The 144,179-nt window shown below is 46.6% G+C and overlaps 1 protein-coding gene and 1 long non-coding RNA gene across 3 annotated transcripts; one reads left to right on the plus strand and one right to left on the minus strand.

Moving 5' to 3' along the window:
* Positions 1 to 30,689: 30,689 nt before the first annotated feature.
* On the minus strand, positions 30,690 to 31,676 carry LOC141053835 (uncharacterized). The gene is made up of 2 exons (XR_012221276.1): positions 31,542 to 31,676; positions 30,690 to 31,438 (listed from the first exon to the last, which is right to left on the minus strand). It is a non-coding gene; the product is annotated as an uncharacterized lncRNA (long non-coding RNA).
* RAB12 (RAB12, member RAS oncogene family) lies at positions 31,670 to 106,964 on the plus strand. Of its 2 annotated transcripts, none has more exons than XR_012221275.1 (6): positions 31,670 to 32,111; positions 48,776 to 48,836; positions 58,296 to 58,434; positions 58,837 to 58,926; positions 71,350 to 71,487; positions 105,059 to 105,163. XR_012221275.1 is itself a non-coding variant. In XM_073550943.1 (6 exons), exons 1-6 carry the CDS (start codon positions 31,871 to 31,873, stop codon positions 106,288 to 106,290), a joined length of 750 nt encoding a protein of 249 aa, XP_073407044.1. In that variant the 5' UTR covers positions 31,673 to 31,870; the 3' UTR covers positions 106,291 to 106,964. The 2 variants fall into 2 exon arrangements, 1 of the variants encoding a protein (XP_073407044.1); XM_073550943.1 differs by lacking the exon at positions 71,350 to 71,487 and adding an exon at positions 106,177 to 106,964 and having other exon boundaries at positions 31,673 to 32,111.
* Positions 106,965 to 144,179: the final 37,215 nt, after the last annotated feature.

Consider the following 144,179-nt stretch of genomic DNA (forward strand, 5'->3'; position numbering starts at 1 on the left):
TACTACATGCTACATACTACATATATACTACATGCATGCTACATACATACTACATGCTACATACATACTACATATATACTACATGCATGCTACATACATACTACATGCTACATACATACTACATATATACTACATGCATGCTACATACTACATGCTACATACATACTACATATATACTACATGCATGCTACATACATACTACATGCTACATACATACTACATATATACTACATGCATGCTACATACATACTACATGCTACATACATACTACATATATACTACATGCATGCTACATACTACATGCTACATACATACTACATATATACTACATGCATGCTACATACTACATACATACTACATGCATGCTACATACATACTACATGCTACATACATACCACATACATACTACATATATACTACATGCATGCTACATACATACTGCATGCTACATGCATGCTACATACATACTACATACATACTACATGCTACATACATACCACATATATACTACATACATACAATACATTCATACAATACATACATAGACATACAGTACATATAACATAGAGTAACATACTTACCAATACTTGTCACATTGTTCCCCGAAGCCATTGTCTTTTCCGGAATAAATATTAACATAACAAACCACAAAAATACTCACCCACGATCCGAAGCAGTCCACGAGTGTGTCCCACGACGATCTTGGGTAGAGAACGGCAGCATCAGCTGATGCTGCCGTTCTCTACGGGCTGTAGGAATCCAATGACGGAAGGTAGGTATCCTTCCGCACTGTATTCCTTTTTTTTTAAGTGGCGGAGGAATACAGTGCGGAAGGATACCTACCTTCCGTCATTGGATTCCTGCAGCCCGTAGAGAACGGCAGCATCAGATGATGCTGCCGTTCTCTACCCAAGATCGTCGTGGGACACACTCGTGGACTGCTTCGGATCGTGGGTGAGTATTTTTGTGGTTTGTTATGTTAATATTTATTCCGGAAAAGACAATGGCTTCGGGGAACAATGTGACAAGTATTGGTAAGTATGTTACTCTATGTTATATGTATTGTATGTCTATGTATGTATTGTATGAATGTATTGTATGTATGTAGTATATATGTGGTATGTATGTAGCATGTAGTATGTATGTAGTATGTATGTAGCATGCATGTAGCATGCAGTATGTATGTAGCATGCATGTAGTATATATGTAGTATGTATGTAGCATGTAGCATGTATGTAGTATGTATGTAGTATGTATGTAGCATGTAGCATGTATGTAGTATATATGTGGTATGTATGTAGCATGTAGTATGTATGTAGTATGTATGTAGTATGCATGTAGCATGCAGTATGTATGTAGCATGCATGTAGTATATATGTAGTATGTATGTAGCATGCATGTAGTATATATGTAGTATGTATGTAGCATGTAGCATGTATGTAGTATATATGTAGTATGTATGTAGCATGTAGTATGTATGTAGCATGTATGTAGTATGTATGTAGCATGCATGTAGCATGCATGTAGTATGTATGTAGTATGTATGTAGTATGCAGTATGTAGCATGTATGTAGTATGTATGTAGTATATATGTAGTATGTATGTAGTATATATGTAGTATGTATGTAGCATGTAGTATGTATGTAGCATGCATGTAGTATATATGTAGTATGTATGTAGCATGTAGTATGTATGTAGCATGCATGTAGTATATATGTAGTATGTATGTAGTATGCAGTATGTAGCATGTATGTAGCATGTATGTAGTATGTATGTAGTATATATGTAGTATGTATGTAGTATATATGTAGTATGTATGTAGCATGTAGTATGTATGTAGCATGCATGTAGTATATATGTAGTATGTATGTAGCATGTAGTATGTATGTAGCATGCATGTAGTATATATGTAGTATGTATGTAGCTTGTAGTATGTATGTAGCATGCATGTAGTATGTATGTAGTATGTATGTAGTATTTTTTTTTTTTTTTTTTTTTTTTAACATTTAACACATTAGCCGGATGATGGGACTACTACTGTCCCATCATTGGCTAATGTGTCAATCACTGTCATGGTAGCAGGCATCGCCAGATGGGACTTGTAGTCCCATCGGACGATGCTTGCACAGACCCCCGGACATCAGCACAGCCCCCCGGCAGGCCGGCACAGCCCCCCGGCAGGCCGGTACAGACCCCCACAGGGTGCACAGACCACCGGCAGGCCGGCACAGCCCCCCCGGCAGGCCGGTACAGACCCCCACAGGGTGCACAGACCACCGGCAGGCCGGCACAGCCCCCCGGCAGGCCGGTACAGACCCCCACAGGGTGCACAGACCACCGGCAGGCCGGCACAGCCCCCCGGCAGGCCGGTACAGACCCCGGGCAGTCCACACAGCCCCCCGGCAGGCCGGCAGAGACCCCCGGAAGGCCCGAAATGATGGCGCATCATGATGCGCACACACCGCGCATCATGATGACGTCAGGCTGTCAATCAACTTTGAACTTCCGATTCCGATGCCGAATTCCGATATTGAAAAAATATCGGAAGTCGGTATCGGAATTCCGATACAGCAAGTATCGGCCGATACCCGATACTTGCGGTATCGGAATGCTCAACACTATTCGTGAGTTAAAAAATGCTCACTACACCCTTAAATGAACTTCTTAAAGTGTTTTGTTTCCAAAACAGGGTCACTTGTTGGAGGTTTCTACTGTTTTGGCAACTCAGGGGCTCTACAATGTCATGGCATCAACAATCTATTCTAGCCGAATTTGAGCTCCTTTTGTGTGCCCAAACATGAGCTTTCTACATCATGTGAGATATCTCATTTGATTTTTTATGTTTAAAATAAATTGCGTAACAAATTGTGGGGTCCATTTTCTTTTATTATACCTTTTTTGACAATGACAATTTTGGGGCTAAAAGGCAAGTTTTCATTTTCATAGCCCAATCTTGTTATAGTCTGTGAATTAACTTTGAGTTACAAATGCTCACCACACCTCTAGATAAATTTTTGAGGGATCTAGTTTCTAAAATGGGATCACTTGTGGAGGGTTTCTGCTGTTTCTGGCACATCAGGGGCTCTGCAGATGCAATATGGTGTCTGCAATCTATTAAAGCCAAACTTGCGCTCCAAAAATTAAAATTGCGCTTCTACACATCTGAGCTCTGCCATGAGCCCAAACAGCAATTTTGACCATATGTTGGGTGTTTTTGGTAAAAGTTGTATAACAAATTGTGGGGTCCATTCTCTACTGTTACGCCATGTAAAAGTGAAAAATTTGGTGCAAAATCAATGTTTTAGTGGATTTAAGTGGGAAAAAAATAATTTTTGAATTCTACTTTTCATTAATTCCTGTGTATCATAAGAAGGGTTATCAAGTTTCATGAAAGCAGTTTTTAATAACTTATGGGAGCAGTTTTTAAAATGGTATCGCAACTACAATCGCTGTGATTGGCTGTTCAGTTCTGAACAGCCAATCACAGCATTTTATATAATAGGTGCTGTAACAGCCTAGCAACCACGACATCACCAGGGCCTGCTCTGATTGGTGGGATAGGACAACGATGTCAGCCGCACCAATCAGAGTGCACAGATGCGATCTGACCCTGCAGCGACAGACCTGCACGTCTTCATTCTTGATGTGGATGTGTAAAAGGCAGTTACTGTGCCCGTCGGTCACGCTGTGCTGGGCCTGGTGGTGCCTCAGACTTTTTCAAGCTTATGCTATTACTTCTGCTGATGATGCTACTAAAGAAGAATTAAGACGTTCCTGATCCTTCTCTGATCCACTTCTGGTCCCTGACTTCCTAATAGACCCCACTTCCCCACTCCAACTTAACCTTATTACCTTCCATTTCCCTTCACCCCCCCACCCCCTTCTTCTGCCACTGAGTGTTGATCAGTACTCAATCGTTCATTTTTTGGCATTTTTTTTTCTTTTACATGAGTCCTGCAGCCGCTGAGCGCTGATCAGTGATGCAACGCAAATCATTGATCTGCACTCATGCTCACTGTTTTCCAGGACTTTTTTTTGTCCCTGTCTATTTTTTCTCCAAATCCTTTGCACCACCTGAATGCATGCTTCTTGCAGCCACCAAGCAATGATCAGTGATCCAAATCACTGACCCGCACTCATGCTCACTGTTTTCCAGGACTTTTTTGTCCCTAATTTTTCTCTCCTACCTTTGCACTACTCCATATGTGTGTCCAAGTTGCTGATCTGACATTCATCACTGATTAGTGTTCGCCCATCAATGATCATCCTCCGGTTGTTTTGGTATTTTTTTGTGAAAAAAGAGTCAAAAGAAATATGGTAATTTAGATTAGTTGCCAGGACTAGATCACTGACAGTAAAATTATACTGTAGTAATCGGCGTCTTATACAGTATTTTTTATTGAATTGAGTCAGGGTTAGTGTCAGATAGTAAAGAGTAAAAAAATAATAATTTAGATTAGTTGATAAATATAGTATTTTTTTACTGAATTTAGTTAGGGTTAGTGTCAGTGCGGGTCAGTGCATCCATGCATGTGTCCTGATTACTGACTCACAACAGTGATTGGCCTCCAGTTGTAGCTTTTCTTTTGGTGTGAAAAACATTTTTTTGATTAGTTTATAGAACTTGATTAGGGATTGTAAGAATATACTATAGTAATCAGCGTCTACTACAGTATCTTTTATTGAATTTAGTTAGATTTAGTGTCAGAATAAAAGAATTACAACCGTGCATACGTCCTACAGCCTTCAAGCACTGATCACTGACGCATATCAGTGATCGGCCTCCAGTTGCTGATTTTTTTTTTAGTGTGAAAAAGAATTTTAAAAAGTTTAGATTAGTTGACAGGCCTAGATACTGTAACTGACAGTAAAAATATACTGTAGTGATTGGCATCTACTACTTCAGAATATAGTCAGGGTTAAGGGGGTTTACACATAGCGATATCGCTAGCAATATCGCTATAACGTCACCGATTTTGTGACATTATAGCGATATTGCTAGCGGTATCGCTATGCGTGATACTTACCTCCGACCAGCTCCCCCGCTGTCTGTCGCTGATCGCGCGAGATCGGCCGGCTCCATTTCTCGTCGGGCGCTTCCTGCTGGGCTTCCTGTGGCGCCGACGAGCGATGTGTGGACGCGGACGGAGGATGTCAGGATCGCCGCGTCTGAAAGGTAAGTATCGTCCGCTGTATCGCTGCTGCATCACTGCGAGATCTGCCTGTTTGGCAGCTCACTAGCGACCATTTAGCGATGCACCAGCGATCCTGACCGGGTCGTATCGTGGTCGGGATCGCTGGTGCATCGCTAAATGTAAAAGGGCCTTTAGTGTCAGATAGTTGTGGACTCACTGTTCATTGTTTTCTAGGACTTGATTTTGTGCCTGTCAATTTTTTCCCTCCCCCACCTTTGCACCACTACGTATGCACTTCGTCCTACAGCCGCCAAGACGCTGATCAGACCCTCATCAACGATTAGCGTCCATGCTCGCTTTTGGCAAGGACTTTTTTTCCCTATTTTTTTAACTCTGTGTCCTACAGCTGTCGTGCGCTGATCACTATGCACAACAGTGTTCGGACTCCGGTTGGTATGGGGGTTTTTTTGTGGAAAAAGAATCAAAAGAAATAATTTAGATTAGTTGATAGGACTAGATCAGACAGTAAAAATATACTGCAGCAATCAGCGTCTACTCCAGTATACTGCGTAAGGGGTAATGTCAGATAGTAAGGAGTAAAAAAAAATAATAATTTAGATTAGTTGAGAGGACTAGATTAGGACTAGATTAGGGACAATAAAAATATACCGGAATAAACGGTGTCTCCTCTAGTATTTTTTACTTAATTTAATTAGGGTTATTGTCAGCGTGGAAAAAAAGAATCACATCCGTGCATGCATCCTACAGCCGTCGAGAACTGATCACTGATGCACAACAGTGATCGGCCTCCTGTTGTAGGGTTTTTTTGGTGTAAAAAAAATTATGAGATTAGCTGATAAGACTAGTTTAGGAACAGTAAAAATATACTGTAGTAATCAGTGACTACTACAGTATTTTTTGATGAATTTAGTTAGAGTTAGAGTGTCAGCGTGTGCGGAAAAAAAGAATCACATCTGTGTGTGTGTGCATCCTACAGCCATCAAGCACTGATCACTGACGCACAACAGTGATCGGCCTCCGGTTGTAGTTTTTGGGGGTTTTTTGGTGTGAAAAAATTTTTAGATTAGTTGATAGGACTAGATTAGGGACAGTTAAAAAATACTGTAGTAATCGGCATCTACTACAGTATTTTTTACTGAATACAGTTAGGGTGTGTGCACACACTGCGGATTCTGCTGCGGATCCGCAGCGGTTTTGGACCTGCGGATCCGCAGCAGTTTCTGCTGCGATGTACAGTACCATTATAATCAATGGAAATAGAAATCCGCAGTGCACACAGTGCGGAAATTTCCGCGCAGATTTGCTGCAGTTTCAAAATCGCAGCATGTCAATTCTTTGTGCGGATTCCGCTGCGGTTTGGCACCTGCTCCATGGCAGATGTCAAACCGCAGGGGAAACCCGCAGGCTAAGCTGCAGAAATTTACACAAATCCACGCGGAAAATTCCGCAGGACAATCCGCAGTGTGTGCACACACCCTTAGGGTTAGTGTCAGATAGCTGCGGACGCTCAATAATTTTTTTACTGACTTCCGTTTAGTAAGTTTGTTTTTATTTTACCAAATTTTTATATTCTTTTTGTATTTTTACCTTTTTCTACCTAGATTCTTCTCTTTTTTTTCTCTTCTAAATAAAAAAAGTTTATACCAAGCACTCAGAACCTGAATAAAATTTGCTACCCACACAAACACTGCCTACATGAAAAAATGTCTTTCTCTTCCAATCACTGTATTCAACGGAGGCACGCACCTTCCTTACCTCCAACACTGATAGTAAGGGAGTGGATCCCACCGTCCTTTAATTTTTCCTCATCCTCAAGTGATACTGTACCGCCTCGCAGACGTCCCAGGACAGAAAATGAACCAGTGCCCATCATTACTGACCCCATATGGACCTCACCCCAAGAAGATTATGAGCCACTAATTCCTGATTTTGTGGTTCAATTAGGAATCAAATTTGACACCACCAGGCTCACAGAAATTCACAGAAATAGAATTTTTCAAAGTCTCTTTTTTCTGAGAATTTTATAAGCCTCATGGTGGCCAAGACAAATTTGAATTCCCAGCAACTTTTGCCACAAAACCGCCTTTCATTATTTTCTAACTGGACCCCTGCAAACGCAGAAGAAATGATGACGTTTTAGGGCCTTGTCCTTCACATGGGGTTAGTGAAGAAGCCAGAACTTTGGCAATATTGGAGTGTTGATGTTTTATACAACACTCCACAGTTCCACATGGCTATGACCCATATTTTGAAGCAAATGTCCTCCCTGAGTTGACCCCAATTTTGACCATTTTTTTCAAAGTTCAGCCAGTCATTCATTACTTCAACAACAAGTTTGCTGAGGTGTACGTTCCCCAAAGGAACATTTGCGTAGATGAGTTCATAATACTTTACATTTCAAAGGGATGCTCAAATTCTGGCAATACCTGACCAATAAGGGGGCCAGGAATGGAATTAAACTCTACAAGCTGTGCAAGAGTACCTCAGTGTACACCAATAGGTTTGGCGTTTTTGAAGGAAAGAACAGATTGAACTCCCTGAATGTCCTGGGAGTGAGTGGGAAAATTGTGTGGGATTTGGTACACCCACTGCTGGATCAAGGTATCACCTCTATGTAGATAATTTTTACAACAGCTTTTATACCAGCATTCCACTCTTCAAGTCCGTCTCAACTCAAGCTACCACAACATGCAGTACTGTCCACAAAAATCATAGAGGCCTCCCTAAGATGCTAATTGGGCAGCTGCTCAGAAAGGATGAGTGCAAAGTCCAATGTAGCAACAATATGCTGGTAGTCAAGTACAAGAACAAGAGGAATGTAGTATTCTTGACCACCATACATAGTGATGGCAGCACCCCCACCGCTCTACGAGGTACCTCTACACAGGTCACCAAACCAGACTGTGTACTGAGGTACAACAAAAACATGGGGGGAGTTGATCTCTCTGATCAAGTCCTCCAGCCATAGAGTGCCATGAGAAATGCCAAGGTGTGGTACAAGAAGCTGGCTGCACACTTAGTACAGATGGCAATGTACAACGTTTACATGCTATCACTTATGTGCAGGCCAGACCAGTATGTCGTACCTTCAGTTCCACGAGGTAGTGATCGAGGCCTTAACGTTTGGAAGAAGGAAGGAGCAGGTCCCAGTACTTCCGGAACTGAAGGTGCTCGCATCTTGTACCAGGCAACATTTTCCCGGGGAGGTCCCTCAAACCACAAAGAAAGCAAGGTCACAGAAGCAGTGCAGAGTGTCTTAGAGAAGAGGAATATGCAAGGACACCACTTAACAATGCGACACCTGCCCCAGCAAACCTGGCCTGTATATAAAAAAGGCTTAAAACTGTACCAGATATCCATAGACTTTTAAAATCATTTCTGACTTACACAATGCATGCATGCCAACCTGATGTACACTACACAACTCACATATGCCAAACTGACCTACACTACATTCAAACCTGATGCACTTTAAACAACTTACTTATGCCAGTACATGATAAAATTCACATACCAGAAAACACTAGATCAGTTCCAAAATGGGGTCACTTGTGGGGGGTTTCCACTGTTAAGGCATGTCTGAGGCTGTGCAAACACGTTATGACGCCCACAAACCATGCCATCAAAGTCTGCATTCTAAAATGTCACTCCTTCCCTTCCGAACCCTATCGTACGCACAAACAGTAGTCTCCCCCCACATATGGGATAGCAACATACTGAGGAGAAATTGCACAATATATTTTTGGGTCCATATTCCCCTGTTAACCTTGGGAAAATTTAAAAAACATTGAGGCTAAAATAACATTGTTGTTGAAAATTTTGTATTTTTACGACTCAGCGTTAAAGCCCTTAATGACCAGAGGTATTTTTGGTTTTGCATTTTCATTTTTTGCTTCCCTTCTTCCCAGAGCAATAACTTTTTTATTTTTTTGTCAAAATGGCCATGTGAGGGCTTGTTTTTTTGTGGGATGAGTTGTACTTTTGAACGACTGCATGGGTTTTAACATATCGTGTACTGTAAAATGGGAAAAAAATTCCAAGTGCGGTGAAATTGCAAAAAAAGTTCAAACCCACAGTTTCTTTTTTTTTACCATGTTCACTAAATGCTAAAACTGACCTACCATTATGATTCTCCATGTCATTACAAGTTCAAGAAGTATCATTTCTCCTTGCAGAGAATGATATGCTAAGCATGTCGCGATGAGGAGACTTAAAGCCGCAATGCTCCTCTGGGAAATATGCTAATTATGCAAATTGTCTCTTCAGAGAGGAAGAGGCCTAGAACTCTAGTGCCACCCATTGGAAGTAGCAATCCTAAAAGTCATTGTCGACCCTTTAACGAGCTTTATTACATGACTTAGAATAAAAGCCAAGCCAGAATCTCAATTTGCAGACACTGTGTTTCGGGGTACTGCCCCTCATCAGTTTAAAGTGTGAGTTGTGGTTTGGCTGTGAGAAAGGCGTCTGACCGATATCCAAGAAGTATAAACCAGCCAAACCAGATCTGCAGCTCTCCAAACGCAACATGGCATCCGCTCTCGATTCCAGCAAATTTTGCGTTCTAAAAGTGAAACGGAGCTCCTTCCCTTCCGAGCCCTGCCGACCGCCCAAATAGTGTTTTTTCCCCACATATATGGTATCAATGTTGGAGCCGGCGTCAGCACCCGATACACCCAGGGAAGTGCCGGGGCCCACTCACCATCGGGGACACCGGTGGGCTACGGTGACCTGGTGCCTGTGCCGGCACCCACGAGTGGGCCCCCTGCCCACTTGCTCAGGGCCCTGGCACATGCGATACTTACCTCTCCCTGCTGCGTATTCCGCGTCTCCTTACTGTGACATTTCAGGTCAATGAGTGCGATGACGTGACTAGTGTGCGCCTTCTGCCTGAACACTTACTTAAATACATAATGAGCCCCATATAATGCTCCATACAGTATATGATGGGCCCCATATAATGCTCCAGTATATGATGGGCCCCATATAATGCTTCAATATATGATGGGCCCCATATAATTCTCCAATATATGATGGGCCCCATTTAATGCTCCAGTATAAGACGGGCCTCATATAATGCTCCAGTATATGATGGGCCCCATATAATTCTCCAATATAAGATGGGCCTCATATAATGCTCCAGTATAAGATGGTAAACAGCAAAAGAGTGGGTTAAATACCCACAAATTCTCACGATACAAAGTACCGAATCAGCAATCGAGAAATAACATAAAACATAACTTTTAATAATAAATGTAAAAGCTACCAAAGATAGTAGTGCAAGTAAATCACTAAATCAAAAACCACAACAAATAAAGGAGGTAACTGTATGAGTCTATGACAGATTACTACCAATATATACATGTGGCTATTCCAAGTCCAAAATTTTTGAGAGATTGGACCAGAAAAATACTTGGACTAAACCAGTGCAAAAAAAGCCAAGTAAAAAATGAACAGTTTCCTTATCAGAGGAACTAAAGAGGCCTCTACCCTGTAAAGGTTATCAAGGAATATGCCTATTCATGTATATAATAAGGACATAACAATAAACCCATCAACAAAGAAATGTGAAAAGGAAAGATCTCACCACATGAAGATGGAGGATGTCCAGGATCAGATGTCCCATCAGAGTCATATCAGGTCAGGAAAATAGGGGGGTTCACCCTATACAAGCCCTGTTTGAACTAAAACTGACACCCATGACTCCCGCCCTAACAAGGGCAGTCCACATCTAATCCCTATAAACAATAGCCCTCCTAATCCCTGTGCATCCCGATGCGTTTCGTCACTAAATGACTCTTCAGGGGACATATTAGCACAAACTGGGCATCATGACAGAGTATACAGGCTGCCTCTGTCATGATGCCCAGTTTGTGCTAATATGTCCCCTGAAGAGTCATTTAGTGACGAAACGCGTCGGGATGCACAGGGATTTTGTAGGGCTATTGTTTATAGGGATTAGATGTGGACTGCCCTTGTTAGGGCGGGAGTCATGGGTGTCAGTTTTAGTTCAAACAGGGCTTGTATAGGGTGAACCCCCCTATTTTCCTGACCTGATATGACTCTGATGGGACATCTGGTCCTGGACATCCTCCATCTTCATGTGGTGAGATCTTTCCTTTTCACATTTCTTTGTTGATGGGTTTATTGTTATGTCCTTATTATATACATGAATAGGCATATTCCTTGATAACCTTTACAGGGTAGAGGCCTCTTTAGTTCCTCTGATAAGGAAACTGTTCATTTTTTACTTGGCCTTTTTTGCACTGGTTTAGTCCAAGTATTTTTCTGGTCCAATCTCTCAAAAATTTTGGACTTGGAATAGCCACATGTATATATTGGTAGTAATCTGTCATAGAGACTCATACAGTTACCTCCTTTATTTGTTGTGGTTTTTGATTTAGTGATTTACTTGCACTACTATCTTTGGTAGCTTTTACATTTATTATTAAAAGTTATGTTTTATGTTATTTCTCGATTGCTGATTCGGTCCAGTATAAGATGGGCCTCATATAATGCTCCAGTATATGATGGGCCCCATATAATGCTCCAGTATAAGATGGGCCTCATATAATGCTCCAGTATATGATGGGCCCCATATAATTCTCCAATATAAGATGGGCCCCATATAATGGTGCAGTATAAGATGGGCCTCATATAATGATCCAGTATATGATGGGCCCCATATGATGCTCCATGCATAATAGGCCCCATATGATGCTCCATATATAATGGACCCCTTATGATGCCCCATATATAATGGGCCCTATATAATGCTCCACATATAATGAGCCCCATATGATGCTCTAGTATATGATGGGCCACATATAATGCTCCAGCAATAGGATGAGCCACATATAATGCTTCAAGAATAGGATGGGCCCCATATGATGCTGTATATATGATGGGCGTCATATGATGCTCCATATATGATGGGCCACATATCATGCTCCATATATAATGGGCCCCATATGATGCTGCATATATAATGGGCCCAATATGATGCTTCAGTATATGATGGGCCGCATATATTGCTTCAAACATAAAAAAATGAAATTCTCACCTCTCCTCGTTGGCTGCTCCGGACTCCTCAGTGTCTCCATCTTCCACCTCTCTGCACTAACTGTTCAGGCAGAGGGCGCACAGATGTGACATCATCATGCCCCCTGGCCTGAAACATCAGTCAGAAGATGCGGAAGTCACCGCAGTGCAGGAACGGGGAGATGTGAGTATTGCAAGTGACGGGGCCCTGACCAAGCGGCAGTGAGGCTCACCCGCAGGCGCTGGCATCATTTTTGTAAGACAAAATTTGATTCTTTATTTTCACGGCTCTACGTTAAAAACTTCTGTGAAGTACCTGGGGGTTCAATGTGCTCATCACACATCTAGTTCCTTGAGGGGTCTAGTTTCCAAAATTTCACTTGTTGTGGTTTCCACTGTTTAGGCAAATTGGGGGCTCTCCAAGCGCCAATTTTGTGTTCAAAAAGTCAAACGGTGCTACTTCCCTCCCGAGCCCTGCTGTGCGACGAGGGTGAAGTTGGTTTCTTATTCGTACAGTTTCTTATTCGGAGCTGAACTTGGTTTCTTATTCGGCAATTTTTTCTTTTCTGTTTTTTATAGGATTAACAAAAAAAAAAATCAGCATCGCAATAATAACATAAAATGCAGCGAGGTTCCCTGATGTGAATAAATTTAAGAACAGCTACAAAAACTATAAAACTGGCACAAAAATGGGCATCAAAGTGGGCACCAAAAGGCGTTAATGAAAGGATTAAATGACTTTGGGAAACTGATATCACACTGCAGACATATAGAACAGAGAGTCCCACATCAAATCCAGATCCCTTCTGCCTTGCCCAAATGGGTTCTGGGCATCAGAACTGGCACCAAAGTGGGCAGTCGATTTTGGCCATTTGAATAAGTAACTGATGTTTTTAAGGGGTTAAATGACTTTGGGCCAGTAATCTCACACTAAGAATCCAATGATAGTGATGCCCAGCATCAAACCCAGGTCCCTTTAGCCTGGCCCAAATGGGTTCTGGGCATCAGAATTGGCATCAAAGTGGGCAAACAGCCCATTTTCACAGATTTGAATAAGTAACTGATGTCTTTAAGGGGTTAAATGACTTTGGGCCATTGACCTCACAGATAGTGATGCCCTGCATCAAACCCAGGTATCTCCAGCCTGGCCCAAATGGGTTCTAGGCATCAGAACTGGCATCAAAGTGGGCAAACAGCCAAATTTCAAATATATGAATAAGTAACTGATGTTTTTAAAGGGTTAAATGACTTTAAGTCACTGATCTCACACTAAGAATACACAGATAATGATGCCCCACATGAAAACCAGGTCCCTCCTGCCTGGCCCAAATGGGTTCTGGGCATCAAAACTAGCACCAAAGTGGGCAAACATGCTATTTTCACAGATTTGAATAAGTAACTGATGTTTTTAAGGGGTTAAATGACTTTGTGTCACTGATCTTACACTAAGAATACATAGATAGTGATGCCCCAGATCAAACCCATATCCCTCCAGCCTGGCCAAAATGGGTTCAGGGCATCAGAATTAGCATCAAAGTGGGCAAAAAGCCAATTTTCACAGATTTTAATAAGCAACTGATGTTTTTAAGGGCTTAAATAACTTTGGGCCACTGACCTCACACTAAGAATACAAAGATAGTGATGCCACGCATCAAACCCAGGTCCATCCAGCCAGGCCAAAATGGGTTCAGGGCATCAGAATTAGCATCAAAGTGGGCAAAAAGCCAATTTTCACAGATTTGAATAAGCAACTGATGTTTTTAAGGGGTTAAATAACTTTGGGCCACTGACCTCACACTAAGAATACACAGATAGTGATGGCCTGCATCAAACCCAGGTCCCTACAGCCTGGCCCAAATGGATTTCCTGCCTGTCAGTCGCTGCTCCGATGTTCTGCAGTGCAGATTCATTGGAGAACATCAGATCAGCGATCTGATGTTATACAGTAATGTCCCATCCTGGGACAATGTAAAAAAAAGTTTTAAAAAATGTAAAAATTGTAAAAAAAAAAAAAAATTTCAAAATTCTCAAATAAAGAAAAAAATATTTTTCCAATAAATACATTTATGTAAATTAAAAAATAAACAATAAAAGTACACACATTTGGTATTGCCGCGTCCGTAACGACCCGCTCTATAAAACTGTCCCACTAGTTATCCCCTTCAGTGAACACCATAAAAAAATTAAAAGCGAGACAAAAAACAATGCTTTATCATCATACTGCCGAACAAAAAGTGCAATAAAATGTGATCAAAAAGACAAACCAGACATAACTGCAAGAGAAGTATGATGCTTCCCAGGTGCGAAGATCGAGGATGTGACCGATAGGATACCAAAGTTCATCAGATCCAAGGACGTCCACCCATTTCTATTGATACATGTTGGCACCATTGACACAGCAAGGAAGGACCTACCGATAATCTGCAAGAACTTTGAAGAGTTGGGGAAGAAAGTAAAGGAACTGGATGCACAGGTAGTTTTTTCTCTATCCTTCCAGTAGACGGGCATAGCACCAGGAGATAGAACAGGATCCTTGATGCGAACAAGTGGTTAAGACGATGGTGCAGAAAACAAGGATTCGGATTCCTGGACCGCGGTGTGAATTACCTGTATGACGGACTCCTCGCCAGAGACGGACTACACCTCAACAAACCTGGGAAACACACATTCACCAGAAGACTTGCTACACTCATCAGGAGGGCGTTAAACTAGAAGAAGAGGGGACGGGAAGAAAAACATTAGACTCGAACATGAAGTCAGAAAATATTCTGATGAAGGATATGAGGTGTGGCAAAGAAGAACCAAGACAACATACTCAGAAGGGAGGTAAGACAATTTCTAAACAATCCACAGGGAGGAGATTGGAACAAAACAAAATCCTCTAAACCAGTGGTCCCCAAACTTTTTTTTGCACCAGGGACCGGCTTCAAGCAAGACCATTCTTCCATGGCCCGGCAGGGCGGGGATGGAGGTGTGACAGGGGCGGGGCTATGGACATGGTTGTAGTTTAGCAGTGCATACTTATCATTTAATTATAACATTTATAATGTGACTCAACTCACCATAGGTTTTGAATGAGTGGGAGCACCTGGCTTGTTTCTCTGTTTCAGTGGGAGCACTGGGCTACTTCTACTGATGACGTCACTGCTAATGATGATTGGAACCTACAAGGAAATGGAGCATTGAGCACTTAAGAAAAATTGTACTGGTGTACTGTACATGCTGATTATTTTCTAATCATCATAAAATGTATGTGTGGCTCCCCCCATCCTGTCCAGCTCTGTGTGGCTCCCCCTGTTGTATGCATGGCTCCCCTGTCCCATCCTTGCATACATGGCTCTGCTCCCATCCTTGCATACATGGCTCTGCTCCCACTCTCCCATCTTGTATACATGGCTCCCCTGTCCCATCCTGTATACATGGCTCCCCTCTCACTCTCTCTTCCTTGTATATATGGCTCTGCTCCCACTCTCCCTTGCTTATATATATGGCTCCGCTTCCACTCTCCCTCTCCTGTATATATGGCTCTGTTCCCACTCTCCCTCCCTTGTATATATGGCTCCGCTCCCACTCTCCTTCCCCTGTATATATGGCTCCGCTCCCACTCTCCCTCCCTTATATATATATATGGCTCCGCTCCCACTCTCCCTCCCCTGTATATATGGCTCCGCTCCCACTCTCCCTCCCTTATATATATATGGCTCCGCTCCCACTCTCCCTCCCCTGTATATATGGCTCCGCTCCCACTCTCCCTCCCTTGTATGCATGGCTCCGCTCCCACTCTCCCTCCCCTGTATATATGGCTCCGCTACCACTCTCCCTCCCTCGTATGCATGGCTCCGCTCCCACCCTCCCTCCCTTGTATATATGGCTCTGCTCCCACTCTCCCTCCCTTGTATATATGGCTCTGCTCCCACTCTCCCATCTTGTATACATGGCTCCCCTGTCCCATCCTGTATACATGGCTCCCCTCCCACTCTCCCTTCCTTGTATATATGGCTCTGCTCCCACTCTCCCTTGCTTGTATATATGGCTCCGCTTCCACTCTCTCTCTCCTGTATATATGGCTCTGCTCCCACCCTCCCTCCCTTGTATATATGGCTCCGCTCCCACTCTCCCTCCCCTGTATATATGGCTCCGCTCCCACTCTCCCTCCCTTATATATATATGGCTCCGCTCCCACTCTCCCTCCCCTGTATATATGGCTCCGCTCCCACTCTCCCTCCCCTGTATATATGGCTCCGCTCCCACTCTCCCTCCCTTATATATATATATGGCTCCGCTCCCACTCTCCCTCCCCTGTATATATGTATATATGGCTCCGCTCCCACTCTCCCTCCCTTATATATATATGGCTCCGCTCCCACTCTCCCTCCCCTGTATATATGGCTCCGCTCCCACTCCCTCCCTTGTATATATGGCTCCGCTCCCACTCTCCCTCCCCTGTATATATGGCTCCGCTCCCACTCTCCCTCCCTTATACATATATATATATGGCTCCGCTACCACTCTCCCTCCCTTGTATGCATGGCTCCGCTCCCACCCTCCCTCCCTTGTATATATGGCTCTGCTCCCACTCTTCCTCCCTTGTATATATGGCTCCGCTCCCACTCTCCCTCCCCTGTATATATGGCTCTGTTCCCACTCTCCCTCCCTTGTATATATGGCTCCGCTCCCACTCTCCCTCCCCTGTATATATGGCTCAGCTCCCACTCTCCCTCCCTTGTATGCATGGCTCCGCTCCCACTCTCCCTCCCCTGTATATATTGCTCCGCTCCCACTCTCCCTCCCTTATATATATATATGGCTCCGCTCCCACTCTCCCTCCCCTGTATATATGGCTCCGCTCCCACTCTCCCTCCCTTATATATATATGGCTCCGCTCCCACTCTCCCTCCCCTGTATATATGGCTCCGCTCCCACTCTCCCTCCCTTGTATGCATGGCTCCGCTCCCACTCTCCCTCCCCTGTATATATGGCTCCGCTACCACTCTCCCTCCCTCGTATGCATGGCTCCGCTCCCACCCTCCCTCCCTTGTATATATGGCTCTGCTCCCACTCTCCCTCCCTTGTATATATGGCTCTGCTCCCACTCTCCCATCTTGTATACATGGCTCCCCTGTCCCATCCTGTATACATGGCTCCCCTCCCACTCTCCCTTCCTTGTATATATGGCTCTGCTCCCACTCTCCCTTGCTTGTATATATGGCTCCGCTTCCACTCTCTCTCTCCTGTATATATGGCTCTGCTCCCACCCTCCCTCCCTTGTATATATGGCTCCGCTCCCACTCTCCCTCCCCTGTATATATGGCTCCGCTCCCACTCTCCCTCCCTTATATATATATGGCTCCGCTCCCACTCTCCCTCCCCTGTATATATGGCTCCGCTCCCACTCTCCCTCCCCTGTATATATGGCTCCGCTCCCACTCTCCCTCCCTTATATATATATATGGCTCCGCTCCCACTCTCCCTCCCCTGTATATATGTATATATGGCTCCGCTCCCACTCTCCCTCCCTTATATATATATGGCTCCGCTCCCACTCTCCCTCCCCTGTATATATGGCTCCGCTCCCACTCCCTCCCTTGTATATATGGCTCCGCTCCCACTCTCCCTCCCCTGTATATATGGCTCCGCTCCCACTCTCCCTCCCTTATACATATATATATATGGCTCCGCTACCACTCTCCCTCCCTTGTATGCATGGCTCCGCTCCCACCCTCCCTCCCTTGTATATATGGCTCTGCTCCCACTCTTCCTCCCTTGTATATATGGCTCCGCTCCCACTCTCCCTCCCCTGTATATATGGCTCTGTTCCCACTCTCCCTCCCTTGTATATATGGCTCCGCTCCCACTCTCCCTCCCCTGTATATATGGCTCAGCTCCCACTCTCCCTCCCTTGTATGCATGGCTCCGCTCCCACTCTCCCTCCCCTGTATATATTGCTCCGCTCCCACTCTCCCTCCCTTATATATATATGGCTCTGCTCCCACTCTCCCTCCCCTGTATACAGTGGGGCAAAAAAGTATTTAGTCAGTCAGCAATAGTGCAAGTTCCACCACTTAAAAAGATGAGAGGCGTCTGTAATTTACATCATAGGTAGACCTCAACTATGGGAGACAAACTGAGAAAAAAAAATCCAGAAAATCACATTGTCTGTTTTTTTTCATTTTATTTGCATATTATGGTGGAAAATAAGTATTTGGTCAGAAACAAGCAATCAAGATTTCTGGCTCTCACAGACCTGTAACTTCTTCTTTAAGAGTCTCCTCTTTCCTCCACTCATTACCTGTAGTAATGGCACCTGTTTAAACTTGTTATCAGTATAAAAAGACACCTGTGCACACCCTCAAACAGTCTGACTCCAAACTCCACTGTGGTGAAGACCAAAGAGCTGTCAAAGGACACCAGAAACAAAATTGTAGCCCTGCACCAGGCTGGGAAGACTGAATCTGCAATAGCCAACCAGCTTGGAGTGAAGACATCAACTGTGGGAGCAATAATTAGAAAATGGAAGACATACAAGACCACTGATAATCTCCCTCGATCTGGTGCTCCACGCAAAATCCCACCCCGTGGGGTCAGAATGATCACAAGAACGGTGAGCAAAAATCCCAGAACCACGCGGGGGGACCTAGTGAATGAACTGCAGAGAGCTGGGACCAATGTAACAAGGCCTACCATAAGTAACACACTACGCCACCATGGACTCAGATCCTGCAGTGCCAGACGTGTCCCACTGCTTAAGCCTGTACATGTCCGGGCCCATCTGAAGTTTGCTAGAGAGCATTTGGATGATCCAGAGGAGTTTTGGGAGAATGTCCTATGGTCTGATGAAACCAAACTGGAACTGTTTGGTAGAAACACAACTTGTCGTGTTTGGAGGAAAAAGAATACTGAGTTGCATCCATCAAACACCATACCTACTGTAAAGCATGGTGGTGGAAACATCATGCTTTGGGGCTGTTTCTCTGCAAAGGGGCCAGGACGACTGATCCGGGTACATGAAAGAATGAATGGGGCCATGTATCGTGAGATTTTGAGTGCAAACCTCCTTCCATCAGCAAGGGCATTGATGATGAAACGTGGCTGGGTCTTTCAACATGACAATGATCCAAAGCACACCGCCAGGGCAACGAAGGAGTGGCTTCGTAAGAAGCATTTCAAGGTCCTGGAGCGGCCTAGCCAGTCTCCAGATCTCAACCCTATAGAAAACCTTTGGAGGGAGTTGAAAGTCCGTGTTGCCAAGCGAAAAGCCAAAAACATCACTGCTCTAGAGGAGATCTGCATGGAGGAATGGGCCAACATACTAACAACAGTGTGTGGCAACCTTGTGAAGACTTACAGAAAACGTTTGACCTCTGTCATTGCCAACAAAGGATATATCACAAAGTATTGAGATGAAATTTTGTTTCTGACCAAATACTTATTTTCCACCATAATATGCAAATAAAATGAAAAAAAAACAGACAATGTGATTTTCTGGATTTTTTTTTCTCAGTTTGTCTCCCATAGTTGAGGTCTACCTATGATGTAAATTACAGACGCCTCTCATCTTTTTAAGTGGTGGAACTTGTACTATTGCTGACTGACTAAATACTTTTTTGCCCCACTGTATATGGCTCCGCTCCCACCCTCCCTCCCCTGTATATATGGCTCAGCTCCCACTCTCCCTCCCTTGTATGCATGACTCCGCTCCCACTCTCCCTCCCCTGTATATATGGCTCTGCTCCCACTCTCCCTCCCTTGTATATATGGCTCCACTCGGCTCCCCCATCCTCCCCCATCATACTTACCCTCACATCGCTGACCTTCCTTCCCGTTGCTGAACTTCCCTCCCTGCATCTCGCAGCGCTTCAGCCCCTGTGCGGAGCGGTCACGTGCTACCGCTTATCAAGGTCTATGAATATGGAGGCCACGCCTATGGGAGATGAGTGGCGTCCATATTCATGACCTTAAATGAGCGGTACACTTGACCGCTCAGCGCTGGATGAAGCTGCCGCGCCGACAGGGACCGCTAGGTGAGTATCAGCTGCTGCACCGCCGCCGGCTTCCCTTGTGTCCGCGGACCGGCAAGGGCATTACAACGGCCCGGTGCTGGGCAGCGGACCGGTGGTTGGGGACCCCTGCTCTAAACTGCATGCTCGCGAATGCCAGAAGCCTGACAAACAAGATGGAAGAAATAAAACCAGAAATATTAACAGGTAACTATGACATAGTGGGAATAACCGAGACATGGTTAAATGAAAGCTATGACTGGGCAGTTAACTTATAGGGTTACAGTCTGTTTAGAAAGGATCGTAAAAATCGGAGGAGGAGGGGTTTGTCTTTATGTAAAGTCTTGTGTAAAGTTCCCTTTAAGGGAGGATATTAGCGAAGGGAATGAGAATGTCGAGTCCATATGGGTCGAAATACATGGAGGGAAAAATAATAAAATTTTCACTGGGGTCTGTTATAAACCCCCAAATATAACAGAAATCATGGGAAGTCTACTACTAAGGCAGAGAGATGAAGCTGCAACACATAATGAGGTCCTTGTTATGCAGGACTTTAACTACCCGGATATTCACTGGGATACAGAGACCTGCGAAACCCATAAAAGCAACAGGTTTCTGCTAATAACTAAGAAAAATTATCTTTCACAATTGGTGCAGAATCCAACCAGAGGAGCAGCACTATTAGACCTAATACTATCTAACAGACCTGACAGAATAACAAATCTGCAGGTCACCGGGCATCTAGGAAATTGTGACCACAATAGTGTACAGTTTCAATTGTCTTTCACTAGGGGGACTTGTCAGGGAGTCACAAAAACACTGAAATTTAGGAAGGCAAAGTTTGACCAGCTTAGAGATGCCCTTAATCTGGTTGACTGGGACAATGTCCTCAGAAATAAGAATACAGATAATAAATGGGAAGTGTTTAACAACATCCTAAATAGATACTGTAAGCGGTTTATACCTTGTGGGAATAAAAGGACAAGAAATAGGAAAAACCCAACGTGGCTAAACAAAGAAGTAAGAGGGGCAATTAACAGTATAACAGTAAAAAGAAAGCATTTAAACTACTAAAGCACGATGGCACCCTTGAAGCGCTAAAAAACTATAGGGAAACAGAGAAGCACATTGCTATGGAGAGTAAAACAAATCCCAATCTGTTCTTCACAGAATCATAAAATCACAGAATCACAGAATGGTAGAGTGGGAAGGGACCTCCTGGGCCATCTGGTCCAACCCCCTGCTCAAAGCAGGATTCACTAACTCATGCCAGACAGATGTCTATCCAGCCTCTGTTTGAAGATTTCCATTGAAGGAGAACTCACCACCTCTCGTGGCAGCCTGTTCCACTCATTGATCACCCTGTCAAAAAGTTTTTCCTAATATCTAATCTGTGTCTCCTCCCAGGTTTGCAGACCAGTCACCATTCTGGTTGCTCTTCTCTGAACTTGTTCCAGTTTGTTGATGTCTTTTTTAAAATGTGGTGCCCAAAACTGGACACAGAATTCCAGATGGGGTCTGACTAAAGAGCAGTAGAGGGCAATGATGACTTCTCGTGATCTAGACTGTATGCTTCTGATAATACATCCCAGAATTGTATTTTCCTTTTTTGCTGCTGCATCACACCGTTGACTCATGTTCAGTCTGTGATCTATTAGTATACCCAAGTCGTTTTCACATGTGCTGTTGCTTAGCCCAATTCCTCCCCTTCTGTATATGATTTTTTCATAATTATTGTTTCAATGTAGAACTTTGCATTTTTCCCTGTTAAAAACCATTCTGTTAGTTGCTGCCCACTGCTCCAGTTTATTTATATCTTTTTGAATCCTCTCTCTCTATTTTCTAGTATTAGCTATCTCTCCTAGCTTTGTGTCATCAGCAAATTTAAGTAAACTTCAGCAGAGGACAGAGGTGTTCCGAAAGCAGAAAAACCTTTTAACTAGGCCCAGGAGAGTGTTTGGGTAAAGAAAACATGAAACTAGTAACAAGGTCCTGTAAAACTTTTGCAAAAATAAACTATTCCTGCTCCTCTTCTTGCTATCCCACTAGCCACCTAAAACATTCCAATCTACACACAAATAAACTGGACATGACCTGGCTCAGGAAAGGATTTCTGTTAGGAAAAATGCAAAGCAGAATCAGGAAGGTGTGCCTAATAGAGTACTGACAAAAAGCCATTTCACTTCTACTTCAGATCTTTGTGTCAGAGTAATGCTGATTTTAACATAATGTAAAAGCTGACAATTTCATCTCCATGTAGATACTGTAGATTTATGGTTTCAATATAAATTTCCTTTTTTTTCCATTTGGCTGCGTTTCTTTTAAATGGTTCAATTTACTGAAGAAAAGAAACATTTTACCTTTTTGCGAAAAAAAAATGCACTTAGCAGAATATACATATAAAGTATTTGTACTGATGATTTCTCTCGCCAATGCATTACATTTATTAGTCATATGACCCAGAAGTGCTGATGGCATAGTGTAGTGTACCTTACTTACATGGTCCATTGCACGCTTTCCATTGACGTGAAAAGTCTACATTCAAAGGGATTTCCAGGAGTTGAATAAACCCTAATAAGCAATAGAAAGGCAATGAACAAGGAAAAAAAAGTTATTTTACCACAAATCCTAGATATAAGTTTTAGCCATCCTAGAGAGAATCACTTGTTTTCTTCTTTACCATTCTGGGTTTTTTTTGCGAGTTTCAGAGCACCAGCAGTGAGCCCCAATTTGCAATTCCCATAATGAATGGTGCCCACTCGGCCTAGCTGTGGTACCCTGGGTCTCAGACTGCATATAGAGATGCTGTGTTAGAACTGATCCATGTATTTGACGTAATTTGTGATGCTACGTATATTGGCAGAAGAAGACGTGTGGTCAATTACTGTATGCCAAAACCACAGTAACTTATGGAGACGCCACCCATGTATTACTTCAAGTTACAATAGTACAGCATGTGAACCCAGCCATAAGAGGGCTTTTTTTTACACCTCTTGGCACATCTGTTTGGTAAATACTTCTCTTAACATTTTTCTAAAGCACTGATACTCCTCTTACTCTTCGTCTGCCTACGTCTGCTCTAACACAAGATCCAACTGTATTGGTGTTCTATTGATGTTGATACAGTTCAAAGTGGCACACCCCTGGTGGATATGGAGCACCAAACAAGAAGTCTAAGGTATCTGCTCCAGAGGATCAGTGCTGCAACAGCACTGACTGAGAAAAGCTCAGAAGAAAAAAGATAAGAGTTGTGAATTCTACTGCTACAATGAGCTCGCTGACAGAGTCTCTATTAACTTTATTTAGGAATAGATACTGTAACACCGTGTCCTGCAAGAGAATAGGAGCTGGTCTGTAATATCTGACAGTGCAGTCAGCGCATTGGCTAGAGCCATTGCATCCTGTATAACGCTGGTGGGTGTGGACTCACTGCACCATGGGCCAGGCTTACCCTGGAGGAGCATGACTAAGGGTCTACCGAGTATTCACTAGAGCCTCTGACGGTGAGGATAGGCTGAGGTGCCGGAAGACACCAGGTACCACTCCAGGGCAGTCCCGAGACTGCAGCAGCTGACCGGAGGGTCAGTGGCATGCGTACGAAATACAGAAGGACGAAGACAAAGACATGATCAGACAGTCTCAGGGCAGAGCAATCAGCACAGGTTCAATACAAGTAGCCGAGGTCGGGATCAGAGAAGTCAGAAAGGATAACGGGAAACGGAATATGGAGGAATGCGTGAACAAAGTGCTAGTTTAAAGTGCGTGACAGTGGTAGTCATGATCGAATTGCTGTCCAGTTACACTCTGGCACTTTACAGAAAAAACTGTCCCAGTCCCAGCGTGCTGTCAGGTTTGAGGTGCATCACATTCAATTGTAGGCCACAAGCCTCCAATGTATCCAGGTCTCCATCCTTGGAAGCCACGGTACCCAAATAAGGGGACACCAAGTTCATTGAAACAAGCAAACATTTACTAGTCAGTCCAAGTTCATCAAGTGGTAACATGTGGGATAGGATACAGCAATTCATATTCCTTACCTTTCTTAGCACATCTTCAGCCCTATCACTTGTTCCTCCTTGAGCATCCCTTTGCCCATTGGCTCTGTTAGCCCGAGGGACCTCCCTTCTCGTTCGGCAGTGCACACGGGATCCATTACCTTCCATCTTGACGTGCCCATGTCCATCTTCCCTTGTACACTAAAGAACACAGTGTGCCCGGCAACCCCTACATCAGGCCTTGGGCTCCGGGTGCAATGAAAGAGTACGCTCGGGATTCCAGTAAGGTGTCACACTGCCTCGAAAAGTAGACACATGCTGATCCAAGCAGCCCACTGGACTTGGACTTTAACTTGTCACTGCATTTCTCTATCTTATTTTCTATCAGGAAGTGTCCACCTTTTGTTAACACTAGTCCCCACCCACTGGGCTAGTTCTATTATTAACTATATCCTGTCCTATAGACTAAACCTATTGTTCTTATTCTGTGTCCTATACCTTTGCTAAACCATTTACTATATAAACAGTACTTATCTTATTCCTAATCTAGTCATGTGCTAACCCTGCACTATGCACTATTCACATTATACATTAACATTTTATATTATGTACATGCTGTGCACTACCATAACACATTATACAAGACGCACATTACTATGCACATTACATGTAAAACTACATAACACTGTACACATAGTGTGTGTCACAATCCATTTCTGGATTTGTGGCAGCTCTGGTTCCATTCAGTTGAAACTTTTTTCCTTTCTGGCCATCAGGGGTTAATGTCAGTTTTTCCCCCGCTGGCAATCTGGTGTAATTGCAGTGCTGCTGGGTCAGCTGATGTGGGTGGTGACCATTCCCACCATCCTTTAAAAAGTTATTTCGATGCATCAGCTGTCGGTGATAGAGCAATCTACGGTGACCAAGCCTGTGTAAGGAGCTCTCTCGGTGCAGTGGTGCTTCTGCTGGGTTCATTATCCTGGTGCCTTTATTCTGCTGTGTGGTGCTGTGCAGCAGAGAAAGATAAAAGCTAAGTGTCGTGTTTTTTTTTCCTCATCCCTTTTGTGTTTGTCACTTTCCCTGTGTGGAACCATCTGTAGTGGAGATGCTAGTGCCCCTTGCCGGCCAGTGCACTAACCAGGGCAGTGTTAGGTGACAGATAGGGACAAAGTATCCTGATGGCGGTGGGGGGAAGGACCCATGTAGGGTGTAAGGGGACTGCAGGGACAGGCTCAGGCTTGAGCTCAGGGGTGTTCCTTCCTTCATTTCCATATTGGTAGGGCCTTCCTCCCCCCCTTTTCCATCCCGTTGTTGGTGTGTTGTGCCGTCCACTGACCGACCACCCGTTGGGTCAGGTCACATCGTGACAGTGTGATTGTTGTCTTCTGGGGGCAGGAACAGGGTAAGACCGTTCACTTCCTTACACTAGCAGGCTAGGAACCAACGTTTGAAATGGACTGTGGAGTTGCCTGATACATCACCTGCATGTGATAGGCTGGGTCAGTAAATCTCTGCATGACAGGGTGGATACAAATCCCTCCAGAGTTCGACTGCTACCCTGTATCACTCACAACCGGCACAAGGCAACTCGGAATAATGGTCAAGTACTAGATGAAGCAGAGCGAAACACACGGTGAGTAGGGTGAGTGGCCGATGTAGCAAAGGCCCCACTTTTGTGCTGTTCCGTCTAAGTTATGCTTCTATGGTTTCTATAGATTATTATTTCCATTCTGTGTATAATTGTCTTGCATTTGCTCTGCTGCCACCTGCTGGTCTTTTTTCTGGATGGCAGCCCGCAGCTAATTAATCCTCATGCATGCCTTCCACTTCCAGTTCAAAGTTCGGCTCTCCTCTTCCTCCTTCTAGCAGCCATTGTTAGTTTCACTTTCTCTGGGAGAGACATGCTTGTACCGAGCTGTGAAAGACATCAGTTTTTTGACCACTGTGTTAACGCGCTGCATGTCTGGAGAACTTATTGTATTACCAATCATACCTTGTATGTCCAGATTTCCAATTAGACAAGTCTGGACTGTACAATCCCTGGTGTGCATCATCTCTCCAGATGCTGAGTAACATGGTCCTGTCTGTCCTGCATTGAGGAAACGAAGGTAGGATCTCTCCCAGCCCTATTCACCAGCCACATCTTCATTCGCCTCATGCGGGGACAGAACAGTCGAAAACTGCCTTGAAGCCCGACAAAAAAACCCTTATATCCCAACCCAACTGCCTGCTGACATACTGCAGCCCTGCTCTGCTAAGAAATCTCCTGCAGCGTCACCTCACACTGTATTGTGCATAGAGACTCTGTATATTATACCACATTGCTGCAGATTGTCAGAATGCAAAACCCCACAATTCTCCATAAACACCTTGGGAATCTTATCAGGACGTCTTAACTAAGCTGCACTGTGACTGACAGCCTGCACTACAGCAAGCGGTTACAGGGAGATTAAAACTTCATTTTCTCTCTGTAGCTGTTCTTCCAGTAAACCGTCTACACAGGGAGCAGAAGTAGTTCTAAGAAGTTCAGTTTTTGAGAGGATGAGTTTCAGATAGAGAGCAGACATGATGTTGGAGACTGTGGACAGACAGTCACTGGCGTTCTGTAGTACAGCGAGGGTAAGGTCGGGGAATGACGTGTATGTTGTGTGTCATCAGTATAAAGATGGTACTGAAAGCCAAATCTGCTAAAGTTGAGCTGAGTCGACCATTACCAAAAATGTCCTGTTCTCTCAGGTGCGCCATTGCCTCTGCCACTAATTTGGTAAACACCCGAGGGGCTATTGATAACCCGAAGGGAAGGGCTTTGTATTAGAATTACCTTATCTTGTGAACATATATTTCCCCATAAAAACAACTTTAATTCATCAATATTAAAAAAAAAACCTACCTAGTGAAAAAGGTTAGATACCCAAACAGTAAACTGGCCAAAAATTTGCCTATACATTCCCTACAGTAGGCCTAAAATTGCCCCACCCTGGCTGTGGAGGTTGGTACCCTAAAAGTACGATTTTTGGCGCCCCCACTCAACGAGAACTGTCCCTCACTTCCCTATCATAGCCCTATCAATATAGGTTGGAAAACAATATCATATAGGATAGAAATGAAGAGAATATTGATGAATTAAAGTTGTTTTTATGGGGAAATATATGTTCACATGTTAATTCTATTTTCCTGATATATTGGATTGAGAGAAATACCTTTTCTCCCCTTTTATGGAGACCGCTACCCTAAGGAACCTCTGGGAGTCTTTGTAAATAGGGACATGGTAGCAAGCGTCTCTGAGATCCAGAACCATCATAAAACAATTTGAAACTTTATTTTGACGGTTGACTTTATTGACTCCATCTTGAATTTTTGAGTCCTTACATAGCCATTCAGCTTCCGCAAGTTTATGATTGTCCGGTAAAACACATTTGGTTTGTTCACCAGAAACAATGTGGAGTAGAATCCTTTCCTTTTTTCTCGAGGGTATACTTCCTGAAGAATGGCTTTGTTTACAAGGTCCAAAACTTCGCACTCCAGGGCCTCTTGTTCCTCTGGAGAGGACCGTAAGGGAGTCATGACAAAGTTCTGGGGAGGGAGGGAATGGAAGTCTATCTGAAGGCCTGTTCCAACAAGATTCAGTATCCAGGGCTTGTTTGAGATCTTTTCCCAGGCCGGAAGGAAATGGGATAGTCTGCCCCCCACCCTGGAAAAACTGTCACTATGGGGATTTCCTATCTCGAGAGGAAACCCTTGTCTTTCATCCCATCTACTCTGCTCCTTAGGGTGCCATCTACGGAAGAATTTCCTGCTCCGAAATGACTGAGTGTGGGGGTGGCCAGATTAGGGAACCCTTTTTTCTTGTCCCCTGCCTTCTGAAGGATGTCATCTAGTGTTTCCCCAAACAAAAACTCTCCTTCACATGGGATGGAATATAGTTTTAATTTGGTCTGCAAATCTTCCGGCCAGTATTTGAGCCAAAGTGCTCTATGGGTTGCGTTTGAGAGAGCTGCAGACTTGGATGCTAACCTGAGTCAGCCGAAGAATCTGCTAAGAAAGCAGCTCCCCCGTATCAATGGAAAGGGCTCTAGTACCTTGTTTCTGGGTATCCCATCTTGCAGCTGTTTCTGTAACTGATCCACCCATATAAGGGATCTAGAGGTACAGGTTGCCGCTATAGCGGGACTAACAGTATCCCCGATGATTCCCATGTCCCTTTAAGAAAGCATCAGCCTTTTTATCTAAAGGGTCTTTCAAGGTTTCCATGTCTTCAAAAGGGAGGGAAATTTTTTTAGAGGCCTTGGCAACTACGACATCTAATTTTGGGGCTTTATACCATGATGTTGATGCCTCATCCGAGAAGAGGTATTTTCTTTTAAAAGAAGGTACTGATAAATTCTTCATGTCAAGCTTTTCCCACTCTTTTTTGATTAGGGCCTGAATGTTCTCATTCAGGGGAAAAGCTTTCTGCTTCCTCTGGCCTAATCCCCCAAACATTATGTCTTGTACGGTTTTGTCGGGGCGAGGGTCTATCACCCCTATAGTAGCTCTTACCGCCTTAACCAGACTCTCTACCTCCTCTAAGGGAAAACAGTGACATCACCCTTTTCATCCTCCGATGATGAGGAGGAATCTGATACTGTATATCCGATATCCCATATAATGTAAGTCTGCAAGGACAGGGTCCTGTCCCCTCTGTACCAGTCTGTCATTGTAAATTTGTTTACTGTTAACAATATCTATAACTTTGTATGTAACCCCCCTTCTCATGTGCAGCACCATGGAATAAATGGCGCTATATAAATAAATAATAATAATAATATCTGAGCCAGTGTCCCTGGAGCTAGATGACTCAGACTGGGAGTATTTGGCGGTTCTTTCCTCTCTGACCTTATCCCCTTGCGTGAGGGATTTAAAGGCACTTTTGATCTTCGTTTTGATTACTGATCTTAGCTCGGAGACAAAGTCTGGGGTTTCTTCGCATAGCACTTTTCCTATGGAAGAATGGCAAAGTCTCTTGTCCCAGGTGACTGGTAATGCTCTATCACACATGGGGCAACATCTGTGCTTTGTTTTTCCCAATCTCTTCTTTCCCTAAATAAAAAGAAGAGAAGGGAACCACAATTATAACGGTCAACTTTCACGAAGATCACTAACCAATCAGGCGCAGCCGCGGTACCGGTTCTGGAGGAGGGATAGGATCCAATAGGGGGCTTTTTGAAGATGCAGATTTGTCCATCGTGCTGAATTTCTTGCTGTGCTTCGTAGAATGGCTACTGGAACGTCTGCTCCGCTCACCTGCAGGGACATGTCTTTTAGCCTGCTGCAGCTGTGGTGGCTGTGTCGCCGGCTGCTGCGGTTCGCTGTCCTCCATGTTTCCTGGGACTGCATGCAGCAGGGAGCGTCCGCCACGCTTCACCTTTTGAACTTGCCGCCTGCTGTCCTTAGCCCCACTTCCAGTCTGCCCCGGAAGCACCTCCTCTCGCGGCCGCGTCATCAGGGGGAGCTTTGGCTGCGTCGCCGACTGGAAAATACCTGAAAGCCCTGCATCCAACTTTGGAGCGGTGGCTGCGCTTCCCCCCCGCTGACCCTGCAGGACCCCTCAGTCCCAGTGGTAGTGGCCTCAGGCACTGCACCAGCTGCGGCAGGGGCCTCTCTGCTACCTGAACTGGACTGGCCAGCCCTGGATCATCTTCATCCAAAATCTTCATCCAGGTACCTCCAAACTGAAGGTTCCCCGCCAGGGACAGGAAACCAACTGATGCAAGAGAGGTACCACCCTAGGTTCCCTGTCCCTGAAGGGCAGATCCCCTCTTTCCTTGGTGCTGTCATGGGGGAAGGAGAAATAAAGTGCCTTCTCTCCATTACAATAATTCCAAACATGTGGTTTAGGAACAGTGGGTCTTAGGAGGAGGGGACATTTGGATTTGGGAGCGCAGAATTCACTGGATTTTATTTGATAGGCGGGAGCCATGTCACTTCTCCAGAGTCTTTGTTCTAGCAGTAACTTGGAAACCTCCTATGGTTCCAGTGACAGACCTGAGTGGGGGCAGATTTTGTGCAGGATAAATTAGCGGTTTTTATTGGTAATGGTAACATTTTGGAGAACATAAGATTTTTTTAATGCTTCCAGAATAAGGCTGGATTACATTCTTGTCTTCTACGCTGAGAACTTACCTCGGGGTTTCCTTGGATATCCCACAAAATTGCGATTCAAACAAAGCCCCCAATGAAACCACCCACAATGATGCAGATGGAGACGCTTCGTACTCCGTTTGGCATCTGCTCCAGTGATCTCCATCTTTTTAGGCATGCACAGATCCGTGGTCGCCCACACTTGTGTGCCAAGAAGATGCCTAAAATGATGGGACACCGTCAGAACACAGACCAGCACAAAGTGACTCCATCTACCTCATAAGTGAGTGGTTCTCTCCAGGGTTTTGGCGAATTGTGCAAGATAAATGTGAGCCGAGCCTTATTCTGATTTTTGGGAGGCAGAATGAACAAATAGCCAGCAGGACAAGAATAGTTCTTATTTTTATTTTTGTGTGATTCACCGTGCGGTTTTTTAGGTTTTGCTGAGGTCACAGTGTAAAAATGCTCTTTTATAAAAAGTAGTTTTTTTGTCAACATATTCTGAGACCTGTAACTTTTTTATTTTTTTGGCAAACACAGCTATATTGGGGATAATTTTTGGAGGGACAAGTTGAAGATTTTTTGGGTACCATTTTGGAGCACATATTTTTTATTGCTTTTTATTCTGATTTTTCAGACACAGAATGAACACCCAGCAATTCTGTGAGTTTTAATTGTATTCTTTTTGCGCGGTGAAAATGATAAGGACGATTTGTTCATCAGGTCGGTACGATTACAGCAATACCAGATTTGTATTTTCTTTCATGTTTTGCTATTTTTACACACTAAAAACAATATTTTACAAAAATGATTTTGTTTTTGCAGTCCAGTCCCACGCTGCTCATATAGACTCTGACGGAGAATTGTCACACTTGTGGATTTCAGAATACGGCAACACAAAAACTATTTTTTTTTCAAAGTGTATTTGTTTCATAAAAGCAATAAAAAATAACTAAAACTCTACATCTGGGGGCCGCTAGAGCCGCACTGACCAGCGTGTGAAGAGCTGAAATTTCAGCACCCAGAAAAACTTGTTGCAGAATCGTTGTTCTGTTCGTATTCCTCCCCATAACGTATATGTACGGTGCACCACAAAACCAGACCCCTGACAAAGCTCAGCCTGAAGAAAAGCCTATAACAGAAATAAAAAACAATTGGCTCTGATAAGGCGACAGTAAGAGAAAAAAAAGTTTAAAAAAATGACTGATTTCTTCATAAAACGTTGCATTTGTCACCTTCGTCCCCCACACAAACGCCAAAATATCAGCGGGTCGGACTCCGCACATCCCCCGGCCGCCACACCGCGGTGAGGTACGAGCAGCCCACCCGCCCAGCACTGCTCAAGCCTCCCGGCCAGAGGGGGCGCTGTGTCGGCGGCGCACAGCTCTGCACATCCTGTCCCGTTTCCTCTCAGACATTTCCGTGTAGAGCAGGACCCCAGTGACCGCCGCCAGGACGCTCCGGCCTCCTCCTCGCAGTGACCCCGGGCTGGACCGGACGTGGCCGGCTCGGTGCTGACGTGACGTCGCAGGGAGGATTGTGTGAGGACGGTCCGGATGTGTTAATGGATTCGAGGCCCGGATACCACAGAGGATTCGGGGGCGAAGGTGGGAACAGCAATAACGTCCCTTACGGAGACTCCCCGGCCATCACCGGCGCTCATGGCCGCAGGAGGAAGCACCCTCCCCGGCCCGCGGACTTCAAACTGCAGGTTATCATCATCGGCTCTCGGGGAGTGGGGAAGACCAGCCTGATGGAGCGCTTCACGGACGACACGTTCTGCGAGGCGTGCAAGTCCACAGTGGGTAAGAGCGCCGCGGGCGGGCATGCTGGGAGCTGTAGTGCCACAGGGTCAGGAGGGCGGCTGCAGTGTGTCCATATGGTTACCACAGCTCTGTGCTGTCCTGGGTCAGATTGTCTCACATCTCATGGGGAGCAGAGGGCTGGGACTTGTAGTCCCACAGTGATGCAGGCTGGGACTTGTAGTCCCACAGTGATGCAGGCTGGGACTTGTAGTCCCACAGTGATGCAGGCTGGGACTTGTAGTCCCACAGTGATGCAGGCTGGGACTTGTAGTCCCACAGTGATGAAGGCTGGGACTTGTAGTCCCACAGTGATGCAGGCTGGGACTTGTAGTCTCACAGTGATGCAGGCTGGGACTTGTAGTCCCACAGTGATGCAGGCTGGGACTTGTAGTCCCACAGTGATGCAGGCTGGGACTTGTAGTCCCACAGTGATGCAGGCTGGGACTTGTAGTCCCACAGTGATGCAGGCTGGGACTTGTAGTCCCACAGTGATGCAGGCTGGGACTTGTAGTCCCACAGTGATGCAGGCTGGGACTTGTAGTCCCACAGTGATGCAGGCTGGGACTTGTAGTCCCACAGTGATGCAGGCTGGGACTTGTAGTCCCACAGTGATGCAGGCTGGGACTTGTAGTCCCACAGTGATGCAGGCTGGGACTTGTAATAATAATAATAATACATTTTATTCCTATAGCGCCGATATATTCCGCAGCACTTTACATTTCGGAGGGGACTTGTAAAGACAATAGACATTACAGCATAACAATAATCACATAGATTATAACAAATGCCAAGAGGAATGAGGGCCCTGCTCGTGGTAACAGTTGCCCTGATTGTATGGACCAGCCATAATGTTAAGTGTGTAACAGTACAGACACAGAGGGCTAATGGATGTATAAAGCATGTGGGAACATGATGCGGGGAACCTGGTTATGGTAAAACTTTTGGCTGTGCCACACAGGGATAGATCAAGTTAATGTACTGAGGCGGTAGGCCAGTCTGAATGAATGCGTTTTCAGGGCACTTGTAGTCTCATAGTGATGCAGGCTGGGAGTTGTAGTACCATTGTGCTGTGATATAGTGCTGGGACTTGTAGTACCATTGTGCTGTGTGTCCCTCAGACGCCCGTGTCCCGTTATGCCCATGGGTAGCGGGGGCCACTGGTAAGGTGGTCACATTTCTCTCTTATTCATGGTTCCATGTGAAGTCGTTGAAGCAGATTTGGACGTGTCCCTGAGGGAGCCCTTTGCTATAATGACCCACATGCACTCGCTTTGGTCTCCATCTCGCCTCTGATCAGCAGGGGTCCCTCGTTTTTAGGCGGTGACAGTAGCATCATAGCATGCGCTTTTGTGACTGCCTAAAAGGTGGGACACCTCCAGAACACAGGCCAGATAGTCCTATGTGGCTCTGTCCAGGCCGTTGTAGTGAAGGGCTCCCTCAGGGGATCGTCTGACCACATCGTTTAGTGGGTTTATATCTCTTGGTGGAGGTGTGATTGTGTAAGCCGAACATGAACAGGCTCTTAGGCATCCATCACAGTCTGTAAGCAGAAGGAGCTTTATGAGACATGGAAGGCGCACTCGATGCCAGTCTAATGACACTACCAACCATGTACTAGATAGAGGATAACAGATCAGTGTGGTTCCACCATCCTCCCCTGGTCTCAAGACTGCTGCCAGGAGGAGCTGAATGTAGTGTCATGTACTGCTGGAGATCTGAAGACGGCCGAGCGCAGCGCTGTGCTATCTGTGTCAGTGCCACAGTCGTGGATGGGAATCTCGGTACCCACCCATTTAAGAGATGTAGTAATACGTATGCTGGTTGTCATTTTGCTTTCCCAAAAATCGAGGATTCCACTAAGTAGGAGATTTACCTAAACTAGAGCAAAGACAACAAGAGCAGAATCAGATGGCTCCTGCCCATTCACATCTATCGGCCCGTGAAAAACATCAAACCTCGCGCAGCTGATGTAAGGAGAAGGTGGAAATACGTTTTTTTTTCTCTCCATTTCCGAGAAAATCTGATCCCTCTCAGATCAAACGCTGACCTGAGTCTGATTATCATATTCGGACCAATTTTCTTGGATGGAGAGAAAACTTTCGTCTGCTCTTAAAAGCACATATAACATAGAATGACAGACATCTGTGGCATGTGTGATTGGTAAACTCCAACCGTTCGCTGTGGATATTTCACTAATAAAACACCCATATTGCTCAGGTGTATGCTATGATTGGCGGTCTAATAGCGCCTCTCTGCAGGATAGTGTATACATGTTTTATACTGCTCCGTACCTATGGCAGGAGATGCTCTTCATGTATCAGGTGAGGACAGCTCCAGTTTGTTTTTCTGAGTTAGTGTGTGTAATGTACGGAACTCTGGACTCATAGAAGGTTGTTTCCAGCTACCGTTATTTCTGACCGATATATGTAAGGACTCGCCACAGTTGTTAACTACATATTTTATTTTTCTTTTGGAATAATTCTTTAGTGGGTTTGAAACCAGTTACCAGTTTTCCATAGAACTATGGAGCTAAAGTGACTCCTGAAATATGTTAATACATTTTCAAATTAGCACAACAGGGTTGCTGCTCACTTGTGCATCAGAAGGTGAGCTGGGCTGATGAGTGTGTGTGTGTGCGCGTGCGCGCAGTGCCTGACCGTGCGCGAGCGGTGCCTGCTGATGCAGAAGATCGCAGCACTGCATTTTTAACTTGTATACTTCAGGACACACCATGTAACATAGTAATTAAGGTTGAAGGAAGACTTTAAGTCCATCTAGTTCAACCCATATCCTATCCTAACTTGCCCTAACATGTTGATCCAGAGGAAGGCAAAAAACCAATGTGGCAAACAGTAAGCTTCACATTGGGGAAAAAAATTCCTTCCCGACTCCACATACGGCAATCAGACTAGCTCCCTGGATCAACGCAACACTAAGGAAACTAGTGTATATACCCTGTAATATTATACTTTTCAAGAAAGGCATCCAGTCCCTTCTTAAATTTTAGTAGGGAATCACTCATTACAACATCATATGGCAGAGAGTTCCATAGTCTCACTGCTCTTACAGTAAAGAATCCGCGTCTGTTAGTATGCTTAAACCTTCTTTCCTCCAGACGTAGAGGATGACCCCTTGTCCCCGTCACAGGTCTAAGAGTAAAAAGATCATTAGATAGGTCTTGGTATTGTCCCCGCATATATTTATTCGTTGTAATAAGATCACCCCTAAGCCTTCTATTCTCCAAACTAAATAACCCCAAGTGTAATAACCTGTCTTGGTATTGCAGACCCCCAGTTCCCTAATAACCTTGGTCGCTCTTCTCTGCACCCGCTCCAGTTCAGCTAATGTCTTTCTTATACACCGGAGACCAGAACTGTACACAGTATTCTAAGTGTGGTCGCACTAGTGACTTATATAGAGGTAAAATTATGTTCTCCTCCTGAGCATCTATGCCTCTTTTAATGCATCCCGTTAGTTTATTTGCCTTTGCAGCAGCTGCCTGACACTGGCCACTAAATGTGAGTTTGTCATCCACCCATACACCCAGGTCTTTTTCAGTGACAGTTTTGCCCAGTGTTTTACAATTAAGCACATAATTATACATCTTGTTCGTTCTACCCAAGTGCATGACCTTACATTTATCCCCATTAAAGCTCATTTGGCATTTATCAGCCCAAGCTTCTAGATTACATAAATCCTCCTGTAATATAAAATTGTCCTCCTCTGTATTGATTACCCTGCAGAGTTTAGTGTCATCTGCAAATATTGAAATTCTACTCTCTATGCCCCTTACAAGGTCATTAATAAATATGTTAAAAAGAAGCGAGCCCAAAACTGACCCCTGTGGTACCCCACTGCTAACCGTGACCCAGTCCGAGTGTGCTCCATTAATAACCACCCTTTGTTTCCTATCCCTGAGCCAGCGCTTAACCCACCTACACATATTTTCCCCTATCCCCATTGTTCTCATTTTATGTATCAACCTTTTGTGTGGCACCGTATCAAAAGCTTTTGAAAAGTCCATGTACACCACGTCCACTGCATTCCCTTGGTCCAGTCCGGAACTTACCTCTTCATAAAAGCTTATCAGATTAGTCTGACAGGAATGGTCCCTTGTAAACCCATGTTGATATTGGGTCATAAGGTTATTCTTCTCCAGATACTCCAGTATAGTGTCTTTTAGAAAACCCTCCAGGATTTTACCAACAGTTGAGGTTAAACTTACTGGCCTATATTTTCCAAGTTAAGTTTTTGTCCCCTTTTTGAATATTGGCACCACATTTGCTATACGCCAGTCCTGTGGTACAGACCCTGTTATTATGGAATCTTTAAATTTGGTCTATCTTTGACTGTGCTTAATTCCTGCAGTACTCGGGGGTGTATCCCATCCGGGCCTGGGGATTTGTCAATTTTAATGATTTTTAGACGCCGTATTTCCTGCTGGGTTAAGCAGGTGACATTTAATGGACAATTTTGATCCCTGATCATGTTATCTGTCTTGGGATTTTCTTGTGTAAATACTGTTGAAAAAAAGTCATTTAGCATATTGGCTTTTTCCTCATCCTCCTCCTCCATTTCACCCAGACTATTTTTAAGGGGGCCAACACTATCATTTTTTAGCTTCTTACTATTTATGTAGTTAAAGAATATTTTGGGATTATTTTTACTGTCTCTGGTAATGAGTCTCTCTCAATCTTGGCTGTTTTGATTTGCTTTTTACAGAATTTATTTAATCTTCTGTATTTAGTTAATGCCTCATCACTACCTACTTGCTTTAATTCTCTAAATGCTTTATTTTTATCTCTTATTGCTCCCCTTACAGACTTCTAAATCTATTCTATAGATGTTAAGCGACGTGTGGGTCAAGCCTAATGGACACATATTAGAGGTTTTCTGACATGAAGATCCTCCTTAGTGTCACTTTCAAGGTCATGGACTATTTTTACTGTTCACCACTTGTAATGTACAATAAACTGAGCCCTCTATTTATGCCTGCACAAACCAGGTTTTCATGCTGTGTCATCTGGCATGAAACTGCCCTCCCCCACTGTCAACATGTGCATTAAGCCGCACACACACTGAGAAACATGTTTTATAGGTACAGCATGTAATTACGTTATAAGGCTATGTGCACACGATGCAGATTGGTATGGGGATTTGGTGAAATCCGCAGGACAAAAGTCCTGCAGTTTATCTGCGGATTAGCCTGCGGTTTTGCCCTGCAGTTTCACACCTCATAAGGATAAGGTGTGAAACCGCTGCGGATTCCGCACAAACAATTGACATGCTGCGGATTGTAATCCGCGGAAAAATCCGCAGCATCTGCAAAGCGGTTTTTGTTTTGCATAGGCTAACATGGTACTGTACACCACTGCGGGTCCACAGGGCCAAATCCGCTGCGGATCCGCAGCAGAATCCGCAACGTGTGCACATAGCCTAAACTATCGGGAAATGTTTTCATAATTTGGGAAAGTTATAAAATGTCCTATAAATGTCTGTTTTCCTCCTGATTTAAGAATCTTGGGTTTTAGTGGAGATGAATCTGTGCTGCACTTTATGTACATGCTCAGTAGTGAGTCAGGGCTGTGGAGTCTGGGAATCAGGGAAATTGAGGAGTCAGTCGGTGGTTTGGCTTACCGACTCCTCAGCCCTGGGAACAGGTAAGCTTAGTCGTAGAATGTTAGAACTGGGAAGGACCTCCAGGGTCATCATGTCCAACCCAGTGCAGAATTCACTAAACCATCTCAGACAGATGGCTGTCTGGCCTCTGTTTGGAGACTTCCAATAGGCTATGTGCCCACAAACCGGAACTGGCAGCGCTTGGACGCAGTGCAGAAATTAACATGCTGCGGTCTGGAAAGATGCGCCACATGTCCGTCTCCGTGGGTGACTCTGGACGCATAGTGGACGTGGGATTTCTTGAAATCCCATTCACTATGTTTGAACAGCTGGACGCTGCACAATTACGCAGCGTCCAAAGCGCAGCGTTTACTGATTGTGGGCCCTTCAAGTATTGCACACCATCAGAATTCAGCAAGCTGCAGCTCTTAGCAAAGATTTCAGCATTGTCTGACAATCCTTTTAATATGCGTAGCACCTGCATATTAATATACTTGGCCTGTTAGAGAATCTCACCTGTGATTGTGTTTATAGAAGGTGTGATTCGCAGATTATAATGACGTGTGAGGGAGCATTGCCTCATCTATAGAGTGTGATTACCTGGTGGGTGGATTATTATATACACACATGGGAAGTGCTAAGTAGATTTTATTCAAAGAGGCAGTATGAGTTTTAGGCAGCCTCCAGGGAAACCTACAATTGGGGTATGGTGTAATAGCATAAACTACACCGCCATGCTTAATGTGCTCTTCCACTGAAATCTGTGGGGGAAATAGGCAAGAGCATTTCTTGGATGAGACGTTTCTGCCTAACCGGGTGAATTTGGATATGCTGCATAAGTTTTCCCGAAGTCCATTTACACAAACGGACCGGTGGCATGTAGGGATCGGCAGGAGGCAAATATTTACGGTTCGGCAGTCGTTTAAAAGCCTGTTTGCACAGGCAGACTGCACTAGATGTTGGGTGCTGGATGATCTATTGTGGATCGTTCTATGCGAATAGGTTTACATAGTTCTTGGCAGGTCAAGTTCAGTTTACACAGAATAATGCGCTGCTGAGAGCAATGATTTTTAAAAATATTTCACCCAATGAACAACCATTTTGCTTGCTCATCAGGTGGCAGCATATGGTTACACTGTATGGTCATTATGAAATGTTATTAATTATATTCCTAAAATTACTCATTCACAATAATTTTTCAGTGGTAGTGTACTTTTATAGTAACAGCAATGTAATAAGATTCAACAAATCTCTTCCATTCGTTGTGGACATATTCTGTATGTAACTTGGCGTGTGAGTGCAGATTTCCAAGCCTGCAGCATGTCAGATCTATTTGTGCAGTTCATTGGGAACTTCACGCTTTCAGTGCATAAGGTGACATATATGGTAATTCCTCAATAAAATCTGCAGCAAAAGCTATGTTCACACCTTGCATAAACTTAACCCCTTAATGAGCAGAGCATTTTTTCATTTTCGTTTTTCACTCCCCTTCTTCCCAGAGCCATAACTTTTTTATTTTTCCGTCAATATGGCCACGTGAGGGCTTATTTTTTGCGGGACGAGTTGTACTTTTGAGCGACGCCATTGGTTTTACCATGTCGTGTACTCGAAAACGGGAAAAAAAAAATTCTAAGTGCGGTGAAATTGCAAAAAAAAAGTGCAGTCCCACACTTGTTTTTTGTTTGGCTTTTTTGCTAGGTTTGCTAAATGATAAAACTGACCTGCCATTATGATTCTCCAGGTCATTACAAGTTCATAGACACCAAACATGTCTAGGTTCTCTTTTATCAAAGTGGTGAAAGAAAATTCCAAGGTCTGCTTACAAAAAAAAAAAAAAGCACCCGTAGTGTCTCCATTTTTCATGATCTGGGGTCGGGTGAGGGCTTATTTTTTGCGGGCCAAGCTGACGTTTTTAATCGTACCACTTTTGTGCAAATTACAGAAAACTGGCGGCACACCTAGAACTAGTCTGAACAGGTGCATCCCAAAAAACAGCTTGCATATCAAAGTGAGGAAAAGCATTAAGGCATATCAACATGAAATACAAGAAGTGTGAATAGCATAATGGCTTTTGAAATTTAGAAAAAACACATGAGATACTTAGCACAAAATTTCCTATAAATACAGGCTTTACCAAGTTATTAGCCATAGGTAAGTGTTCACATTAGGCAGTCAGGTCAGGGACCCATCCAATGAGATCACCTTGACGTTGGTGAATGGGCTCACATTTTTTGGCCAAATGTTGTGATAAGTACCACTTTTGTGCAGATACATTCTTTTGATCGCCCGTTAATGCGTTTTGATTTTTTTTTTCTCACTATGCCATTTAGCGATCGGGTTAATCCTTTTTTTTTTTATTGATAGATCAGGCGATTCTGAACGCAGCGATACCAAATGTGTAGGTTTGATTTTTTTTTTTTTTTTTATTTTTTTTTTTTTTTATTATTGTTTTATATTGATTTGGACGAAAGGGGGGGTGATTTAAACTTTTTATGTTTTTTTATTTTTAAACACTTTTTTTTTTTTTTTTTACTATTGGCACGCTTCAATAGCCTCCATAGGAGGCTAGAAGCATGCCATACTTGATCGGATCTGCTGCATATGGGCGATGCTCAGATCACCTATACAGTATGTACCAGAAATACAGCATTGCTATGAACACCGACCACAGGGTGGCGCTCATAGCAATCTGCCGGGAACAACCATAGAGGTCTCTATGAGACCTCTGGTTGTCACGGCAATGCATCGCTGACCCCCGATCACGTGACGGGGGTCGGCGATGCGCTCATTTCCGTCCGGGCGCCGGAAGCGCTAGTTAAATGCCCGCTGTCAGCGTTTGACAGCGGGATTTAACTAGTTAATAGGCGCGGGCGGATTTATAACAGCTGACATGTCGCGGCTTTGAGGTCCGCTCCCCGCCGGAACCCACCTCAAAGCAGGGGATACCGACCGCTGACGTACTATCCCGTCAGCGGTCAGTATGGAGTTAAAGGGAATCTGTCAGCAGGCTTTTGCTAGCATGAGGTAGCAGCTGAGACAGAATTCAGCGATGTGCTCAAATATTAGGCTGTATACAATTTACGTACAATTAAGCTTTTAGCACTAGGAAATTATCATTGACCTGACCACAGTGCTTCCGAGCACTGGTCCGACCATGCCCCCTCCTCTGATAAGCAGCTCTCTGTCAATAGACAATGTACATAGAGAGCCTTAGCGTCCTCAGCACTGCTACCTCTAAAAGCTGTCACAACTCCTGCACCCAGTAAACAAATTGATACATTGCTGGCATCAGGGTCTCTTTTCTTGCATTATGCTGCTCTCTGTTTCCCTTTACCACACACTCTGGGAAAAGCTCCTGACAGTGCACTGTCAGGCTGTGTGCCCACGATGCGATTTTTAAGTGTTTTTGTCACGATTTTCGGCGCGAAAACATTTAAAAATCTTGTACATGACCCCCCCATGCATTCCTATGGTTTTACGCACATGCTGTGCTAATGCTGCGCTTTTTTCCGCGGCGGAATCGCATCACGGAAAAAATCGCAGCATGATCATTCTTTTGTGCGGAATCGCAAAGAATTGCCGCGATTCCGCACCCATAGGAATGCATGAGAATCGCTTACCGCATGTGGCTATGCCCACCATGCAGGAAGTTAAGCGTCTCATGTGCGGTTGGTACCCACGGTGTGGAGGAGAGGAGACTGTCCTCCAGGCCCTGGGTACCATACCCCTGTAAAAAAAAAAGAATAAAAAATCGGGGTATATTTACCTTTCGACGTCCCGCGCTGCCGTCCCGGGCCTCAGCGTTCCCAGTCTCGCGAGATCGCTATAGTAACGCGAGACCAACGTCATCACAGGTCTCGCAAGGCATTGCTGGGAACGCTAAGGCCCGGGATGGCAGCGCGGGACGTCGGAAGGTAAATATACCCCGATTTTTTTTATTTTTTTTTATCATTTTTAACATTTTATCTTTTACTATTGATGCCGCATAGGCAGCCTCAATAGTTAAAACCTGCTCACACTTGTCAAACACTATGATTGACGAGTGTGACCAACCTGTCAATCACTTTCCAAGCGATGCTTCAAATCGCTTGGAAAGTGCTTGAGAAAATCGCAAACAGAAACGCGGTGAAATCGCGCGGAAAAAAACGCGCGATTTCTGGGAAGGAGTCCGGTTTTCATTGTGCGTTTTAAAACGCTACGTGGGCCCATAGCCTCAAATAATTTTTTTTCTATTTACTAACATACTTTGGCCACCTGGAAGAAAAAAAAGTGCAGTTTGAAGATAGCCTAACATGCAGATTTTGCAGTGATTTTGTGTGGAATATGCAGCAACAATAAGGGAACTGTCTACAGACACGAGTTGATACAGAAGTTTGTATGGGTAGATGTGTGCTCTATGTCCACATGCCAATGTTTTTACTCCCTGAAGTTGTTGCTTTGGGAATGTAGACCAGGCCCATCCTACCAGATAAGTTAGGGTGTTGGGAGTGGTGTGGATAGACCCACCGGGTACAGGACCAGGGCAGTGCATATAAGGCTGCCTGCAGATCTCTGCACCATCCTGTGTACTAATGTCACTGACTTGGCATTCCTCACCAGGCTGTTTTCTGCTTTCAGCACCTGTTTCACTGCCTTGTGACTGGGGGAAGGGGCAGCATGCTACATTTCACTGCTGATATGGGAGTATAACATTACCAAATGAAAACTACACTATCACATGACATTGAACTCTTTCAGTAATATGTGTCTATCTGTAACAACATACTGAATCATAAGACGTTATGGCTCAGGATTCTGTTTGCATTCAAGGCTTCCAAGTTATGGAAGATCCAAAAGTTTTAAATTGATTTCATGGGTTATATGCAACTAAAAGGGAACCTGTCAGCAGGATTGTGCAGAGTAATCTACAGACTGTCAGGTCAGCGCCGTTACAATGATACCTTGTTTGATGAAATTTGTCTTGTGGTTGTTATGTAATCTTTATTTTCAGTTTTGTGTTAAGAGATTCTTGTGCGATTAGCTATTCATAACGCAGGCTGCAGACAGGTCACTGATCCCTCACTGATCTGCCCCCTAGTTTGCATAATGAAAATTGTACACGTTAAAAAAAAAAAAAAACTTCTGCACAAGAATCTCATTAACACAAAACTGAAAATAAAGATGAAAGAACAACCACAAGACGGATTTCATCACCCAGGGTATCATTTTAATCAGTATAACGGCGCCGACCTGACACTGTCTATAGGTTATTGTGTACAAGTCTGCTGACGGGTTCACTTTAAATATTAACCACTTATCCATGGCCAGTTGCCAGAAAACAATGTACCTGATAGAACACAAAAGCCCCATACTGCCGAGTACTGCACCTTATCGCTTATTCACTTAAAGGCAACATGTCATGTAAAATAATGCTATAACCCAATATCTACAGGTTAAGTGTTCTGACACCATGTGGAAATTATAAACGATTTACCTTTTCTTGATTTTTATGAACTAAAATAACATAGTGTTTTTTCATGCTTTTCAACTTGGATGTGGTGCCATTGTTTGGCTAACTTGATGGTTACTTGTTTTTAATGAATTTCAATGCAGGAAATTTTATTAAGGAAAGTTTCTACTATCTATGGTCACTATATATCTGTAATTAGGCTCATTGTAGTCACTAGGACATTGCATTAAAGAAGCACGCTTCCCTTCAAAAGGTTTTTCTTAATATATTGCATTCATCATATTATATAGCACTGTGTGCTTACAGTTGCTCATTTTGACTTTCTACCCAGCTAATTCTTTTTTTTTTTCCATTAGGTCTGTGACATCACGTGATTAACCCCTTCAAGACATCCGCTGTGCATGTACAGCGTATGTCGGGAGTGGGTTTACGGAACGAGCCCACCCCATACCTGGGACGTGATGGCTGTCTATTACAGCCAGGACCTGCTGCTAACAATCTCGGGTGGAGCAGTTTTTTTTCCCCGTTTTCCAGTACACTATGGGGTAAAATGAATGGAGTCATTTAAAAGTACAACTCATTCTAGCAAATAACAAGCTCTCATATGTCAATGTGGACAGAAAAATAAGAGTTATGGCTCTGGGAATAAGGAGAGGAAAAAATGGAATTTAACCGCAGTGTGAAGGAGGTCAATTTTCCCTGTGTGAGTGCTAAGTCACTGCATACAGTAAGTCCCTGGCAGCTGGGTCAGGAGTTGAAGAGGGGAATGATATATGCGGGGAAGTGAGACTTCCTGTTTCTACATAGAGCAGATTTGGCTGGGTAGAAAGGCAAAATGAGTATTTGCAAGTGCACAGTGCTATATAATATGATCACTGCAATATATTAACCCCTTTCCCACATTGGGCGTCCATTTACGCCGATGTCAGACTCCCTCCCTTTGAGGTGGACTCCGGTAGTGAAATGCAATAACGGGTGATCAAAAAGTCGTATCTGCACCAAAATAGTATCATTAAGGCTAAGTGCACACGTACCGGAACTCTCGCGGAAATTACCGCGAGAATTCCGGAATTCCAGTCCGCGGGAAAATCGCATTTTAAATTCCCGCGATTTTCCCGCGGAAAAACTAGCATTTTGCAAGCGTAATTAGCTTGCAAAATGCTAGCGTTCTCCAAGCGATCTGTAGCATCGCTTGGAGAACTGATTGACAGGTTGGTCACACTCGTCAAACATAGTGTTTGACGTGTGTGACCAACTTTTTACTACTGAGGCCGCCTATGCGGCATCAATAGTAAAAGATAGAATGTAAAAAAACCCCCAAAAAACGGTGTTATTCTCACCCTCCGACGTCCCGCGCATCCGTTCCCAGTAATCCTTTGCGAAAATGCCCGCGATGACGTCCGTTCTCGCGGGATCGCGACGTCTCACGGTCATTCGCGATGACCGCGAGAACGGACGTCATCGCGAGCATTTTCGCAAAGGACTACTGGGAACGAGAGCGTGAAGAGAAGCAGGAAGGCTGCGCGGGACGTCGGAGGGTGAGAATAACAATATTTTTTATTTTAAATTCTATTTTTTACAGGGATATGGTACCCAAAGCCCGGAGGACAGTCTCCTCTCCTCCGGACCATGGGTACCATCCGCAATTGTTCTGCTTACTTTCCGCATGGTGTGCACAGCCATATGCGGGAAATAAGCGGAACAATGCTTTCCTATGGGTGCGGGAACGCCGCGATTCCGCAAATTAATGAGCATGCTGCGGTTTTTACCGCGAAGCGATTCCGCCGCGGTAAAAACCGCAGCATTAGCACAGCATTGCGGAATCCCATAGGAATGCATGGGATGCTTATTTTTCGCGGCAAAATCGCGCGGTTAAAACCGCAGCGGAAACGCGAAAAAAACGCCACGTGTGAACTCAGCCTAAAAACGTCAGCTCGAGATGCAAAAAATAAGCACTCACCCAACCCAAGATCAAAATGGAAACGCTACAGGTATCGGAAAATGGCGCTTTTTTTTTTTTTTTTAAACACAGTTTGGAATTTTTTCACAACTTACCGTATATACTCGAGTATAAGTCGACCCGAGTATAAGCCGACCTCCTCTAATTTTGCCACAAAAAACTGGGAAAACTTATTGACTCGAGTATAAGCCTAGGGTGGGAAATGCTCCATAGATTATTCACCCATATGGTGTCCCCAGAAGAAGCTCCATAGATTATTCCCCCATATGCTGCCCCCATAAGAAGCTCCAGATTATTCCCCCATATGCTGCCTCATAGATTGTTCCCCCATATGCTGACCCCAGAAGAAGCTCCACATTGTTCCCCCATATGCTGACCCCAGAAGAAGCTCCACATTGTTCCCCCATATGCTGACCCCAGAAGAAGCTCCACATTGTTCCCCCATATGCTGACCCCAGAAGAAGCTCCACATTGTTCCCCCATATGCTGACCCCGGAAGAAGCTCCACATTGTTCCCCCATATGCTGACCCCGGAAGAAGCTCCACATTGTTCCCCCATATGCTGACCCCGGAAGAAGATCCACATTGTTCCCCCATATGCTGACCCCGGAAGAAGATCCACATTGTTCCCCCATATGCTGACCCCGGAAGAAGCTCCACATTGTTCCCCCATATGCTGACCCCGGAAGAAGCTCCATAGATTGTTCCCCCATATGCTGACCCCGGAAGAAGCTCCATAGATTGTTCCCCCATATGCTGCCCCCATGCTGCTGCTGCATGTAAAAATAAAAAAAATGACATACTCACCTCTCCGTTGCTGGGTGTCAGGTGCCGGTGTCACTGCTGGCACCTGAGATACTCACGTGTCCTGCGTCCATGGCTGCTCACCGCTATCTGCCACGTCATCAGTCAGTGATGTTCAGACTGCAGGGGGCGTGGCGCGCAGTAACCATGTCACCGCGTCCTCTGCTGTCTGAAGTCACTGACCGATGACAGACAGCAGCAAGCAGCCATGGACGCAGGACAGGTGAGTATCGCTATACTTACCCGTCCTGACGCTGTGTCTTGAGCCCTCAGCTTCTCCCCGCGCTCTCTCTTCCTGCCTTCAGCGGTCCTGTGGTACCGCTCATTAAAACTCATGAATATGCGCATATTCATGAGTTTTAATGAGCGGCACCACGTGACCGCTGAAGGCAGGAAGAGAGAGAGCGCGGAGAAGCTGGGGGCTCAAGACACAGTGTCAGGACGGGTAAGTATCACCTGACACATCCGCCCCCCCTCCCCCTCCGCCCCCCCTCCCCCTCCGACCCCCTTTGTATATGACTCGAATATAAGACGAGAGGGGGACTTTCAGCCCAATTTTTTGGGCTGAAAATCTCGGCTTATATTCGAGTATATATGGTAAATAAAAAATAACCTAGACATGTTTGGTGTCTATGAATTCGTAATGACCTGGAGAATCATAAAGGCAGGTCAGTTTTAGCATTTAGTGAACATGGCAAAGAAGCAAAACAAAAAAGTGTGAAAATTTAAATCATTTCAGCTCACCACTTTGACGGCCGTTTCAGATGCTTCAGCACGGAAGTAGTTCAGACTAAGCACAGCTGTATACAAGCAAAAAAAGGAGATATCCAGCAATGGAAGGAACAGTAGTAGATGTTTTTGCAAAGAACTCCTCAATATTTATTGAATCCAATAATGTTACATATAGACAAAAAATTAACCCTTTACCCCCCTAAAACTGCGTTTTAGCATATGCCTTTTTCAAGTTGTGGGATTGCACTTTTTTTTTGCAATTTTTCACCACACTTGGAATTTTTTCCCTGTTTTTCAGTACACAATATGTTAAAACCAATGGAGTCGTTCAAAAGTACAACTCGCAAAAAACAATCCTTCACATGGCCACATTGAACAAAAAATAAAAAGGTTATGGCTCTGGGAAGGTGGTGAGGAAAAAACGAAAAAAGCTTCAGTCATGAAGGGGTTAAGAGGATAAAAACTTTGCTGGGAGTACTTATTTAACTTTTTCCAGTAACACTGTGTGAGGTCTGGAAATTGAAGTTGTAATGCAGATGCAAAAATAATACCACTTTTTAGTTGTTTGGAACCAACCTTAACATTTTCATGTACCGTGTATACTTGCGTAGAAGCCGAAATTTTAAGCCTATAGCCAGGGGGTAGGTGGGGAGGGGGAGCGGGGGTGTCAGATCATACTGACCCCCCCCCGGCGTGTCTCTGCAGCCCCCCTGCTTGTCCCACGGTCTCCTTTCTTTCCTACAGCGGTCACATGGTACCGCTCATTAAAGTCATGAATATGCGCATATTTATTACTTTAATGAACGGTACCACGTGACCGCTGAAGGAAGCAAGGGAGACTGTGGGAGGACAGGGCTGCAGAGACGTGCCACGGGGAGGTAAGTATTTGCGATATTCACCTGTCCCAGTTCCAACGCTGCTGTCTGCCCGCCGGGTCCCTCTGTCAGTGACGTTCAGGCAGCAGAGGGTGCGATGACGTAGTCAGTGCGCGCACCCTCTGCTGTACAGTCACTGACAGAGGGACCCGGCGGGCAGACAGTGGCGAGCAGCGTTGGAACCGGAACAGGTGAATATCTCAAGTGCCGGGGTCCTGAGCCAGCAGCGATACCTGTCCCCCATAACGCACCGGTGTCTCCGCCTGCTCAGCACACCGGCACCTGGCCCCCAGGGACAAGAGGAGAGTATGTCTCTTTTTTTTCTTTTTTTTTTTTTTTTATACCTGCAGTAGCGGCAGCAGCAATATATGGGGGCATAATCTATGGGGGCAGCATATGGGGGCATATTCAATGGAGCATCATATGGGGGCATAATCTATGGAGCATCTTATGGGGCCTATTCTATGGGGCATCTAATGGGGCAGCATATGGGGCATAATCTATGGAACATCTTATGGGGCCATAACCTTTTATGGAGCATCTTATGGGGCCATTATTAACCTTTGTGCAGCATTATATGTGGCATATTTTGTATGGAGCATGTTATGGGGCCATCATGAACTGTATGGAGCATTATTTGGGGCTCCTGATTCAATATGGCTATTCAAAAACATTTAACCTACTGATTTCTCAATTAATTTTACTTTTATTGGTATCTATTTTTATTTTTGAAATTTACCAGTAGCTGCTGCATTTTCCACCCTAGGCTTATACGCGAGTCAATAAGTTTTCACAGTTTTTTGTGACAAAATTAAGGGGGTCGGCTTATACTCGAGTATATACAGTATTTATTGGTGCCTGCCATTAAGCTGAAACTAAGTATAGCCCCTATATCGCTAACTAATAGGGTGTCATGGGTTACCGTTACTGAATGATGTAGAGGTCGGCAGGTGGAGCATGTAATGTAGGCATGTATCACACCTAGTTATGTGCATATTGCACAGGAAATGCTTGGTACATTTTTACTTGTCTTCTTTTGTAGATTGTCAGCTCTTGTGAACAGGGCCCTCTATCCTGTTGTGTGAATTGAACTACAGTATATGTGCAATGCAGTGTCTGATACTGATTGTACATTGTTCCCTCTGAATTGTTAAAGTGCTATGGAATATGGTGACGCTATAAATAAAATGTATTCATATTATTTGTATTTTTTTTTAATTTATAGGTGTCGACTTTAAAATCAAAACTGTAGAATTAAGGGGGAAGAAAATTAGGTTACAAATTTGGTAAGTAGACAATGTGTTTGTGTGTGTGATAAATCCTCCATGTATAAAAGTGGAATGATATGGTGCTTTGTTACCAGCATGATGTACAACTATGCCTGCTGGTATTTTCTTTCGCTGTCTTGATATCATTGTAGAAGTTTCTAAATCTTGCTTGCTGTTTTCAGTTGATTCACGCATACACATTGATTCATTATTATTAGTGATGAGCGAACATGCTGGATAAGGTGTTATTCCAGTATGCTTGGGTGCTGAGTGTCTTCGGCGTGCTCAAATAATATGTTTGTGTTCCCGCACCTGCATGTGTCACGGCTGTTCGACAGCTGCAACACATGCATGGATTGCCTAACAGACCGGCAATCCATGCATGTGTTACGGCTGTCAAACAGCCACGAGGCCTGCAGGTGCGGGGACTCAAACATAATATTTGAGCATGCCAAAGACACTCAGCACCCGAGAATACTCTTAACACCCTATCCAAGCACGATTGCTCATCACTAATATCCCCAAAACAACATCTGATAGGTTTGTGCAATTGATCACTAAATGGAATCTGTTCTTTAATACTCGGACTAATTCTGGCCAAACTCATTAGAGAGCAAATTTTTCTGCAGCAAAAACTAGTGAATTAGCAGTAATAAATCTGCGTAAAATATGCACATTTTTGGAGCGTTTTTGCTTGCATTTTTTTTTCCCGAGACATTTCAGTGGGTGCAAAAACGCTGAAAGAATTGACATGCTGCTGACATAAAAAAAAAAACACACTTTGGTTCAAATCTGTAGAGAAAAAATAAGCAGCATTTGCACGAGATTTCGGAAATTGCCTTCAATTTGGCAGTATTGTAAAACGCTTACTCTTTTCAGCAGCAAAACGTAGCAGGAAAAAAAAGCAGTGTGTGAGCAAGCCCTTAGGGTATGTGCAGACGATCAGTAAATGCTGCGGGTTGGACGCTGCGTACCGCTGCAGCATCCACCCCGCAGTGGTCAGATGTTACAGCAGAGTGGATGAGATTGCAAGAAATCCCATGCCCACTATTCGTCCAGAGAGGCCCGTGGCTCACCTATGGAGACGGACATGTGGTGCGTCTCTCCAGACTGCAGCATGTCAATTTCTTTTGCAGAGACGCTAGTCTCGGCAAGATAAATTTCACCCGTACAATGTATTGGATGCTGTGAATCCACACGGTTCAGTGATCACATGCGGATTCACCTGCGCTCAATAGCCGGCAGCCCTTCAGACACAGCGCTCCCAGTTCCAGATCGTGAGCACATAACCTTACTGTTGCTTTTTGTTGCTGAGATTGTATTTTGCACTTTTCAGTTAGAACAGGTATATTTATGTAACAACAAAAATAATTATAATCTATTATTTGCTGTAGAATTTCTGCTCTTAACCGTTCTTGCACTGCAGAGGTTTATAGTTTGCTTTTATGTGTAGATATTTGTTGCTGCCTGAATTCTGTCATTAAACTCACAATTTTAAGTATTTTTCATAAAACATGCATCTTCTCCGTACTTTAGTTTCTTTTCAGCCATGTCACTAATGCACTGTGTTATTATGTCTACCTATGTGCGTCACATTGTGTCTTTTTCCCATTTGGTCATCATCTCATTAATCTCACCATTTGCTTGTTTTGCTTTCTACTGACTACACTGATGCTTTCTCAGTGACTACACCGGTCAACTAATGCTTGAATGTATATGTACCTTGTCTTGGTCGTTCATCTGTGCGTTCCTGTCTGGAACGCTGTTACCACGTGGCTGGTTATGTAGCAGGTCTTGTCTGCGGGATCATCACGAGGTAACACATTACTTTTTACTCGTTTTTTTCTCACATCTGCCTTCAAATGTTGTGAAATTGTCTGTATTATAGTCAGTCCTTTACTGTCTTGTGTTCTCTTCATAATCCCAAACTACCACACTGTTAGTCAGTTGTATTGATTTAATATCACTTAATTCTGGGGTGTGTGAAGTTACAGAAACCAGAAGGATAATGCCAGCTCACTGTTGTAGTTTGTAGGAGTCCAGCGTGCAAGGAACCACGAGCCGACCACTCATGTATAGCAGTGGCAGGAAAAGGAAGAAATGTTCCAGCTTCTGGAAAAAATTTCAGAGTAATCTTTATTCCAGCAAAAAACACTTAAAAGTATAATGGACAGGAGCAAGCGACACGTTTCAAACTCGGTTGTTCTTTATTTAAAGATTACTCTGAAGATTTTACCAGAAGTTGGAACATTTCTTCCTTTTCCTGTGTGAGGTTACATAGGTTGAAAAACTGAGATGTGTCCGACAAGTTTGATCTTTCTTGACCAGTTATACAATGTCTATCGCAAGAAGCCCACGTAATAAAGATGGAGGCAACACAGGTGCAAAATACTGATGAGTCAACCACTTATAACCTAGCAATTCATGGAGGGGATGATTTCTTAGTATTAAAATTGCAGAAAAGCAGCTTGTGTAGGGTGCTGGTCATACACCGGTAATGCAGAGTGTCTGGCTTACAGCCTATTTGTGACACCCATACTATTAGATTAGTCAGGCTGCCCTACACTATATAAGTGCACCCCACCGGGGCAGATACCCTAGTTTAGAAGGCCAACATTGATGGGTTTGGCTGCACCCTTAATAAATATATAACTTGGAACAAAAAATCCCAAATCCTTTTGATAATGTGGAGCCCAAAACTGCATTTCAGGATGTGACCCTACAAGGGAATTATGGAGGGTATAATCTAGGACGGAAACTTATAGCAGGAATCTACTCCAGATTAAAGGGAAACATGACATCAGTGAATTGACTATTAATTTGACCCCTTGCGCTTGCAAACAGTTGATTTGATAACAATGGTGGTTGTAGCCAAGTTGTAGAATTTGTCGTTTTACATCCTTGTGTGCAATACCATTACCCAAAGTCATCAGGGCGGTACAGTATCCCGGCCGAGTCAACCTTAGAAACACGCCTGTTCTCTTTTTTGATTGCTTCACAGTCTAGTGATATTAGCAGGAGTGATGTGCTTTGGATTAGTACATGTGCAGTAAGCTTGGTGTTGCGGAACCATATAGACCTTAGCTCACCACACATTCGAGAATCTTTCTGTGCTCGACACCCTAAGGCTAAGTTTCCATGGTGAGTGGGGAGTTTTTGATGTTGTAGATTTTCTGCAGAATTTTTGCACCAGTTAGCTAAATTAGGTTTTTGAGTTTTTGACGCTGTTGTTTTTTTTTTTTTTTTTTGTCTTTTTGGTATCGTGTTTTAAATAAAACTGCTTTGTTTTGGTTACTTCCTGGTATCTGTCTTTGACAAAACTTTGAGGGTATGTGTCCACAGTTTGGAATCCCTGTGCCCCTGAGCTGCAGGGACCTTGGTGAGATCACTGCTAGCACAGTGAGGAAAAATTAGAAATTTCTACCGGTGAACGCACCGCTGCACCGTGAGACTTTCTCACGGTGCTAGCGGTGATCTCACCAAAATCCCCGCAGTTCAGGGGCTCGACAGTAACCTTGATGTCACTGAGGCTCAGCTCGTAGCAGCTCATTTCCCAGTGGTTCTCAGCCTGAATAATCACATCTTGGCACCATTCAGGTTGAAAACTGTTTATCCCCAGACATGGATTACAGCGTGGGACAGAACAATGGACGGGTGAGGGAAATGGTTGGGGTTTTTTTCGCAGGAAACGTTGGCTTCAGTGGAATTGGGCGTTAGGTGAGTATAAGGCTATGTGCACGTTGCGGATTGTAAGCATTTTTGCCGCGTTTTTTTGCGTCAAACGCTGTGAAAACACTTACACAACGCAACCCATTGAATTCAATGGCATTCCGCAATGCTGTGCTAATGCTGCGTATTTTTCCTCGGCGGAATCGCATCACGGAAAAAAAGGCAGCATGCTCATTCTTTGTGCGGAATCGCGGCGATTCCACACACACAGGAATGCATTGATCAGCTTACTTTCCGCATGTGGCTAGGCCCACCATGCGCAAATTAAGGGGATCATGTGCGGATGGTACCCACTGTCTGGAGGAGAGGAGACTCTCCTCCAGGCCCTGGGTACCATATCCCTGTTAAAAAAAAGAATTAAAATAAAAAATAGTGATATAATCACCTTCTGGCAGCCCCCGCACCCTTCCCGGTCCTTACCGATGCTCCCGGCAACTCCCGTTCCCAGTGATGCCTTGCGACAATGACCTGTGATGACGTAGCGTTCTCACGTGATGCTACGTCATCTGGGGTCATTGTCGCAAGGCATCGCTGGGAACGGGAGTTGCCGGGAGCATCGCGAGGATCGGAAAGGCTGCGGGGGCCGCTGGTAGGTGAGAATATCACGATTTTTTTATTTTTAACACTACATCTTTTTACTATTGATGCTGCATAGGCAGCATCAATAGTAAAAAGTTGGTCACACTTGTCAAACACAGATAACTTGGAAAACGCTAGTATTCTGCAAGCTAATTACGCTTGCAAAACGCTAGTGTTTAGCGGGAATACGCATGCCAATTCCGCATGCGTATTTCCAGCGCCAGGGAATTGCAGAATTGCTGTGGAAATTTCCGCGGCAATTCCGAACGTGTGCACATAGCCTAAGGCTGAGTTCACACGTGGCGTTTTTTTCGCGTTTCCGCTGCGGTTTTAACAGCGCGATTTTGCAGCGAAAACGCGAAAAATAAGCATCCCATGCATTCCTATGGGATTCCGCAATGCTGTGCTAATGCTGCGGTTTTTACCGCGGCGGAATCGCTTCGCGGTAAAAACCGCAGCATGCTCATTAATTTGCGGAATCGCGGCGATCCCGCACCCATAGGAATGCATTGTTCCGCTTACTTCCCGCATGTGGCTGTGCCCACCATGCGGAAAGTAAGCAGAACATTTGCGGATGGTACCCACTGTCCGGAGGAGAGGAGACTGTCCTCCGGGCTTTGGGTACCATATCCCTGTAAAAAATAGAATTTAAAATAAAAAATATTGTTATTCTCACCTTCCGGCGTCCCGCGCAGCATTCCCGCCTCTCTCCACGCATCCGTTCCCAGTAATCCTTTGCGAAAATGCCCGCGATGATGTCCGTTCTCGCGGGATCGCGAAGTCTCGCGGTCATTCGCGCGACGTCATCGCGAATTACCGCGAGACGTCGCGATCCCACGAGAACGGACGTCATCGCGGGCATTTTCGCAAAGGATTACTGGGAACGGATGCGCGGGACGTCGGAGGGTAAGAATAACACCATTTTTTATTTTTTTTACATTCTATCTTTTACTATTGATGCTGCATAGGCGGCCTCAGTAGTAAAAAGTTGGTCACACTCGTCAAACACTATGTTTGACGAGTGTGACCAACCTGTCAATCAGTTCTCCAAGCGATGCTACAGATCGCTTGGAGAACACTAGCATTTTGCAAGCTAAATACGCTTGCAAAATGCTATTTTTTCCGCGGGAAAATCGCGGGAATTTAAAATGCGATTTTCCCGCGGAATGGAATTCCGGAATTCTCGCGGTAATTTCCGCGAGAGTTCCGGTACGTGTGCACATAGCCTAACTGTTTTGTTATCTTTAAATAAAAAAGTTAAACCTTTTTTATTTTCAAATAAAGGACTTTATTCTGGCTATGTGTGTTTATTTACAATTCAACTATAGGATTAGTGGTGGTTAAGTGTCTTATAGACTGCTCTCCATCACCAACCCATGGGGACCCCACAAATATGAACCCTGCTTGCCACTGGGCTAGTTGGAAGAGCCGGATTAAGCGCCAGAATTGGCTGGTGCATCTAATAGATGCACCTTTGCTGGGGCATCTGCGGGCTGCTATATTTAATCCAAGGGTGGGGTGGGGGTTATCAATAGCCCCTTACCAGCCTGAGAGTACCAGCCCCCAGCTGTCTGCTTTAGCTTGGCTGGTTGTCAAAAATGGGGGGGACCCCACACCATTTTTTAAACTTACTACATGGGGACCCCTCTATTTTTAATAACTAGCCTTGCTAACGCTGACAGCTGAGGGTTGCAGCCAGCAGCTGTCAGTTTTTCCTGGCTGGTTATCAAAAATACCGGGGAATCCATGCCGGGGTTTTTTTCTTAATTCTTTATTTAGAGCGCAGGCACCAGCTGATGAATACTCCCAGCAGCCACGCCTGCTATCACTGTCATTGATGGCAGTAGGCATAGGCTGATGGGAGTAGTAGTACCATTAGCTGACGACAGTGACCGAAGATAAACGTTTTTCCTTTGATCAGAGCTAAGGGCTCGTTCTGTCATATGACAGCATGGGAACTGCGACTCACTTAACCGGCAGTAATGATTTTACTGCCAATCAGAGGCAGTGTTTGCCGCTCTGTCATGCACATGACAATGCACAATTCCACTTGCTTTGGAGCTGGATGTGGGCCCTTATCTTTTGGGCCCCTGCGCAGCTGCACTAATATCATCAATGTTACGTCCATCCCTGATCAGCAGAGACAGGATTGCAATGACAGGCAACACCGCTATAGACTTCTCATAACAAAAGAGCCAACAAGGTTTTTTCCTTTTGTCAGTGACCTTTACACAGGTTCATTAGACATTTCAATATAAAATATTTTATTTCATAAACAAAAACAAATTTTTTTACAAATACATTTTAAATCAAACCTGATTTAAAGGGAATCTGTCACCCCGTTTTAGCCCTATAAGCTGCGGCCACCTTCATCAGGAGCTTATCTACAGCATTCTGTAATGCTGTAGATAAGCCCCCGATGTAACCTGAAAGATAAGAAAAAAGAGTTATATTATACTCACCCTGGCTTTCGGTCTGGTACGATGGGTGTCACCGTCCCGTCCAGCGCCTCCCATCTTCATACGATGATGTCCTCCTCCTTGCTTATCCCTCAGCTCCTGCGCAGGCACACTTTATCTGCCCTGTTGAGGGCAGAGCAGAGTACTGCAGTGCGTAGTCGCCGGATCTCTCTGACCTTTCCCAGCGACTGCGCACTGCAGTACTTTACTCTGCCCTCAACGGGGCAGATAAAGTACGCCTGCACAGGAGCCGAGGGAGAAGCAAGGAGGAGGATATCATCGTATGAAGATGGGAGGCACCAGACCACGACACCCACCGCAACCGCCCCCGTCCCCTGGTGAGTATAATCTAACGTGTTGTTTTTATCTTTCAGGTTTCATTGGGGGCTTATCTACAGCATTACAGAATGCTGTAGATAAGCCCCTGATGGCGGTGGCTGCAGCTTATAGGGCTCAAAAGGGGTGACAGATTCCCTTTAATAAATAGGTCCTCTTCTGATGATGCATTCCTTTTAAATTGTATAGGTTGTCTACTAATAACAGTCCCAATGTTATGTAAAATATGGCACTTTTGACCTCCTCAACCTGAGTTTCAGCCAGTGAGGAACACTTGTCTACGCACATACTGTGTAGGGAAGCAGCATGGTGAAATTTGCCATAGACTAAAGCTTGTGGTACAGTTGTGGCCAAAAGTATTGACACCCCTGCAATTCTGTCAGATAATACTCAGTTTCTTCCTGAAAATGATTGCAAACACAAATTCTTTGGTATTATCTTCATTTAATTTGTCTTAAATGAAAAACACAAAAGAGAATGAAGCAAAAAGCAAAACATTGATCATTTCACACAAAACTCCAAAAATGGGCCAGACAAAAGTATTGGGACCCTCAGCCTCATACTTGGTTGCACAACCTTTAGCCAAAATAACTGCGACCAACCGCTTCCGGTAACCATCAATGAGTTTCTTACAATGCTCTGCTGGAATTTTAGACCATTCTTCTTTGGCAAACTGCTCCAGGTCCCTGATATTTGAAGGGTGCCTTCTCCAAACTGCCATTTTTAGATCTCTCCACAGGTGTTCTATGGGATTCAGGTCTGGACTCATTGCTGGCCACTTTAGAAGTCTCCAGTGCTTTCTCTCAAACCATTTTCTAGTGCTTTTTGAAGTGTATTTTGGGTCCTTGTCCTGCTGGAAGACCCATGACCTCTGAGGGAGACCCAGCTTTCTCACACTGGGCCCTACATTATGCTGCAAAATTTGTTGGTAGTCTTCAGACTTCATAATGCCATGCACACGGTCAAGCAGTCCAGTGCCAGAGGCAGCAAAGCAACCCCAAAACATCAGGGAACCTCCGCCATGTTTGACTGTAGGGACCGTGTTTTGTTTTTTTTTAATGCCTCTTTTTTTCTCCTGTAAACTCTATGTTGATGCCTTTGCCCAAAAAGCTCTACTTTTGTCTCATCTGACCAGAGAACATTCTGCCAGAACGTTTTAGGCTTTTTCAGGTAAGTTTTGGCAAACTCCAGCCTGGCTTTTTTATGTCTCGGGGTAAGAAGTGGGGTCTTCCTGGGTCGCCTACCATACAGTCCCTTTTCATTCAGACGCCGACGGACAGTACGGGTTGACACTGTTGCACCCTCGGACTGCAGGGCAGCTTGAACTTGTTTGGATGTTAGTCGAGGTTCTTTATCCAACATCCGCACAATCTTGCGTTGAAATCTCTTGTCAGTTTTTCTTTTCCGTCCACATCTAGGGATGTTAGCCACAGTGCCATGGGCTTTAAACTTCATAATGACACTGCGCACGGTAGACACAGGAGCATTCAGGTCTTTGGAGATGGACTTGTAGCCTTGAGATTGCTCATGCTTCCTAACAGTTTGGTTTCTCAAGTCCTCAGACAGTTCTTTGGTCTTCTTTCTTTTCTCCATGCTCAATGTGGTACACACAAGGACACAGGACAGAGGTTGAGTCAACTTTAATCTATGTCAACTGTGGCTGCAAGTGTGATTTAGTTATTGCCAACACCTGTTAGGTGCCACAGGTAAGTTACAGGTGCTGTTAATTACACAAATTAGAGAAGCATCACATGATTTTTCGAACAGTGCCAATACTTTTGTCCACCCTCTTTTTTATGTTTGGTGTGGAATAATATCCAATTTGGCTTTAGGACAATTCTTTTTGTGTTTTTTCATTTAAGACAAATTAAATGAAGATAATAACAAAGAATTTGTGTTTGCAATCATTTTCAGGAAGAAACTGAGTATTATCTGACAGAATTGCAGGGCTGTCAATACTTTTGGCCACAACTGTAGATTCACAACTTTAACTCCTCGTGGATTTTATTCTCTTCTATTGCATGAACTCACTGTTGTGAATTTTTCCTGTCTAACCTGGCCTTAACGTTTGTCACCATTTACTTGTCCTTAGCGCAATGTGACAAATAATGTATATATTAGTAACTACTAAAACACCAACTCCCCATTGAGCTCTTACAAGCCCCTGATTTTGACATTAATATAGATATTGCAGAGTGATTAGGGATTTTGTGAAGTCAGCGGCAGGATACTGAAGCTCCTTTCGTGCTCTTACAGATCAGGCTTTGTTCTTCGCAGTGTGAGTAGGTGTGACGCTGAATGCTAATCGCTTCTCTTTGTGGGATTTATAGTGCATCTTTTTATGTGTTCTATCACCATATCCCTTTTTTTGTAGGGACACAGCTGGCCAGGAGCGCTTCAACAGTATTACTTCAGCTTATTACAGAAGTGCCAAGGGTATCATATTAGTTTATGATCTCACCAAGAAAGAAACTTTTGATGATTTACCAAAATGGATGAAAATGATTGATAAGGTAAGATGGGCATTATGGACTACAAGGGGTGACAACCAGCCCGTTATGTAAAGACTGAATTCACCATACGCTCTATCATGAGTTGTCAATAATTGTATACTGTACGCTCCTGTACAGGCCAGAATTGGACGCACAATGCGTTTCCCATTGGGTGCCTCACACAGAAGGGTGTCTGCTCCTCAGGGTCAAAGGTGAATTATGCCTCTCGCAGTGAGAGTTGACTCTGTAGTCCATATTGTACTACATACAATAATAAAGTGGACGTTAAATTTGATGTTTCTTTGTCCCTGCATCACAAATGAAACCATGACTTTCAAATGTATAAGAAAAACTCTGAAAACAGTTTTTTGTTGAATAATATACAGCAAAAGATGAGTGATTTTCAATTTGTGTTTAATCTAGTATGCGTCCGAGGAAGCAGAGCTCCTTCTGGTTGGAAATAAGCTGGACTGTGAAACTGACAGAGAAATCACGCGACAGCAGGGGGAAAAGGTGAGGATTCCTGGCCTGTGAAATATGGGTCAAAATGTTTTTGAATTATAAATCTGTGTTGCATATAGACGTGGCCAAAAATTTGGAGACTTGACCCCTTAGTGACAGATTCAATTTGGTGCTTAATGACCAAGCCAGTTTTAACAATTCTGACCACTGTGTCTTTGAGGTTACAGCTCTGGAACTCTTCAACGCATCCCACTGATTCTGAGAATGTTTTTTCGTGACATATTGTACTTCATGTTGGTGGTAAAATTTCTTCGATGACTTCCGGAAATGTGGCAAAAATTTTGTGCCTTTATATCAGAGAGTGGTGTCACACAAAATAGTTAATAACATTTCCCACACGTCTACTTTATATCAGCACAATTTTGGAAACATAATTTTTTTTTTGTTATGACATTATAAGGGTTAAAAGTTGACCAGCGATTTCTCATTTTTCCAACAAAATTTACAAAACCATTTTTATAGGGAGCACCTCACATTTAAAGTGAGTTTGGGGGGTCAATATGACAGAAAATACCCAAAAGTGACACCATTCTAAAAACTGCACCCCTCAAGGTGCTCAAAACCACATTCTTAAGAAGTTTTTTGACCCTTCAGGTGCTTAATGAGAACTAAAGCAATGTGGAAGGAAAAAAATTCATATTTTACTTTCACAAAAAATATTACTTGGAACCAAACTTTATTTTCACAAGGGTACCAGGAGTAAATGGGCCACAAAATTTGGTGCGCAATTTCTCATCAGTACACCGATAACCCGTATGTGGGGGAAGTCACTGTTTGGGCGCATGGCAGGGCTCAGAAGGGAGGGAGCACCGTTTGACTTTCTCCTTCGTCTCATTGGGGGACACAGAGACTGTGGGTGTGTGCTTCTGCCGTCTGGAGGCTGACACTAAGTATACAAAAAAAGAGTTAGCTCCTCCTCCGCCGCATACACCCTCGCCCCCAGACCGGGCGTAACTCAGTTTTTGCTTAGTGTCTGATGGAGGCACACGCAGTCTGGAGCTCCAGACTAGGTTTTTTTTTTTTTTTTTTTTTTTTCCTTTCTTTGAAGATAAGACAGGGGCGACGGATCCTATAGAGAGGGTCCGATCTCCCCAAATCATCAACGGGCGACCACGTGTGAGTAGTCCTCCACGTGTTTTCTCTCCCGCACCGAGGGACACATCTGGGACTTTTCCCCAGACAACCATTTTTCTTTTTTATTTTGTAAAGAGGGGCAACGCATCCTGATAAGAGGATTCGATTTCCCCATGAACTACAACGGGCGAGCACGTGTGAGCGATGGGCGATCCCCAACGGACTCCACGTTTTGTTCCTCTCCTGCAACGCGGGATTTCAGGTTGCCCCTTCCACCCCTAGGTAGTGACACCAGGGGTGCAGTTGGAGGCGCAGGTGAGCCAGGGGATCGAAGCATCCACCCCCAGTAGCCTCCCCCTCCCCGCCCAGGGATGGGGTTGAGAGCAACCCAAGAGAGCCCCCCCGGCGGCCAGGCTCACCTTTTTTTGTAGGGTCACCCCCCGGAACGGGACCCCCCAGAATGCGCCGCGGGGCTGTCTGTTCCCCCGCCCGACGGGGTTACTTTTTCTCACGGGGCCCGACTCTCTCCCCGGTGGAACCCGGTGCGAGTAGTGCCACATGCGGAGTGCGGCCAGAAGTCCCGCCGGCGGCCGCGGTCCCCGCGGTATGGGGAGATCCGCAAGGCCGCGCGAGGCCTGCCCGCCCCTTCCGGTGGTAGCCGGAAGCCCCGCCCACTGACTTCCGGCAGCCCGGGGGGCGCGGCGGGCGCGCAGTGACCGGGGAGCGCGCGCCCTCCTCGCAGGTCCCCGCCGGAGTACGGCTGAAGCTCCGCCGGCGGCCGCGGTCCCCGCTGTATGGGGAGGGCCGCGAGTTCCGCCCGCCGCTTCCGGTGGGGGCCGGAAGCCCCGCCCACTGACTTCCGGCGGCCCGGGGAGCGCGGCAGGCGCGCACAGTGACCGGAGGCTCCCGCCCCCCTCCCCCTCCTCGCATTTCCTCGCCGGAGTGCGGTCGGAAGCCCCGCCGCCTCTCTCCAGAGTGCACCGCAGTGCCCCCGGCGAGTAACGGCACGTAAAGCAGCTCGTCCACGTCTCAGGGTTTTCGCTGCGTCCAGAGCACCCCGTGGAAGAGGTGGGACGTTACCGGTGGGTGAGTGCAACCCCGTTTCGAGTGCCGCACTGGTTGTCAAGGAAGGGGTTACCCTCCTCCTCCTACCCTACCCTGCAATATGTCTGGCAAAGGGAAAGCTCACTCTTTCCTATACGCTGTTTGCGTTTCCTGTGGGGTCAGGCTGCCTAAGGCGCAGCCGGGTAAATTTTGCGAAGCCTGTGAGTCGGAGCGAGCCCAGGAGCCCCCCATTGTTGCAGAGCCCAAGGGTCAGGACCCCCCAGAATGGGCAGCGTCTTTATCGCATTCTATGATGTCCCTTACGAAGGCAATTGAGTCCCTTCGGGGCCCGGGTAGGGTCAAGGATGGTGGTCTGCCAGCGGAAGACAGCTCGTCCATGTCTCAGGACCCTTCGTCCGTTAGGGGCCGCTCCAGCACCAGACAAGCTCATGGTAAGAGAGCTCGTTCTCCGTCGGCCGGGCCCTCTGGGGAGTCGGCGGCGATTTTTAGGGCATCTCGTTCCCTGTCGCCAAGCTCAGGAAGCGATCAGGACGAGGGCGAGGAGGAGGAGGAGGAAGCCTGGAATCCAGAAAGCCTGGGATACCAGGACTCGGTGGACAGCCTCATTGAGGCGGTCAACCAGACTTTAGAGATCGAGGATGATGTGTCCACGGCCTCAGGTCACAAGGTCTCCTTCAAGAAAACCAGGCGTCCGCATAGAAGGTTTGCCACACATCCGGAGTTCGAGGAGCTAGTCCAGAAACATAGGGAACACCCGGATAAGCGCTTTGCAATGCAAAAGGCGCTGCAAGCAAAGTATCCGTTTCCTCCTGAACTCCATAAAGGGTGGGTGGAGTCGCCAGTAGTGGACCCACCGGTGTCACGTTTAGCATCAAGATCGCTATTGTCGATACCCAGCGGTTCTTCTATTAAGGACCCAACTGATCGCCTCATAGAGGGACTTGCCCGCTCAGTGTATGAGGCAGCAGGGTCGGCTCTGGCCCCCTCCTTTGCGGCTACCTGGGTGGCTAAGGCCTTGGTTTCGTGGGCAGACACTCTGCATAGGGCCCTCCAAGACAGGGATCTGCCCGCGGAAATCTTGGAGGTGACAAATCAGATATCAGGAGCGAGTGATTGTCTCGTCGGCGCCGCTCTGGATGCGGCCGAGTGTTCTGCTGTGGCAGCAGCAAATGCGATCGCCGTAAGGCGAGCATTATGGCTGAGATTATGGAAAGCGGATTCTATCTCTAAAAAATCCTTGACCTCATTGCCTTTTCAAGGCAATCGGTTGTTCGGTGAAAAGCTTGATAAGCTTATCTCAGAAGCCACAGGGGGGAAGAGTAGTTTTCTACCGCAGCAGAAGAGTTGGCCGGCATTCAGGCAGACGCAGAGGCGTTTTCGGCCCTTTCGTAGCTCCTGGAGGTGGACTTCGGCCAGGGCATCCACCTCCGCAAATGATGGTCAGATTAGGGAAAGGCAAGTTTCTTACAGGGCCAATCCGCTGGGTAGAGGCCGAGGCCGTTTGCCCAGAGAGAGGGGGGCCAGATCACAAAAGCCTCCAGCAAAATGACTCGAGGCACTTCGTACCTACGGACGACAGAGTGGGCGGACGCCTACTAAGGTTCAGCCACGTTTGGGTCGCAGTGGCACGCGACGCTTGGGTGGCAGAACTGATATCGTCCGGGTACAAGATAGAGTTTGTCGGACTCCCGCCACGGCGTTTCTTCCGTTCCCGGCTCTCCGGAACAGAATCGCAGGCGGAAGGTCTGTTGCAGGCTATAATGACGCTACAGCGCAACGGGGTCATTGTCCCAGTGCCGAAAAGTGAAGAGACGCAAGGTTTTTACTCCAACCTGTTTTCAGTCCCCAAAAAGGACGGGACAGTAAGGCCAGTACTGGATTTAAAGATCCTGAACAAATTTATCAGGGTCAGGCGATTCCGGATGGAATCCCTCCGTTCGGTCATTTCAGCCATGGATCCAGGGGAATTCCTGGCCTCGATCGATGTCCAGGATGCATATCTACACATCCCGATTTTTCCTCCACACCAGAGGTTCCTGCGTTTTGCGATCGGAGGGCGACATTTCCAATTTGTTGCTCTGCCCTTCGGTCTGGCCACTGCCCCCAGAGTCTTTACAAAGATAATGGCGGTGGTTATGGCCATCCTGCATGCTCGGGGCATAACAGTACTACCCTACCTGGACGACCTTTTGGTAAAGGGGCCGTCGTTTCAGGCGTGCCAGGAGAATGTCGGTATCACTCTGGATACCCTGGCCCGCCTAGGTTGGCTGATCAATCGGGTCAAGTCGTCCTTGGTTCCGGCTCAGAGAATCGTATTTCTAGGCATGGTTTTCGACACCTCCCAGGGGCTGGTGATCCTCCCTCAGGACAAGGCGCAAAGGATCAAACAGGGGGTACGGAACCTTCTTCAGCCGGGCTCCAGATCCATCCGGTACGGCATGAGTGTGTTGGGCAGAATGGTGGCGGCGATGGAGGCAATCCCGTTTGCCCAGTTCCATCTCCGTCCGCTTCAACATGCGCTCTTGTCAGCATGGGACCGAAGGCTGCTTTCCCTCAATCATCGGTGCAGTTTGTCTCCACCGGTCCGACGGTCACTCCAGTGGTGGACTCGCGACTCGTCTCTGGTTCAGGGGAAACCCTTTCCCCCGGAACAGTGGTTGGTGGTGACGACCGATGCAAGCCTGCAGGGTTGGGGAGCAGTTTTCCAGAGTCACACAGCCCAGGGGCGGTGGTCCTTTCTGGAGGTAATTCTCCCGATCAACATTCTGGAGATACGGGCAATACGATTGGCCCTGCAACATTTTCAGCGTTGGCTGACAAACCGGCCGGTGCGCGTTCAGTCGGACAATGCTACAGCGGTAGCGTATGTGAACCATCAGGGGGGCACGCGCAGCCAGGCAGCCATGTGCGAGGTCGGGCTGGTACTGCGTTGGGCCGAGAAAAACCACGTGGTAATTTCAGCGGTGCACATTCCGGGAATCGAAAACTGGGCGGCGGATTTTCTCAGCCGACAGGGGGTCGCGGCAGGGAAGTGGTCCCTGCACCCCGAGGTTTTTCAACAGATCTGCCAACAGTGGGGGACACCAGACGTGGACCTTATGGCATCCAGAGAGAACGCCAAGATTCAAAGGTTCGTCGCTCGATCCCTCGACCCGCAGGCAATCGCAGCAGAAGCTCTGGTGCTTCCGTGGAGCCAGTTTCGGCTCCCGTACTTGTTCCCCCCGCTACCTCTGCTTCCAAGAGTCATCAGAAAGATAAGGAGAGAGAAGGTTCCAGCAATTCTGCTGGCCCCAGACTGGCCTCGGCGGGCCTGGTATGCAGATCTGGTTCAACTAGTGGTGGACGTACCCTGGCGTCTCCCAGATCGGCCGGACTTACTGTCCCAGGGGCCGATCTGCCATCCGAACTTAGGGGCCCTGTGTTTGACGGCGTGGCCATAGAATCTTGGCTGTTAACACAGGCAGGATTCAGGCGCGATGTGGTGGCCACGATGGTGAGTGCCCGAAAGCCTTCCTCGGCGAAGGTATATCATCGGACTTGGGAACTGTTTTTCCGTTGGTGTAGGGATCGCGGAGTGGCTCCTCTGGTTTTTTCGATCCCCAACGTACTGGCTTTTCTGCAGGCAGGGCTGGACGCGGGATTGGCTCCGAGTTCGCTCAGAACGCAAGTCTCGGCCCTGTCGGTGCTTTTCCAACGAAAGGTCGCTTCGGTCTGGCAGGTTAGGACGTTTATGCAAGGGGTCGCACATTTAGTACCCCCCTATAAGGCACCGATGGAATCATGGGACCTGAACTTAGTGCTCAGGGCCCTTCAGGAGCCTCCCTTCGAACCGTTACAAGAAGTCTCCTTACCTTACCTGTCCAGGAAGGTCGTTTTTCTGGTAGCGATAACATCTATTAGGCGGGTTTCGGAACTGGCGGCTTTATCTTGTAAACCGCCGTTCCTGACTTTTTATAAGGATAAAGTAGTTTTAAGGCCAGCTCCCCCCTTCTTGCCGAAGGTTGTCTCTGCATTCCATATCAACGAAGACATTGTCTTACCCTCGTTTTGCCCGGCACCGGTGCATAGGGTAGAAAAGGCATTGCACACCCTGGATCTGGTAAGAGCCCTTAGGAGATATGTGACAAGGACAGCGCCATTCCGCCAGACAGACTCTCTCTATTCGTGATTCCAGAAGGGCGGCGGAAGGGACTCGCTGCGTCCAGAGCGACTTTGGCCAGATGGGTTCGTCTGACAGTCCAAGAATCATATCAAATCAGTGGCACGCCGGTTCCGGCAGGGATCAGGGCACACTCGGCTCGAGCAGTGGGTGCCTCATGGGCACTGCGACACCAGGCTTCAGCGGAACAGGTGTGCAAAGCAGCTACCTGGTCCAGTTTGCATACGTTTGTCAAACATTATAACGTACATACCCAGGCATCCTCGGATGCAAGCCTGGGAAGAAAGATTCTCCAGGCAGCAGTTGCGCACCTCTAATCAGGGGCGCAAAATAGCATGGATTGGGTGAGCTAAGATCCCGCCCAGGGACTGCTTTAGAACGTCCCACAGTCTCTGTGTCCCCCAATGAGATGAAGGAGAAACATGGATTTTTGTGAGTACTCACCGTAAAATCCTTTTCTCCGAGACGCTCATTGGGGGACACAGCACCCACCCTATTAGCCAGTTGGCATCTGTTTATTTTGAATTATACAAATCCTTATGTAAGGATCAGGGTGGTCCCTTTTTCAGACGTATAATTTCTTGCCTGAGTTTAAGGCGCGTTCTCCTACTGCTTATGCACTAAACTGAGTTACGCCCGGTCTGGGGGCGAGGGTGTATGCGGCGGAGGAGGAGCTAACTCTTTTTTTGTATACTTAGTGTCAGCCTCCAGACGGCAGAAGCACACACCCACAGTCTCTGTGTCCCCCAATGAGCGTCTCGGAGAAAAGGATTTTACGGTGAGTACTCACAAAAATCCATGTTTTTGAACACAAAATTGGCTGGAATTAATGGCCACAGCCCTAACCCAAAAGCCACAACCATAACCTCAGATATTACCTGAACTATAACCTCAACCATGACCCTAACCCTAATGGTCATTATTTTATTTTTTACCTAAGGGGGTGATAAAGCAGGGTTTGATTTACTATTTTTTTTTTTTTTTTTTATTTCGATCGCTGTGATATGGTCTATCACAGTGATCAAAATGAACCAATAGGGAAGAAATCTATTGTTGTCCGGCAGATCTCGACGAGCCTGCCATTTTTTTTCCCCAAAATAAGATGCCGGGGGACATAGCCGGAGGGACTGGGGGACTTCGCAGGTACCGGTGGGGGGGGGGGCGGCTCGGAGGACTCCATTTTTCTCTCCTCTGATGTGCTAGATCATACCATCTTTTTAAGTGGGTGATTATTGGTTTCAATCTGGCCCAGAAACTTTGTGATCACTATGCCAGTCATGGATCTACGTAATATTAGGTACATAAATATTACAATTGTATATAAGTTTAATCATTTGCTGGGTGACTTTGCGTGGTCTCCTGGAGTTAAAAAATTGTAACTCGTTCCATGGTCTTGAAGGATATGTATGGCTTAAGAACTATAGTGGAGACTTTGGGACTACTGCCTCTAACCTTTCCATTGGTTATTGACAATACTTGTGCCTAATAGGATTTGTACATCTGAACACTAGGGGTATCTCTTTAGAGAAAAACTAAAGTTTTTGAATAAACCATCTGTCGATACTTTATATGTACTTGGATCCTTTATGGAACTTATAGACTGTTACGTCTATTTTTCTGATTTGATGAATATATTCCTCTAGTGAATACAAAAATTGCACTATTCGGTGACTTGCCTTTTATGGTATCCTAATGTGACACTCATATGTCATAAACCCATTTGTATGTGCTAATATTACTAAGCTTTACATCCTAAATGAATTTATCGGTCCATCGCTATTTAAGTCTATTTTCCAGGTCACCACCTGACAGCACGCTGGAGGACGTCCTTCTTATCCACAGTGGGACCGGAAACCACGAGAGTTCAAAAGGACCCTCCCCTCACCACCCTTCAGTGTTTTTTCCTGTCCCATTGCGGATGGGAACGACGAGAGATCCGACCGTTCTGAGCAGATGGTGAGGATCGGGGGGCTCAGCCTTTCCCTTCCCGCCTCAAGAATTCTGCAGGCTGACACCCACCTGAGGGTCCCTCAGCAGACCCAGTGTAGCGCTGCTCCTGGGGGATGGAGTCGCTTCCCTTTTGGGGGCTCTCGACTCCAGGCGTCGCCTCAGATGTCCCTCAGCCAGGCCGTCTCTACAGACCCGCATCCTGTAAGCGGTCCCGGCACCAGAGGACCGCAGGACATCTCCGCAGCCAGCGCGGCAGAAGACCCACAGCCAGGTGAAGCAGAGCCGGCGTGGGGTGGATCGCGCCTCTCCAGGCGGCGGCGGCGCAGGGCTTCCGGTCACGGGGTCCACGACGTCAGCTTCCGGGGGGAGGGCAGATTGCGACCCGAGCGGCCGCGTCACTTCCGGGGGACGGGCCCGGGCGACGGCAGTACTTCCGGGTAGCGGTTCTGTCACAGGATTTGAACTGAACCGCGCGCCCTGGTGTGGAAAGCTGACAGGCGACGTTCCCTCCAGGAGGATTCAGAGCAGGTCGGACATCGCCCGGATTAGCGGTGGAGAGCAGCCCCATACAGCCACTCCTGCAGAGATGGAGGATCAGGCGAAATCTGAGACGGGGCCAGATGGTCAGGGTCACGTGAGTACCTCACCAAAGGTTACTGCAGGACCCTAGGTAGGCAGATTCCATAGGACACATATTCTATGTATTCCAGGGGACCCCTGCAGAGAAGAAGGAGTCTAAGAAGAAGGAGAGAAAGTGCCCAATCTGTGCCAAAAAACTAAAAGACACATGGCAGAAGCCCTTATGTGACGCATGCACCAGACGCATAGTGGGGGATGAGCAAGCCACTATGATGTCTAACATGAGATCCATTATAAGGGAGGAGGTACAGGCTTCAGTATCAGGCCTAAGGTGCCCCCAGACGCCGCAGCCGATTCCCCAGGTATCCTGTAAAAGGCCAAGGGAGTCGGACTCCTCATCGGAAGGTGACCCGTCCGAATCAGGGCTAGACGAGGAGGAGATGAGAAAACCCGCAGAAAAGGGGAAGAGATACCTCTTTTCATCAGGGGATACGGACAAACTGTTAGGTGCTGTAAGACACACAATGCAGGTCGAGGAACCCCCAGAGACTCTATCAGTACAGGATCTCGCAGGGGTACAGGATAGAGTTCGACTCCCTCCCTCCGAGCCGTTTTCTGATAACCAATTCTCACCTCCACTCTGCCTCCCCCATGTGGCTGGATATTCAGGACCTCCTAACAACGGCCGCAGTTATCCCAGTACCCATGCGAGAGGAAGGCAGAGGGCACTACTCAAGACTTTTCTCAATAAGAAAACCGTCAGGAGAGTCCAGAACTATAATCAATCTCAAACCCCTAAACAGGTGGCTAAGATACAAAAGGTTCAAAATGGAATCAATAAAATCCACGATTCCTCTCCTAGGCAAGGGGGCGGTAATGTGTACTTTAGATTTAAAGAGTGCATATTACCATGTTCCCATCCACCCAGACCATCAGAGATATCTCAGGTTTGCAGTCAGGAAAGAGGGAAGAATCTATCATTTCCAGTTCCGCTGCCTCCCCTTCGAGCTAGTTTCAGCTCCAAGAGTCTTTACGAAGCTGATGGTAGAGGTAATTGCCTACCTAAGAATCAGAAATATTACGGTGGTCCCTTACCTAGACGATTTCCTCATCTTAGCAGATTCAGTGGCCCGGCTCAGACTCGACTGTCAGTCTTTGATTTCCACGCTGCAGAGCTTGGGTTGGATTATAAACTGGCAAAAATCAGATCTAGTACCCAAGTCAAAAATAAAGTTCCTGGGAGTAATGCTGGACTCAGAGGAAAGAATGTCTTACCTTCCAGAGGTAAAACAGACCAGCACGAGGGAAAGGATTCGCCAGTTCGCAAGACAACAGGTCTCTATCAGAGAGGCCATGAAGATTCTGGGCCTAATGACATCCTGTATTCCCTGTGTCAGGTGGAGCCAGTTCCACTCTCGAGATCTACAACGGGCAGTTCTGTCTTCCTGGGACAGAAGGCAGAGCTCGTTAGACAAGAAGATCCGATTGTCTCACCGAGTCAGGAATTCCCTGATGTGGTGTACCATTCCGAAGAATCTACACACCGGTGTCTCATGGATCCACTTCCCAGAGGTCATAGTCACCACAGACGCAAGTCAGCAAGGTTGGGGCGGACACGTCCAGGGAAGATACTACCAGGGACGATGGGGTCGAGAGGACAGCAAGGAGTCCTCCAACTTCAGAGAGCTTCATGCGGTATGGAAGGTACTATCGTCCGCCCAGTCACTAGTGAGGAACAGGCACGTCAAGGTACTATCGGACAATACCACGACAGTAGCTTTCCTGCGTCACCAAGGCGGCCCGAGACACCCAGGACTGCAGCGCCTAGCCGAACAGATCTTCAGATGGGCAGAAAAGAGCACCCTCTCAATCTCAGCAGTGCACCTAGAGGGCGAAAAAAAAACGGGTGGCAGACTTTCTCAGCAGAAGAGGAGTTGTCGCAACGGAATGGGAGCTGAACAGCGAGGTATTCAACAACCTATGCAGCCGGTGGGGAGCACCGGAGATAGACCTGTTCGCAGTCAAGCAGAACACAAAGGTCAAGACCTTTTACTCTCTGAACCCTCTGGGGAACCCAGCAGGAATCGACGCTCTATCACAATCATGGAGCAGGGGCCTGTTATACGCCTTCCCACCTCTCGCTCTCATACCGCGAACTCTCAGGAAAATCAGCGAAGACAGAGTCATACTAATAGTACCATTCTGGCCGAAGAGAAGTTGGTTCCCCTTGCTCAGAAAGATGGCAGAGGAAGAACCCATTCTTCTACCAGAAAGAAGGGACCTCCTCCACCAGGGCCCGGTTTGGCGCCAGAAGCACTCCAATTGTTGGCCTGGATCCTGAGCAGCAGGTCTTAAGATCAAAGGGCCTCTCAGACGACGTCATCTCTACCCTGCAGGCGAGTAGGAAACCGGTAACCGCTGCAATATATAACAAGATCTGGAAAAGATTCTGCAGCTTCTGTGGAGAGATGACAGTTGAGACTGACCACCCCAATATCCCAAAAATCCTGGACTTCTTGCAGGCAGGGTTCAAAAAGGGTCTTAGACCCAGTACGCTAAGAGTACAGATCGCAGCCCTTAGCGTGTTCTAAGACTGCGCCCTGTCAGCACACCCTTGGGTAGCCCGGTTCTCCAGGGCAGTTCAGAGGCTGAAGCCCTTTATAAGGAAGTCGGTTCCCCCCTGGGACCTTAACCTAGTCCTCAATGCGCTATGTAAGCACCCATTCCAGCTAGTGGCAGACATAGGGATTGGTAATCTCTCGATCAGAACGGCATTTCTGGTAGCGATCACGTCAGCAAAGAGACTAGGAGAACTTCAGGCCCTGTCTATCCAGGACCCGTATCTTCAGGTGTTCGACGATAGATTAATCTTAAGACTTGACCCGGCTTTCCTTCCAAAGATGGTCTCAGATTCAAACATGAATCAAGAGGTAGTACTGCCTTCATTCTGTTAGTTCCCTAAGAATAAAAAGGACAGCGCCTACCATAACCTAGACGTCAGGGAGTCGGTTCTCAGGTACCTAGACGCAACCAGGCCTTGGAGAAAGGATAATAATCTCTTCATTCAGTACAGTGGTCCGAATAAAGGAAGGAAAGCAGCTAAATCCGCAATCGCAAGATGGATTAATTCCACAATTAATCTAGCCTATAGCACACAGGGGCAGAATCCCCCAGGGAACCTTAAAGCCCACTCAACCAGGGCCATGGCCACGTCATGGGCAGATAGGGGGGGAGCCTCGGCGGAACAAATCTGTAGGGCCGCATCCTGGTCCAGTCTGAGTACCTTCTCTAGACACTATAATTTAGATGTGGTATCCACACAGTTGGCATTTGGCAGAAAGGTACTCCACGCAGTAGTCCCACCCTAGGATCAGTCTCCTTTGGTACTACTCCATCGTGCTGTCAGGTGGTGACCTGGAAAACGGTAATTAGACCTAACGGTAATTAGACCTACCGGTAATTGTGTTTCCAGGAATACATCCTGACAGCACTGTTAGTTCCCTCCTTAAGATATTCATCCGTACTATTGTGATGTAACATGTGTATGTGGTAATTTGTTGAATAAAAACCTTCTTGCATCCATCCAGGTGTGTTACTTTGAGAAATCACTGAAGGATGGCGAGGGGAGGGTCCTTTTGAGCTCTCGTGGTTTCCTGTCCCACTATGGATAAGAAGGACGTCCTCCATAGTGCTGTCAGGATGGATTCCTGGAAACACAATTACCGGTAGGTCTAATTACCGTTTTTTCATACTGGACACTGGATAACTTAGTAGTTCCCAGTTTAGTATATCATATTGGACGAATATTTGATGCCACAATACTTTACCCTGATGTGCTTGGTTGTATATGTTTTCCTGCTCATACTTGCCGCATCTCCCCTTTTTTGTATAAATTCTTTGTTGCAAGATATCTGTACCTACCATATTGTCATGGATGTACTTAAAATGATGTATTTAGCAACAATGCATATTTAGATATCCTACCTTCACATCTATAGAAGGCTTAGTGTATTACACACATTATATTTATCATGTGGACTTGCAGCACATAGTATGTGTATTTAATTGGGTGATGTTATATAGGGCTTGCTATTGTTCCCATGTCTACAGATTATGGCTTAATAACCTTTGTTTATTTTAAATGCTTTTAAAACAACCTTTGGTGTCTTGTGTATCCGATGTAATAAAATTTGTAATTTTCCTATGGTGATCCCTGCTTTTGGTGTATGTCTTCTTGGCTCTCTCTTTTTGTGGTATATTCAATTTGGACATACTGCGGTTGGATCCCTTCTAATTAGCTTTATTGTCTAATGGTGCCCTCCGCGTTTCTGTAATATAATGCTAGATCATATCAGAGCACATATTATACCTGATGGAGGCCGTTGTGGGCTGAAGCGCGTTGTTTTGTTCCTATTAAAGTGTCCTTAAAGAGCAAATCATCTCAACCTCTAAACTATCCTTGCCCTCCGGAAGCGCCAAGAAAGGAGATAGAGATATATATATATATATATATATATATATATATATATATATCTCTATGTGTGTGTGTATATGTATGTGTGTGTATATATATATATGTATATATATATGTGTGTATGTGTATATATATACAGTCATATGTAAAAGTTTGGGCACCCCTATTAATGTTAACCTTTTTTCTTTATAACAATTTTGGTTTTTGCAACAGGTATTTCAGTTTCATATATCTAATAACTGATGGACTCAGTTATATTTCTGGATTCAAATGAGGTTTATTGTACTAACAGAAAATGTGCAATCTGCATTTAAACAAAATTTGACCGGTGCAAAAGTATGGGCACCCTTATCATTTTCTTGATTTGAACACTCCTAACTACTTTTTACTGACTTCCTGAAGCACTAAATTGGTTTTGTAACCTCATTGAGCTTTGAACTTCATAGCCAGGTGTATCAAATCATGAGAAAAGGTATTTAAAGTGGCCGCTTGCAAGTAGTTCTCCTATTTGATTCTCCTATGAAGAGTGGCATCATGGGCTCCTCAAAACAACTCTCAAATGATCTGAAAACAAAGATTATTCGACATAGCTTTTCAGGGGAAGGATACAAAAAGTTGTCTCAGAGATTTAACCTGTCAGTTTCCACTGTGAGGAACATAGTAAGGAAATGGAAGAACACAGGTACAGTTCTTGTTAAGCCCAGAAGTGGCAGGCCAAGAAAAATATCAGAAAGGCAGAGAAGAAGAATGGTGAGAACAGTCAAGGACAATCCACAGACCACCTCCAAAGACCTGCAGCATCATCTTGCTGCAGATGGTGTCACTGTGCATCGGTCAACAATACAGCGCATGCATAACGCCTTTTTGAATGACCAAACAACTCAATCTTTGTTTCATCAGTCCACAGGACCTTCTTCCAAAATGTATCTGGCTTGTCCAAATGTGCTTTTGCATACCTCAGGCGACTCTGTTTGTGGCGTGCTTGCAGAAACGGCTTCTTTCGCATCACTCTCCCATACAGCTTCTCCTTGTGCAAAGTGCGCTGTATTGTTGACCGATGCACAGTGACACCATCTGCAGCAAGATGATGCTGCAGGTCTTTGGAGGTGGTCTGTGGATTGTCCTTGACTGTTCTCACCATTCTTCTTCTCTGCCTTTCTGATATTTTTCTTGGCCTGCCACTTCTGGGCTTAACAAGAACTGTACCTGTGTTCTTCCATTTCCTTACTATGTTCCTCACAGTGGAAACTGACAGGTTATATCTCTGAGACAACTTTTTGTATCCTTCCCATGAAAAGCTATGTTGAATAATCTTTGTTTTCAGATCATTTGAGAGTTGTTTTGAGGAGCCCATGATGCCACTCTTCATAGGAGAATCAAATAGGAGAACTACTTGCAAGTGGCCACTTTAAATACCTTTTCTCATGATTTGATACACCTGGCTATGAAGTTCAAAGCTCAATGAGGTTACAAAACCAATTTAGTGCTTCAGGAAGTCAGTAAAAAGTAGTTAGGAGTGTTCAAATCAAGAAAATGATAAGGGTGCCCATACTTTTGCACCGGTCAAATTTTGTTTAAATGCAGATTGCACATTTTCTGTTAGTACAATAAACCTCATTTGAATCCAGAAATATAACTGAGTAAATCAGTTATTAGATATATGAAACTGAAATACCTGTTGCAAAAAACAAAATTGTTCTAAAGAAAAAAGGTTAACATTAATAGGGGTGCCCAAACTTTTACATATGACTGTGTGTGTGTGTATATATATATATATATATATATATATATATATATATATATATATATATATATATATATATATATATATATATATATATATATATATAGTACAGACCAAAAGTTTGGACACACCTCATTCAAAGAGTTTTCTTTATTTTCATTATGAAAATTGTAGATTCACTCTGAAGGCATCAAAACTATGAATTAACACGTGGAATTATATAATTAACAAAAAAGTGTGAAACAACTGAAAATATGTCTTATATTCTAGGTTCTTCAAAGTAGCCACCTTTTGCTTTGATTACTGCTTTGCACACTCTTGGCATTCTCTCAATGAGCCTCAAGAGGTAGTCCATGGAAATGGTCTTCCAAGAGTCTTAAGGCTACGTTCACATGTAGCGGAACTCTCGCGGAAGTTACCGCGAGAATTCCATTCCGCGGGAAAATCGCTTTTTAACCCCTTCACCCCCAAGGGTGGTTTGCACGTTCATGACTGGGCCAATTTTTACAATTCTGACCACTGTACCTTTATGAGGTCATAACTCTGGAACGCTTCCATTGATCCCGGTGATTCTGACATTGTTTTCTCGTGACATATTGTACTTCATGTTAGTGGTAAAATTTCATTCAAATAACTTGCGTTTATTTGTGAAAAAATTGGAAATTTGGCAAAAATTTTGAAAATTTCGCAATTTTCCAACTTTGAATTTTTATGCCCTTAAATCACAGAGATACGGCACACAAAAAACTTGATAAGTAACATTTCCCACATGTTTACTTTACATCAGCACAATTTTGCAACCAAAATTTTTTTTTGTTAGGAAGTTATAAGGGTTAAAAGTTGACCAGCGATTTCTCATTTTTACAACACCATTTTATTTTTAGGACCACATCACATTTGAAGCCACTTTGAGGGGTCTATATGATAGAAAATACCCAAAAGTGACACCATTCTAAAAACTGAACCCCTTAAGGTGCTCAAAACCACATTCAAGAAGTGTATTAACCCATTAGGTGCGTCACAGGAATTTTTTTGAATATTTAAAAAGAAATGAACATCTAACTTTTTTTCACAAAAAAAATACTTCAGGTTCAATTTTTTTTATTTTACCAAGGGTAACAGGAGAAATTGGACTGCAAAAGTTATTGTGCAATTTGTCCTGAGTACGCTGATACCTGATTTGTGGGGGGGAACGACTGTTTCGGCGCATGGCAGAGCTCAGAATGGAAGGAGCGCCGTTTGACTTTTCAATGCAAAATTGGCTGGAATTCAGATCGGACGCCATGTCACGTTTGGAGAGTCCCTGATGTACCTAAACAGTGGAAACCCCCTACAAGTGACCCCATTTTGGAAACTAGACCCCCTAAGGAACTTATCTAGATGTGTGGTGAGAACTTTGAACCCCCATGGGCTTCACAGAAGTTTATAACATACAGCCATACAATTAAAAAATCATATATTTTCCACAAAAATGATCTTTTCACCCTCAATTCTTATTTTTCCAAGGGTAACAGGACCCTAAAAGTTATTGTGCAATTTGTCCTGAGTACGCTGATACCCAACATGTGGGGGTAAACCACTATTTGGGCGCATGGCAGAGCTCGGAAGGGAAGCAGCGCCATTTGACGTTTTTGGCTGGAATTGAGATCGGACACCATGTCGCGTTTGGAAAACTCCTGATGTACCAAAACAGTGGAAACCCCCCCACAAATGACACCATTTTGGAAACTAGACCCCCTAAGGAACTTATCTAGATGTGTGGTGAGCACTTTGACCCCCCCAGTGCTTCACAGAAGTTTATAATGCCCGGGCGTGAAAATAAATAATTCGTATTTTTTCCACAAACATGATCTTTTAGTCACCATTTTTTTATTTTCCAAAGGGTACCAGGAGAAATTGGACCCCAAAAGTTGTTGTCCAATTTGTCCTGAGTATGCTGATACCCCATATGTGGGAGAAAACTACTGTATGGGCACACGTCGGAGCTCGGAAGGGAAGTAATGACGTTTTGGAATGCAGACTTTGATGGAATGGTCTGCGGGTGTCATGTTGCCTTTGGAAGAGCCCCTAATGTACCTAAACAGTGGAAACCCCCCACAAATGACACCATTTTGTAAACTAGACCCCCCAAGGAACTTATCTAGATGTGTGGTGAGCACTTTGAACCCCCCAGTGCTTCACAGAAGTTTATAACGCCCGGGCGTGAAAATAAAAAATTCGTATTTTTTCCACAAACATGATCTTTTAGTCACCATTTTTTTATTTTCCCAAGGGTACCAGGAGAAATTGGACCCCAAAAGTTGTTGTCCAATTTGTCCTGAGTATGCTGATTCCCCATATGTGGGTGAAAACTACTGTATGGGCACACGTCTGGGTTCGGAAGGGAAGTAGTGACGTTTTGGTATGCAGACTTTGATGGAATGGTCTGCGAGTGTCATGTTGCCTTTGGAGAGCCCCTAATGTACCTAAACAGTGGAAACCCCCCACAAATGACCCCATTTTGAAAACTAGACCCACTAAGGAACTTATCTAGATGTGAGGTGAGCACTTTGAACCCCCAAGGGCTTCACAGAAGTTTATAATGCCAGGGCATGAAAATAAAAAAATGGTATTTTTTCCAGAAACATGATCAATTAGTCCCCAATTTTTTCATTTTCCCAAGGGTAACAGGAGAAATTGGACCCCAAAAGTTGTTGTCCAATTTGGCCTGAGTACGCTGACACCCCATATGTGGGAGAAAACTACTGTATGGACACACGTCGGGGCTCGGAAGGGAAGCAGTGATGTTTTGGAATGCAGACTTTGATGGAATGGTCTGCGGGTGTCATGTGCGTTTGGAGAGCCCCTGATGTACCTAAACTATTGAAACTCCCCACAAGTGACCCCATTTTGGACACTAGACCCCCCACGGAACTTATCTAGATGTGTGGTGAGCACTTTGAACCCCCAAGTGCTTCACAGAAGTTTATAACACTCGGACGTGAAAATAAAAAAATCATTTTTTTCCACAAAAATGATATTTTTGCCCCCAATTTTTTATTTTCCTAAGGGTAACAGGAGAAATTGGACCCCAAAAATTGTTTTGCAATTTGTCCTGAGTAGGCTGATACCCTACATGTGGAGGTAAAACACTGTTTGGGCGCATGGCAGAGCTTGGAAGGGAAGGAGCACCATTTGACTTTTTCAACTCAGAATTGGCTGGAATTGAGATCAGACGCCATGTTGCATTTGGAGAGCCCCTGATGTGCCCAAACAGTGGAAACCCCCAATTATAACTCCAACCCTAACCCCAACACACCCCTAACCCTAATCTGAACCCTAACCCTAGCCCTAACCCTAGCCCTAACCCTAGCCCTAACCCTAAGGCTGTGTGCACACGCTGCGGATTTTGCTGCAGTTCCGCAGCGGTTTTGGCTGCTGCGGACCCCAGTACCATGATTCCCTATGGGAATCAAAAACCGCAGTGCAGACGGTGCGGAATTTTCCGCGCGGATTATCTGCGGTTTTCAATCCGCAGAAAGAATTGACATGTCAATTCTTTCTGCGGATTCTCCTGCGGTTTGCCATCTCCTCTAATGAGATGAAAAACCGCAGGACAAAACCGCAGAGCAATCTGCAGGTAAAACCGCCGGTCCTTTGACCTGCGGTTTCACCTGCGGATTTTACAAAATCCGCGCGGATGAATCCGCACCTAATCCGCAGCGTGTGCACACAGCCTTACCCTAACGGGAAAATGGAGATAGATACTTTTTTTTTTAGTTTTATTATTTTTCCCTAACTAAGGAGGTGATAACGGGGGGTTTGATTTACTATTTATGGCGGTTTTTATGTTTGGCGGCTGTCACACGCTAAAAGACGCTTTTTATTGCAAAATAGTTTTTGCATCACCACATTTTGAGAGCTATAATTTTTCCGTATTTTGACCCACTGAGTCATGTGAGGTCTTATTTTTTGCGGGACGAGTTGACGTTTTTATTGGTACCATTTTCGGGCACGTGACATTTTTTGATCGCTTTTTATTCCTATTTTTGGGACGCAGAATGAACAAAAACCAGCGTTTCATGAATTTCTTTTGGGGGGGTGCGTTTACACCGTTCCGCGTGCGGTAAAATTGATAAAGCGGTTTTATTCTTCGGGTCAGTACGGTTACAGCGATACCTCATTTAGGTCGTTTTTTTATGTTTTTGTCGGTTTTATGCAATGAAAACTATTTTATATAAAAAATAATTATTTTTGCATCGCTTTATTCTGTGAGCTATAACTTTTTTATTTTTTCGCTGATGATGCTGTGTGGCAGCTCGTTTTTTGCGGGACAAGATGACGTTTTCAGCGGTACCATGGATATTTATATGCGTCTTTTTGATCGCGCGATATTACACTTTTTGTTTGGCGGTATGATAATAAATCATTATTTTTTGCTTCGTTTTTTATTTTTATTTTTTAAGGGGTTCGCTAAAAGGGTTAACTAATGGGACAGTTTTATAGGGCGGGTCATTACGGACGCGGCGATACCTAATATGTGTACTTTTATTGTTTGTTTTTTTTATTATTTTCAAAAAATGAATTTATTGGGGAATATTTTTATTTTTTTTTTTTACTAATTTATTTGCCGATTTTTTTTTTTTATTTATTTTTACATTTTTTTTTAATTTTTTTTTTACTTTATTACATAGTCCCAGGTGGGACATCACTGTCCTGTGACAGATCGCTGATCTGTCACATCACAGATCACTGTGACAGATCAGCAATCTGTCACAGGCATTGAAGCAGACTTCCTCTTGCCTGCGCTTTGCAGGCACTGAGGAAGCCAGCTTCCTCAGGTCCCCGAAGGCCCCCGTCGCCATCTTGGATTCGGGGGCCTGGAGGATAGGAGCCCCCCGCAGCAGCGCTGCACATTGCGCTGCCGTGGGGGGCTCAGGGAAGCACGGAGGGAGCCCCCTCCCTGCCGATGCTTCCCTTTAACTCCCGGTACACCGCGATCATGTTTGATCGCGGTGTGCAAGGGGTTAACGTGTCGGGGGAGGTCCGTGACCGCCCCTGACACATAGTGCCGGGTGTCAGCTGTGATAATCAGCTGACACCCGGCCGCGATCAGCGGCGCTCACCACGTGGGCGCCGCTGATCGCGGTAGACGTACTATCCCGTCCACGGTCATACGGGCCCGGGTACCGTGGACGGGATAGTACGTCGGATGTCAGGAAGGGGTTAAATTCCCGTGATTTTCCCGCTGAAAAACTAGCGATTTGCAAGTGTAATTAGCTTGCAGAATGATAGCGTTTTCCAAGCGATCTGGAGCATCGCTTGGAGAACTGATTGACAGGTTGGTCACACTCGTCAAACAGTGTTTGACAAGTGTGACCAACTTTTTACTATTGAGGCTGCCTATGCAGCATTAGTAGTATAAGATAGGATGTAAAAAAAATAAAAAATATTGTTATTCTCACCTTCCGGCATCCCGCGCAGCCTTCTCGCCTCTCTCCACGCTCCCGATCCCAGTAATCCTTTGCGTGAATGCCCGCGAGACGTCGCGCTCCCGCGAGAACGCGATGTCATCGCGGTCATTCTCGCAAAGGATTACTGGGAGGCGGGAAGGCTGCGCGGGACGCCGGAAGGTGAGAATAACAATATTTTTTATTTTATTTCTTTTTTTTACAGGGATATAGTACCCACAGCCCGGAGGACAGTCTCCTCTCCTCCGGACCGTGGGTACCATCGGCAAATGTTCTGCTTACTTATTGCATGGTGGGCACAGCCACATGCAGAAAGTAAGCAGAACAATCCATTCCCATGTGGACGGAATCGCTGCGATTCCGCTAAATTATTGAGCATGCTGCATTTTTTACTGCGAAGCGATTCCGCCGCGGGAAAAAACGCAGCATTAGCACAGAATTGCGGAAACCCACAGGATTGCATGGGATACTTATTTTTAGCGGCAAAATCGCACGTTTAAAACCGCCATGAAAAAACCGCGACGTGTGAACTCAGCGTAAAGGAGTTCCCAGAGATGTTTAGCACTTGTTGGCCCTTTTGCCTTCACTCTGCGGTCCAGCTCACCCCAAACCATCTCGATTGGGTTTAGGTCTGGTGACTGTGGAGGCCAGCTCATCTGGCGTAGCACCCCATCACTCTCCTTCTTGGTCAAATAGCCCTTACACAGCCTGGAGGTGTGTTTGGGGTCATTGTCCTGTTGAAAAATAAATGATGGTCCAACTAAACGCAAACCGGATGGAATAGCATGCCGCTGCAAGATGCTGTGGTAGCCATGCTGGTTCAGTATGCCTTCAATTTTGAATAAATCCCCTACAGTGTCACCACCAAAGCACCATCACACCCCCTCCTCCATGCTTCACGGTGGGAACCAGGCATGTAGAGTCCATCCGTTCACCTTTTCTGCGTCGCACAAAGACACAGTGGTTGGAACCAAAGATCTCAAATTTGGACTCATCAGACCAAAACACAGATTTCCACTGGTCTAATGTCCATTCCTTGCGTTCTTTAGCCCAAACAAGTCTCTTCTGCTTGTTGGCTATCCCTAGCAGTGGTTTCCTAGCAGCTATTTTACCATGAAGGCCTGCTGCACAAAGTCTCCTCTTAAAGTTGTTGTAGAGATGTGTCTGCTGCTAGAACTGTGTGGCATTGACCTGGTCTCTAATCTGAGCTGCTGTTAACCTACGATTTCTGAGGCTGGTGACTCGGATGAACTTATCCTCCGCAGCAGAGGTGACGCTTGGTCTTCCTTTCCTGGGGCGGTCCTCATGTGAGCCAGTTTCTTTGTAGCGCTTGATGGTTTTTGCCACTGCACTTGGGGACACTTTCAAAGTTTTCCCAATTTTTCGGACTGACTGACCTTCATTTCTTAAAGTAATGATGGCCAATCGCTTTTCTTTACTTAGCTGGTTTCTTCTTGCCATAATACAAATTCTAACAGTCTATTCAGTAGGACTATCAGCTGTGTATCCACCAGACTTCTGCACAACACAACTGATGGTCCCAACCCTATTTATAAGGCAAGAAATCCCACTTATTAAACCTGACAGGGCACACCTGTGAAGTGAAAACCATTTCCTGAGACTACCTCTTGAAGCTCATCAAGAGAATGCCAAGAGTGTGCAAAGCAGTAATCAAAGCAAAAGGTGGCTACTTTGAAGAACCTAGAATAAGACATATTTTCAGTTGTTTCACACTTTTGTTAATTATATAATTCCACATGTGTTAATTCATAGTTTGATGCCTTCAGAGTGAATCTACAATTTTCATAGTCATGACAATAAAGAAAACTCTTTGAATGAGAAGGCGTGTCCTCCAAACTTTTGGTCTGTACTGTGTGTGTGTGTGTGTGTATATGTATGTATCTGTATGTGTGTGTGTATATATATATATAATATCTTTCTCCTTCGTCTCATTGGGGGACACAGAGACTGTGGGTGTGTGCTACTGCCGTCTGGAGGCCGACACTAAGTATACAAAAAAAACAAGTTAGCTCCGCCTCCGCCGCATACATCCTCGCCCCGATAGCGGGTGGAAACCAGTTTTTGCTTAGTGTCTGATGGAGGCACACGCAGTCTGGGTCTCCCCAGACTATTTTTTTTTTTTTTTTAAATATTTTCTCGCTATGAAGAGGAGACAGGGGCGACGAACCCTATTGAAAGGGTCCGATCTCCCCCAAACATCAACGGGCGAGCACGCGCGAGTATCGCCTCCACGTATCCTTTCCCGCACCGAGGGACATCTCTGGGACTTTTCCCCAGACATCTATTTTTTATTTTTTATTTTGAGAAGATATGACAGGGGCAACGCATCCTATTAAAAGGATCCGATTTCCCCAAACCATCAACGGGTGACCACGTGCGAGTGTCCTTCCACGTTTCCTCTCCCGCGACGTGGGACATTATGCCAGACTTAGCCCTTTCCACCCCTAGGTAGCGAAACCATGGGCTTGCACAGAGGCACAAGACTAGTCTGTGCGGCCCCACTGCTCCACCAACACTAGACGGCGGTGCTGCGTGGCGGCGGACGGTCCCTCTCCTCGCCCAGACAAGGCGGATGGAGCTAGGGTGCCTGCACCGTCCGAAGACGGATTACCTCATGGGCAGAGAAGCGCCAGGGCAAGGAGGTATGGTTGGGCTGGGAGAGCCCCTGGGCAGCGTGAGGATCCAGGCTAGGGAAAAATCAGCTACACGACGAACGCTCCAGGTGCTGGAGCCGGCTTCCCCTCTCCTGCCTGCGGTATCAGCAGCAGCTCCCTCAGTTTCCTCCTTCCTCCCTCCTTCCTCCAGGGCAGCGCGCCCATACCTGTGGCCAGTGGGTTCCCAGGCTGGGGAAGGAGCGCGCCTCAGGGGGGTAGCGACGAGCGGAGAAGCGCCAGGGTAGCGCGCCCGGCTCCGGCGGGCGGGCAGTGCCTAAATTTAGCCCGCAGCTTGGCCTAGGCCGCGGGGAGAAAGCCCGCCCCCCGGCGTGACGTCAGATCCGGCGCTGCCCCCATGTCCAGGGCGGGCGCTGGATAAAATTGAGGCCCCGGCTTCAGAACGGGGTAGGCCGCGGTCAGGAAAGCATCGCACCTACCCAGAGAGAGCAACAGCAGGAGCACGGGGAGACAGCAGGAGCCGGGTAAGTGCGACCCCGTCTCGGCCACACTAGGGCAGGTTGTCCTCCTTCTCCTCATACCCCTATATGCCTTTATAAAAAAAAAAAAAAAAAAAAGAGAGAGAAAATTGGCTGTTTCTGCAGTATTTCTGGAAAAGGGAAAAAGCACACTTTCCTTTATACCGCATGCGTTTCCTGTGGGGCTATGTTCGCGCGAGTGCAGACTATTAAGTTATGTGAAGCCTGCAGTTCCGAACGCGCCCAGGGGGTCGGATCCCCCGGAATGGGCGTTATCACTTTCTCGGTCTATGGCTTCACTTACGAAGGCGATCGAGACCCTTCAGGCCCCAGATAGGGGTAGAGACGATGGCTCACTGGTTTGGGAAGGTTCATCCACCTCACAGGAGCCGCCGGCCTGCAGGGGCCGCACTCTCTCTAAACAGACGTGCAGGGAAAGATCCCATATGGCGTCTCCGGGCCCCTCCGGTGCTTCGGCATCCGTGAGTGCGGCGTCTCGCTCACAGTCACCATTGTCTGGGAGCGAGCAGAGTTCGGATGAGGACATGCATGAATCCTTGGATCTGGATACCTCCAGGTGTCGGGAGCGGTAGACAGTCTCATTGAGGCTGTCAATCAGACTCTAGGTATTGAAGAAGATGTCTCCCAACCGCAGGGCATAAAATATCTTTTAAAAAGGCCAGGCGACCACATAGGGTGTTTAGCACTCATCCATTCGAGGACATGGTGCAACGGCACAGGGAGCGTCCAGAAAAGCGTTTTTCGGGACAAAAGACGCTAGAGACGAGATACCCGTTTGCACCAGAGCTCTGTAAGAGATGGGCGGAATCTCCGATTGTGGATCTCCCAGTGTCACGCCTGGCCTCAAGATCATTGTTGTCAGTGCCTAGTGGTTCTTCCATTAAGGACCCCACGGATCGGCTCATAGAAGGTTTAGCCCGCTCGGTGTATGAGGCATCGGGATTAGCGCTTTTGCCGTCATTTGCGGCAACATGGGTGGCCAAGGCCATGATGTCATGGTCAGAGTCTTTGAATGGAGTCCTGCAAGATAGAGACTTGCCGATAGAGGTGTCTGAGATAGCAAAGCAGATCGCGATGGCGGGTTACTATCTAATGCATCGTTGGTTGCGGCTAATTGCGCGGCACTAGCGGCGGCAAACGCTATCGCCATTAGGAGAGCCTTGTGCCTAAGGCTATGGCGGGCTGATTCAATTTCTAAAAAATCGTTAACATCCCTGCCATATCAGGGTAACCGGCTTTTTGGAGAGAAGTTAGACAAACTTATTTCGGATGCCACAGGGGGAAAGAGCAGCTTTCTCCCACACCAGAAGAGTAGACCGCCTCTTCGTCAACCGCAGGCGCGCTTTCGAGCATTTTGCGCCCCAGGATGGGCAACAGCGGCCAGTTCTACCGCCCCAGCTCGCTACAACCAAGACAGAGAGCGCCAGGTCACGTATAGAGCCAACCCGCTGGGGAGGATGTGGGGCCGTCCACCCAGGTCAAGGGGAGCCAGGTCCCAGAGGCCCTCAGCAAAATGACTCGAGGCATCAGGTACCCTAGGACGGCAGAGTAGGCGGTCGTCTGCTCAGGTTCCGCCACGTCTGGGTCAAGGTGGCACACGACGCATGGGTGGCGGAATTAGTGTCATTCGGGTACAAGATAGAGTTTATCGGACACCCTCCAAAGCGATTTTTTTTTTTTTTTTCGTTCCCGGCTTCCCAAATCGGAATCCCGGGCAGAGGCGTTGCTAGGAGCCATCAGGATTCTTCAGTGCAACGGGGTCATTGTCCCGGTACCAGAGGGCGAAGAGGCTCATGGATTTTATTACAACCTGTTCGCGGTCCCCAAGAAGGACGGAACAGTAAGACCGGTTCTGGACCTAAAGCTCCTAAACAAGTTCATCAGAGTCAGGCACTTTCGGATGGAATCCCTCCGGTCAGTGATATCGGCCATGGAGCAGGGAGAATATTTGGCCTCAATCGATGTTCAACCTGCACATCCCTGTTTTTCCCCCGCATCAAAAGTTCCTTCGTTTTGCGATCAATGGCCGGCATTTCCAGTTTGTGGCTCTGCCGTTCGGGTTGGCCATGGCGCCCAGGGTATTCACGAAGGTAATGGCGGTCGTTATGGCCATTATTCATTCTCGGGGCATAGTAGTGTTGCCGTACTTAGACGACCTTTTGGTAAAAGGGCCGTCCTTTTAAGCATGCGAGGAGAATGTCAGCATCACGCTGGATACCCTATCTCGCCTGGAATGGTTGGTCAATGGGAAGAAGTCATCTCTTACCCCAGCTCAGAGGATTCCATTCCTAGGGATGATTTTCTACACTTCCCGAGGTTTGGTAATTCTCCCTCAAGACAAGGCTCGGGCGCTCTGGCAGGGAGTTCGGAGTCTTCAGCAGCCAGGCCCTCACACGATTCGATTTGGGATGAGGGTTCTAGGGAGGTTGGTAGCAGCAATAGAAGCAATTCCGTTTGCGCAATTTCATCTTCGTCCCCTGCAGCACGCTCTTTTAGCAGCGTGGGACAGGAGTCCGTTCTCCCTAGATCATCAGTGCAGGTTGTCCTTTTCAGGTCCGGCGGGCACTTCAATGGTGGATGCGCGACTCCTCTCTCCTTCAGGGGAAACCCTTTCCTCCAGATCAATGGTTGGTGGTCACAACCGACGCGAGTCTGCTCGGTTGGGGAGCAGTATTTCGTCATTACACGGCACAGGGGCAGTGGTCCCCCCCAGGAGGCTCATCTTCCGATCAACTTGTTGGAGATTCGAGCGGTGCGGTTGGCGTTGCAGCATTTTCAGCACTGGCTAGCGGGTCGCCCAGTCCGGGTCCAGTCAGACAACGCCACGGCAGTGGCGTACGTGAATCACCAGGGAGGCACGCGCAGCAAGGCAGCCATGCTCGAGATAGAACATGTACTCCGTTGGGCCGAGAAGCACCACTCGGTAATTTCAGCGGTTCATATACCAGGTGTGGAAAATTGGGCAGCAGATTTCCTGAGTCGGCAGGGGGTCGTGGCCGGAGAATGGTCCCTACACCCCGAGGTCTTCCAGCAGATTTGCCAACGGTGGGGAACTCCGGACGTGGATCTGATGGCCTCCAGGGAGAACGCCAAGGTGGGCAGGTTTGTTGCCCGGTCCCAGGACCCGCGAGCAATCGCAGAGGATGCTTTTGGTTCTTCCATGGAGCCAGTTTTGGCTCCCATACCTGTTTCCCCCTCTGCCTCTTCTCCTGAGGTTAATCAGAGAGATCAAGATAGAGAGGGTCCCGGCAATTCTGCTGGCTCCAGACTGGCTCCGTCGAGCTTGGTATGCGGATCTAGTACAGCTCCTCGCAGACATGCCATGGCATCTACCGGAACGGCCAGACTTACTGTCCCAGGGGCCGATCTACCACCCGAACTTAGGGGCCCTGTGTTTGACGGCATGGCCGTTGAATCCTGGGTTCTGACCCAGGCGGGGTTCGGGCGTGAAGTGGTGGCTACAATGGTTAGCGCCCGGAAGCCGGCCTCGGCGAGGGTCTATCATAACACTTGGAAGGTTTTCTTTCTCTGGTGTCGAGAGCACGGGGTTGCGCCTTTGTCCTTCTCGGTTCCCAACATCCTGGCTTTTCTGCAGTCAGGCCTAGATGCAGGTTTGGCCCCGAGTTCCCTGAGGAGACAGATATCGGCCTTGTCTGTCCTTTTCCAGCGAAAGATCGCTACCAATATGCAGGTCAAGACATTCATTCAGGGGGTCTCGCATTTGGTGCCCCCCTTTAGAGCTCCCTTAGACGCCTGGGACCTTAATCTGGTTCTGGGTGTCCTGCAGGAAGCTCCTTTTGAGCCGTTGCAGGAAGTCGAATTGCCATACCTTACCAGGAAGGTCGTGTTTTTGGTAGCCATAACCTCTATTAGGCGGGTCTCGGAATTGGCAACCCTATCCTGTAGAGCGCCGTTTCTGACCTTTTTTTTAAGGATGTAGTCCTGAGACCACCGCCGCCGTTTCTGCCGAAGGTTGTGTCCTCGTTCCATATTAATGAGGACATTGTTTTGCCTTCGTTTTGTCCAGCCCCGGTACACAGAGTGGAGAAGGCGCTCCACACGCTGGACCTAGTAAGGGCCCTCAGGAGGTATGTGTCGAGGACAGCACCTTTTCGCCAGACAGACTTGTTGTTTGTGATCCCCGAAGGGCTCAGGAAGGGGCTCGCAGCCTCACGGTCGACCATAGCCAGATGGATTCGCCTTACTATTCAAGAGGCTTACCGTATTAGAGGCGCGCCGGTTCCAACTGGAATAAGGGCGCACTCGACTCGGGCAGTGGGTGCCTCTTGGGCGCTTCGGCATCAGGCTTCGGCAGAGCAGGTGTGCAAGGAGGCAACTTGGTCAAGCCTGCACACGTTCTCTAAGCATTACAATGTGCATACTCAGGCTTCGTCGGATGCGAGCCTGGGTAGGAAAATTCTCCAGGCAGCAGTGGCACACCTTTTAAACAGGTGGGCATGCGGTGTGGATTGGTGAGTTGCTCCCACCCAGGGACTGCTTTAGGACGTCCCACAGTCTCTGTGTCCCCCAATGAGACGAAGGAGAAACATGGATTTTTGTGAGTACTCACCGTAAAATCCTTTTCTCCGAGACGCTCATTGGGGGACACAGAGACTGTGGGTGTGTGCTACTGCCGTCTGGAGGCCGACACTAAGTATACAAAAAAACAAGTTAGCTCCGCCTCCGCCGCATACACCCTCGCCCCAATAGCGGGCGGAAACCAGTTTAGTGCAAAAGCAGTAGGAGAAGCTGAAAGCGAATTAGCCTTACCGCAGAAAATCATATGTCTGAAAAAAGGACCACCCTACGATAAAGAATTACACCAATTAAAATAAACAAAAGCCAACTGGCTATTAGGGTGGGTGCTGTGTCCCCCAATGAGCGGCTCGGAGAAAAGGAAAAATCCATGTTTTATTTTTATTCACAGATCATATCAGAGGAGAGAGAACTAAATTAGACTTCTTTTTTTTTTTTGCGGTCACCATTATTCCGGAGATTTTGCGACGCTGGGGCGCTATAACTTTTATTTCTCAGCGCCGATGAGGAATAAGTACCCCTAACTGCCGCTGTTAAAAGGCGTATCGGCGGGCGTTATTACAAACTTTAGGTTTTTACAAGGTTGTTTGTTTCGGTGGGATAGATCTTTTAGTCTGATGTTTCTATAGTTACTGAAATACAATTATAAGCATTTCTTAATTCTTTATTGACAAATGCCATCAAGTTTATGGAAAGACTCCATATATACAGTGGTGGCCTTTATTATTCAAGATTTCTGCAATTCACCCTGGCAGATGGTTCTGGGCTAAATCCTGACTGATGACACTTATTCTTGTCTAATTAGTTCTTGGAGTTTATTACAATTTCTTTGTTTTTGTTTGTCCACCCGCTTTTTGAGGATTGACCACAGGTTCTTATTGAGATTTAGATCTCAGAAGTTTGAAGACCATGGACCGAAATTATCAATGTTTTGGTCACAGAGCCACTTAGTTATCACACTTGTCTTGTGACATGGTGGTCCATCATGCTGATAAAAGTATTGTTTGTTAACAAATTTCTCCTGGGAGAAGTTGCTCTTGGAGTCTGTTTAGATATCATTCTTTATTTATGGCAGTATTTTAGGCAAAATTTAAAAGTGAGTCCACTCCCTGTCATTCTTTCAGATTACTCAAACCGTTTGAAGGGGCTTCATCAGATAAAATAACTATACCACAATGAAATCTCTGTACTTTCTGTAGAATGTCTCTGTCCTTGTTGTTTTCTTTGCAGTGAAGTGCTTATTTGTTGCCCTTCTTGACACCAGGCCAGCCTACAAAAGTCTTTGCCTCTCTGTGTGTGCAGATGCACCGACATCTGCCTGCTGCCATTCCTGATGATGATTCCCATGGTTGAATCTTCTTTAGGAGATGGTCCTGGCACTTGCTAGACTTGGTCACTCTGAAGCCTGTTTCCACAACAATGAAACCTCTTTGATGTTCTTGATGATCCAATAAATGGTTGACTTAGGGGCAATCTTTCAAGTAGTAAAACCCATTTGATGTAAAACAATGATGACTGCACGTGTTTCCATGAAGGTAACAGAAGAAGACAATGATGTCAAGCACCAGCTCCTTGTGTGCACACGCTGCGGATTCTGCTGCGTATCCGCAGCGGTTTTGGCCCTGCGGATCCGCAGCAGTTTCTGCTGCGTTTTACAGTACCATTAAAATCAATGAAAAACAAAAAACGCTGTGCACATGCTGCGGTTTTTTCCACAGTTTCAAATCCGCAGCATGTCAATTCTTTGTACTGAATCCGCAGTGGTTTTACACCTGCTCCATTGTCCAGATGTCAAACCACAGGGCAAAACTGCAGGCTAATCCGCAGATAAACCGCAGGTCGGATTTTGCCAAATCCGCGTGGAAAAATCCGCAGCACAATCCGTAACGGGGATTGGGAATCTTGGGCATGAAAGCCACAGATAACTACTGCGCATGCCCTAGATTCCCAGCCCCGCAGTGTGAATAAATCATAAGCGACTGCGGGGCGGGATCTGTGGCCGCTCGATATGAAGGCCGGGATGTGATGACTGCGCATGCCCAAGAAGATAGAGTACAGCGCAGGCGCCGCATTTCAAAAGAAAACTAAGGAGGCGGCGCCAAATACGAAATGAGTGATGAATGCGAGGCATCTGTCAGAGTGGGAAAGACCTGCCCCCCTGTCAAATTTCAGGTATTTTTTAACAATTTTATAAACGATTATTTCTGCTGTGGAAGGAAGCTAAGTAACAGAGCCACCTTGACAGAATGCAGCATTAGTGCTGCACAAGATGGCTCTTTTACTTAAAAACGCCTGGGGGAGGTGACAGGTTCCCTTTAAAGCAACCAGTCTGCTCTTATAATTTAATTCAAATAATATGATTGAATGATATCCGCTTTCTTACCCGCTTTAACATTTTTCTCCTTCGCCTCATTAGGGGACACAGGTACTGTGGGTGTATGCTACTGCCGCCTGGAGGCTGACACTAATTGAAAAAAAGAGGTTAGCTCCTCCTCCGTATACACCCTCGCTCCAATTGTGGGCAGAAACTAGTTTTTTGCTTAGTGTCTGTTGGAGGCACACGTCTGTCTGTTTCCAGACTGTTTTTTTTTTTTTTTCTTTTTCCCCATGAAGATAAGACAGGGGCGACGGATCCTATTGAATGGGTCCGGTCTCCCCAAACTAACAGGCCAGCGAGTGTCCCTCCACGTATCATCTCCCGCAACGTGGGATATTGTCAGACCACGGAGGTAAGATACGGGCGACGGACTTTATTGAACGGGTCCGATCTCCCCAAAGCAGCAACGGGCGAGCACATGCGAGTGTCCCTCCACTTCTACTCTCCCGCACAGTGGGACATGATGCCGGACTTAGCCCTGTCCACCCTAGGGTATTGAAACCCTAGGCTGCACAGAGGCACAAGCGTAGTTCGTGCGGCCCTCACTGCCCCACCAATGCTAAGACTGCGGTTGGGCAAGGCAGCGGATGGTCCCTCTCCTCAGCCCTTGAAGGAGTTAGATGGATCTAGGGTGCCTACACAGTCCTTTTTTTCATATGGCCCCCCTCCCCTCTACCTGAGCTGGACGGAGGTGGATGGCCGGGGAGGGCTCCTGCAGCAGTGCAGAGCTGGAGCCCTTAGCTTCTCCCTGGCAGCAGCAGAGACAGGCGTCCGGCAGTGTCGGATCTGGTCCCGGCCTTGGTTCTGGGGTCCGGGCGAATGGTAAAAATCAAGACCGCGGCTTCAGCCGGTGCTAGGCCGCAGCCGGTAGTTCCCGGCATCGTGTCACGGCGGCCCCCCCGTGGCCTGGGCGGACGCCGAAGAAATTTAGGCCCCGGCTTCAGACAAAACTAGGCCACAAACGGAAGTACCGCCCCCAGGATCCCTTTTTTCTTCCGGGGGCCTGCCCGCAGGGTGGCGTGCAGATTGAAGCGGCGCCTCGCACGCTGAGGACACACGACTGGGGTAAGTGCTGCCCCCCAGCCCCACAGAGAGGCCACGCTAACAGATACAAAGAACGCCCTCCCCCCGGCGTTTTTTTCAGTGCAGATGCCTGACATGTACAGCATGTCAGTAAAACCAAAGATGCATACGTTCTTATATGCTGCATGCATCTCCTGTCGGTCCGCTTTTCTGCAGTCGCAAACCAAGCGAGTATGCGAAACCTGCGAGTCCGAACGCGCTCAGGAGCCCTCCCCTGCGACCGAGCCCAGTGTACCAAGTCCCCCGGAATGGGCGTTATCACTGTCGCAATTGATGGCGTCACTTATGAGAGCAATCGAGTCCCTTCGTGCCCCAGATAGGGGCAGGACAGTGGCTTGCCTGTCTTAGAGGGGTCCTCTACCTCACAGGAGCCTCCGGCCTGCAGGGGCCGCTCTCACTCCAAGCAGACCCGGGGGAAACGAACCTACACTGCGTCTCCCGGTCCATCCGGTGCCTCGGCATCCGTGAGCTCTGCTTCTCGCTCCCCGTCACCAGCAGTCGATAGCGAGCAAGGCTTGTACTACGACTTGGACGAACCCCTTGACCTAGATACGCCAGGTGGTCCGGAAACGATTGACAGTCTCATAGATGCCGTCAACCAGACTCTGGGGATTGAGGATGATTCCACTCTGGCTTTGGGCCATAAGGTGTCATTTAAGTGAGTCAAGCGTCCCCATAGAGTATTTTGCACTCACCCTGAATTTGAGGACATAGTGCACCGACACAGAGAACGGCCGGACAGGCATTTCTCGGGCCAGAAGGCACTCGAGGCGAAGTATCCTTTTGCCCCGGATCTCTGAAAAGTGGACGGAATCCCCAACGGTGGATCCACCTGTGTCGCGCTTGGCTACAAAAACTCTACTATCCGTACCTTGTGGTTCTTCTACTAAGGATCCCACTGATCGTCTCATAGAGAACTTGACTTGCTCAGTGTTTGAGGCATCAGGGTCAGCACTCTTTCCCTCGTTCGCAGCAACGTGGGTAGCCAAGGCCATGATTTCTTGGTCAGAATCATTGAATAGAGCCTTGCAAGACATAGACCTACCAGCTGAAGTATCAGAAATCACAAATCAGATAGCCATGGCGGGGGACTACTTGATCAATGCATCTTTAGATGCGGCCAACTGCACGGCACTTGCGGCCGCAAATGCAATCTCCATTAGGAGAGCGCTATGGTTAATGACTTGGCGGGCCGATTCAGCGTCAAAAAAGTCCTTGACAGCGCTACCATACCAGTGTGGCCTCTTGTTCGGAGAGAAGTTGGATCAGCTCATCTGACTCCACAGGAGGCAAGAGCTGTTTTCTTCCTCAACAAAAGGTCAAACCGCCGTTTCGTCACCAGTTTCAGGCACGTTTTCAGGCCTTTCGCAACCCCGGGTAGACTACGGCGACTAATTCCGCCGCGTGAGGGCGCCCCAACCAGAATATGGACCGACAGGTCTCATATAGAGCCAACTCATTGGGGAAGGATGCGTACTAACCAGTCCAGGTCGAGGGGATCCAGGTCCCAAAGATCTTCAGCCAAATGACTCTGGGCATTTGTCAGGCGGCACCAGCAAGGTAGGCAGCCGCCTACTCCGGTTTCGCCACGCCTGGCTCAATGTCGCACACGACACATGGGTGAGAGAGCTGGTGTCCACGGGGTACAAGATAGAATTTGTCAGGTACCCCCCAAGACGATTTTTTTTATTTCCCGTCTTCCCAAAGGGCATACCCGGGCAAAGGCTCTACTAGGAGCCATCGATTCGCTCAGCCACAACGGAGTCATAATTCTGGTACCGGAAAACAAGAAGACTCAGGGATTCTATTCCAATCTGTTTGCAGTCCCCAAAAAGGATGGGACTGTCAGGCCCGTTTTGGATCTAAAGCTCCTGAACAAATTTATCAGGATCAGACATTTCCGGATGGAGTCTCTCCATTCAGTCATATCGGCAATGGGGAAGGGAGAGTACTTGGCCTCTATCGATATTCAGGATGCCTATCTTCATATCCCCATTTTCCCTCTGCATCAAAGGTTTCTACGCTTCACCATCAACGGTCTACATTTTCAGTTTGCAGCGCTGCCCTTCGGGTTAGCCACTGCCCCCAGAGTGTTCACAAAGGTCATGGCAGTCCCCATGGCCATCCTGCACTCCAGGGACATAGTCGTATTCCCCTATTTAGACGACCTCTTGGTCAAGGGCCCTTCAAGGAGGGCATGCGAGGAAAGTGTCAGCATCACGCTAGATACTCTTGCCCGCTTAGGGTGGCTGGTCAATGTAAAGAAGTCATCCCTTGTTCCAGCTCAGAAAATTTCCTGTTTAGGGATGACCTTCGACACTTGCCGAGGGTTGGTAATTCTCCCTCGAGACAAGGCCCTAGCCCTCCGTCAGGGAGTGTGAGTACTGCGCCAATCAGTCCTTCACACCATCCATTTCTGCATGAGAATCCTAGGAATAATGGTGGCGGCGATGGAAACGATCCCGTTCGCCCAGTTCCATCTTCGTCCCCTGCAGCACGCCCTCTTGTCATCCTGGGACAAGAACCCGTTCACGCTCGATCATCGGTACCGGTTGTCCTCTCAGATCAGTCAGTCACTAGAGTGGTGGACAATCAGTTCCTCCATTCTTCAGGGGAAACCCTTTCCCCCAGATCAGTGGCTGGTGGTCACAACCGACGCCAGCCTCCTCGGCTGGGGAGTGGTTTTTCGCCACCACACGACCCAGGGACGGTGGTCATCGTAGGAGGCACGTCTCCTGATCAACTTGTTGGAGATACGGGCGATCCGGCTGACTCTGCAACGGTTTTGTCACCTTCTAGCAGGCCGCCCTGTCTGGATTCAGTCGGACAATGCCACGGCAGTGGCTTACATAAATCACCAAGAGGGCACCCGCAGCAGGGCAACCATGCGCGAGGTAGGGCACGTGCTTCCCTGGGCCAAGAGGAACCGCTCAGTGATATTGGCGGTCCACATCCCGGGGGTAGAGAACTGGGTGGCAGACTTCCTCAGCCGGCAGGGGCTTGCGTCCGGGGAATGGACACTACACCCAGAGGTCTTTCAGCAGATTTTCCAACGGTGGGGAACACCGGATGTGAATCTGTTGGCCTCCAGGGTGTACGCCAAGGTGTTCGCATTTGTCGCTCGGTCCCAGGACCCGCAGGCAATCGCCGTGGATGCGCTGGTTCTGCCATGGAATCAGTTTAGCCTCCCATACCTATTTCCCCCGCTGCCACTACTTCCGAGGGTCATCAAGAAGATCAAGGCAGAAGGGGTGCCAGTGATTCTGCTGGCCCTAGACTGGCCTTGTCGGGCGTGGTACGCAGATCTAGTGCAGCTGCTCGTCGACGTGCCATGGCGACTGCCAGAGCGACCAGATCTACTTTCTCAGGGGCCGATCTGCCACCCGAACTCGGAGGCCCTGTGTTTGACGGCTTGGCCGTTGAATCTTGGATTCTGACGCAGATGGGGTTTGGGCGTAAAGTGGTTGCTACGATGGTTAGCGCCCGGAAGCCTGCCTCAGCACGAATTTACCACCACACCTGGAAGGTTTTCTTTGCATGGTGTCGAGGCAACGGTTGTTCTCCACTGAGATTCTCCATCCCTATTATCTTTGCTTTTCTCCAGTCTGGCCTAGACTCAGGCTTGGCCCCCAGTTCTCTCAGGAGACAGATATCGGCTTTTTCCGACGTTTTTCAGCACAGGATCGCTACCAACTTGCAGGTAAAGAATTTCATCCAGGGGGTCTCCCACTTGGTACCTCCCTATAAGGCACCTATGGACACCTGGGTCCTTAACCTGGTCCTAAGTGTTCTGCAGGAAGCTCCATTTGAGCCGCTACAGGATCTCTCTTTGTCATACCTTTCCTTGAAGGTGGTGTGCCTGGTAGCCACAACATCAATCAGACGGGTCTCTCAGCTGGCAGCGTTATCTTGCCGAGCCCCGTTTCTGACCTTTCATAAAGACAAGGTGGTTCTTAGACCAGCTCCTCCTTTTTTGCCAAAAGTCATTTCCTAGTTTCACATTAATGAGGATATTTTTATTGTCTTGCCCTCTTTTGTCCAGCACCGGTACACCGTGTGGAAAAGGCCCTGCATTCGTTAGACCTGGTGAGAGCACTCAGGAGGTATGTGTCGCGGACGGCACCCTTTCGTCAGTCAGACGCGCTGTTCGTGCTCCCTGAAGGTCGCAGGAAGGGACTCGCTGCCTCAAAATCGACCATAGCCAGATGGATTCGTTTGGCTATTCAGGAGTCCTTCCGCATCAGAGGCGCGCCGATTCCAGCAGGGATCAGAGCACACTCTGCTCGGGCAGTGGGCGCCTCTTGAGCACTTCGGTACCAGGCTTCGACGGAACAGGTTTGCAAGGCAGCAACCTGGTCCAGCCTGCATACGTTTACTGAACATTACAGTATCCATACTCAGGCTTTCGTGGATGCGAGCCTTGGTAGAAGGATTCTCCAAGCAGCGGTGGCGCACCTTTAGACAGGAGATGCATGTAGCTTGGATCGGTGAGTCAACTTCCCTCCCAGGGACTGCTTTAGGACGTCCCACAGTACCTGTGTCCCCCAATGAGGCGAAGGAGAAACATGGATTTATGTGATAACTCACTGTAAAATCCTTTTTCCCTTCACCCATGACAGCACCACATGAGAGAGGGATCCGCCCTGCCAGGACAGGAACCTACTGAGACATAAGGGGCGGCACCTCTCCCCCGCTTCAGTTGGGTTCCTGTCCTGGAAGGAATCCCACTGTGGCGGTGCCTGTCATGGGCGAAGAGAAAGAAGACCCAGGCCCGTCCCGGCGCGGGAAGAACAGGTAGCTTACCTGTAGCGCCGGCCGTCGGGTCCTGGAAGCGCAGTCCCCGGGGTCCCTGGGGCTCCGGGTTCGTGCGGGCGTGGATGGGATCCCGGTGGCTCCGGGAAGCCCCCACCGCGCCGCCCTCCCCTCGCGCACGCCGCATCTCGATCCCCGTGGCAGGGGAGAGACGCTGGCGTCTTCCGGCCGCTGACGTCAGCGGCGCTTGGAATGCTGGGTGCGCCGGCTGACGTCAGCAGAAGGCGACGGTGTAATGGCGCCGGGTGCGACGCCGGCCGGCTTTCTGAAGCGCTGGGCCGGCGGTCGCAGGGGGGAGGGGAGGAAGACGCTCACCAGGCGGAGGCATGCAAATTAAAAGGGGAAGACAGCGGTAGATCGGCGGTGCAAGATGAAGTCCGAGCAGGAACGTTCAGCGTCCCTGCCTCCCTCACAGCCCTCTGGCAGAAAGCATGGAAGCCATTCAAGCAGCAGTCGCCCCAGCCGCAGGTCGGGGCACTCCTCAAGGTCCAAAGAGCGCGGGTCAGGTGCTCCGACGCAGCCTCCAAATCCGGTACCCTTGATTACGGGTGGTGAGTGATCTTCGTGAATGTCAGCAGTATATTAATAGGGGGTTTTTCTATTGTATGCTTCACCCTGTAGGAAAGGCCCAGAAAAGCAGGAAGCAAGAAGAACAATAGGGATTGTGCTATATGTAAATCTCCCCTAGCAAGAGACTGGCAAAAAGATCTCTGTGCTTCGTGCATTCAGCGAACTATGGCGGAGGAAGCGCCTAGTTTCGCAGCCAATCTAATATCTGCCCTCAGGTCAGAAATGGAAGGCTCAATTAAGTCCTTATTGAAAAAAGGGAAAAAAAGCAGGAAGGATTTCCCTAGTTCCCCCTCAGATTCCGCATCAGTATCATCTCAGGCGGAAAAATCATCCTCCTCAGACTCCTCAGATAGTGACACAGGGGGTAAGCCATGTTTCCCTGTAGAAGATACAGATGCCCTCCTAAAGGCCATTAGAACCACAATGGGCCTACAGGAAGAAAGGGCGGCCAAAACCCTAGAGGACGTCATGTTTGGGGGGCTTCAGGAGAGGAAAAAACGAACCTTTCCAGTAAACGCGAAAATCCAGGCGCTTATTGAGAAGGAGTGGAAAAAGCCTGAAAAATCGGGGGCCCTTCCATCCGCTTCTAAGAGGCGATACCCCTTTGAATACAAGGATACGGAAATATGGGACAAAGTCCCAAAAATAGATGCAGCGGTGTCCAGGTCTTCCAAAAGGTCGGCCCTGCCCTTGGAAGACGCAGGGGTTCTTAGAGACCCGCTAGACAAAAAAGCGGACTCATATTTGAGGCACGCATGGGAAGCAACAGCAGGAGGTCTTAAGCCGGCGATAGCGGGCACCTGCACGGCACGCTCCCTCATGATCTGGCTGCAGCAGTTAGAAGAGAAGCTGGCGTCAAGGGTCCCAAGAGAGAAGATCTTATCAGACATGTATCTCTTGCACGGGGCAGCGGCTTTTCTGGCAGATACCTCGGCGGACTCTATGCGATTAACAGCCAGAGCAGCGTCACTATCAAATGCTGCTAGACGCGCGTTATGGCTTAAAGGCTGTCCGGGTGACCTTCAGTCCAAGGCCAAATTGTGCTCTCTCCCCTGCGATGGCCGATTCCTGTTCGGCAAAAACTTGGACGATATTCTGGAGAAAGCAGGCGATAAGAAAAAAGGCTTCCCCAGATTCCCTATGGATCAGAGGAGACAGCCCTTTCGGAGGGGAAGATTCAATAGAGGACGTCCTCCCGCTGACAGGAGAAGATGGGAGGATAAAAAGAAGAAAGAATCAGGGTTTATGTTTGGTGGAGGCACCTCCACCTCCAAAAAGTCACCACAGTGACGCCAGTATTCCAGTAGGAGCGAGATTGGCACTCTTTTTCCAGGCCTGGGAAAAGATCTCCTCCAACACCTGGATTCTGAGCATCCTAAAAGAAGGCCTGAAAATCCCCTTTATTCGTCAGCCAAAATCCGTGGTCGTCATCACACCTATCAGGAAGATGACCGAAGAACAACTGGCCTTAGAAACAGAAATCCTGAGCCTGATAGACAAGCGGGTACTGTCCGAGGTGCCACGCTTACAGGAAGGAAAGGGGTTTTATTCGCCCCTTTTTCCTAATAAAAAAACCGGATCAGTCATTCAGGACAATCATAAATCTCAGACGCCTCAATCTATGGATAAAGAACCCGACCTTCAAGATGGAATCAGTAACTACGGCAGTGAAGCTGCTACATCAAGATTGCTTCATGGCCGTAGTCGATTTAAAGGATGCGTATTACCACATCCCTATCCATCCAGATTACCAGAAATACCTGAGGGTAGCGCTTTATATTCAGGGCACACTAAGGCACTTTCAGTTCAGGGCTCTTCCGTTTGGCATATCCATAGCCCCGAGGGTCTTCACCAAGGTCATAGCGGAAGTGACAGCCTTTCTCCGGATTCACGATACGGTCATAATACCATACCTGGACGATTTTCTTATAGTGGGCAGTTCAGAGGACCACTGTACAGCACAGCTGACTCAGGTGATCAACACCTTGCAAGAGTTAGGGTGGATAGTCAATTTCAAAAAATCAAAATTACAACCCCTAAAGAAACAGACCTTCCTAGGATTTATACTGGACTCAGAAAGGCAAGAGTGTCTGCTCCCAGAGTCCAAGATAGAGAAGGTGCAAAATCTGGCCTTGGCGGGCCGAAACCAACCATGTATGACATTAAGAAAAGCAATGTCCCTGCTAGGTACCCTAACATCCTGTATTCCGGCGGTCAGGTGGGCTCAGTTTCACACCCGGCAACTCCAGAGGGAGATACTAAGAGCACAAAGATCGCTAAGAGGGCGTTTGGAAGGAAAGCTGGAGCTTTCCTTAAAAACCAGAGACTCTCTCAACTGGTGGTTGAACGAGACAAATCTGACCTTAGGAATACCATGGGACAGACAGGCGACAGATATAATTTTAACAGATGCAAGCTCCTCGGGGTGGGGGGCACACCTAAGGGGCCTCATAGGTCAGGGTTCCTGGACACCTCAAGAAAGGAAGGCATCCTCCAACCTGAGAGAACTGTGGGCAGTGGGCAAGGCCCTAAACCACTTCATTCCGCTACTCCAGGGTCAAGATGTACGCATCATGTCAGACAACAAGGTAGCAGTGGCATACATCAACCACCAAGGAGGGACAAGATCACACTCCTTAATGGAAGCAGCAACAAACATTCTGAGCAGGGCAGAGGATCACCTACACTCCGTGACAGCCCTACACATAAAAGGGGCAGAAAACATAGAGGCAGATTTCCTGAGTCGCAATACCCTGAGGCAAGGAGAATGGGCACTAAACCGATCCATTTTTCAAAAGTTAATTCAGCTTTGGGGGGAACCGGTGATAGACCTCTTTGCAAACAAGCACAACAGGCAAACAGAAAGGTTCTGCTCTCTAAACCCAAGGGAAAACCCATGGGCAGTGGACTCATTGCACATCCAGTGGAACTTCAGACTGGCTTACGCGTTTCCCCCAGTAGCTCTGATCCCGACTGTGGTAAGAAAAATCAGAAACGATCAAGCCAGGGTGATTCTAATAGCTCCATTTTGGCCAAAAAGGCCCTGGTTCGCTCTGCTACGGAAGATGTCCCTCTCCGATCCTTGGGTTCTGCCAGAAATCCCGGACCTACTAGTTCAGGGTCCAATATTACACGCTCAGGTCAAAGGATTCCATCTGACGGCGTGGAATTTGAAAGGTCGCTTTTAATAGATAGGGGGTTCTCCCCTGGGCTGGTGGCCACTCTGCAAAAAAGCAGGAAACCGGTGACTACTAACATCTACGGCAGAACATGGGATAAGTTCCTACAGTTCTTGGGTAAGCCGTTAGGGAAAGAACCTCCGATTAGTGACATCCTAGAGTTCTTACAATCTGGGTTGCAGATGGGGTTAGCAGTAAACACACTTAAGGTTCAGGTGTCGGCACTAGGGGCGCTCTACAATTGCAAACTGGCATCAGATAGGTGGATAGCCAGATTTATTAAATCCTGCCATAGAGCTAGACCTATTCCAATACCTAGAATAGCCCCCTGGGATTTAAACCTGGTGTTAGAAGCCCTTACAAAAGAACCGTATGAGCCATTACATCAGCTACCCCTAAAGTTTTTGACCCTAAAAACGATCCTGTTAGTAGCCCTCACATCAGCCCGCAGGATAAGCGACTTACAGGCTCTCTCAGTAAATCCTCCTTATACGCAAGTCTTTCAGGATAGGGTAGTGTTAAGAACAGACCCCAGTTATCTGCCCAAGGTAGTGTCAGATTTCCATCGGGGTCAGGAAATTGTTCTTCCATCCTTTTGCGAAAATCCAAAAAATCTGGGGGAGGAAAAATTCCATAGTCTGGATGTTAAAAGAGCTCTTGTAGAATATATATCTGCCACTAGCCAGTGGAGGAGGTCACAGTCCCTATTCGTAGCTTTTCAGGGTGCCAGGAAAGGCTATGGGGTTTCAAAAGGGACTATTGCTAGATGGATCAGGGAAGCCATTAGTGTAGCCTATTCAGCTAGTGGTATCCCGATTCCTGACGGCATCAAGGCTCATTCCACCAGAGCCGTGGCGACCTCCTGGGCTGAAAAGGCAGAGGTATCAATCGAACAAATTTGTAAGGCCGCTACCTGGGCCTCACCTTCAACCTTCTTTAAGCACTATAGATTAAATCTATCCTCCTCTGCTGACTTAACCTTTGGTAGAAGGGTGCTGCAAGCGGTGGTCCCTCCCTAAGGTGTTTCGAAGTCTCCAAAAATCTCTCATGTGGTGCTGTCATGGGTGAAGGGAAAACCACCATGGTTACTTACCGGTAGCCGGTTTTTCCGGAACCCATGACAGCACCCGTACATTCCCCCCCTTTTTCACTGTATGGTGTGCACAATTAGTAGGGTGTTTTGAGTGTTGTGGTGTTGGATAAACATGTAACTAACCGGGAAGTCCTCTCAATGCTCTGTAACCCAACTGAAGCGGGGGAGAGGTGCCGCCCCTTATGTCTCAGTAGGTTCCTGTCCTGGCAGGGCGGATCCCTCTCTCATGTGGTGCTGTCATGGGTTCCGGAAAAACCGGCTACCGGTAAGTAACCATGGTGGTTTCTCCGAGACGCTCATTGGGGGACACAGCACCCACCCTGTTAGCCAAGTTGGCTTCTGTTTAATTAATTAATATGCTCTCTATGAGATTAGGGTGGTTGTTTTCTAGACATGTTACCTGCATTAAGGTTGATGTTGTCTGATTTTTTTTGTTTGATCTCCTACTGCTTTTGCACCAAACTGGTTTCCGCCCATAATCGGGGCGAGGGTGTATACGGCGGAGGAGGAGCTAACCTCTTTTTTTCACTTAGTGTCAGCCTCCAGGCGGCAGTAGCATTCACCCACAGTACCTCTGTCCCCCAATGAGCGTCTCGGAGAAAAGGATTTTACTGTGAGTTATCACAAAAATCCATGTTTTTCTGAGCTAACAAAAAGATCACTGAAATTATGTAAGCAGGTCATTTTGTGGTAGGGCTGAAAATCATTGGATGTTGGATTTCTGGGCTTATAGGGAACCTTTCATCTGTGCAAACAGCTGGCAACATGATTTAGTCTGTCTGCACTGTTGCAGACAGCTATATATTTCTCAGAAACACTTCGGCATTTCAGAGAAAGTATACTTTTATAGATCCGGTCAGAGACCATAGCCACAGACGAGACTAGTCCAGCTTGGTCCTTGACCGGCTCCTGCCAACACAATTGCAGGTGATTAAGTGGTCTCTCCCATAGCGAGAAACCTCTCCCATCACCTGCCATGGTGCTGGGAAGGGCCATCCGAAGCCGAACTTGTCTCATCTGTGATCTATAGAACTATGTTTTATCTGAACAATCATAGAGAATAACATACCTAGCCAGAGATGTGCAGCTAAACTCTGATGTCCTGCGACCGCGGTTCTCTGTAAGTTTAACCCCTTCACGAAATGCGCAGTACATAAACGGTGCATGTCGGGTGTTCCCCTTTGATAGAGGCTCCGAGCGCTGAGCCTACATCTTTTCTGGCCCATGTCAGCTGATTTTATTAGCTGACATGTGCCCCCAACACCCATGGGTGGAATCGCGATCCACCTGCAGCTGTTAACCTGTTAAATGCCGCTGTCAATCGCGCTGGAAGCGCATCACTAATCCCGCCCATCTGCGCTGCTCCCGTGTCACATGACCATGGGTCGCCATTGGTTGTCATAGGATAGCAGTCGGCACTCATAGCAAGTGAGCATTTCTGAAACACAGAATGATGATCGCAGCTTCTAGTCTCCCATGGAGACTATTAACCCCTTCCTGTGACACATCGTATGCGTCATGAAAACTTGTGCCAATCCGACCTGTGACACAGCATATGGGTCATGACTGGATCGCATTCCTGCAGGTCGGGTGACCGGGGTCACTCAAATATCACCCGACCTGCAGGTTACTTGGGGACCTCTACTTGACGCTATCCCTCCAATCAGATGTGGAGGGGCGGAGTAAAACTATGGGTGCCTCGCTCTTCAGCCTCATCCCGTCCGTGGAAGCTGAAGAGCGAGGTGCCTGCCTTCTGACCTGCCGCCACTGCCTGACCGCGATCGCCGCTGCTGATGACGAGAACGACATCCGGTGCTCCCTCCCCCCTGATCACCCCCTGCTCTGGTGATCACACCCTGCCTTCCTGATCACCTGCTGCCAGCTCCATCTGCATCTCGTCCTCTGCTCCCCTCCTCCCCGCGCCTGACAACCCCCTCCTCCCCCAGTGATCACCTCAATCACCACCTGCTGCTGCCAGCTCCATCTGCATCTCGTCCTCTGCTCCCCAGCCTTCCCCGCGATGACCCAAATTTTGATACTGTTCAAAATTCGGCTGGTCATCGAACATTTCAGCAACAAGTTTGCTGAAGTGTACATTCCCCAAAGGGAAATTTGTGTGGATGAATCCCTCATCCACTTCAAAGGGAGGCTTCAGTTCCGTCAGTACCTGCCCAGCAAGAGGACGAGATAAAACTCTATAAGCTGTGTGAGAGTACCTCAGGGTACACGCTCAGCTTTAGAGTTTACCAAGGGAAGGACAGCAGAATTCAGCCCCAGAATGCCCACCTGCTCTGGGGATGAGTGGGAAAATAGTGTGGGATTTGGTCCACCCACTGCTTGATAAAGGTTACGTTGATAACTTTTATACAAGCATCCCACTCTTTTAATCCCTCTCTGCCAGAGCTGTGGTCGCTTGCAGTACCGTGCGCAGAAACCAGAGGGGTCTCCCTTTGTCGCTAATTGAGCAGGCTCTCCCAAAGGGTGAGAGCCGAGCCCAATGTAACAGCGACATGCTTGTGATCAAGTTCAAAGACAAAAGAGACATCTTTTTCTTGACAACAATCCATGGTCCCAGCACCACGGCCACCACCGTTCGAGGTACCCCAGCACAGGTCCACAAACCGGACTGTACCCTGGGGTACAACAAACACATGGGGGGGGAGTTGATCTTTCTGATCAAGTCCTCCAGCCCTATAGTGCCATGCGGAAGGTGAAGGTGTGGTATAAAAAAACGGCTGTGCACATCGTACAAATGGCACTGTATAACGCATGCGTGCTATCACGATGTGCAGGCCAGACCAACAACACCTTCCTTCAGTTCCAGGAGGCGGTGATAAAGGCCCTGATGTTTGGAGACGAGGAAGGAGCTGGCCCCAGCACCCCTGGAACTCGTTTCCCGTATGGTATCAGGGCAACATTTTCCCAGTGAGGGAAGAACAAGAAAAAGGTGCCAGGTATGCTATAAAAGGGGGATAAGAAAAACTTGTTTCCAATGTGAAACGTGTCCTGACAAACCTGGACTGTGTTTGAATGAATGCTTCAGAATTCATCACAAGTCCGTGGACTAAACACATCCTGACATTCCCCTACAGAACTCACCCACACCAGTCTGACATACACAACACCACACACACAAAACAACCTGACGTACACTACACCACACACACCAACCTGACGTGTACTACACTACACCAACCTGACATGCAGTACGTCAGGTTGGTGTGTGGTGTGGTATAGTGTACGTCAGGTTGCTTGTGTGTGTGTGTGGTGTATACTACACACCAACCTGACATACACTACACCACACACACCAACCTAACATAGTGTTAGGTTGGTGTGTGTGGCATAGTGTACGTCAGGGTGGTGTAGTGTACATGTAGTGTAGTACACGTCAGGTTGGTGTACGTGTGGTGTAGTATACACCACACACACCAACCTGACATACACTAAATACTTTCCATACGTGACATGGTGTCCACTAATGATTGGAGCTAATTTTCCATTCAAAAAGTCAAATGGCGCTCCTTCCCTTCCGAGCCCTGCCGTGCGCCCAAACATTAGTATTCCCCCACATATGAGGTATCGGTGTACTCCGGAGAAATTGCCCAACAAATGTTAGGATCCACTTTATCCTGTTGCCCATGTGAAAATGAAAAAATTGAGGTTAAAAGTAAAAATTTTTGAAAAAAAAAAAGTACTTTTTAATTTTACAGGTCAATTTGTTAAGCACCTGGGGGTAAAAAGGTGCTCACTATGCATCTAGATAAGTTCCTTGGGGGGGTCTAGTTTTCAAAATGGGGTCACTTGTGGGGGAGCTCCAATGTTTAGGCACTCAGGGGATCTCCATACGCGACATGGTGTCCGCTAACAATTGCAGCTAATTTTCCATTCAAAAAGTCAAACGGCGCTCCTTCCATTCCGAACCCTGCCGTGTGCCCAAACAGTGGTTCCCCCCACATATGGGGTTTCAATGTACTCAGGACAAATTGGACAACAACTTTTGGGGTCCAGTTTCTCTTTTTACCCTTGGGAAAATAAAAAAATTGTTGCTTAAAGATCATTTTTGTGACTAAAAAGTTAAATGTTCATTTTTTTCTTCCATGTTGCTTCTGCTGCTGTGAAACACCAGGAGGGTTAATAAACTTCTTGAATGTGGTTTTGATCAGCTTGAGGGGTGCAGTTTTTAGAATGGTGTCACTTTTGGGTATTTTCTGCCATATAGACCCCTTAAACTGACTTCATTCAAATGTGAGGTGGTCCCTAAAAAAAAAATGGTTTTGTAAATTTTGTTGTAAAAATGAGATCGCTGGTCAAATTTTAACCCTTATAACTTCCTAACTTGTTCCCAAAATTGTGCTGATGTAAAGTAGACATGTGGGAAATGTTATTTAGTAACATTTTCCACATGTCTACTTTACATCAGTAACAACAAGGCCATATTGACGGAAAAATAAAAAAGTTATGGCTCTGGGAAGAAGGGGAGCAAAAAACAGGAACGCAAAAACGAAAAATGGTGAAGGGGTTGCCCCATTAGGCTACACATCTGTAGTTACTCTGATTGCAGATTTGTGAATGCTCATAGCAGATTTGTGAATGCTCATAGCAGAAGTTGATGGCCCCTATTAGAACTCATTGGGGTTCTTCATAAGACTGATTGATCCAGCATTGTGGTTTCTTTTATAAACATTAGCAACAATATAGATGTGAACAAAGCCTAAACACAAGCATGTAGAGAGGTGTATAATACAGTATCATCTTCAGCGGGATATTGTTACACGTCTGCTAATTTCCTATATTTCTGTGAAGTTTGCACAACAGATAACTGGGATGCGGTTTTGTGAAGCAAGTGCCAAGGACAACTTTAATGTAGATGAAATCTTCCTGAAGCTGGTTGATGACATACTAAAAAAGGTATCTGTGTTCTCCAGACTTTTTGAATGGACTGTTATATTTCTAATCTACTGAAACTCAGTTCCATTCCCCTCCATTTCTTATGAACAAGTGAAGGTCCTCTCCATTGGTCACTGCTGCTATTTCCAATAATTTATCCAAAATTACTTTGTCCCATGACTTAACTCCCTAAAAGGCTTTGTCTGGCCTAAATCAATAAGCCAGTGCTCGGGCCGGCAGCTGTATTTTTTGTGGACGGCAGCCTAATAATTTTTTTTGCGCACAGTGTTCACTACGGAACGTTGAGGTGCGTGCAATAATAATCTTTTATTTTTATATAGCGCTAACATATTCCGCAGCGGTGTGAGAGGAAACCAGACAACTCGGAGGAAACCCCCGCAAACACGGGGAGAACACATAAACTCCTTGCAGATGTTGTCCTTGGTGGGATTAGAACCCAGGACCCCAGCGTTGCAAGGCTGCAGTGTTAACTACTGAGCCACCCGTGCTGCCAGAGCAATTAAAGATGCCAGTGCCAGCATAAGGACATACTTTTGGGCAGAGTTGGTGCACAATTATACGAAGGATGGTATAAATATTCAAACGGCCCTTAGAAGAAAAAAGATTCCCCACCCCTGATGTAAATACCCATTGTCTGAACTATCCTTACGAACATGGCGGACAGGGTCACTAGACCAGTAGCCAGAAACACAACAGCAACACAAGTGCAGAAATGAACCCACTCAGTGCAAAAAGAAAATTGGTCCATAATTTGGTGGAGGACCACAGTACCAGCAGGGAAAGGAGCCCTGTTGCCTAAGCCCCTTTGGTTTTTGCCCAAACACGAGAGAGTGCTACATAGCCTGCACACAGGAGGCTTCTAAAGGCACAAAAATTTCAAAGATCCAGAAAAATATTTCCATTACATGTGCTACTGTGAATTTTAGTGCATTTGATAACTGATCTATAATGTTTTTCTTCATATTTTTAGCATGAATATTCCACATAGTAACCACTTAATATTTCTTGTGCAGATGCCCCTGGATATAATGCGGAGCGGGTTATCCAACAGCATTTTATCTCTTCAACCAGAGCCAGAAGTCCCTCCAGAGCTGCCTCCACCTCGACCACCAGTCCGTTGTTGCTGATTTCCTCCTGACACAGCAGGACAGTGACATTCAGTCCATGTCCTGTGATACAATCATTAGGATGATCCCATTTGCACTTGTTTCTCAGTTAAATTTGTAAATATGTAATCGACAAGCAAAGATTTTAATTCTGAAAGTCTTGTCTTTTGCTCACTCAGCAAAAGTCCAGTGTTTGTACTCCAATATGGGTGGGCTCTGGATTGGAAGGATTGGCCCATCTTTTGAAGCGCTGTACCGCAGTGGTTCCTGCAAAGCACTTTATATCAGGCTCCACTAGTTGTGTAGTATTTAGGGTTTTCAGCTCAAGAGGTTTGGTTTCTCAGTGGCCATTCCTTTTTGCATTTTTTTTTAATTAAATCTAGAGGCATATACGGTGCTTTGCTAATTGTATTATCACTCCAAAATATTTAACTATTTAAGTTTTCCAGTAAAATGCTTCCATATACAGTATTATATTTAGTTTAGCAAACAGTGCAATTTTACTTTAATATTCTTATAAATTGTAGCAATAGTTGATTACTGGACTTGCCACGAGCATTAATGTTTGCTCCAGTAATTTTATTAACGACTAATATTGAAGGAATTTTTATTTGTTTTGTGTTTTTTTTTTTTGTTTGTTTGTTTTATTTTCTTTCATCCATGCAAAGAGAAAAGGTCGCACTCATCGAGATGGAAATTTCACTGATTTATTGACATATCATAAACATGTCAAGTCGGGGGAGTCCGTTGTCAGCCTTTCTTGCACTCCTTATGTCACTCCCCCGACTTGACATGTTTATGATATGTCAATAAATCAGTGAAACTTCCATCTCGATGAGTGCGACCTTTTCTCTTTGCATGGATTCCCAGGATTGACTGTTTCCAGGTCTGGCACCCGAGATTCCCAGCTGCTGGGCTTCTGTATGCCGCACATCATTTTAAGTCACACGGTAACAGCGGTGCCATCCGCTTTTTATCTTGAGTTTATTTTCTTTCAGTCTAGTAGAGTCATTTAACATGAGCTGTCAGTGCCATTCTGTTCTCTCTAATTCTCCTTGCACAGGATTTGTGTGGTATTAAGGCACACTGAAGAAGCAAAATACGTATGTGCTTTATGAACTATGGAGACTTCATTGCGCACAGCTTTTAATGGGCTGGCTTCGAAGTAAGGACTGATAAGACTGCTAAGAAAGCAGCACTACTGTTCCATTTGGGAATGGAAATAAAACTGTTTTTTATTAGTATTAAGCTACTAATCTTTGCTTTTAACTATGCCACTTTGGATTTTTTTTTTTTTTTAGTGGGGAGGGTGGGCGGAAAAGTATGACATGACACCTAAATGGCACATACTGTTTTAATAACGATGGTTTTGTGAAATACGTCTTTGATATCATTATTGAAATGCACTGTATAATCCGTTGTGGACACAGCAGTGCCAGGATATGCATTTGGATAAATGTGTGTCTTTGTGGTATTGAAACAACATAGTATTTCTAACTAATGTAGTGAAAATAAACCTTTTTTTTTTATTTATGAACAGTGGTGTAGTATTATTGCTCTTTCTACCATTCCTTTATATTGTATTGTTAGCTGTGCTTTCTGTGTCCGTGGGAAGCTAACTCATCTAATCTGATGGAAGACAAGGCCACGGGCAGGAGAATAACTGGTGGGTGCAGGGGTTGCGAAAAGTCTGTTTCGCCCATTTGAGAAGGCCTGTATTATTAAAGAATATGATAGTTGGAGATTTAAGATTGAGACCGCGAGCCTCAAGTTATGGGACTGGTCAAAGGCAATTTAACCCATTAAGGGCGAGGCAACTTTGTCTGTTAATGACCGAGCCTTATTTTACAATTCTGACCATTGTCACTTTATGTGGTGATAACTCTGGAACAATGGATCCCGCTGATTCTGAGATTTTCTCATGACAGTTTGTACTTCATGTTAGTGGTAAATTTAGTTCAATATAATTTTTTTTTATTTATGGAAATGTCAAAAGTGACAAATTTGAAAATGTTTGAATTTTCAAACTTTGAATTTTTATGCCCTTAATTCAGTTACTGTATATACTCAAGTATAAGCCAACCCGAGTATAAGCCGAGGTACATAATTTTGCCACTGAAAACTGGGTAAGCTTTTTGACTCGAGTATAAGAGGGATATGCATTGTCCTCTCATCCCTGTCCTGTTGTGCGTGGCTCCCCCATCCCTGTCCTGTTGTGCGTGGCTCCCCCATCCCTGTCCTGGTATGCGTGGCTCCCCCATCCCTGTCCTGGTATGTGTGGCTCCCCCATCCCTGTCCTGGTATGTGTGGCTCCCCCATCCCTGTCTTGGTATGTGTGGCTCCCCCATCCCTGTCCTGGTATGTGTGGCTCCCCCATCCCTGTCCTGGTATGTGTGGCTCCCCCATCCCTGTCCTGGTATGTGTGGCTCCCCCATCCCTGTCCTGGTATGTGTGGCTCCCCCATCCCTGTCCTGGTATGTGTGGCTCCCCCATCCCTGTCCTGGTATGTGTGGCTCCCCCATCCCTGTCCTGGTATGTGTGGCTCCCCCATCCCTGTCCTGGTATGTGTGGCTCCCCCATCCCTGTCCTGGTATGTGTGGCTCCCCCATCCCTGTCCTGGTATGTGTGGCTCCCCCATCCCTGTCCTGGTATGTGTGGCTCCCCCATCCCTGTCCTGGTATGTGTGGCTCCCCCATCCCTGTCCTGGTATGTGTGGCTCCCCCATCCCTGTCCTGGTATGTGTGGCTCCCCCATCCCTGTCCTGGTATGTGTGGCTCCCCCATCCCTGTCCTGGTGTATGTGTGGCTCCCCCATCCCTGTCCTGGTGTATGTGTGGCTCCCCCATCCCTGTCCTGGTGTATGTGTGGCTCCCCCATCCCTGTCCTGGTGTATGTGTGGCTCGCCAGTCCTGTCCTGGTGTATGTGTGGCTCGCCAGTCCTGTCCTGGTGTATGCGTGGCTCCTCATTACCTATCCTTGTATGAATGGTTCCTATGAAAAAAAAAAACATCCTATTCCCCTTCCACGAGCCTTGCAGCATCTCGTTGGTCCCGGCGCAGGCAGCTCTTCCTGTGCCGAGCAATCACATGGCCCAACGCATTAAGGTAATGAATATTCCCTGCACGCCTAAGGAAGTGGAGAGGCATGCATGTTAATTACCTTAATGAGCGGGGTCACGTGATCGCTCGGCACAGGAAAAGCTACCGGGACCAATGAGATGTTGCGAGGGCGCACAGGAAGGTGAGTAGGCTGTCTTCTGGAAGCCCGGCGGCTGCAGGTGTCACTGTGCATGCTATAAGAGATATTAATATTCATTTCTCTTTAGCAGCAGCACAGGCTTTAGCCACAGTCACCGGCTCATGCCTCTGTCACCCGCCGCTCCCCCTCCCCCGCCGGCCCTCTGGGACAGTTGACTTGTGTATAAGCCGAGGGGGGAGTTTTCAGCAGAAAAAAAAAAATGCGCTGAAAAACTCGGCTTATACACGAGTATATACGGTATATCACATAAAATAGATAAGAAATAACATTTCTCACATGTCTACTTTATATTAACATCATTTTCGAAACATTTTTTGTTAGGAAGTTAGAAGGGAGTTTATCAGCAATTTTCCATTTTTTTGCAATAAAATTGACAAAACTTTTTCTTTTAGAGACCACATCACATTTGAAGTGACATATGACAGAAAATACCCAAAAGTCACACCATTTTAAAAGCTGCACCCCTCAAAGTGCTCAAAACCATATTCAAGAAGTACAGTCATATGTAAAAGTTTGGGCACCCCTATTAATGTTAACCTTTTTTCTTTATAACAATTTTGGTTTTTTGCAACAGCTATTTCAGTTTCATATATCTAATAACTGATGGTCTCAGTTATATTTCAGGATTCAAATGAGGTTTATTGTACTAACAGAAAATGTGCAATCTGCATTTAAACAAAATTTGACCGGTGCAAAAGTATGGGCACCTCAACATAAAAGTGACATTAATATTTTGTAGATCCTCCTTTTGCAAAAATAACAGCCTCTAGTCGCTTCCTGTAGCTATTAATGAGTCCCTGGATCCTGGATGAAGGTATTTGTGACCATTCCTGTTTACAAAACAATTCCAGTTCAGTTAAGTTTGATGGTCGCCGAGCATGGACAGCCCGCTTCAAATCATCCCACAGATGTTCAATGATATTCAGGTCTGGGGACTGGGATGGCCATTTCAGAACATTGTAATTGTTCCTCTGCATGAATGCCTGAGTAGATTTGGAGCGGTGTTTTGGATTATTGTCTTGCTGAAATATCCATCCCCTGCGTAACTTCAACTTCGTCACTGATTCTTGCACATTATTGTCAAGAATCTGCTGATACTGAGTTGAATCCATGCGACCCTCAACTTTAACAAGATTCCCGGTGCCGGCATTGGCCACACAGCCTCAAAAGCATGATGGAACCTCCACCAAATTTTACTGTGGGTAGCAAGTGTTTTTCTTGGAATGCTGTGTTTTTTAGCCTCCATGCATAACGCCTTTTTGTATGACCAAACAACTCAATCTTTGTTTCATCAGTCCACAGGACCTTCTTCCAAAATGTAACTGGCTTGTCCAAATGTGCTTTTGCATACCTCAGGCGACTATGTTTGTGGCGTGCTTGCAGAAACAGCTTCTTTCGCATCACTCTCCCATACAGCTTCTTGTGCAAAGTGCGCTGTATTGTTGACCGATGCACAGTGACACCATCTGCAGCAAGATGATGATGCAGGTCTTTGGAGGTGGTCTGTGGATTGTCCTTGACTGTTCTCACCATTCTTCTTCTCTGCCTTTCTGATATTTTTCTTGGCCTGCCACTTCTGGGCTTAACAAGAACTGTACCTGTGTTCTTCCATTTCCTTACTATGTTCCTCACAGTGGAAACTGACAGGTTAAATCTCTGAGACAACTTTTGGTATCCTTCCCCTGAAAAGCTATGCTGAATAATCTTTGTTTTCAGATCATTTGAGAGTTGTTTTGAGGAGCCCATGATGCCACTCTTCATAGGAGAATCAAATAGGAGAATTACTTGCAAGTGGCCACCTTAAATACCTTTTCTAATGATTTGATACACTTGGCTATGAAGTTCAAAGCTCAATAAGGTTACAAAACCAATTTAGTGCTTCAGGAAGTCAGTAAAATGTAGTTAGGAGTGTTCAAATCAAGAAAATAAGGGTGCCCATACTTTTGCACTGGTCAAATTTTGTTTAAATGCAGATTGCACATTTTCTATTAGTACAATAAACCTCATTTGAATCCAGAAATATAACTGAGTCCATCAGTTATTAGATATATGAAACTGAAATAGCTGTTGCAAAAACCAAAATTGTTATAAAGAAAAAAGGTTAACATTAATAGGGGTGCCCAAACTTTTACATATGACTGTATATTGACCCTTTAGGAAAAATGGAAATTTTACTTCTTCCAACAAAAATGTTAGTTTTGCCCTAAATTTTACATTTTCACAAAGGGTAACAAGAAAAATAGACAGTATAATTTCTGGAGTATAATGATACCCCATATGTGGTGGAAAACTGTTGGATGCATGGTAGGGATCAGAAGGGAAGGAGCAACATTTGACTTTTCAAACACAAAATTGTCTGGAAAACATTGTGGATGCCGGCTCACATTTGGAGAGCCATCAAGGTTCCAAAACAGCAGAAACCCCCATTTTGGAAACTACACCTTTTATTCCTATAGGAGTGTAGTGAGTATTTTAAACCCATGGGTATTTCACAGAATTGTGTACCATTGGGCTGTGAAAATGAAAAGTCACATTTTTTTTTCACTAAAATGTTTTATCCCCAAGTTTTTAATTTCAAAGGGCCAATAGACTATGGACCACATGGGGATACTCTCCTGGTTTCAGGGTGCCATGTCACATTGGCAGAGTCTCTGGTGTCAGGACAGCCTGTCCCCCCAAAAAGTGACCGTTTTACAAATTACACCTCAATGAATTCATCTAGGTGTGCAGTGATCTTATTGACACCACATTTCACAAAGTTTTATGCAAAAAAAATTACACTTTTTTCTAATATAGTAATCTTTTAAGCCCAAGATTTTACATTTTTAGCAAGGGAAATAGGTAAATTAAAATGACCCCATAATTTTACACAGTTTCTCTTGAACATGGCAATGCCCCATATGTGCCTATACTGTACTGTACAAATTACCGTAGAATAGTTTGCGGACTCCATATACAGAGGCCAGAAGAGCAGAAATCTGCCTCAATTGACCCCAATTTGGAAATTACACCCCCTCTGGGTGTAGTGACAATTTTGACTCTTTGGGTGTTTTCCAGAAATAAGCAGCAGTGTATGTTGACCAGTGAAAATGCAAATCTGCCATTGTAGTTCCTGTACATTGTAGTGCCCAGTACATTGTGTCCAGCTCGTGCTTCTGGAGACGTGCACCCCGTAAATAAAGTGGCCTCTCCTCACAATATTAATGCCAGACATGTGGACACTAAATGCGGTTTAGGCACACTATGGGGCTCAGGAGCGGGACAGACTAGGCAGCTGCCAAGGGCCCCCACACCCTTGGGGGGGCCCCCAGCGTCTACAGCAGAAGCTTCATTGATAATAGCATTATCAGTGAAGCTTCTGATGAAGAGACTGGTTAAGGACCTGTAGTGACCGTGATGTCATCACAGGCCTTGCACTCTGGGAACTTCAAGACCTTTGCTGAAGCCCTGGCATTGAAAAAGGAGCATGCAGTGAAGGACAAGAATATCGGCCACTGAACCTTCCCCAGCAGAATGATAGAAAAGCTCATTGTCCAGTGCTCCTGTCCTCCTGCATGGCGCCTCTAAGGGGGAGGGAGAGCCAGAGTCTCGGCACCTACCAAGCTGCGCTGTCAGATAAGTGGTCCTGTATTCCCGTGTGTGTGCTGAGCTGCTGGTGATGGTAGAAGCAGCTCCTGTCCTGTCGGTAGTCCCAGAAGAGGAGAGGGCAGGGAGGTGTCTGCTGGCACAGTGCTGCTGTGAGCAGGAGAAGCTGCAGCTCCTAGTGTGGAACAAATCATTCCTTCCAGCATAAAGCGGTGTGCTGCATCTGAGGTGTGCTGCATCTGAGGTGTGCTGAATCTGAGGTGTGCTGCATCTGAGGTGTGCTGCATCTGAGGTGTGCTGAATGTGAGGTGTGCTGCATCTGAGGTGTGCTGAATGTGAGGTGTGCTGCATCTGAGGTGTGTTGCATCTGAGGTGTGTTGCATCTGAGGTGTGTTGCATCTGAGGTGTGTTGCATCTGAGGTGTGTTGCATCTGAGGTGTGCTGCATCTGAGGTGTGCTGCATCTGAGATGTGCTGAATGTGAGGTGTGCTGCATCTGAGGTGTGCTGAATGTGAGGTGTGCTGCATCTGAGGTGTGCTGAATGTGAGGTGTGCTGCATCTGAGGTGTGCTGAATGTGAGGTGTGCTGCATCTGAGGTGTGCTGAATGTGAGGTGTGCTGCATCTGAGGTGTGCTGCATCTGAGGTGTGCTGCATCTGAGGTGTGCTGCATCTGAGGTGTGCTGCATCTGAGATGTGCTGAATGTGAGGTGTGCTGCATCTGAGGTGTGCTGAATGTGAGCTGTGCTTCATCTGAAGTGTGCTGCATCTGAGGTGTGCTGAATGTGAGGTGTGCTGCATCTGAGGTGTGCTGCATCTGAGGTGTGCTGCATCTGAGGTGTGCTGCATCTGAGGTGTGCTGCATCTGAGGTGTGCTGCATCTGAGGTGTGCTGCATCTGAGATGTGCTGAATGTGAGGTGTGCTGCATCTGAGGTGTGCTGCATCTGAGGTGTGCTGCATCTGAGGTGTGCTGAATGTGAGGTGTGCTGCATCTGAGATGTGCTGAATGTGAGGTGTGCTGCATCTGAGGTGTGCTGAATGTGAGGTGTGCTGCATCTGAGGTGTGCTGCATCTGAGGTGTGCTGAATGTGAGGTGTGCTGCATCTGAGGTGTGCTGCATCTGAGATGTGCTGTTTGGGCGCATGGCAGAGTTTGGAAGGAGCACCATTTGACTTTTTGAACTCAGAATTGGCTGGAATTGAGATCAGACGCCATGTTGCATTTGGAGAGCACCTGATGTGCCCAAACAGTGGAAACCCCTAATTCTAACTCCAACCCTAACCCCAACACACCCCTAGCCCTAATCCTAGCCCTAATCCTAACCCTAGCCATAACCCTAACGGGAAAATGGAAATAAATACATTTTCTTTTAATTTTATTATTTTTCCCTAATTAAGGGGGTGATAACGGGGGGGGGGCTGTCACACGCTAAAAGACACTTTTTATTGTAAAAATAGTTTTTGCATCACCACATATTGAGAGCTATAATTTTTCCATATTTTGACCCACCGAGTCATGTGAGGTCTTATTTTTTGCGGGACGAGTTGACGTTTTTATTGGTACCATTTTCGGGAACATGACATTTTTTGATCGCTTTTTATTTTGTTTTCTGGGACGCAGAATTTACAAAAACCAGCGTTCATGAATTTCTTTTGGGTGGTGCGTTTATGCCGTTCCGGGTGCGGTAAAATTTATAAGGCGGTTTTATTCTTCGGGTCAGTACGGTTACAGCGATACCTCATTTAGGTCTTTTTTTTATGTTTTGGAGCTTTTATGCTATGAAAACAATTTTAGATAAAAAATAATTATTTTTGCATCACTTTATTCTGCGAGCTATAACTTTTTTATTTTTTCGCTGATGATGCTGTGTGGTGGCTCATTTTTTGCGTGACAAGATGACGTTTTCAGCGGTACCATGGATATTTATATGCGTCTTTTTGATCACGCATTATTGCACTTTTTGTTCGGCGGTATGATAATAAATCATTATTTTTTGCTTCGTTTTTTATTATTTTTTAAGGGGTTCGCTTAAGGGGTTAACTATTAGAACAGTTTTATAGGGCGGGTCGTTACGGACGCGGCGATACCAAATATGTGTACTTTTTTTGTTTTGGTTTTTTTTTTATTTCCAAAAAATGAATTTATTTGGGAATATCTTTTTTATCTTTTTTTTTTTTTTTTTTTAATTTATTTAGCGATTTTTTTGAAAATTATTTTTACTTTTTTTTTTTTTTTTACTTTATTACAATGTCCCAGGGGGGACATAACTGTCCTGTGACAGATCGCTGATCTGTCACATCACAGATCACTGTGACAGATCAGCGATCTGTCACAGGCAGTCCAGAAGGCTTCCTCATGCCTGCGCTTTGCAGGCACTGAGGAAGCCAGCTTCCTGCAGGTCGCCGGAGGTCCCTGCCGCCATATTGGATCCAGGGACCTGCAGGAAAGGAGCCCCCCGCAGCAGCGCTGCACATTGCGCTGCCGTGGGGGGCTCAGGGAAGCACGGAGGGAGACGCCTCCCTGCCGATGCTTCCCCACGGTACACCGCGATCGTGTTTGATCGCGGTGTGCAAGGGGTTAACGTGTCGGGGGCGGTCCGTGACCGCCCCTGACACATTGTGCCGGGTGTCAGCTGTGATAATCAGCTGACACCCGGCTGCGATCAGTGGCGCTCACCACGTGGGCGCCGCTGATCGCAGTGACGTAATATTCCGTCCATGGTAATTAGGTCCAGGGTCACATGGACGGAATATTACGTCCATTGTAGGTAAGGGGTTAAACAAAATTTGACCGGTGCAAAAGTATGGGCACCCTTATCATTTTCTTGATTTGAACACTCCTAACTACTTTTTACTGACTTCCTGAAGCACTAAATTGGTTTTGTAACCTCATTGAGCTTTGAACTTCATAGCCAGGTGTATCAAGTCATGAGAAAAGGTATTTAAGGTGGCCACTTGCAAGTAGTTCTCCTATGTGATTCTCCTATGAAGAGTGGCATCATGGGCTCCTCAAAACAACTCTCAAATGATCTGAAAACAAAGATTATTCAACATATCTTTTCAGGGGAAGGATACAAAAAGTTGTCTCAGAGATTTAACCTGTCAGTTTCCACTGTGAGGAACATAGTAAGGAAATGGAAGAACACAGGTACAGTTCTTGTTAAGCCCAGAAGTGGCAGGCCAAGAAAAATATCGGAAAGGCAGAGAAGAAGAATGGTGAGAACAGTCAAGGACAATCCACAGACCACCTCCAAAGACCTGCAGCATCATCTTGCTGCAGATGGTGTCACTGTGCATCAGTCAACAATACAGCGCACTTTGCACAAGGAGAAGCTGTATGGGAGAGTGATGCAAAAGATGCCGTTTCTGCAAGCACGCCACAAACATAGTCGCCTGAGGGATGCAAAAGCACATTTAGACAAGCCAGTTACATTTTGGAAGAAGGTCCTGTGGACTGATGAAACAAAGATTGAGTTGTTTGGTCATACAAAAAGGCGTTATGCATGGAGGCTAAAAAACACAGCATTCCAAGAAAAGCACTTGCTACCCACAGTAAAATTTGGTGGAGGTTCCATCATGCTTTGGGGCTGTGTGGCCAATGCCGGCATCGGGACTCTTGTTAAAGTTGAGGGTCGCATGGATTCAACTCAGTATCAGCAGATTCTTGACAATAATGTGCAAGAATCAGTGACGAAGTTGAAGTTACGCAGGGGATGGATATTTCAGCAAGACAATGATCCAAAACACCGCTCCAAATCTACTCAGGCATTCATGCAGAGGAACAACTACAATGTTCTGGAATGGCCATCCCAGTCCCCAGACCTGAATATCATTGACCATCTGTGGGATGATTTGAAGCGGGCTGTCCATGCTCGGCGACCATCAAACTTAACTGAACTGGAATTGTTTTGTAGACAGGAATGGTCACAAATACCTTCATCCAGGATCCAGGAACTCATTAATAGCTACAGGAAGCGACTAGAGGCTGTTATTCTTGCAAAAGGAGGATCTACGAAACATTAATGTCACTTTTATGTTGAGGTGCCCATACTTTTGCACCGGTCAAATTTTGTTTAAATGCAGATTGCACATTTTCTGTTAGTACAATAAACCTCATTTGAATCCAGAAATATAACTGAGTCCATCAGTTATTAGATATATGAAACTGAAATAGCTGTTGCAAAAACCAAAATTGTTATAAAGAAAAAAGGTTAACATTAATAGGGGTGCCCCAACTTTAACATATGACTGTACATGGAACAGATGAATTTAGAATCAAACCAGACGCCGAGACATATCTTTTTTCAATCCGTTGTCCGGCAAATGGAAGGTTTAAGTACTCACCAGCAGATGCGTGTGATGCAAGCCTGTCAGAATGCTCTAGTGGAGGTACTAGCAGAAGCATCCCATCCTCCCCCTGTCCATCCTTCCCCTGTCTATGCTTCCACAGTCCATCCTACCACCACCATCCATCATACAACGTCCCTCCTCCTACCACTCCCTCTCCTTTCTCTAGTTCCCCATTCCATTCTTCCCAGTACCTTCCTTCCCCATTGCATTATACCTCAATGCCCTCACCATACCCACCCCCACATACACCTTCAATGTACCCACAAACCTCGTCTGTCCATCCACTCCCATCCCAACCACATGTTTTAAACCCCTCCTTCCACTTCTGATCCTCACAAACTCCCTCCCCAGTCCTCTACCCCCCCTTGATGTGGTCAACCCTGTTAACCCCCCGATACTATCTCCACCCAACATTATCATCATTTGTAATGTAATTTCTTTTTTCTAAAAAAAAGAAAAAACTTTAAAAAATTTTACAAAAAAGGTTGAAGATATACCAACCAAAAAAAAAAAACGTTAAAAAAAAAACAAACTTTGGAAAATTCACAAATAAACAAGGTGTTTTTTTTTCAAAGAACTTTGTTGTATTGTTTCTTTTTTTGTTCTTTATTTCTTGGGAAATATTCAAAGTACACCAGTGGTGTAAAAGGTAAACAAAACACAACACTTGGTAACAACACTGGGTAACATTTCACAGTACACCGGTGGTGTACAAGGTTAAAAAAAAAAAAAAAAAAAAAAAAAGAACACTTGGTAACACAACATTTGGTACCCAACACTTGGTAAAATTTCAAAGTGTAAAACTTTACGCTTGGTACCCAACACTTGGTAACATTTCAAAGTGTAAAACAACGCTTGGTAAAATTTCAAAGTGTAAAACTTTATGCTTGGTACCCAACACTTGGTAACATTTCAAAGTGTAAAACTTTATGCTTGGTACCCAACACTTGGTAACATTTCAAAGTGTAAAACTTTATGCTTGGTACCCAACACTTGGTAACATTTCAAAGTGTAAAACTTTATGCTTGGTACCCAACACTTAGTAACATTTCAAAGTGTAAAACAATGCTTGGTACCCAACACTTGGTAACATTGCAAAGTGTAAAACTTAAAAAAAAAAAAAAAACAATACTTGGTAAAACAAAACACGTGGTAACACAATGCTTGGGAAAACCCAACACTTGGTATCATTTCACAGTGTAAAAGTTGAAAAAAAACCAACGCTTGGTAACACAATGCTATACCCAACACTTGGTAACATTTCAAAGTGTAAAAGTCAAAAAAAAAAAAAAAACACTTGGTACTCACAATTGCTATATTAAAAAAAAAAATTATATCATGTCATCTTGCCAGTCCACTTGTCCCTCTGGTGTCAGAAAAGTCTGCAAAGGTCTCCCTCATTCTTGCCACTGAGCCAGTACTCCGAAAAGTTTGCTGCTCATAATCCCACAAGGTGGTTTCAGACAGAGTGTCTTCTATGGAAACAGGTTCCTTTGAAAGGATAAAGTGGTGCAGGATGACACAGGCCTTTCCCCACGTCATCCACAGTCTCTGTTTTCATTTTAATGGCCGTTAACAGGACTCTCCATTTGGCAGTTAAAATTCCAAACGCGCACTCCACCACTCTGCGCGCTCTAGTTAACCGATAGTTATAGATTCTTTTCCGGTGTGTTAATCCACGACTACCATATGGTTTGAGTAGGTGTTTAGAAAGCTGAAAAGCGTCGTCACCAACGCACACAAAAGGCATTGGTGGGCCTGTTGTTCCAGGGAGTGGTCTTGGAGGTGGGAAGTCAAAATTGTCTCCATACAAGCGACGGCCCATGGTGGACATCTTGAATACCTGAGAATCATTTGAACGACCGTATGCACCAATGTCCACGGCAATGAATTAGCAGTTTGCGTCCGAATTGGCCATAAGGACGATAGAAAAGTATTTCTTAGGGTACGTGCACACGCTGCGGATTCCGCTGCGTTTCCGCAGCGGTTTTGGCCGCTGCGGACCCGCAGCAGCTTTAGCTGCGGTGTACAGTACCATTCAAATGAATGGGAAACAAAAAACCGCTGTGCCGACGCTGCGGAAAAATCCGCGCGGATTTGCTGCGGTTTTGAATCCGCAGAAAGAATTGACATGTCAATTCTTTCTGCGGAAACCACTGCGGGTTCCTATCTCCACCATTGTGGAGATAGTGAATCCGCAGGACCAAACCGCAGGCAAAACCGCAGATAATCCGCAGGTCTTTTGACCTGCGGATTATCTGCGGTTTTTGCAAAATCCGTGCGGATTAATCAGCGTGTGCACGTACCCTTATAGTTGTAAAACTGTGAACCAGATCCCATGGGTTTCACAATCCGAATATGCTTGCCATCCACGGCACCGATGCAGTTTGGAAACTGGCAGATTTGTTGAAACTTGTCGGCAATCTCCAGCCACCTCTCCTGTGTTGGCTCTGGGATGTATTCCTCCTGTAAAGAATCCCACAATGCGCAGCAGGTTTGTTGTACAATTCCAGCAATAGTTGAAGTCCCAATCCGGAACTGGAAATGGAGGGAGGTGAAGGATTCTCCAGTTGCCAGGAATCTGTTAAAAAAAAGGGGAAAAAAAGTAAAATTAATACAAACTACAAGCCATAACATAACAATAAAAGCCTGCAGAATCTGAAACATTTTAAAAAGTAGATAACTTACCGAAGGGTCACCATTAAATGCTCCACCGGTGATATAGAAAACCACATTTGTGTGTCCCTTCTCCGGATTTGTTCTCCAACACGATCCACCAATATCTCGAACAATTCCAGCCTCATGCGCACGTAGTTGAAGAACTTGTCCGGATTATCCCTCAATTCCAGGTATAGTGTGGAAAAAACGCCACGGGTAAACCTCTGCGCATTAATGGGATGAATCCACTGGCGCCGTCTCCTCATACGCAGGATTCGCAATCTTCTTTTCTCCCTCTCGAGAGCAATAATTGCCAACTGATTCAAGTGAAGATCAAATTCCACACAGAAACTGTCAATACTCGCAATAACTCCTTCCATACTCGCACTAACTCCTTCCATCGCTGCCACTAGCTCTAAAACCTTTCAAAGAAATTGTATCACAACACCCTAGATACAGTATATTTCTCCCTAGTTTCCAGTATCCAATCACATTTGGGAGCATTCTCCAAGAGCCAATCATATTTGGGAGCATCCCATTTTGGAGGTGTGGAAAAACGGATCCGCAAGAAAACGGATCCAACGGATGTGAAAAACGGATGCCAACGGATGAAACGGATCCGGTTTTTGACAGATCCGTACAAAAATCTGTATAGCGGATCCGTAAAAAAACGGATCCGTACCATCAGCTGGCATCCGTTTTTACACATTTTCAGCGGATCCGCCATTTTCAAATTTTGGCAGATTTTGACTGATGGCAAAAAACTGAAGTGTGAAAGAGGCCTTACGTATTTTAAGTGGTATTGCAGCGACCAAAAAATACCGCAATGGTGGCGTTTTTAAATTTTTTGTGTTTACCAATTGGGTTAATTATTTTTATATTTTGATAGCTCGGACTTTGCTGGATGCGGCGATATCACTTGACTTTTTTTTATGTTCATTTTCAATGGAGGAAAATTGAACTTTTATGAGTTTTTTTATATTTGTTTAAATCTTTTTTTGTTGTTTTATTTTTCTTTTCACTTCATTTATCGCTCCCTAAGCTGTACTACATTCAGGGGCTAATGGTGCAGCAGAAGTGTGAACTTTTTGATGCTTTTTTTTTTTTAAATAATTTCCACTATAGTACATGGAGAGCATAAAAAACGCATGCAAAATTCCAATGAAGTCTCCAATTGTGGAAGTGAAGCATTCCTCTACTAAAAAAAACTGCCACAAAAAAATACAATAAAAAGTTTTGATTGCTTTAGTGCGAATACCTATGGAAACAATGCAGCACTTCTGCATGTGTGAACATGGCCCAGGAGAGACTCTGGACAATTTGTACGTTCTACACCAGGTTCACACTAGGGGTTATTTATTTTTTTATCACTACTTAGAATTACAGACAAATTAAAAAAAGTGATCTGAGCCAATTATATGGAAAAAATACAATATTATTTAATATTTATTCTGAAGCTATAAGAAATAATTCTGACTACAGCAATGGTCTGTGCCCATCACGGGTGATCCGTGTTACCGGGAAGTGAGGAGGAGACATTCCTGGAAGGAGCTGACAATAGATACATCACATTATCTCACATATGAGGATACAGAATTATACAGGTTTGAAAATATCAAATAGAAAGATTTGCCTGTAAACAGGTAAAAAAGCAAAAACAGTAAATAACAAAGCAATGACTTGCGCTCTTGTACCGGTAAGTTTTTATACATCTCATCCCAATCCAGCTAACCCCTATCCGTACAGTGGCAGCTGGTATTGGATGGTCTGCCATGGGTAACATAACTAGTTCTCCTATATTAGACCCATTGCCATGTTCGTCTTTATGACATCACAGAAGCGTTGTCCACGAGTCATGGAATGTTCCGCAAGAACGGTCAGTGCGAGGCAAGCAGAGGTAGCGAGGAGAGCTGAACACTAACCCAGAGCGACTTGTAAATCACTTTTTACTTGTTTTTTTTTGTTTTTTTTTTACTTTATTTCTTTTTTTTTGGGAGTGTTTTCTACCATCCGCACACACTTTTGTGTGTGTGGAGGGGAAGGCAGCCTAATGGCTGCACCCGTAGCTGGAGGAAAGTTCCAACCACGGAGACGTCTCCCACATGCCAAGACATCTCCATACAGTCAGAGGCCTGAACACCACCAAAGGCCAACTGGCTTCACGGGGTATGTGATGGCAGCGCTTTATTATATCGTGTCATTTATTATATGCCTGTTCAAAACACCGGAAAAGGCAAAGGACCGATATTCCAGGCTGAAAAGTCCACCACCATATCCTACAATGCCCGAAATAGGCCGATTTGTACAACCTGCAGCAAACATCAGAGCAGAGCCAGAGGGTATGAAGGAACGCCTGATACTCACCAGAACAGTAGATGAGGAAGAGACAACAGCCACATTGCCCAGGAGCCCATCCCCATGCACCTGGATGGAGCTAACTCCCTCTCAAGCACGTATACTCCTCAGTATGCCTTACGACTATCAACCGCGTATTAAGGTGACTGCTAAACAAGGCTACAATCCTACACCACACCTGCCAGTCAGCTATACCACTGGAAAGATCATGCAAGCAATGCTGATGAGCCCACAGGATGTACAACGTGCCTACAAGAGAGATTTGGGTTTCCTTCCAAGTTCTAGGAAGATCATTTTCCCGAGAAGAGAATTCCGCGGCACTTTCATTTAGCCGGCGGAAAATGTAGTGGCGAGTTGCTTGCAGCAAGCACATACCATCTTCTGCACAGCTGCTTCTCAGACAGATTTTCCGGTTTTGACTATGGCTTGATCAATGGACTATGTTTCTATACTGCCGCCTGCCCTGACCTCTGCTTGTTTCCAGTTATGCTTCTACACTGCCACCTGCCCTGACCTTTGCTTGCTCAATGGATTATGCTTTTGAACTGCCGCCTGCCCTGACCTCTGCTTGCTCAATGGATTATGTTTCTGCACTGCCGCCTGCCCTGACCTCAGCTTGCTCAATGGATTATGTTTCTGCACTGCCGCCTGCCTTGACCTCTGCTTGCTCAATGGATTATGTTTTTGAACTGCCGCCTGCCCTGACCTCTGCTTGCTCAATGGATTATGTTTTTGAACTGCCGCCTACCCTGACCTCTGCTTGCTCAATGGAATAAGTTTCTGCACTGCCGCCTGCCTGACCTCTGCTTGCTCAATGGATTATGTTTTTGAACTGCCGCCTGCCCTGACCTCAGCTTGCTCAATGGATTATGTTTCTGCACTGCCGCCTGCCCTGACCTCAGCTTGCTCAATGGATTATGTTTCTGCACTGCCGCCTGCCCTGACCTCTGCTTGTTTCCGGTTATTAATCTGTGATACTAATAAAAATGTATATTATTCTGCACTATATGGACTGATGCCGGGTTATAGGGCTTCTGATCACAATGGTAGGATGATGCCTCAATGTGAAGAAGGGTAGCACCAGTTCTTCACCTAACAGTATGGAATGCTTATCTAAAAAAATGATAAAGGAACAGTACAGTATAGACAAAGGTCCCATAAACTCAACAAGAACAAACCATAAAGAACTTTAAGCATAAACATCTGAGACAACAAACCAAGTGGCTCAGAATACCACATCCGACCCAACCAGCAGTTTTGTTGAAGGTATTTTCCTCTGAACTTTCGTTAAGAGGGTACAACATCTCAAATACATTAGACTGGTGTGGGTCTCCAACCATTTAGGAACCCTCAAATCAATAGTACAGGGGTCTTGAATCAGCCACAAAATTGCTTGAGGAAGAATTGGGTGGAGCAATGGTTTCATATGTACCCTGCCGCTCATGTCAAGGTCTATGAAAATAACCAAACACAAGGCTGAGTACTCAGATCTTATAGGAACCTCCCCAATAGTGAATGGCCATCTGTCCATTCATAGTTCCCCAGGTCTGTAGACAGATGCGGGTTTCACGTCCGGGACCTCTGCCTATCAGACATTTATAGAATATTTTATGGATAACACATAAATGTATGAGAAAACTCCTCTTGTAAATAGTGCGCCTCAAGTTTCATCTGCTGTTTGCAGTGGTATGTAGTCATCATAGCTAATATGAGGGAAGGATTCCTGAGAGGGGAGTATCCATCTACTATAGCCATATTCTGCGGATATCTACCCTAATAAAGCTTATGGATGGTGAGTGCAGTGATGAGACCGACCCTTTATCAACATGTTCTGTCCCACAAACTAATGTAGTACACTGCACTGACCGCCGATAGACTTTATTCTCCAAAGACAATTTAACGTTTGTTATATGTAATAAAATACTTTTTTTCCCAGAACTATCTAAGAATTATCGACAAGGAAAATGGACTCAAGATAAAGCTTAGAAACATACATTTCTTTACAGCTCCTGATATAGGTATTGCGGTCTTTAAAAACAGTAGTCCCCAACTTCTGCCTCCTCAGCAAGTTATCCCCTAGCCATTGGTAGATCATAACTTGTTGATTACGGGTGTTTCACTGCCAGGACCCCCACCAATTCTAATAACAGGGTGTCTGGAACAAGCGGCTGTTAAGAATGCGCAACAACACTTCTTTCATTATGGGACAATGATGGGGCTGATGTGCTGATGATGGACTATGATGGGGCTGATGTGCTGATGATGGACTATGATGGGGCTGATGATGGACTATGATGGGGCTGATGTGCTGATGATGGACTATGATTAGGATGATGAAGTCTGCAATAACAGAGCATAGCAGTACGACCCCTTAGCCTGGAGTGCCCTAACAAATAGCTGGGGAGGGTCCGAGCTCACAGTCAGACCTTAGAAGAAGAGTTAATAGTTTTGTTTCTTCTGTCTTAAAGGAAAAAAAATGCTTACAGTATATACTCGCGTATAAGTCGAGATTTTCAGCCCATTTTTTGGGGCTGAAAGTCCCCCTCTCGGCTTATACGCGAGTCATATACCGGGGGTCGGCCAGGGAGGGGGAGCGGGGGGTGTCGGAGATCATACTCACCTCTCCTGGCATGTTTCTGCAGCCCCCCGTGCTTATTCCATCTTCTCGGCGCTGTTCTTCCTGCTTTCAGCGGTCACGTGGTACGCTCATTACCCTCATTAATATGCACATATGTAAAGAGCGGCACCACGTGACCGCAGAAAGCAGGAAGAACAGCACTGAGAAGATGGAACAAGCACGGGGGGCTGCAGAGACATGCCAGGAGAGGTGAGTATAACGGGGGAGCCATATTCACCTGTCCCCTGTTCCACCGCAGCGCGTCGCTCTGCTGTCTTGCTTCCTCTAGCAGTGACGTTCAGGTCAGAGGGCGCCATGACGTAGTTAGCAGGCGCCCTCTGCCTGAACAGTCACTGCAGAGCCAGCAACCCTGAGGAGCAGCAGCTGCAGCAGTGACAAGGTGAGTATATAGTTTTTTGTTTTTTTCAATTGAGGCTGCGGCAGCAGCATTGTAAGGGGCCACTAATCACCGTGCAGCTTGGAAGGGGCCACTAATCACCGTGCAGCTTGGAAGGGGCCACTAATCACTGTGCAGCATTATAAGGGGCCACTAATCACTGTGCAGCATTATAAGGCTGGTTTCACATTAGCGCTTTTTAAGCGCACGCACGGCCGGGGGTAGCTCCGCCCCCGAGCCGGCTCTCTGCCCGGCGTGCCCGCCCCTTGCTTGTAGCGCCGCCTCCTAGCGCACAGCGGCGCCTGCGATCGGCGCACCCTATCTTTAGCATAGGGTGCGCAGCTCGTGCGCAGGCTGTGCGCTAGTTGCGCTTTGACCTGCGCTGCGCACTTTTGACGGTGCGCCGTGCGCGCCAAAATCCGAAAAGTTTGATTTTGGCGCGCACGGCGCACCGTCAAAAGTGCGCAGCGCAGGTCAAAGCGCAACTAGCGCACGGCCTGCGCACGATCTGCGCACCCTATGCTAAAGATAGGGTGCGCCGATCGCAGGCGCCGCTGTGCGCTAGGAGGCGGCGCTACAAGCAAGGGGCGGGCACGCCGGGCAGAGAGCCGGCTCGGGGGCGGAGCTACCCCCGGCCGTGCGTGCGCTTAAAAAGCGCTAATGTGAAACCAGCCTAAGGGGCCACTCATCACTGTGCAGCATTACAAGGGGCCACTCATCACTGTGCAGCATTACAAGGGGCCACTCATCACTGTGCAGCATTACAAGGGGCCACTAATCACTGTGCAGCATTACAAGGGGCCACTAATCACTGTATGGGGCCACTCATCACTGTGCAGCATTATAAGGGGCCACTCATCACTGTGCAGCATTATAAGGGGCCACTCATCACTGTGCAGCATTATAAGGGGCCACTAATCACTGTGCAGCATTACAAGGGGCCACTAATCACCGTGCAGCATAAGGGACAACTAATCACTGTGCAGCATAATAAGGGGCCACTAATCACTGCAGCATTTCAAGGGGCCACTAATCACTGTGCAGCATTATAAGTGGCCACTAATCACCGTGCAGCATTGTAAGGGGCCACTAATCAATGTGCAGCATTATAAGGGGCCACTAATCACTGTGCAGCATTATAAGGGACCACTAATCACTGTGCAGCATTATAAGGGGCCACTCTCCGTGCAGCATTTTAAGGGGCCACTAATCACTGTGCAGCATTATAAGGGGCCACTAATCACCGTGCAGCATTGTAAGGGGCCACTAATCAATGTGCAGCATTATAAGGGGCCACTAATCACTGTGCAGCATTATAAGGGGCCACTCCGTGCAGCATTTTAGGGGGCCACTAATCACTGTGCAGCATTATAAGGGGCCACTAATCACCGTGCAGCATTGTAAGGGGCCACTAATCAATGTGCAGCATTATAAGGGGCCACTAATCACTGTGCAGCATTATAAGGGGCCACTCTCTGTGCAGCATTTTAAGGGGCCACTAATCACTGTGCAGCATTATAAGGGGCCACTAATCACCGTGCAGCATTGTAAGGGGCCACTAATCAATGTGCAGCATTATAAGGGGCCACTAATCACTGTGCAGCATTATAAGGGGCCACTAATCACTGTGCAGCATTATAAGGGGCCACTCTCCGTGCAGCATTTTAAGGGGCCACTAATCACTGTGCAGCATTATAAGGGGCCACCAATCACTGTGCACCATTATATGGGGCATATGTTATTATGGACCATGTTATAGGGCCACCATTATTCACTGTGCAGCATTATTAGGCATATTTTTGTATGGAGCATCTTATGGAACCCATCATGAACTTTATGGAGCATTATATGGGGCCATCATGAACTTTATGGAGCATCTTATGGGGCCCATTTTATTTTTGAAATTTAACAGTAGCTTTGGCATTTTCCACCCTAGGCTTATACGTGAGTCAATAAGTTTTCCCAGTTTTTTGTGACAAAATTAGGGGGGTCAGCTTATACATGGGTCGGCTTATACACGAGTATATACAGACTTCTAAAGAAAATTGCCCCTAAGTTACTTTGAGCGACCCCGCCTGCTGTACCATCCTTGTGATTTACGGGAACGTTTCTCACTTCCTGCTAGGACAGCGGAAACCCATGGAGTAAAGAGAGAAGGTCCTTATGGCTGCATGGAGTAATGCTGGAAATCTCCAAGTCTGCAGGGACAACAGAGACTTTAGAAGAAGGCAAACCAAGGTTTAGTGCTAGCACTAGTGTGAGAGAAGGTTTATACTACAGGACGGAAGTGCTGTAACAGGAAAGAACCTAACAAATAAAAAAGATTGTAGACAAACCAGATTTTGCTATCTATTCATGTCATTGCCTTCCATATTACAGTGAAATTTCCCTAAATCCGGTATCTGATAATCCAAAATGACGTATATTCAGGGTCGAACTGGGGTGTCTGGGGCCCACCAGGGGAATGGACTCTAGGGCCCCATCCTACAGCTATATGCTAATATCTGTCAGTCGTTATCCCCATTATAGTGGAGCATCGGCTGTAAAACACAGGCGGCTCCTGCACATCTACTGTGCACCCCCATAACTGGGATGTATAATTACGGTAGTTTACATTAATGTGGTTCTTTGGTTAAAACAATTTATCACCGATCCATGGGCTCTATAGGATAGCTGATCGCATACGTCCGACCATTAGAAACTGCACCGACCGGAAGAATGAGAAAGTTTTATCGTTGATAGGACACATCCCTATTTTACAATGGAGCAGGAGGTTAGATATCTGACCGAAGCTGCATTCATTCTCTTTGGGGCTTCTGTAAAAATACAAGTGCAGCCACTGAGGGAATGAATGGATCAGTGGTCAAGTCGGACATGCCACTCCAGTCTAATGGGGATAAAAAGTTCCACATTTTGCTGAATGGGTCCAAGTAGTTAGACCCCCCCAATCAATACGTTATCACTTGTCCTGTGAATAGGAGATTACGTTTTTCCTCAGGAAACCCCTGTAAGTGCATCTCTGCCGCTGTTTACAAAGTATTTAATCTCTAATGGAAATAAAGAATATTCTCCTAATTAATATCAGAGAGAACTAATGACCGTCATACACAACACAATCCAATGTACCAAGACCAATAATACCACATACAGGGGAGAAATACCACCACACCATGACCAGACCACATAGTACCCGCATCATATCACATAAAAGGCACAAATACAACCACACCATGACAAGACCACATATTACCACCACATAGTGACCGAATAATATGACATATTACCAGCATATAGGGACCAAATAATAACTCATACAAGGAGAAATACTTCCACACTGTGAACAGTCCACAAATTACCACCACTTATTGATGGAATACTACAGTACTGATTATGAATACAAACCACAATACTAACAACACTGTTATTACCACCAGTGACATTATACACAGTACCTCTGTATATAGTGTCAGTGTACAGGTAATACAGTGATTACCAGTGACATTATACACAGGAGCTCAGTGATCACTGGCAACATTATTGTCATGGTTTGCTCAACTTGTGGGATTAGGTAGTTCAGAGGTTAATGTGGATGGCCTCACTCTGAGATTCTGGGCGGCTTTTCAAAGCCTCAATGTGGGCTCATGCCTCATCGCTTATACTCAGACCCTTGGCCGAGTGTGTGTGACCCTGGTGTGCTTTGTGACTGTGATACTTTATGCTTCTTTGGTTTTGATCCGGTTCTGTCCCTGTTATGAGTTCTGCCTGTCCCTCTTGTACTGCGTTGCTATCTCTGTGTATGACTCATTGCCTATGACCTGACTATTCTCTGATTGCCCCTCTTGTACTGTGCAGATATCTCCATGTATGACTCATTGCTTACGTTCTGACTACTCTCTGCTCGCCCCTCTGGTATTGCGCCGCCCTCTCCATGTATGACCGCCCGTTTGTCTGACCTGAGTTCCCCTCACCTCTACTCCAGGATTCCTGTAGTAGAGTCCTACAATCATCTCCAGAAGTGGGACACTAAGGCCTCTTTCACACTTCCGTTTTTTACAATCAGTCACAATCCGCCAGGTTTTGAAAAAAACGGATCCGCAATTTTCTTTTGAGGATCCGGTTTTTTCCCCATTGACTTCCATTATTGGCGGATTCTGACGGATTGCCGTCCGTTGCATCGGTTTTTTTTGCGGATCCGCCAAAAGTTCCTGTCCGTCACCATACTCAAAGATTTCAAAACGGAGCTTGCAACGTTTTTTTCTGTGGCGGATCCTCCAGACACTCATTTAACCCGAAATTCTTTCTGGGTGCCGGACAAAAAAAAATTCTCTCTCTCTCTCTCTCTCTCTCTCTCTCTCCCCCCCCTTTTCCAGGCTGCGGATTCCTTTAAAATTCTGCATTTGTCGGATCCGTCAACAAAACGGACGGGTGCCATCCGTTGTCATCAGTACTAAAACGGATCCGCCATCCGCTCTTTTGGCGGATCTTGACTGATGCAAAAAACTGAAGTGTGAAAGAGGCCTAAGCCCCGCCCCCTGTGGTCACATGATCGTAGGTCCTTGTACTTCTTACTACCTTCAGCGTCGCAGGTCCCGTCTGCCTGAACTTTCCCTGCAGTATCGGACCCCGGGCCCTCCCGCAGTAGGGGTGAGTCACGATGCTCAGCCATGGCAGTTCGCCGGCGCTGACAGGATCCTGATATTTATACACAGAAGATCTGTATATAGTGTCAGTGTAATACAATGACCACCAGTGACAATATACACAGGAGCTTTTGGAAGTGCATTGAGCAGCAGGGTGGTTTGCTGGTGAATGGAAAAAAATCTCTTTCAATCTTCTGCCTGAGCGAGTGTGAACGAGCTGAGTGTGACCTAAGCGTAAGTGCGAACGGTGGTAAGTGTGTGACTTGTGATTCAGTGACTTTGGATTCAGGGAGTTTGCAAAGGAGGTATTACTGAATTGCTGTTATATTTTATTAATACTTTTTATTTATTTTTACTTATCTTTTCTGTCTGGTGCAATCTCCATTAGGAATGTGCTCCACTATTGCCAATGCCATCCAGTGTACGTCTTGCCGCATGTACGCAATCCTTGACCAGCCAGTCGAGGGTGCATACTGCTGTGCGAGATGTTAGCACATTGTGCATTTGGAAGCCCAGATACTGGATTTAAATGTGCAGCTGGCAACACTGAGATCAATAGACAATATGGAAAGGAGACTTCTGCTCACTGAACAGATGCTCAATGAGATAGATGAGGGGGGATGCTAGGTTGGAGCTGCAGGACAGTGGAGCAGTAAGCTGGGTGACAGTTAGAAGGCAGGGTAGAGGGAAGAGCACCAGGGAGGCTAGTCCTGATCTCGCACAACCCAATAAGTTTGCCAAGTTGGCAGATGAGGGGAGTGTCAGTGCAGGGGTAGCACTGCTGCAGCAAGGCATGTCCTCTGAAAGCCAGAGGAGTGTATGCTCCAGTAAGGGGGGAAATAGGAGAGCAGGGCAGGCCAGACAGGTGCTGGTAGTGGGGGACTCAATTATTAGGGGAACAGATAGGGCAATCTGTCACAAAGACAGGGATCGTCGAACGGTGTGCTGCCTATCTGGCGCGCAAGTCTGACACATCGCTGATCGGGTTGACAGATTACTGGGAGGGGCTGGAGAGGATCCAGCGGTCATGGTGCACATTGGCACAAATGACACAGTTAGAGGTAAGTGGAAGGTCCTTAAAGATGATTTCAGGGAATTAGGCTGCAAGCTTAAAGCAAGGTCCTCCAAGGTGGTATTTTTGGAAATATTTCCTGCACAACGTGCCACGCCAGAGAGGCAACGGGAGATTAGGGAAGTTAATAAGTGGTTCAAGAATTAGTGTAGGAAGGGGGGGTTTGGGTTCCTGCAGAACTGGGCCGACTTCTCAGTTGGCTACAGGTTCTACGCTAGGGACGGGCTGCACCTCAATGGGGAGGGTGCAGCTGTGCTGGGGGAAAAAATGGCTAGAAGGGTGGAGGAGTGTTTAATCTAGGAAGTGGGGGAAGGGTATTCATTTTATAGGAGGGGAAGACTGTGCAGATAGAGACCTGGGCACAAATAATGAAATTGGTGGTGGGGGTGGCATGGGGTTGGGGTTAGAACCAGGGCCGGCTCCAGGTTTTTGAGGGCCCCGGGCGAAAAAGTCTCAGTTGGCCCCCCTTAACACATACCACGACTCATGCCGTGTGACATCCGTGGTGACGGCCAAAAACGGACTTATCTCTGTGTGGATCACACGGACACGCATGTGATCCACACGGACACTTGATCTGTGGCAAAACACGTTCATGTGATGGAGGCTACTGATTAGTAGTGTACGCATGAAAGAAAGAAGAGAGGGGAAATAAAGAACAGAGAAAGAAAGAGAAAGAATGGAAGGAAGAACAGAGAAAGATACAGAGAGAGAAAGAACATAGAAAGAACGAACAGAGAAAGAAAGAAAGAAAGAAAGAAAGAAAGAAAGAAAGAAAGAAAATAAAGAACAGAGAGAAAGAAAGGAAGAACAGAGAGAGAAAGAAAAGAACAGAGAGAAAGAGAAAGAGGGTAAAGAAAGAACAGAGAGAAAGAAGAAAGAAAGAAAAAGAACAAAGAGAAAGAAAGAGTGGACAGAAAAAAAGAACAGAGAGAGAAAGAAAGAAAGAAAGAAAGAAAGAAAGAACGAAAGAAAGAAAGAAAGAGGGGAATAAAGAACAGAGAGGGAGAGAAAAAAGGGGAAAGAAAGAACGGAGAGAGAAAAAGAGTTGACAGAAAAAAGAACAGGGAGAGAGAGAAAAAGGAGGGGAAAGAAAGAACAGAGAGGTAGAGAGAAAAAGAAAGAGGGGGAAAGAACAGAGAGGAAGAGGGGAAAGAAAGAACAGAGAGAGAAAGAAAGAGAGGAAAGAGAGAACAAACAGAGAGAAAGAACAGAGACAGAAAAAAAGAAAGAACAGAGAGCGAAAGAACAGAGAGAGAGAAAAAAAAGATTAGAGAGAAAGAACAGAGAGAGAAAGAAACAGAGAAAGAAAAATTCTATTAAGATACTATAGCAGCCCCGGCTCCCATTGTAGTGCCCACCTGAGCCTCCTGGTGCAGGACATATCATGATCCGCTCACATGGCCGACATCCCCGATTCCAAGGCGATCTCGCTGTCCGCTGTCAGAGGAGGACACGGTGATGGATCTGAAGCATTCCCTGAAGTGCCTCCATGGTTCCGTCACAATCTCCTACTGAAATGACCTAATTTCTGGTCAGTTTCCAGCACGTCACTTCCGGTAGAACGTTACGTGCAAGTTTTAAATTGCTCCTTGGGGCTCCGCTGTGTACTCCTGTGTCCCGCGGGGAAAGTAAGCTCCCGGCTGGGGCAGACTCTCTCTCAAAATCGGGACTGTCTCGCTGGATCCGGGACAGTTGGGACTCGGGAGGTATAAATGCTCCCCACCATACACCTCGTACACACACAGCTCCGCTTTGTATGCCTTGTACACACACGGCTCCGCTCCGTACACCTTGTACACACGCAGCTTCACTCCATACACCCCCGGCTCTGCTCCGCTCCATAAACACACGGCTCAGCTCCGTACACACAGGGCTCCGTTCCGTACATCTCGTACACACACGGCTCTGCTCCATACACCTCGTACACACACGGCTTCGCTCCGTACACCTCGTACACACACGGCTCTGCTCCGTACATCTCGTACACACACGGCTCTGCTACATCCACCTTGTTAAACCCCTCCCTGACCCCACACAAAGTACACACACGGCTCTGCTACATCCACCTTGTTAAACCCCTCCCTGACCCCACACAAGTACACACACCGCTCTGCTACATCCACCTTGTTAAACCCCTCCCTGACCCCACTGTCCCACACATAAACGTTACCTCATCCATCCAGACCAGCACCATAATGAAAAGCAACAAGCACAGCAGAGTCCTGCAGCCACCCTGATCATGTGACCCGACTCCTCCCCTCCTGTGACCTCATCACAGGTCCTGTGCTGGCACCGCACACAAGATTACAGTCGAAGGAAGCGATGATCATTGCTGGCTGTAAGGGGCTGCGTCACTGCGTGGGTCCCTCGCGGAGGGCGCAGGATGGGGTAAGTACATGGGGGGCGTGGCGGCGGCCAGACAGCGTGAGTGGGCCCTCCCATCTCGCCAGGGCCCCGGCACTTGCCCGAGTGCGCCGGGTGCTGACACCGGCCCTGGTTAGAACAGTTATTAATTTAAGAAATAGAGGTACAGACATACATAAAGTGCATGTATACAAATGCCAGAAGCCTCGCCAACAAAATGGAGGAATTAGAATTAATTTTGTTGGAACATAAGGTATATTGCACCCCCTCATAGGGTATAAGGCTGCCCCCTCATAGGGTATAATGCTCCCCCCCTCATAGGGTAAAATGCACCCCCTCATAGGTTATAACACTAGATAGATAGATAGATAGATAGATAGATAGATAGATAGATAGATAGATAGGTGATAATTAGATGTATAGATAGATAGATAATAGATAGATAGATAGATAGATATAAAGATAATAGATAGTGATAGATATAGATAGCTATAGTGATAGATAGACATAGATAGATATACATAGATATGAGATAGATAGATAGATATAGAGATAGATAGGTAGATAGATAAATAGATAGATAGGGGATAAATAGAACTATGGATAGATAGATAGATAGATATAAAGATAATAGATAGTGATAGCTATAGATAGATAGATAGATAGATAAGGGATAAATAGATAGATCTATGGATAGATATAAAGATAATAGATATAGATAGCTATAGATAGGTATAGAGATAGATAGATATAGACTATTTATATCTATCTATATCTACCTCTATATCTATCTATCTATATATATCTCTATATCTATCTATATATATCTCTAGCTATCTCTATATCTATCTCTATATCTAAGATAGATATAGAGACAGATATAGAGATATAGATAGAGATAGATAGATATAGATAGATATACAGATAGAATCATAGAATAGAATCATAGAATCATAGAATCATAGAATCGTAGAGTTGGAAGGGACCTCCTGGGCCATCTGGTCCAACCCCCTGCTCAAAGCAGGATTCGCTAAATCATCCCAGTCAGATGTCTGTCCAGCCTCTGTTTGAAGACTTCCATTGAAGGAGAACTCACCACTTCTCGTGGCAGCCTGTTCCACTCATTGATCACTCTAACTGTCAAAAAGTTTTTTCTAATATCTAATCTGTGTCTCCTCCCATTCAGTTTCATCCCATTGCTTCTAGTCTTTCCTTGTGCAAATGAGAATAAAGTTGATCCTTCTACAATGTGACAGCCCTTTAGATATTTGTAGACAGCAATTAAGTCTCCTCTCAGTCTTCTCTTTTGCAAACTAAACATTCCCAAATCCTGCAACCTTTCCTCATAAGACAGGGTTTGCAGACCGGTCACCATTCTGGTCGCTCTTTTCTGAACTTGCTCCAGTTTGTTGATGTCTTTTTTAAAATGTGGTGCCCAAAACTGGACACAATATTCCAGATGAGGTCTGACCAAAGAGGAGTAGAGGGAAATAATGACTTCACGTGATCTAGACTGTATGCTTCTGTTAATACATCCTAGAACTGCATTTGCCTTTTTTGCTGCTGCATCACACTGTTGACTCATATTCAGTCTGTGATCTATTAGTATACCCAAGTCTTTTTCACATGTGCTGTCACTTAGCCCTATTCCTCCCATTCTATATATGCTTTTTTCATTTTTATTGCCCAGATGTAGTACTTTGCATTTCTCCCTGTTAAAAACCATTCTGTTAGTTACTGCCCACTTCTCCAGTTTATTTAAATCTTTTTGAATCCTCTCTCTCTCTTCTCTAGTATTAGCTATCCCGCCTAGCTTTGTGTCATCAGCAAATTTAATCAGTTTACCCTCAATTCCTTCATCTAAATCGTTGATAAAGATGTTGAACAATACAGGGCCCAGGACAGAGCCCTGTGGTACCCCACTTGAGACATTCTTCCAACTGGATGTGCAGCCATTTACGACCACTCTTTGGGTCCGATCACTAAGCCAGCTATGAATCCACCTAACAGTTGCCTTGTCCATTCCATACTTAGTCATTTTTTCAATAAGGATTGTATGAGAGACTTTGTCAAATGCTTTGCTGAAGTCAAGATATACTATATCTACAGCATTTCCTTGATCCACCCAATCAGTGATACCGTCATAGAAGGAAATTAAGTTAGTCTGACATGACTTATTAGTTACAAACCCATGCTGACTCTGTTTGATCACTTCATTCTTATCCAGGTATTGACTTAAATGTTGTTTAATAATTTGTTCAAAGATCTTTCCTGGTATAGAAGTCAGACTCACCGGCCTATAGTTGCCTGGGTCCACCTTCTTCCCCTTTTTGAAGATAGGAACAACATTTGCTCTTCTCCAGTCTTCTGGCACTTCTCCTGTTCTCCAAGAAATAGATAGATATAGAGATAGATAGATATAGAGATATATAGATATAGAGACAGATAGATATAGAGACAGATATAGAGAGATAGATATAGAGATATAAAAAAACAAACCACAATACTCACTTCTCCTGCTCCCACGATGATGCCGGCTTCAGTGTCAGGAGCTGCCACGTCTGCCAGACACACAGCGCGTGCGCGATGAAGTGACGTCATCGCGCACCGGCTGTGAGTCAGGAGCAGAGGGGACTGATGGGAGAGAGACGCTCTCTCTTCCACTGCAATTGAGGGTGGTGCCGGCTGCCTAGGTTGGGGAGCGGGGCCCCGGGGTGAGTGGAGGCCGAGAGTGAAATGATATTCACTGCTGAAGCAGTGAATATTCATTTCTTTTTAGTAGTGGGGACAGGGGCTCCTGCCTCCTGTCACCCGCTGCTGCTCCACTGGCACGGGCCACCATAGCAACTGTGTGGCACTGGCTGGGGGCCCCTGGAGCAGTGGGGGCCCTAGGCAACTGCTGGCCCTGTATACCAGCAGGTGTCAGGGCCCACCAGATGCCAGGGCCCACCGGAGAATCCTCCGGTTCTCCAGTGGGCCAGTCCGACGCTGCCTGTCTGTATATATAATGTCAGTGTACAAGTAATACAATGATCACTGGAGACATACACAGGAGTTCTGTATATAGTGTATAGTGTACAGGTAATACAGTGACTCACCAGTGACATTATACACAGGAGCTCTGCATATAGTCAGCGTACAGGTAATACAAGGATCACCAGTGACATTATACACAGGAGCTCTGCATATAGTCAGCGTACAGGTAATACAAGGATCACCAGTGACATTATACACAGGAGCTCTGCATATAGTCAGCGTACAGGTAATACAATGATCACCAGTGACATTATACACAGGAGCTCTGCATATAGTCAGCGTACAGGTAATACAAATGTGGGGAGGAGGACCCCCATATAGTGTTTGGGCCGGAACCAAGGGGACCGCCATCAGAGTTATTGAAGGAAGCACAACAGGGGAATTACAAAGGGAGACATGCGACTGAGGTTGTCAGGGCAACAGGGGGAGGGGCTAGGGTAAAAGGACCAGGGGACACGCTGAAGTGGCAGTTGGGGAAGAGAGAGAGTGAAGGCAGGACGCAGGGTGACTTGCAGGGGCACCGAGAGGAGCCTGCGAGGAGAAAGCAGCCGATTTACCGACAAGAGAGACGTGAGAGACTGTACCCAGAGACTGCTCCCCGCTCCCGTTCTAAGAGAATTATCCTCGCTAACCCCCGCCTTGGAGAGAGAGGAACTATACCTCCGGTTGTGGCCGTGAGTACCGGTAACCAGGCCTCAGAGACCTGGGCCCTTCCCCCCAGCCTTCCCCCATCACGCTGCCCCGGCCATCATCGGCCTCAAGATACGCCACCTTGTCACAGGCGGGATTAAAGGCTCACTACCCTGGCTTAGGAAGAGACTCCTTGGTAAAGGACGGCTACAGGCCTTTCTGGGGAACTGCGTCATCACCGCGCGCCACCTCCATCATTTACTTCAGGGCCTGTTGAGCCCCAACGGCATTGTTTTCTTCAGGGCCTTTTGCGCCCCAGCGGCAGCATTTTCTTCAGGGCCTGTTGCGCCCCAGCGGCAGCGTTTCCTTCAGGGCCTGTTGCGCCCCAGCGGCAGCGTTACCTTCAGGGCCTGTTGCGCCCCAACGTCCCCGTTTCCTTCAGGGCCTGTTGCGCCCCAGCAGCAGCGTTTCTTTCAGGGCCTGTTGTGCCCCAGCGGCAGCATTACCCTCAGGGCCTGTTGCGCCCCAACGTCCCCGTTTCCTTCAGGGCCTGTTGCGCCCCAACGTCCTCGTTTTTCTTCAGGGCTTGTTGCGCCCCAACGTTATTATTTTCTTCAGGGCCTGTTGCCCCCATCGACATCACTTTCCCCAGGACAGCCGCCTCAGCGACCTCAACGCGGCCACGCTACCGAACCCAGCAGTCCCTGGAAGGCTAAGTGAACCTATATTTGGCTAAGATTGTTGAGTCCCTGCGTGGACTGTTTGGTGTTGTTCTTTTTCCTTGTTTTGTTCAGCCTAGCCCATCGGCTAGAGTTATATAAAAGTAACTTCGAAAACCACCATTCGTTTAGTGTCTCGTCACTGCATCCTGCGAACCTGTCCGACCCTACATTTGGCGTAGTCGGCAGGATGCAGTCTCCGAGCATAGACGGTGGTGGCGCAGGTCAGGGGAAAGCTGTAGAATCTGTAAATAATGAGGGTCCCCGTACTAGCCTTTCATTGGGGGCTATGCTGAACAACCTGCCTAGATTTTCCGGCTCCAATACTATGCTATGGAGCTGGACAGAGCGAATGCGGGGGCTCTTTCGGATGCACCCAGTGACCCCTGACCTGGAAGCTGAAGTGGCACTCATGGCCCTAGACGGGGAGGTGCGGAGGTCAGTGATGTTGAAACCTCCGGGGCACCGCAACACTTTTGAAAAGGTGTTGCAGATAGTGGAACAGACCCACGGAGATCCCACTGATGTGGGAGAGTTAAGGACCCGTTTGTTTAGTTGGATGCAGGCAGAAGGGGAGACGATTACCCAGTATATGAATGTGCTCCAAGAATTGCATACGGCTATTGAAAGAAAAGACGGGGTAGGGGTAGGACCTGTTGACATTACCCTACGTGACCTACTGGTGACTGGACTGCGAGATCCACTGCTAAAACAGGCATTACGGGAACAGATCAGAATTAATCCCCAAATAGACTTTTCAGAAGTGGGAAGTCAGGCACGGGTTCGGGAGCAAGAGCAGGGGATGGCGGTCCCCGTGGGGAAGGTCCAAGGTGTGGAGGCCTCCTCGAACACAATTGAGGAACCCCAGTGGGTGGAGGAGATGAAGCGAGAATTGAAAAATATTAAGAGCGAGTTGGCTGAAGTAAAGAGAAGAACCGAACCAGAGACTGAACGACCCAGTGTTAATCCCGGTCCCTGGGGGTCACGTTCTCCGCGGGGTGGTCAACCTATACCGGCCCGGTGTTATGAGTGTGGAGAACCAGGCCACTTCGCCCGAGAGTGTCCGTGGCGTGGGAGATACCCACCCCGGCGGCCATTAAACTAAAGGGCTCCGGGCTGGGGGGACGCCGCTCGGAGCCGAAAACCACAACTAGGGGTGGTGGAAGTCCCGAAGATTTGATAGCAAAGTGTCCAGTAGTTTGGGCAGAAGTAGAGGGCCGGGCCGTCCGGTGTCTGGTGGACACGGGGTCCCAAGTAACCACTATGCCCGCAGCGTACTTTCAACGAAACTTTCCAGAGGCAGCAAGGCCCCAGTGGGGACCCATGATTAGACTAGTAGCCGCTAACCAACTGCCGGTCCCGGTTGCCGGGGTAGTGTGGGTGCAGATGACGTTGTGCGGTAAACCCCTCGGCCGCAGAGGGGTGGTGCTGACTCAAGGAGAAGCTGATCAACGACACCCCGTCACCCTAGGCATGAATATTTTAAAAGAGTTTGGTAACCTGTTGCTTAATGATCCCACACAAAGGACACTGAAGCAGTGGGGTTCTCGCACAGCTCAGGGACAGGTATTCCAGCAGCTGGTGCGAGGTGCGCGGGTGCATCGGGACTGCCAGGAGGGTGAGGTTCTGGGTAAGGTCATCGCGTCAGCGGCACCCCTGCTTGTGCTGCCTCCTGGACAGACAGTGGTGGCCCTGCCAATTCGGGCCCCGATACCTTTGGAGGGCGTAGAGGTGCAGGTGGAGCCGTGTCACTCAGAGCACTTACCTCCTGGCATACTGGTGGCTCGTTCCCTCGCTACGGTGCGAAAAGGAACCGTCCTGGTCCGCTGCGTTAACCTTGAAGACCGAGATACCATCCTGAAAGCACGGACTGTACTGGCCAAACTAGTAAAGCCTTTAGAAGAAGTGCTGCCCGCTCCTGCGGTTCAATTACGAGTACACCCCGAGGATCCTTGGGAGGTAACAATACGAACCTTACAGGCCCACGAAGTCTCGACACAAGAGAAGGGCCAAAATATTTTGGAGCAGATGCGGGCCGAGCTTTCTGGACTAACTGCGGCCCAACTTTCACAAGTAAAAGCATTGCTGGGACAGTACCACGAAGTATTTGCTAGCCATGAGGACGACTTTGGGTGTACCACTGCCATCACTCATGAGATCCCCACAGCAGGAGCGGCCCCTATCCGAGAACGATATCGACAGATCCCGCCACAACTCTATCAAGAGGTGAAAACTTTGCTGGCTCAGATGCTGCAAAAAGGGGTGATACGGGAAAGTCAAAGCCCTTGGGCGGCCCCCATCGTGTTGGTCCAGAAGAAAGATGGTACACTACGATTCTGTGTGGATTATCGTAAATTGAATGCTTGCACTATTAAAGACTCATACCCACTGCCCCGCATAGAAGAATCTCTGTCTGCATTGGGCAAAGCAACATATTTTTCGACCCTGGACTTGGCCAGTGGGTACTGGCAGGTGCCCATGTCAGAAGAGGACAGAGCTAAGACGGCGTTCATAATGCCCATGGGACTGTTTGAGTTTAATCGTATGCCATTCGGGTTGGCCAACGCCCCCGGGACCTTTCAGCGATTGATGGAGCGATGTTTAGGAGATCTCAATTTTGAGGCCACGTTGATCTACCTGGACGACATCATTGTCTATGCCGCCTCCTTCGAGGACCACCTGAAGCGGTTGGGACAGGTACTCAGGCGGCTGCAAAAGTACGGGTTGAAGGTGAAGCCTCAGAAATGCCACCTATTTCGCTCTCAGATTGAGTATCTGGGTCATGTCGTTTCGGCAGAGGGTGTGAGGCCGTCCGGAGAGAAGGTTGCTGCTATCCAGGAATGGCCTACCCCCGAGACGGTGAAAGACGTGCGGGCTTTTCTGGGTTTAGCTGGATATTACCGTCGTTTCGTGAAGAATTTTGCATGTCGAGCTCGAGCCCTGCATGACCTGCTGAAGGGGGCTCCCGCTGGGGCCAATGGGCGAAAAATCCAGTGGCAACACCCTCAGGAAGAGGCCTTCCGAGATCTTAAGGCTGCACTCTCGGATGCCCCAGTGTTGCTTATGCGGATTTCTCTCAGCCGTTCATCCTGCACACTGACGGGAGTCTTCACGGGCTAGGGGCTGTGTTGTCACAGGTTCAGGATGGCCGGCAGAGGGTGATCGCTTATGGAAGCCGTTCACTCCATGACTCTGAGCGTAATCCTGACAATTACAGCTCTTTTAAGCTCGAGCTCCTCGCAGTGGTGTGGGCTATGACGGAGAGATTCGCAGAGTACCTAGCGGGCTCCGAGGTGGTAGTGCGAACTGACAACAACCCACTGGCTCATTTGGAAAACGCCAAGTTGGGGGCTTTGGAGAAGCGATGGGTGGCCCGAATGGCGAAGTACAATTACAAAATTATTTACAAAAGAGGGGCCGAGAATGTTCATGCAGATGCTCTTTCCAGGATTCGACATACAACTCCCGGACAGAATCGAGATGAAGAATTAGAAGGAGAGGAAATACCGTTCGCTCTTACCGCTGCCGTGCTCACCAATGTTGATGCAAAAGTATCTTCCCCAGAGGCCCACAGGGGCATCCTGGAACAATCTCGGGATAAGTGGATACAACAGCAACAAGAAGATGAAGAAGTTGGACTTCTCCGGACATGGGTCGCCGCTGGTCAATTACCCACTGATACTCAACGACAAACTTTGACCCAAGACCTGTCGCTGATGCTGCGACAATGGGAGAGACTGATTATCCGAAAGGGACTACTGTACCGTAAAATCAGTTCGCAAACTACCTCAACGACTGTTTGGCAGGTGGTTACACCCGGAGCTCAACTACACGAGCTGGCTCAAGAGGCTCACGAAAAAGGGGCCCACTTTGGAGTCAAAAAGACTTTGCAATGGTTACAACAGAAAGTTTATCACCCACGCTTGTCGGCTGTTGTGGAAGAAGTTTGCCGTATCTGCCGCTTATGTGAATTGGCCAAACCGCCTGCTCAGAGGGCCGCAACACAGACGATTGTGACTTCAGCACCCTTTGAGCTCCTGACGGTGGATTATCTGCACATTGGTCCCGCATTCCAGGGATACGAACACTGCCTCGTCATGGTGGATCATTTCACCAAGTTCGCTGTGGTCACCCCTACTCGAGACCAGACCGCGGAGTCAGCCGCCTCCGCAATTTGCAGAAACTTTATACAAGTGTACGGCTGTCCTCAACGTATACATTCCGACCAGGGAGCATGTTTTTTGGGGAAAGTTATGGAGGAACTACATCATCTTTGTGGGATTGATAAATCCCGGACCACACCATATCACCCGCAAGGGAATGGGGCTTGTGAGCGATTTAATCGGACATTGATTCAAATGCTACGCACTCTGGAGAGTGACAAGAAAGCTCGTTGGCCAGAATATGTTTCTGAATTAGTGTGGGTTTATAATAATCGGGTACATCGAGTTACGGGCTATACTCCTTATTTCCTGCTGTTCGGACGAGAGGGTAAGGGGATCACGGAGGTAGAGTTGGACCCCGAAGAGCCTCGGCCCTGGACCGGAGTGTCATCTTGGGTCCGAAATCATCGCCACAGGCTGCAAACTCTTCACCGAATTGTACATACCAAACTTCAAGACTGGGAACACCCAGGGAAGAATACAACCTCCCCTCCCCATCTCCAAAGCGGGGACCGTGTGCTTGTACTAGATCAACATCCCCAGAATAAACTGGAGTCACGTTGGGAAGAGAGTCCTTATCGGGTACTACGCCGTATCCATCCAGAAGGACCTGTGTACGAAATACGGCCCGAGCAGGATGAAACACTGCCCACCCGCATTGTGCATCGTAATATGTTACGCCCGTGTATTTCCACCGACCCAAAGCAACTGGAACCTGTCCCAAAGACATCCGAACCGGAGTCCATATGCTGGGACTCGGAAGACGAGGATTTCCCTCCAGTTCCCAAGGGCCCTCCACCCAATAATGAGCTAGTTGACACAATTAACCCACCAGCACCATGCAGCCCACCGACGTCCACCACCCCAGAAGATTCCACCCCAGTCGAACTTAGACGCTCCGAGCGGTCAACAGCCGGCAAACCCCCCGAACGATATGAACAAGATCAGTTCGTATGGCAACGAATATTAACACCTTTACAGGCCAATCTTAATAGACTTACTCCCTCGCCCGAGGACTGGCGAGCTTACAGGGTGGGGGAATGTGGGGAGGAGGACCCCCATATAGTGTTTGGGCCGGAACCAAGGGGACCGCCATCAGAGTTATTGAAGGAAGCACAACAGGGGAATTACAAAGGGAGACATGCGACTGAGGTTGTCAGGGCAACAGGGGGAGGGGCTAGGGTAAAAGGAGCAGGGGACGCTCTGAAGTGGCAGTTGGGGAAGAGAGAGAGTGAAGGCAGGACGCAGGGTGACTTGCAGGGGCACCGAGAGAAGCCTGCGAGGAGAAAGCAGCCGATTTACCGACAAGAGAGACGTGAGAGACTGTACCCAGAGACTGCTCCCCGCTCCCGTTCTAAGAGAATTATCCTCGCTAACCCCCGCCTTGGAGAGAGAGGAACTATACCTCCGGTTGTGGCCGTGAGTACCGGTAACCAGGCCTCAGAGACCTGGGCCCTTCCCCCCAGCCTTCCCCCATCACGCTGCCCCGGCCATCATCGGCCTCAAGATACGCCACCTTGTCACAGGCGGAATTAAAGGCTCACTACCCTGGCTTAGGAAGAGACTCCTTGGTAAAGGACAGCTACAGGCCTTTCTGGGGAACTGCGTCATCACCGCGCGCCACCTCCATCATTTACTTCAGGGCCTGTTGAGCCCCAACGGCATTGTTTTCTTCAGGGCCTGTTGCGCCCCAGCGGCAGCATTTTCTTCAGGGCCTGTTGCGCCCCAGCGGCAGCGTTTCCTTCAGGGCCTGTTGCGCCCCAGCGGCAGCGTTACCTTCAGGGCCTGTTGCGCCCCAACGTCCACGTTTCCTTCAGGGCCTGTTGCGCCCCAGCGGCAGCGTTTCTTTCAGGGCCTGTTGTGCCCCAGCGGCAGCATTACCCTCAGGGCCTGTTGCGCCCCAACGTCCCCGTTTCCTTCAGGGCCTGTTGCGCCCCAACGTCCTCGTTTTTCTTCAGGGCTAGTTGCGCCCCAACGTTATTATTTTCTTCAGGGCCTGTTGCCCCCATCGACATCACTTTCCCCAGGACAGCCGCCTCAGCGACCTCAACGCGGCCACGCTACCG

Source organism: Dendrobates tinctorius, unplaced genomic scaffold, assembly GCF_039654945.1.
Source record: "Dendrobates tinctorius isolate UK_male_01 unplaced genomic scaffold, ASM3965494v1 ptg000171l, whole genome shotgun sequence".
NCBI classification, from domain to species: domain Eukaryota; kingdom Metazoa; phylum Chordata; class Amphibia; order Anura; family Dendrobatidae; genus Dendrobates; species Dendrobates tinctorius.

What these genes read in the sequence shown, in the direction of transcription:
- RAB12 (XM_073550943.1), top strand. Translation starts at nt 31,871, where the DNA reads ATGGATTCGAGGCCCGGATACCACAGAGGATTCGGGGGCGAAGGTGGG. An exon ending in AAAATTAGGTTACAAATTTG is followed by an intron (nt 48,837 to 58,295) that starts GTAAGTAGACAA and finishes CTTTTTTTGTAG; the next exon opens with GGACACAGCTGGCCAGGAGC. An exon ending in CGCGACAGCAGGGGGAAAAG is followed by an intron (nt 58,927 to 105,058) that starts GTGAGGATTCCT and finishes ATTTCTGTGAAG; the next exon opens with TTTGCACAACAGATAACTGG.